Source organism: Rattus norvegicus, chromosome 1 (assembly GCF_021556685.1).
Source record: "Rattus norvegicus strain SHRSP/BbbUtx chromosome 1, alternate assembly SHRSP_T2T, whole genome shotgun sequence".
Classification (NCBI taxonomy): domain Eukaryota; kingdom Metazoa; phylum Chordata; class Mammalia; order Rodentia; family Muridae; genus Rattus; species Rattus norvegicus.
Window position 1 is genome coordinate 45,616,466 of NC_141534.1, and position 125,545 is coordinate 45,742,010.

Here is a 125,545-nt window from a genome sequence, read left to right on the forward strand (position 1 = left end):
CATGTGACCTTATTTGGAAACAGTAAAATACAAGCAAGTGACGATGTTAACCCTAATCCAAGGTGAAAAATTTAGACACAGAAACAGACCATGGGAGGAGGATAGTTTTTAAACAGCCAGAAAGAGAATGTCCACCTTCAAGACAAGAAGAGCATCCTTGGGACCCCCAAGAGGGAACCAAGCTCAGCCTTCAGAACCACTGAGCAGTGAGACTGCTGTCTAATTCACTCAATTCCTGTTACTTTGTCTTGCCAGACTTGGCCAAAGAAGTCACTGTTCAAGATTCCCCAGGTTTGGGCTGGAGAGATAGCTCAGCGGTTAAGAGCATTGACTGCTCTTCCTGAGGTCCTGAGTTCAGTTCCCAGCAACCACATGGTGGCTCACAGCCATCTGTAATGGGATCCGATGCCCTCTTCTGGTGTGTCTGAAGACAGTGACAGTGTATTTATATATAATGAATGAATAAATCTTAAAAAAAAAATCCCCAGGTTTGCATCCAGTGGGGTTTGTGGGGCTCTTCCTGAGATGCTCCTCATACAGGTGAGGAAGACTCCCCAGCTCCAAGGTGTGATGTACAGCAGAGAATAGTTGAGCTCAGGTGTCCACATACTTTCATCCAGACCCTCAAAGCACGGAATGGCACGAGGTGTGAAGAGAGAACAGGGGGATATGTTCTGAGCCCGGGCTGCTAACACCCCCAAAATAACACTAACCACAAGGAAGCCTGCGTCCAAACAAGACTCAGGTCACAACACAGTCTGCTGTTTGTTTGTTTGTTTGTTTAAATGGTTACAAGAAAACAAACCAGTGCAAAACTTAATAAAGTGTCACAGGCAAACAGCTTTGAAAAACCATGCAAGGAAGAGAACTTGGCCCAAAAGCTCCCTGAACCCCTTTCTTTAAGCTATGCCCTATCCACAGCACCCACTCTTCTAAGAGAAGTACATGCCCAGTCCTAGAGTGATGACTTTCTTGGTTTTTACACGGCTGATCATCCGAGATCATCCCTTTGAACATATAGATAGCTACATCTTATCTATTTTTTCCACCTTATACATCACTTGCCCTATAATTTCCTGTCCTTGCTTTTCCCATTGTTTTGAAAATTCTATTCATTCATTCATTCATTCATTTATTCATTCATTCGTGTCTTTGTTTGCTGTGCACATAAATGAGAATGTGTATGGGCGTGCATATGTCATGACCACACACAGAGTTGAAAGAATAATTTTGAAGAATCAGTTCAGTTCTCTCCTTCTACTGTGTAGATCCCTGGGATCAAAGTTGGTTTATTGTCCTGGCATCCGGCTTCTTTATCCTATGAGCCATCTTGCCACCTCCTGCCTTCTTTTGCCTTCCAACTCACCAGTGTCTCACAGTCTGCATGCTATTGCAGGAAAGTTTTAACTACTCTCTTCTCCACATTTTCTCAGACTAACTACTTTAAATAGGAAATTGATTTGACTCAGACTCCTGTTCTCCACATTGGTCGATAATTTAAGAACACTGTGCAAAGACAGAAGCAAAAGCAAAGGGTGGGGAAGTGGCGTGGTTGGTAAAGTGCTCACAATGCAAGCATGAAGACCCAGGTTCGGATCCCTGGCACCACATAATTCAGCCATGATAACCTCATGCCTATCAGGCTAAGATAGGATGATCCCTGTGTCCTGCTGGCCAGGCAGTCAGGCCAAACTAATGAGCTCCAGATTCAGAAAAAGACAAAAACAAAAAAACTTGTCTCAAAATTTAGGATGGAGAGAGACTTGGGAAAATATCAGATGTTAATCTCTGGCCTCCATGTACAAATACATACATATACAAGACAACACACACACACACACACACACACACACACACACACACGGAACTCCAGCTCACGGTACCCATGAATGCACTTCATTTGGGAATGAGGGTGATTACAGAGATAGTCAGTGATACGGTCAACTAGACCATCTACACAGCGAAGCCCCACACTCCCTCTGTCTTTGTTCCCCAGCATCTGCACTACAGGTGAATGAGAGCTAGGGATTCAAACTCGAGACCTCCAGATTCTTCTCCTCAGCCCCAAGATGCTTCTCTTAATCTTCTGCGTTGCCTCTGTCCAAATACCAAACTCTCCTGAGGAAACATAGTGATTACATTTAAAATAAGAAATTGCCTAGCAACACAGTCCCCAAAAGGCAACCTGCAGATGTGCCTGTAAAGTGACATTCGTGGGTTGCTAAGGGTGGCCATGTTTGTTAAGTGGCAACCACTTTAGATAATGTTAAGCCTTGGCATGATTATATCAGGAGACACTGAGTGTGGTTTGGGGAATTCATTGGTCCCTAATACCTTTCCAGCAGCTTCATATGGTCAAAATTAATTTCAATGATACTCGCTTTTTTTTGCCAGTAGAATTTTCCAGATAACAGTGTCTTCTATTGTACCAAAATGTAAGACATTTGCATGAGCATTAAACAAGATCTCCCTTCTTTTAACCTGTTTTTTGTTTTGTTTTGTTTGTTTACTATGTTATTCCATGGAAGGGAGACAGCACAATCAGTAAAATGCTTACAACACAAATGTAACTCTGTGGTCAGATCCCCAGTACCACTTAGGAGCTAATGTAGTGGCCGTAACCCCAGAGTTTGGTGGGTGCAAGCAAATATCTAGAACTTATTGAGTGAGCACAGCCTGCTGAATTATTGAGCTCTAGATCCAATGAGAGGTGCTGTCTCAAAAATAATGTGGAAAGCAATGGAGAAAGAACTCCTAACTTTGACCTCTGACCTCACATACTGGTACCTACACACCCACATGCATGCACCCACATATGAATACATACATGCCTCCTGCACTAACATGCTACTTCTGTTAACATCACTACAACCATTTTAGTGAATCATAATTATTTCATAGTTTTCTCTATTTTAATTTCTGCTTGAGGTAATATTGACATCTATAATTCACATAAATCCATCTAAAAGCTCTTTGGGTCCTCTATCAGTTATGAGAGCATGGTGAGCTCATGGGACTTAACACTGAAAGCCCACCGATTTGGCAACTTTGTGAACCTGCATCATCTTGACTCTACCTTCAGAAAAATAATCTCAACCTGGAAATCACACAGCAAGAAGAAAAAGCAAAGGGAGGTAGGAGATCGGAAAGGGGGAGGGGGCATGGGGAGAGGGGAGAGGAGAGGGGGAAGAAGAGAGAGAAAGAGAGGAGGGAAGGGGAGGGGGAGGTAGGAGGGGAGGGGAAGAGGAGAGAGGGAAGAGAGGAAAGGAGGAGAAGGGAAAAGGGGGAGAGGAGAGGGGAAAGAGGGTAAAAGGCGAGAGGAGAGAGGGGCAAGGAGAGGGAGGAGTGGAGAAAACAACAGATTTCTATTCCATTTCTTCAGTTTTTTTCTTTTCTTTCTTTCTTTCTTTCTTTTTGAGTGCTTTTTGAGTTTAAAATTAGGGAGAAAAACAGAATTAACAATATTCAATATTTAACTGTTTCTAGTAGACTATTTTGCAGGAAACGTTAAGATAAAATCAACAGAACCTAGAACCCAGCTACTCCAAGTAAAAGAAAGCTGGATTTTTTTTCTTCTTCTTCTTTTTTCAGATCTGGGGACCAAACCGAGGGCCTTGCACTTGCTAGGCAAGCGCTCTACCACTGAGCTAAATCCCCAACCCCGAAAGCAGGATTTTTATTTTATTTTATTTTGTTAGATTGAGAGAGAATGGGGCTGGAGAGATGGCTCAGTGGTTAAGAGCACTGACTGCTCTTCCTGAGGTCCTGAGTTCAATTCCCAGCAACTACATGGTGGCTCCCAGCCATCTGTAATGGGATTTGATGCCCTCTTCTGGTGTGCATGAAGACAGCTACAGTGTACTCATACATTAAAAATAAATAAATCTGTAAGAGAGAGAGAGAGAGAGAGAGAGAGAGAGAGAGAGCAGCGCTTGCTGCCAGATGTAGCAAAGTTGAAGGATTTTGTAGCCTCCACAAACTTCTTTACAAACAGAACTTGAAGACATGACTAGAAGGGGGTACCAAAGAATTAGCTAAAACCTTTCTCAAATTTTCAAACCTGTAGCTTGGAACTGACTGTTCAGAGAAGTAAAGGTATTGAGCAAGCCTGAGCCAGACTCAGCTTGTGATCCTGGCCTCCCCTCTTAGCTTCTTTTTTGTTTTTTAAAGAGAGAAAGAGATATGTAGGGTTTTTATTTTAAAGACTTATTTATTTTATGTATGTAAGTACACTGTAGCTGTCTTCAGACATATCAGAAGAGGGCATCAGATTCGATTACAGTTGGTTGTGAACCATCATGTGGTTGCTGGGAATTTAACTCAGGACCTCTGGAAAAGAAGTCAGTGTTCTTAACCGCTGAGTCACCTCCCCAGCCCCACTCTTAGCTTCTTTCTCTCACCTTCAGCAGCTTCTTCCCCAGCCCTCCCCCCATTTCTGCCCTGAGCTCACTACTTTCCAACAACCCTTCTCTCCTCACTGAGTCGGGGGTCTGGCTTCACCATGAGATAGCACAAGGGCCTAAGCTATACCACACATGCCTGCTCACGGACCCTCAATTCTCTCATTTATAAAGGGGGTTGACACTATACCCACCACATGTAGCCATTAGGATTGATGGAGAGCACTCTCTGGAATCTTTACAGATCCAGGCAAAATGTACTCTTCAATCCTACAATCGCTATCAACTTGGACTACGTAAGAGTGTCAGGATACCCCTGATATCCTGTTTCCAAGTGAGGGCCCCAGCGTCGATCAGCAATCAGAGGTGCCAAACTGAGGGCTGTTTGTGACCAGCTCTCTCCTCCCTTCTCTCACTCACCAGTACACCTCGCCTCAGCTCAAGTAGTCTGGGAGACAACTCCTTACCTTCAGGGACCCTCGTGTGCCTGTATGGTCATCCATGAATTTTACTTCCTTCTCTCTTTCAACGTGGGGTTGGCAGCTTCTGGTATGAGTATGCTGGGTCCCACTGCCCAAGTCTGAACCTCTCTACAGCCTGCAGCTCTGGAGCTGGAGCGACTCCGTTCAGCAGCCTGTGTGGCAGAGGAGCATTATGGGAAGATATGGTGTAGTGGGTGTGTGTGAGCAGAGCCCAGGCTTGGCGTACATATGGGATGATGGTAAGAGGATCGCAAACACCCTGTAAGGAAATGCGCTGATTGAAGAAGACAATGACAGAGAGAAATGGCAACTTTCAGAGCGAACATTCTGGTCTGATTCAAAATACACTGAAGACAAGAATTAAGGGATCACCTGTGGGTCTGTCTTATAAAAATATAATGATAATTATGGTCATTTATGTAAAATGCCGAACACTTATGCCTAACTATTGTGCCTCTCCACCACAGCCATTCTGCTTGTCGGACGGTGTGAGCTCACTCTTGCTTACCTGGTGTTCATGTCACCCGTGACCCTGTTGAGCATCAGTTCCCTGACCCAGCAATACAAAGAAAGACACATTCACTGAGTCTGCAAAGCAGTGTGTGTGTGTGTGTGTGTGTGTGTGTGTGTGTGTGTCTGGGTCTCTGAGTATCTGTGTGTACCTGTGTCTCTATATGTATGTCTCTGTATGTGTCTCTATGGGCCTATTTGTCTGTCTGTTTCTCTCTGTGTTCTTGTTCTGTTTCTTTGTCTCTCTCTCTCTTACTCTGTGTGTGTGTGTGTGTGTGTGTGTGTGTGTGTGTATGTGGTGTCTATATATATGTATGTATGAATATGTATATGTATATATGTGAGCTGTGTATAAGTATGTATATGTATGTGTATGTATGCAAGTCTGTGTCTCTGTGTGTGTCTGTGTATGTGTATGTACCTGTGTGTGTGTGTGTGTGTGTGTGTGTGTGTATGTGTGTGTGGTGTCTATATGTATGTGTGTCTCTGTCTTTATATGTATGTCTCTGTATGTGTATATATGTGCCTATCTGTCTGTCTCTCTGTCATTATCTGTCTGTTTCTCTCTCTCTCTCTCTCTCTGTGTGTGTGTGTGTGTGTGTGTGTGTGTGGTGTCTATATATATGTATGTATGTATGAATATGTATATGTATATATGTGAGCTGTGTATAAGTATGTATATGTATGTGTATGTATGCAAGTCTGTGTCTCTATGTGTGTCTGTGTATGTGTATGTGCCTGTGTGTGTGTGTGTGTGTGTGGTGTCTATATGTATGTGTGTCTCTGTCTTTATATGTATGTCTCTGTATGTGTATATATGTGCCTATCTGTCTGTCTCTCTGTCATTATCTGTCTGTTTCTCTCTCTCTCTCTCTCTCTCTGTGTGTGTGTGTGTGTGTGTGTGTGTGTGTGTGTGTGTGTGTGTGTATCCATCTCCCTCAGCATCCACCATTGTTAGTGAAGCTGTATTGGTTATGAGAAGAAGAAAGGCTGATCATTTTGAATGGTTGTTCATGATGATGGAATCCGGATGAGTGTATGTTTACAGTAAGCTAAACAAATTTTTAAAACTATCTTATAATGGATAAGTAAACAAAACAATGATGAGAGATATTTTCTCCCTAATAATTCATGTGACATGTTAAAAGCTAGGAGGAATTCAAAAATAAATAAAGCCCAGCCCTGATTACAAAGGTATTACAACACAGTTCAAGGAGCCTGTAGCTGTGAGTACTGTAGGTCTGATAAAAAGAGACATCAGGACTTCACCCAGTCCCCCAAATACTAGAAACCTAAAGAATAAAGGGTTTTATATTTGTGCTTTAATTAAAAATCTTGGGTTAAGAAGAGAAGGGACAAGGAACAAGGGGCAATTAACCCCTTATTTACTTGACACATAAATATGTCACTGTTAAGCCATAACCTTTCCTTTCTTGTTCATCCCCAAGGCCACACATGAATATCAGTATTACAATATAAGCATTCCAAATTTTAAAAGTCCCATGGTCTTCAAAAATCAAACACTTAAAAGTCTCTTTAAAATATTTAGCCTCTCGGGGCTGGGGATTTAGCTCAGTGGTAGAGCGCTTACCTAGGAAGCACAAGGCCCTGGGTTCGGTCCCCAGCTCCGAAAAAAAGAACCAAAAAAAAAAAAAAAAAAATTTAGCCTCTCAAAATTCAAACTCTTCGTAAAATTCCAAATCTCTTTAAAAATTCAAAGTCTCTGAACTGTTGGCTCCTACAAAATGAGTTAAATATTTTCTTACTCAAAGAGGAAAGAACCAGTCACAATCAAATCAAAGCAAAACCAAACTCCAACTGCGTAAATAACATCCAATGCCTGAGATTCACTCATAATCTTCTGGGCTCCTCCAGGGGCTTGAGTCACACACATCTCTGGCCCCCCTCTGCAGCACACACAACTTGTCTTCTAGGTTCCAGATGGCTCCTCTCCACTGCTGCTGCTGTTCTTGGTGGTCATCCCATGGTACTGTCATCTCCAAAATGCTGTGTCTCTCTTGCAACTGAACTGCACTTTCAGAAATAGCTTCTCATGAGCTCTCTTCACGGTGCCAAGACTCAACTTCTCTTCAATTTTGGAACTTCCAACTACTACTGAAGTGGCACCTTCTCTAATGGCCTTTCCTGGCTTCTCACAGTACCGAGGCTAAGCTGATCTCTGTGGACACCTTCATACCAGTGCCACCTGGGTGACTCCTATACCTAGTTCAGGTGGTGGTACAAGTACAACGTTGTCCACGCCTTGGACACAGGTTTTGTGTGCTGATTCTCAGGAAACACTTCCCAGAAATCTTCACCTCAGAGATGCCGGTCTCCTTTTGATCATCACTGGTTTCTGAGTTGCAGCTGACCCTCATCAATCATCCCAGTAAAGCAAAGGTTTTGTGTTAGTGGTTCGGTCTCTTGGTAACCACAGGTGAACCTTCAGCCCAAGCTAACCGATTCTTAACGTAAAAGATTCAGTGGTCCCAGGAGTCACCCAGGCTTCCACCATCTTCATGTCTCTCAACATTCTTGTTTTTCAAGCTTCCATAGAAAAGTTCACCAACGTTTGAACACTCAATGGCTTTTCTAATCTAAAATCCCAAAGTCCTTCCATAATCCTTCTAAAACGAACACAGTCAGGTCTGTCACGGACATACTCCACCCCTGGTGCCAATTTCTGTCCTAGTTAGGGTTACTATTGCTATGATGAAACACCATGACCAAAAGCAAGTTGGGGAGTAAAAGATTTTTTTGGCTTAAACTTCTGTACCATAGTCCATCATTGAAGGAAACCAGAACAGATACTCAAACAGGGCTGAAACCTGGAGGCAGGAGATGATATGGAGGCCATGGAGGGGTGCTGCTTACTAACTTGCTCCTCATTGTTTGCCCAGCCTGCTTTCTTACAGAGCCCAGAACCACCAGGCCAGGGATGGCACTACCCTCAGTAGGCTGGACCCTCCCCTATCAATCACGGATTCAGAAAATGGATACGGCTCCATCTTATGAAGGCATTTTCTCAAGTGAGGTCCCCTCCTTTCAGAGGGCTATAACTTGTGTCTCGTTAACATGAACCTAGCCAACATAGACTGCTTATTTTACAGTGTTATTAACATCTGCTGAACAGATTTAACAACAATAAGTTTGAAGTAGCAAATCCTAAATTGAGAAGTTAATTAAAGTAAGAACGGTCCTGTGCATTTCTTGGCTTTTCATTTTTAAATACTTAAGTGCTTTTCCAACCACAAGTTCTTTTGTGCCCCCTTCTAGAACACTAGATTTACTCTCATATAACAGCAAAGAAAAGGCATGTGGGATATAGTACATACGAGACATAAAACGTTCTCTGTGAATAATTAGGAAAGTAAGCATAACGATTTGGGAGTAGGGAAGACCTAATAAAGAACTTGTGCAGATGCTGGAAGAAATCTTGGAGAATGTGGAAAGCTGGCCTCAAAGCTGGCTTTCTTCTTCCAGTAAGGGTAGGAGCCTGGACCAGCTAGAGATAACTGGCTGGGAATCACCATAGACAGAGCTGAGGCCATAGAACCTGACCTAGTAGCAGGTAAGTAGTACCTAACTGTGTTGAGTAGCAAGACCAGCTTTCTCTGAGCTTTTGCTACCTCAGGGATTCTGACCTGTATCTCCCAGAGGATGTTAGAAACTAGGAGACCCCCACTGACAGACAGTTCAGGCTCATGAACTGAATGAGCCAATGAATGAGCCAATGTTATTCCAGCACATGTTTTACAAAGCCAGATGGGTTTCCTCAACAACTTAGAGAGAGATGAAAAAAAAGAATGCCTGGATCTATACAACGGGACAAGGAATGGTTTGTTGCTAAGCTGCCCCCCCACCCCAATATTTTTAGCTAGTGTACTCATTTTCTTTATTAAATGTAAAAATATGTAGACAGAAACCGGTAAATGCAAGTTTTACTACAAAGAAAATGTCAGTTAACTGGCTCTTTGCCTTGTCAGAATTAGTCTTGTTTTGTGCCCACAAGAAATTTCTCAGCCTTTCATATACAGAATGAAATTTGAGATTTGATAGAGCAGTGACAAAAATACCATGTCTATTTTTGATATAAAAGAAGAATATTGACATTTTGTGCCTTGTCCTAGTATTAGATATGAGAGAGAGAGAGAGAGAGAGAGAGAGAGAGAGAGAGAGAGCGAGCAGGTGGGGGAAGGGGAATCTACACATACTACACATACACCACACACACACCACTACACACATACACACACAACATACACACAAACACGCACTCTTACACAGACACAGCAACAGTAACTAATTTCTAAATGTTCTATAATGTTTAGATAATATTGACTTCTTCACAACAGCAAACCTTCACTAAGGCTATTTTCTACAACAGATTTTTGAAATTTCCTGAGAAAACCACAAGTTTAATTTTCCTAACACTTGCCTTCTGACCCCAAGATCTCTAGCCTTTCCTCAAACAGGATTCATGTTCCTCTGGGAGCTCTTGGTGACCCATACACTTCCTCTGTGGTTTGACAGGCATGTAGAAACACTCTCCTCGGTAGAGTCCGGGCCAATTTTGTTTGGTACCACATTCAAAAGCATCAAAACCTCATGAGAGGCTTTGCAAAGTCTTCTCACTAGCTTAAGTCAAAGAGAGGTGACCTTGCAACTCCTGCTGAACTAGGCTGGGATTGTCCTGATGCCCACCTTAATTGGTTGGACATTAGTTAGCATCAGTAAGTCTAAGGATAGAATACATTGGACAGTAACCCTAACTTCCCAGTTCTAGATTGTTCTACCAGAAGACGTTAAATGTTTTTTAACTAGAGTGTTTTCTAGAGGTTAAGTGTAGGAGAAATTTAATTCAAGAGGCATGCCACACGTGTGTGGTGTTGAACGTGTGTCATCCCTACACTTGGGAAGCTGAGGTAGAAAGCTCTTGAGTTTGAAGATACAACAGGCTATACAAGAAGATGACCAAAATGTATTAACTTGAAACATGTAAAAATCTATATTTAACACATTCATATTCCAGGGCTCTCTCTGTATTGTGCAGTTCATGCTTACTATTAATTAATTGATTAATTAATTAAAGTGGACTTTTAATAAGCCTCTTAATAAGCCTTTACTTATTAAAAAATCATTATCGCTAAAAATTATTAAAAAGTATATTGCTGTCCCATTTCACAGATGGGCAAAATGAGCTCAGAGAAGCTCAATGACTAGTATAAGGTCCCTGGGGGGAACAAAGTAAGCCAGATTTCCCACTGAAGCAGGGTAAATCCAGAGCACATAAACAGTGACCTCGCTGTACACCTGTGTCTTCTTGTTTTATTCAATTGAACAACTCCCGCATGCCACGCTCTGTCCCAGATGTTTCCACACACAGCATGGACCACACAGACCAGGCCTGGACTTGGGAACTTAGACTATAGTGTGAAGGGTCTGAAAGCATCTGGGACAGGGAGGGAGAGAGAGCCAGTGAGAACTACACAGCTTCTCAGTTGGCTTTCTAACTCTGTGGTTAACCACGCGAGAAGAAACAGCCAAGCTCCATGAAGCCAGCTGTTCCACTGTGACTTCCAATTTCTTGACTTCCACACCGTCACTTTACTGCCTGCATTTTTATTGTGGCCATGGTGAGTTCGTTCATAATTTCTATTTGTGAAAGAATTTCTTCCAAGAACAAAAGTACCAGATGATGCCACAAATCAACTGGATGTAGGAGGGCAGGGGCATGGGGGAAGAAATTTGCCCTTAGTTTCAGAGCCTTGTGACCTGGACACCAGCTGTGGAGGTCCCTTTATGGCACCGTGCAGACAATGCTGTGCCCTGCTGGCCTCTGGGGACCCAGGACATTCACCAACTATCTGTCAATAATAGGTTTCCCAGATGGCCTGTAAGTGATCTATCAGGCTCCGCGCTCCCCCAACCCCCCAATGGAAAGGCCAAATCCCCCCCCCCCAGCCCCTGCTGTGTTGGGTGGAAAAACAAGGTGAAATGCCTCCTTCTGTTTCACAGCAAGGGAAATCCAGTCCTGGTGCCTTTACTTCTTCTTCCTGAAGAAAATTTGCATTTCACAGGGGTCATCTCTCACCGAGACCGAAGTGGATTTCCAATCTATCAGACATTTATAAAAGAAAACCATATTATCTCTTTTTAAGTGTCTTAATCACATTTAAGATTTTTAGATAGAAAATAACATTATGTCTTGGGAACATAGGTTTTCTTTTTACTACTAAAATGCACTTCTTTTAAATATAAACTAATAAATAAAGCTAAATAAAAATAAGCATGTTCTAGCTCCTGGGAATTTTTTTTTTTTAAACTTGGCCCAAACTAAACACTGATTTAGGGCTGGAGAGGTGGCTCAGAGGTTAAGAGCTCTGGCTGCTCTCCCAGAGGTTCTGAGTTCAAATCCCAGCAACCACATGGTGGCTCACAACCATCTGTAATGGGATCTGATGCCCTCTTCTGGTGTGTCTGAAGACAGCTAAGGTCTATATATAATAAGCTTATATATAATAAGTAAAAATAAATCTAAAAACCCCACTGATTTAAAGCCCAGTGCCATAGACATTCAGCAATTAGGTGATATAGGCATAGTGTGACTGGACTGTGGAAACCCAGGGCAGCTGATCCTGTCCAGCGCGTGTTCCCAAAGAAGGAGAGCTGTAGGCAACTGATCTCTCACCAGAATAAGGGGGAAAGGATTTGTTTGGAATTTCCCCCCCCCCCTTAATTAATGGCTTCCTTTGAAAACAACAGAACGACTAAGTAACGACTGAGATCAAGAAAGAAGCTGAATTAAGACCACAGCTTCATGCCTAACCTTAACTGAGAAAGGACACTCGATCCGGATTATGTAACTCTAACTGTATGGCAGTTCATTTGGTTGTATAGATTTTGGGTCTGGTTAATTTTGGTGTGTGATGCTTTTATTTATTTGCAAGTTTTTTTTTTAGATAATACAATTTATTTTAAAGAAAATTGTAAATGCCACTAAGAGCTGTGACCCATGGATTCTTTGGGTGACAGGTATATGAAATTCCTTCTTCCTGTTTACTCGTTTGGTGCTGTGATCTCCCAACTGTTGTTATTAATTCCCACTGAGCCTAATTTAAACCAAAAGCTCGCTGTGGAGACTGAGTTTCATCAGACGACACTCCTGGGAAGCCTCCAATGCTACAATACTACATTTTGGTTTGCCAAACAAGTTAAATTTCTCACATTCCTCTTAAAACTTTAGAGCAACTGACCTAAGAATGCATTAAAGCAATACTTGAGCTGTGTCTCCACCTGAAGATCTCACAAAGCACTAACATTCATTAACACTCATCTCCAGGGCCCAGCCTCTTCTTGTGCCGTGCGAGGTAAACTTCCTTCTGCCAAGAAGATTAAGGTAAGAAGATTAAGATTGGGGTTTTTTTTTTGCACAGGAAAAGACATCTCTGGGTCACTGGTTCTCAACTGTGATCCTCAGACAATGTGCTTAGGCATGCAAATTATCAGCCCACCTGGACCAACCAAGCCAGAACATTAGAGACCACCTCCCCCCACCCCAGCCCCTCCAAGTGATTCCGATGCCCATTAACACTTGAGAGCCACTGATTCGGGCCAAGGCTCTGGTTTTACAACTAAAGTGGGCGGTTAATGAATTACCCAAAAATGTTAAAGTCAGAACTGGAATTAGAGTCCATGCCTCTCAGCTTCAAGCACAGAGAAACAAGGAGACCTTGGCTCTTTTTTTTTTTCCTCATTCTCCTTCTTCTCCTTTTCTCCTCCTCGCCCTCCCCCTTCTCCCTCCTCTTGCCCCTTCCCCATCTCCCCCTTCTTCTTGTCCTGACTAGTTTAACTGTGGCTGGCCCAGTGTCCCAGGTTTTAAACAAGGCTGGAATCTGCAAAGAGCACTAGATGACATTTGCAAACCCTTTCCCGATCCCCTCGGACGCCCTGGCCTCACCCCTGCCTGGCTGCTGGGCACTGAAGAGTGTATTCAGCTTGTCCTGGGGTGTTCACTCTGAGCCCTGGCTGGAAGCTCTAAGTGTTTTCACAGTCTCCTTCTCCCCTCTTCTGTGTGTGTCACCCATGGGAGACTCAACTTTGATCATACTAGAATTTGAGAGTCTACAAAATACAGGTATTTCATGATATGACCTCTACATACACTTCCTCGAGGTCACCCTGCTGGATAAAAGGAATCCATTTCTTGCTGGTCAGAATTCTACATCCCCCAGAGTTCCTATTCACCTCTTTGCTTCCATTCAATGCCTATGCCCCTTACACTGGTTACCAGGCTGCCATTCCTGTATTAAACTATGAACTGGTTTGGATCAGACACCAAGCTTTTGAAAATGTTTTAAATTAGCATACAAAACATTAAGTTTCACTGTGACCTTTTCCAGGTCATGTGATTTTTGTTTCTGTTGGTCCTCTGTCCCCCTTTTCTCCGGCATCCTCTGGCCATCCTCCACCCCCACCCTTACAGTCCTTTGTTGGCACATGTGCATATGTGCACGTGTGGTTTATTACTCACTCATACTCTTCATCTCCTTTTTCCTTTCTTGCTCTCCCATTTCTGGTTACATGGCCTAGACTCAAATACCTATACACCTTACACATTACACACACACACACATACACACACACACGTACACACACACACACACATGTACACACACACTATATAGTATGTAGATATGTATGTGTATATAGATATTTACTATATACTATATATGTGTGTAAATATACTATATATAAGTGTGTGCCATATATATGTATATAATATATGTGTATATGTGTATATATGTATTTTATATGTATATGTATGTATATATGTATTATATATGTATATAAGTATATGTAAAGCTAGGGTACATATTTGTGACAGAACATGCAATATTTATCCTTTCTGGTAACTTGGTTACCAAATCTGCCCATTTTCCTGTAAATTCTATGATTTCAGCAGAATGCAAATCTTAATCATAATAAGATTCAGAAGAGGGGGCTGGGGATTTGGCTCAGTGGTAGAGCGCTTACCTAGGAAGCGCAAGGCCCTGGGTTCGGTCCCCAGCTCCGAAAAAAAAAAGAACCAAAAAAAAAAAAAAAAAAAAAAGATTCAGAAGAAAAAAAAAACACCAGATAAACAGCAACAATAAGAAACATTTCAGCTTCTTGAAGAAAACTGTAGTGTGTCTGGAAACCCCATTTGAATTACTATGCCCATAGTTTACACTGTAGATTCAGCCTTGCTCCACAAAAGAGCATGAAGAAATTTCAAGTTGTTTCCGATGTGTGGGATTTTTTTATTTATTTGCAAGGGTTCTCTTTTTATAATAATGTTGTTGTTTTTAAATTGTAATTGCCACTAAAAACTCTGACCCACAAATTCTTTGGGTGACAGGTATATGAAATTCTCTTTTCCTGTTTTCTCATTTGGTGCTTTGATCTACCAACTGTTGTTATTGATTCCCACTGACCCTAACTTAACCCAAAAGGTCTATCTAGCGGCTAACACACACCGGCCACCGACAGTGGTTTGTTTTCATGACATCGTGTATTTATAGACATACACTATGTATGCAGGTACCTTTACAGCTATGTAAGTAACATACGACTTCACTGTAACAGGACAGTAGCCCAGAAAGCAGAGGAGACCAAAAAGGGAAGCTAAAGAGAGCCTCAGAAAGCTATCAGAGGACGACGATCCTGAAATAAAATATAATTCGGAGTACATGCAGGTAGGGGTGGGGATAACTGGCAGGCCCATGCCAAGGCACCCGGACCCAAGAAATCACTCCATCACTCCATGCAACAGACCTGGTACAAGGTTTATTTGGGGGAAAGGAGAGGCCTGAAGACTTGGAGAAGGGGTAGGGGCAGACAGACAGGAGTAGAGCCACGAGGACACAGAAGTGGGGTGTGGGGAGGAACAGAGAAGAACAGAAAGAAGGAGAGAAAGTCCAGGGAGAGTGAAAGAGCGTGAGAGAGAGCCGGGGTGGCAAAGAGTCTTGTTTTTATGTGTCACCCACACCTGCAGCAGGTAATGGCCGCAAGGGATGACATTGCTAGGTCCCTGAAAGAGTCGGGGTATCGCCTGTAAGCCAAGAGATCCCATTGCTCTCCAGTCACATTTTGAAGCCAAGGATGTGATCAGGATGTTGATGTCCACAGCCCTGTCAAATCTCCCATAGCATGTTCTCATCCACTCTTAGGAACCTTTTAATCATTACCGTTAATATAAAGATTACTTCTCAGGAAAGGCCTGCATCTCGGACAATCTCTTTTCTACCCGTCGACAACAGACATTGCTTCCTGAACCAAACCCGAGTCTGAGGTCATAAGTTCATTCGGGATCTTTAATTTCTTTTGCAGAAAGCTTTTCTAAGGATCACTTAACACATACAGAAATAAGGATGTTTCAGGCCCCAGGATTAAATCTGAGAGTGTGTGATGAACAGGGAGGGAGGGGGAAATAACAGAACTTGGGGAAACTTCGCAAGTTGTTTGGCTAAAATAAGCTACAGCAATTTATAGAAAAGAAAAGCTGTGAAATCAGTCTCACTGAGAATCAAATTAGCTGGTTTTGTTAGGGAGGGCACGAGAAAGCTTATGTGCCTCTTCATGAAGAGACTGAGGAGTTTAAGTTTGTTTGTTTGTAAGCATCTGAAGAGAGTGGGCATTGGGAAAATAAAGGCCTAATAGTTTAGTGAGGCTACAGGATATGAGCGAGGAAAACCACCTGGAAGGAAAACCAAATGTGTTTAATGTAAGCATGTGTGAGGAGATACACAGGCATGGCACTTACGCACAGGCGAAGGGCAGAAGACATCTTTAAGACAGGGTTTTTCATTGGCAGGAGCTCACCGGTTTCATCCCTTCCTCTGTCCATCTCCTGAACCTCATCTCTTCTAGTCTCCACCCTCCTGCAACCCACAAACTAAGCGCTCTTTACCCTGCTCATCGACCTGCGTAGGTTGCTGTCCCCACCCCTTTCTTGGGGCTCCGGGCAAGTGTCCATCACAGAGAAGACCTGGTCTCTAAGAAAAGGAGGTCCCTTCCTGCCATCACCCTGTTTAGCTTCATTTTCCTGTACGTGTGTTCTCCACGTGCTCCAGTACCCAGCTCCCTCATTAGAGTAGCGGTACCCTACAAGCCGAGATAGTAAGACTGCCCTCCATTAACAGCTCCCAGTCCCTATGTGCTTACAGAGAGTAGTTATCTCTGGGTTCATGCCTCAGTTTACACTAACGCCTACACCGCTCTCTCCAAAGCATTTTCTCTTCCCACTATGAATTCTTATTTCCTCAGACTTGCTTCGAAGAACACCCTTCTTATCCATCCTCAACCATGGCAACTTAACTGTCGCTGCTGTGGGCAAAGCCAGAGGTGGGCCTTCCCCATGGCCTCCTACCCAATCACTTTTCTATTTAAAGTTTTCTTCTCTGTTTTTGCAGAGTTTGACATCACACAGGATATATATATATGGTAAGTACTTAACTATGTTTGCATATATTAAAATTAGTTAATTTAACTAACCCAGACTGTTATATACCTTTTGGTTTGGTTTGGTTTGGTTTTGTCTTACAGAAAAAAACAAACAATGCTGTTGCTCAGGTTGGCCTCAAATTCACTATGTAGCTGAGGGTGGGCTTGAACTTGTGATTCTCCTGCCTCCACCTCTCAAGTGCTATAATTAGAAGCATGAGCCACTATGTCCTGTCCTCTACTCTTTTAAGTTCTGGGTACTTAAGCTAGCACTACACTGCCAACACCCTCTTTTTGAGATTCTCTCTTCTTTTGTCATCTACAATATTGCCTGGCCTTTTCACAGCTGGTCATTTTACCAACCGTCATCTTCTTACATCTTCTACGATGGCCTGCGGTCAACACTAACCATTCATCGGAAGAGAGCCGGCCCAAGGCAGTATGTTCAGTCACCATTCATTGTCTGAGGACCCTGACCTCTTGTTTAAATGCCACAAAGAAACACATATCCACCTCCAAGATGCATCCTAGATGCACACTTACAGCACACTACACTTGTCCCAGTTTGTCTTAGTTAGGGTTCCCATTGTTGTGGAACAGCAAAGAGACCGTGACCAAGACAACTCTTATAAAGGATAACATTTAATTGGGCTTGGCTTACAGTTATTTTCAAGGCAGGAAGCACGGCGGCATCCGAACAGTCATGGCAATGGAGGAACTGAGAGGTCTACATCTTGTTCTGAAGTCAAATATAAGGAGACTGGCTCCTATGTGACTAGGAGGACGGTATCAAAGCCCACCCTCACCGTGATACCCTTCCTCCAACAAGGCCACACCTACTCCAAAAAGGCCACACCTCCTAACAGTTCTGTTCCCTGGGCCAAGCATATTCAAACCTCCACACAGTTCAAAGTCACTCCAGTCTAATCTACACCAGCAGAGAGTTATTTCATCAGTTGCCAGATTTTGGGATGTCTGCACTCTACCTTCCATTCCCTACTGGCTTTCCAAAGCAAGAGAAACAGAAATGGGTGGGAAGGGAAACAGGAGCCCAGGGTGCTGTGCGCTGGCACATACTGAGTCTTACAAACATAGGAGGCTTCAAAAATGTCCTACACACTCCAACTGAGACATGCAGAAATTTGTTATTTCTTTATTTTGGTCTTTTTCCTAAGTCTCCAACTGCTCGCTAATAGGAAAAACATATTGTTAATGTTCAAGTCCGTTCAAATCATAATACAGTCTAATCATTTAAAGAGACCATTTGAGAAATGCCAAGTTTCCCTTTGAAAAATAACTGAGGCTCTGAGGAAGATTCCCCTCCTCTGCTGCTTTTTTTGGAGAAGTCCAGGTGCATGGGAGGAAGGGACATGATTGATGCGTCTGATGTCAAGGGGAGACACATGCTCTCGGATCCTACCTACACTGTGGCTCCAGAGTCCCCTGTCATGTCAGCTGGTGGTGAAGCATATGATGTGGCCCCCTGGGCTTGATCAAGACCAGAAGGTCTCCACAGCTGACTTCACCTCACTCTGGCCTGGGCGTTTGCTATGTTGCAGTTTCCTCACTGTGTCTCAGTTTGCCCTCTGGTTGACGTTGATTCTTTCTTGCACTGAAGGTAAACATCAGAAGAGTTTCTCAATACTATCTGTCTCTGGGGCTAGACCCTGGGAAGGATGTGGCATTAGCTTCTTCCCTCTGGACCTCAGTGCTACTCATTTGCTGAACATGAAACTCTACCCTCCTAGAAACTGGGACTCCTGTCTCTCCTTCCCTTTCTAATAAACATCTTCTTTCTCCGTTTTCCTCCTTACAATCTTTACTGCCACCAAAAGAGGATTTTTTCTTTTCTTTTCCTAGACTTCTCTTTTCTGCTCCATGTGTATTGAAGGGCTGCCTCTCCAATGTAGAACCCCATAAGCTCACTTGTCTACGCTTAGGTGGTGGCATGCTAAGAGACCAGTAAAAGGAACTAAGAGAGTATGTTCCCACCACAGCCTGGTGCACTTGATAAAAATTAAAGCTGATCATGTGCACCTTATACTGTGCTAAGGAGCTTTGGTTGACTCTTACAGCCATTAACTGTTAGAAACATGATTCAACTTACTTTGAAAGATCCCATTGGCTGAGATATAAAGGGTGGATTAGACACAGTGCTGCCTAGATTCTGCTTCCACAGCACTAGTGGGAAATGCTAATATTCTACAGCATGATGCGGAGACAGAAGAAATGCAAATCTGGGAGGCAGGAAGCTAGTTGAGATGCAATTGCAGTGACAAAGGGTGACAACTATCCAAACATTAGTTAGGAATGTTTATTATGTCTAATTTGTTATTAGTTCTTAGGGAGAAATGAATAGATTCTTGCAGGTCCCTGTCCTAGTTACTTTTAACTATCAACTTAACACAGCCTAGTTGCCTGAGAAGAGACTCTCAACTGAGGCACTACCTGGATTAGATTGGCCTGTGGGTATGTATGTAGGGAATTGTCTTCCTTGTTAATTGATGTAGAAGAGCTTAGTCCACTGTGGGTGGCACCATTTCTTAGGCAGATGATCCTGGGCTGTATAAAGGAAAGAGAAAAGGAAAGAATCACACTAAGCACTTGTCTATAAGCAAACCAGCAAATACCATTCCTCCTTGGTTTCTGCTTTAGGTTCCTGCTTGAGTTCTTGTCCTGACTTCTCTCAAGAACAGACTATATATATATAAAACCTGTGAGATGAAATAAGCTATTTTGTCCCTTAAGTTGCTTTTGGTCATGGTGTTTGTCACAGCAACAGAATGATAAGTGAATAGATACCAATTACATGGGAAAGGGCCATGTTGTTGAATTGAAAGTTGGATAAAAGGTCGAGCTAATTCATGAAGGCTTTTCCACAGCAGTGGAGAAGAGGGTGATGTTCTTACAAAGTTTGAAGTAGGAAAGGCAGCAGAAGGGAGCAGAGCTGCTGCCAATACTACTGTTTAGAAAGTTTTCCTAAGCTAAAAAAAACACCTAATAAATAAAATATCCAATAAAAAAATTACCCAGAGATCATATTAACAAATGTTTTACAGACAACAACCCTTACTTTTCTTTTTTCTTTTTCAAGACAGAGTTATGGTTTCTCTGTGTAACCCTGACTGTCCTGGAACTCTCTCTGTAGACTAGGCTGGACTTGAACTCAGAGATCTGCCTGCCTCTGCCTTCAGAGACCTGGGATTAAAGGTGTGTAACACCATTCCCTGGCTAACAGTCCTTTCTTTTTACTGAGTATTTTATATTTGTTAATATTTATGATCTGACTGTACCCAAGCCCCCCAAAGAAAATCAATTTATATTTAAGGTTCTGACGTCAAACATAATGAAATCTTGAGGCAGAACCTGTAGAAAGCAATTAGGTTTAGTGTAAGTCAACAGGATGAAACTCCACAGTGGGATTAGTGGCTCAGTCAAAGATCACTTGCCCAGCATGCACAAGGCCTTGACTTTGGTCCTTAGCACTGAAAGAGAAATTTGTTTTTACATTGTATTAACTAAAAGAAGAAGAAGAAAAAGAAATTGAAAAGAAAAGAAAAAAGAAATATGAAGCTAGGCGTGGTACAGAATGCCTTTAATCTTACTATGGTGATGCACAACATTTGATCCCAGCAGTTGGGAGTCAGAGGGCAGTGGAAACTCTGTGAGTTTGAGATTTGGTCTCTATGGGGAGATCCAGGACAGCCAGGACTACATAGAGAGACCTTATCTCTAAAAAGGAAGAAAAAAGGAAGGAAGGAAGGAAGGAAGGAAGGAAGGAAGGAAGGAAGGAAGGAAGACAGAGGGAGAAAAAGAGGGAGGGAAAGAAATAAGAGTAAGATAGAAAACTCTCTCCCCCTTCTCCATATGCACACACTAAAGAAAGGCCAGGCAAGAACAGACAGAAGGCAGCCACCTATGAACCAGGAGCTGCATCTCCTAGCACCCTGACCCCAAACTGCCTTCTAAACCCCAGTCTCCAAAACAGAAGCAAGCATCTCTTTAAGCACCACGTCTACGGCGTTTGTGATGGCACCCCAAGTAGACTAAAGTGTCAAGCAACCATCTAGTTAGACTCCAAATAGCATCTCATTAACGCAAAGAAAACTAAGTGGTAGCTGCCAAGATCTAAGAGAGTGAAGGGAAACCCTAAGACATGAGGAACTTGCCTGAGAAACTCTGAAATTCAGTCATGGAATGGAGATTCTATAGATCCAACCTCTCTAGTCCCAAGACCAGTAGTTCTGGAAGACCCTGCTATGTCTGGGAAGACAGTATATTTATTTTCAAAAGTTACGAGTCTATGTGTGTTATTAGAGCTTCTCCAATGGATCCATTTCATTTCCAAAGTCAAGTTACCAGACAGCCAAGATTAGATCCAAGATTCTTTTTCACCTTCCCATTTTTTCCCATAGCCTAACTCTCACGAAGGATCTGAGTAGCAGTGAGACTGTCTGTGTCTGTGGCCCGTGGAGGCCCCACATTTTAACTGTGCTGCTCCATGCGCACCTGTAAGACCCTCCCAGCATCCTTGCCTTGCTGTGCCAGCCCAGCATAGCAACAACTTCCGATCATGTCTGTTCCTGTTCCCAGGCAGATTTTTTTTATTCTGTAAGCTATAGTTTGAAATGACTTTTATCATTTTCATAATTGTATTCAATTGACCCCTTTATCTTTCCCCCATCGCAGCAAAAGACATAAGGTGGGCAAAATAGCCAGCAAAGTTCAGATGATGCCATTCATTTTCAACCTCACCATGCCCTAGCCCGAGGGAGATGACTCTTGCCACTCATTATGAAAATCACTGCCTTATACCAGGGCTAAGATATGCTTGGAGATATGATTTCATTTTTGAACTATGACATTTCTGATGCATTAAGCTTAAGTGTGTTAATGGTGTGTGCTGTTGGCATAAGTCAAGGCCAACTTTACTGTTAACCCTATAAAATTCCTTAGATGCCTGAGTGCAATTAAGGGAAGTAAGTTGCTTCGAGGTGCTTATTCAGGCTGGATTAATGTGTAATCCCAAAGAACAGCAAACAGCTATGGAAAATACGAACTCTGCTTTATTAGAGAGGGGGATGGAAGTCAGTTGAGCTAGGGAGAACTCTGAGGCGTGAACCAGACCCATCTGAACAGGCGTAGGACACAAGTGGATGCTTTGGTTATAAGAATATGCAACGCTTTCAAATTCTCCAGCTCTAGCAAGAACTCCCAGGGCAGCCCAAACCAGTCCTCAGCCTACGGTATATCCAAAGCATTTGTCCAAATGCTGAGAGGACAGATGGACATCCACGAAGTCCTTAGAGACAAACCTATCAGCCCTCCCTACAATGACCAGTATTTATTTCTTGGAGAAAAGACAGGATTTCACACTCATTTTTCTCTGCTGCTCTTTCTATATTCTTATCATGTCTAAAACACAGAGAAAATCAGGCATTTCTGATGCAGAAAGCAAATTAGAGGACATATTTTCAGATATATTCAAGTGATGATTAGAAAACTCTGACAATATTCTAGGTCACCAAACTGCATATTTACATAGGAGGAGAGACTAGTATAAAAATTGCACTGCAATAAAGAGTTAGTTAGTTAGTTAGTTAGTTAGTTAGTTAGTTAGTTAGTTGGTTAGTTTTTGAGACAGGGTTTCTTTGGATAGCCTTCCTTGGCTGTCCTGGAACTCATTCTGTAGGCCAGGCTGGCCTCAGGGATCTACCTGCCTCTGTTCCCCAAGTGCTGGGACCAAAGGCATGTGCCACCACCGCCCAGCATAGAGTTTTATTTTTTAAAATATGTGTGAAGTTAACATCTTAAAGAGTTCCAGGACTCAGAGCTGCGTACAGAAAGTTCAAGCATGGGTGAAAAGCTTACCGGGTGGGAAGGAAAAGAAAAGACTAAAAAGCCTTGTAAAATTCATCCCAACTCCCAGGAAACCATAATCCTTCTTTTCTATACTTCGACAATGTGATTCAAGATAAACGTTTAGATTTGGAAGTATGAACTCGTAAACGACAAGCCGAGTCAGATACGCTGTGTAACGCTGTATCATTCAGCCCATCAGTTTAAAAGAAAATAACATAAAATGAAGGTCTGGGGAGATAGCTTAGTATGTAAAGTGCTTGCTGTACAACACGAGGACTTCAGTTCAGACCCTCCCATGCCCACCTCTACCTCAACAATGTAGGCCCAGGGGAGGGGAGACACAAAAAATATCCTCAGAGCTCATTGGCCAAACAGTCTCACAGAAACGGCAAATCCTTGGTTGAGTTAAGAAAGACTCCAACTCATGAATGGGATGGACAATCATAAAAGACACGTTGGTCGACCTCTGATCTTTGCCTCCACACCCACATGTGCATACACACACACACAAATCCACCACACACGCACAGAAGGAAAATAAAAAATGAAGGGGCTTAAGTCACTTCATTTTAGCTGCCCTTGTCTGAAACAGCTGTCCACGTAGCATTTTTGTGGTGGGCTTCTTGCAAACCAGCTTAATGGAATGATATTTTCAGAACTTTCTGTCCCTGCCAGCTGTCAGGGGTTAGAGGGAAAGTATCTTGCAATTTGGAGACATGTGTAAGCCAAAACACCTATTTTATTCATATTTCTGAGTCAGATCGCTGCCAGGAAATGTGAAGGACATCCAGGAAAATTCCAACCAGGTACTGAAACCTGCGAGGATGCTTTCGTTTCAGTAACTTTGTGGCTACAATGAGGGGAAATGAGCCACTGTAACAACATCCGGAGTCATCCAAGCATATCACTCCATGGTCAGCCTCACTGTCACACGGTCATGACATCATTTTTAAAAATATGTTGCAGCTTAAGAGCCAAATGAAGTTGGAAATGAATGTCCTGAGCGGCGGCTCACTTACGTTTGTCTCTTAACACCCTGGAAAGGTCTATTTATTTCTTTGCTTTTCCATGATCAGCTGACTTACTCCGTGGGTCAAAACCTCATCCCCCCAAGACACAAAAAACAAGAGAAGAAGCCCTCAAAACCCACAATTAGCAGACCAGATGGCCTCCTGTTTGGCGGAAATCTCCCTGAGGTGACCTCAGGTGACCTGGCCTCCAGCTGGTAGCATGTTAGCTGTAAATGAATTTAATCTGGTCCCAAGATCTCAGGTCTTCAGTCTTGTCAGTTCTTAAATGGGTCTAATTAGACCAGTCTCTTCTGATTCACAACAGGATATATCCATGCATATGATTTTTCAAATAAAGGAACGAATAGGAGAGAAGCAGTAATATTGAGGCCTGTCTGAATAAAGGAAATTCTCCAATTTCAACAACTGTGCCGTAAGATGGGCACTTGGATGATATCTTCTGGGAAAACTCACTGGGCATACGTATGTCTCTTTGTATATGTACACGTATGAATATTCACATGTGTATGCGTGTTTCCATACATGGGTGTGGAGGAGGTCAACTTCAGGTGTCCTTCTTCATGAGCCACCACATGGATTTTTAATACAGGGTCTTTCACTCAAACATGAGGCTGAAAGATTAGTTTATTGTGGCTGACCAGCAAGACCTGGAGATCTACCTGTCTGTCCTTCCCCAGTGCCAGCGTGTACCTAGGTTTTTACACGTGTTCTACGGGTTGAACCCAGGTCTTCATGTTAATGTAACAAGACTAAGTTATCTGTTGAGCCTCTAGGAGAACTCGCTTATTCCTAGTTTCCATATGAGTGATCTATTGATATTGATTCTCCCCCATCTTTCTTTTTTCTCTGTCTCTGTCTCCGTCTCTGTCCCTACCCTGAACCCCCCCCACACACACACACACAAATAAGAGAGAGAGAAGATGATGGGGGGAGGTGAAGATGACAGACAGACAGACAGACAGACAGACAGACAGACAGACAGTTAATGTGTGTGTGTCCCTCCTGTGTAATTCCATCACCGTCCACCAAACACATTTGCAGCCCTTTCGAGAAAATTCAGCCACATCCCAATGGAGTCACTACACAGAAAACACAGCTGAGAGTCATTTTCTCCATCTAGTTTTGAGGTGCCTCACACTACCCATGCTGGGCACTCCCAAGGGGACGCTAGTGATCCCCATGAATCATGTGAGCAAAGGTTGCTCCAGCTGGCGGTCGGCACGGCAAACAAAGCATCAAGTGCAGAGATGCCCAGTCTAGGAGACAGGGCTCTCCAACTTCCAACTAGGCACTTGTGATCGTTAATCTTGGCTGTCAATTTAATTAGCTTGGGAGGTGCCTGGGACATTAGTTAAGGATTCCTCTGAGTGTGTCCTGGGAAGGTGTTTCCAGAGATGATTGGCATGTGGGACAGCAGCTGGGGTGGGAAGAACCACCTTCAATGTGGGTGACATATCCAATAAGCTGAGGAGCTGATAGAAGGAAAGCAGGATGAAGATCCCCCCCGACACACACACACACACACACACACACACACACACACACACACACACTCTCCATCTCTTGCTCTGCTTCCTGGCTCCCATATGGGAACTGCTCGCTCCACAAGTTCTTCTGTCACAATGAGCTCAAACCTCAGAAACCATGGGCCAAGATAAGTCTTTCCTCCTTTAAACTGTGTCTTCCCAGGTATCTGTCATAGCAAGGAAAAGCCTGACAAACTTGAGGACTGATGTTTGTTTGCTTGTTTGTTGAGACAAAGTCTTCTCTATGTAGCATTGGCTGTGCTGGAACTAGCTATGTAGACCAGGCTAGCTTCTTCAGAACTGATCTTAAATGTTACAGGGACACAGAAACCATTTGCATTGCTACTATGGTAGCCTATCAGGAGTAATATTTAATTCTCACTTGTCTTTTGGTTTCTAAACCCTGATGCCTTCAACAGTGGGTCAAATTATTTGATTATTGCATTTGGTCCTTTGAGAATACCAACTAGGAGAAGCTATAGTGAGATTATACTCTGCATCCGGGCAGCAGCTGAGTGGAAGCTGTTTGCGCTCAGATGTTTAGTGGCCAAGTTGTCCTCAAGACATAAGGAGGAGGACCTTGGACTAAACCATGGAGGGTGCAGGACTAAAGAGCCCAAGCCCTACTGGGACAACCTGCATCCAAAGTGAGGCAGAGGAGGGCAGAGAATGCACTGAAATTAGTATACAATATGTAAGTAACAGTTCTCTGCACCTAACACCCCTACCTCAATTCGGTCACCCAGCGCCTCCTCCTTGTTGCTTCCCCTCTGGTGACCGCTGCTTGATGTAAACAAGATCTCACCAGGATAAGATGTTGTGGTGGTTAAAATAAAAATGGCCTCCACTGGTTCATAAGTTTGAATACTTGGTCCAGTTGCTGGAACTCTTTGGGAAGGATTAGGATGTGTGACTTTGTTAAGAGATGTGTCATTGGGGCCCACTCCCTGTCTCTCTGTCTCTGTTTCCTTGGCTCTCTGTCTTTCTTTCTGTCTCTCTGTCTCTGTCTCTCTGTCTCTATCTCTCTGTTTCTCTCTCTGTCTCTCTGTCTATCTGTCTCTCTGTCTCTCTCTGTCTCTCTGTCTCTCTCTCTGCCAAGCTCCCTACCCATGATAGTCATGGACTCTAACCCTCTGAAATCTTGAGCACCACATTAAATGCTTCCTTCCATAAATTGCCTTGGCCTTGGTATCTTATCAGAGAAGCAAAAAGTAAGACAGCAAGACAGATATCTCAAGCAGAAACAAAGACTATCGCTTACAGCCTTATCCCGGGAGGCACTTCCTGGACTCTCTCATGAAGACAGTGTGTAGTAGGTGAAGAAAAGATTGGCACTTTCCAATACACTTTCTCTCCTACTGTCTAAAATGTCTTGAGCACTGGTTCACAAACAACATGGTCCATCTTAGAGGTGTTTTTGAGTACCAGATAGACAGGTGCTCAACATGTGTTTGTTTTGCTTTTACACGTAGCTTTTGTAGACACAGATTCTTTAGGGGAAAAACAATAGAGGGTTGAGAAAAAATTGTGGTGTCAGAGGATTTTGTATTAATTTGACTGTAAAGTTTTTAAACCTGTATGCATTCCTTTAGCAAGAGCACCACAGTGTCTATGGTGGAGATGGGATGACAGTTCTTGGCGAAAGTCAGTTCTCTCCTTCCGCTCTGTGGGTCTTGGGGATTGAACTCACATCCTCAGGCTTGGCAGCAAGTGTCACTATTCATTGAGGCATCTCAAGAGAACAACAACAACAACAAAAATCAATGTGAGCTTTGTCAAGAGAGTCATGGATCTCAGCTGACTTCCGTAACAGTGCATTAAGTCCCAAAGAGTGTCTACTAAGGACTCCCACAGGCTTCTCCCTGTGGCTTTGCTAACTCACTCAGGCTGTATCTGGCTGGCCTTAGGGTGAGCCTCTTTTGCTGTTCACTGACCTCTCTCTTTTGCAATCTGGGAGAAGGGAAAAACTTCTCAACTTGAAAGTCCTCTCTGCTGGTTGGTCCCTCATGTTCTGGTTTTAATAATGAAGCACCACTCTTCTCAACAAAGCTCTCACAAGCTGAACGCTGTTTCACAATTTGCTTATTTTCATTTCTTGGGGAACTCTCTGCAGTACACTCTGTTCAGTAGGGGACATCTGCCTGTGGGTTTTTGTCACCAGGAGGTCACTTACTGCATGCCTCAGTATGCCTGGGTGCAGCGATAACTGCCATAGGGAGTGACATACATACATACATACATACATACATACATACATACACACACACACATGCACACACACACACACACACTCCCACTGGCAGAGAACATATAAAGGTATGTCTATGAAGGTGTGTTCAAAGTGGACAATGTGCCCAGTGTCCCTCTGAAAGTGTCCAGCCTGCTGCTGGGCTTGGATCTTCAACACTCAGAAACACTATAACACTGAGTGCTTTAGTAAAAGTGGGCTTGGGTCCTCTGGAAGTTCTGCTTACTCTGTGAGTATTAACTTCCCAGGAACATTTTGCATTTTCATGGGATGCTGGGGTGAGAATCAGGATAATAGATGCTTCTGTTTCACTCTTGAAGCCCTGGTCTTCCCATGGCTGATTTGCAAGTGAAATCCTACCCTGGCTTTGTTTGCACTGGACTTCGCTTGTGAGGCTATAAAGTACTTTGAATGGATTCCCCTCTGCTCTCCTCCCCCCCCCCTTCCCGCTTGCCCCACAGACTGGCTGGCTTCAAGCTTCATGCCATACACACATTCATGATTTTTATGTGCTCATATAAAATCTGGGACCACGAATGAATAAAATCGTGTGTCTTTTTGTCTTTCTGGGACTAACTCAGTTTGCTTAATATAATTATCTCAACTTTCATGATTTTCCAGTAAACAACATAATTTCATTCTTCTTCATGGCTGAAAAGAAAAATTCCAGACGTCTATATTTTAAGATCTGTCACATCTCACAAAGACCAAAAATCTTAGATAAAAGAGAAACTGTAAGGAACACATCACCAAAGCTAGAAGTCAATTGCACCTAAATATAGATTATCATTAGATTTTTCAATATCTATGTATGTCATTGGGTCTTGAGTAAACTAATTGGTTGAATATGAAATAGTCTCCAAACCAAATAACATACGGTGGCAATACTTGACAAGGAAGCCAAATGGCCTCTTTCACTGTTAAATGGTGTTTCTAGCAGCGGCGTGCTGCCACTGGACCCTGCAGACTCTCAAGGGCCAGTGCCTTCACTCTACCATGTGGTGTAGTCTACTGGCAGCTTTAAACTAGTGGGAAGATTTACTGTGTAGCACAAGCCACATACTGCATCTTGATTTTTCCCTGGACAAATGAGTACTGGACACTCACATCTCTCATGGTAGGTAGGCCTTCCTTCCAAACTTCCTTCACGTGAAGCATGTTGACACATGGAGGCTGTGTGACAGTCTAGATCTAGGTTGAGCCTTTGTTCCTCGTTGGAACAGTAGTATGCACAGAGTCAGGGGTGCCCGGGATGGAGGCATCTCTGAGAATTGAAGTTGGATGCTCAAGCCTGCCTAATGGAGAGCAGTTACAGCCTTAAGGGTAGGGAGAAGTTACCACCTTAAGGGTGGGCCACTTCTTTCCTTCCTGTACTCGGGGTTTTCTTCTTAGTCTAACCCTTCCTTCATCAGTTTTTCTCCTAGGTTTTAATTCTTAAATTCAATTTGGCTTTGAATTTTTTATTGAATTGAATATATATCTATTTTTATACCTATATCTATAGCTATCTGTCTGTCTGTCTATTCATCTATCTGTCTGTCTGTCTATCCATCTATCTATCTGTATGTCTGTCTGTCTATTCATCTATCTGTCTATCCATCTATCTATCTGTCTGTATGTCTATCTATCTATCTATCTATCTATCTATCTATCTATCTATCTATCTATCTATCTATCTATCTATCTAGAGTGGAGAGTTTTTCTGTGTAGCCCTGGCTGTCCTGGAACTCACTCTGTAGATCAGGCTGGCCTTGAACTCAGAGACCCACCTGCCTCTGCCTCCCAAGTACTGGGACTAAAGTTGTGCACCACCAACTACCACATAGCTTCTTCTAGATATTTTTAATCTCTCGTTCAGACCATGATTCTGTTAGGTAAGATATGAATCACACTGAGTAAATGCAATTGATTATCTGTGTAAGCTGACAAAACTCTTGCTGGTGCCTTTCTGAAAGTCTTAGGAAGGATGTGATCAATACTTTCCTCTGGGTCACTGGCACTGGCAATGAACAGCACAGCACAGTGTCTTGGCTTGGCAGGCAGATGGATCTCGGAGTTCTGGTGTATAAAGTGAGTTTCAGGACAGCCAAGGACACACAGTGAAACACTGTCTTGAAAAGAAGAGAAGGAGGAGGAGGAAGAGGAAGAGAGGAGGAGGGAGAGGGGAAGGAAGGGGAGGGGGAGAAGAGGAGGAGAAAAAGGAGGAAGCAGCTCTGGGTTTGATTCCCAGCATCGCATAAAATCAAACACTGTCTCCCATGCCTTTAATTGTAGCACTTGAGAGATGGAAACAGAAGGATTAGAAAATCAAGGTCATTCTTGGCTACACTGGATGTTGGAGGCCAAGCTGAGCTACAACAGACCCTGTCATGAGAAGAAGAAAAGGGAGGAGATGGAGGGGGTGGGCAGGGAAAGAGGAGGGAAGCCAGGGATTCCAAGTGGATACACTGAGCTGGAAGGAGGGAAAGTCATAAAGAGTGGTCAGCACACTCACTTACAGAATTATTTACTAATTCAGTAAGTATTAATCATTAAGTCATCCGATATTTACTGAACATTATAATATATATATATATATATATTTTTTTTTCCAGGCACTACAGCAAATGCTAAGAAATAGCAGTAGAGTCCTCATGAGTCTGCATGCATTCTAATGGAAGAAGACAAATTACACACACACACACACACACACACACACACACACACAGAGAGAGAGAGAGAGAGAGAGAGAGAGAGAGAGAGAGAGAGAGAGAGAGAGAGAGAGATTCTGCTCCGAAAGTGTTTTAATGAAAACTACAACAACAAAGGTTGAAATGGTGACGAGTCTGTGGTAGTGTAAGGACAGTGGTTTTAGGCAGTGCGGTTTAGGAGGGTCTCACAAACGGAGCCACCTATGATCAGACCCTCACGGGAGGAAGCAAAGCAGGACTTGAGCCATAAGGGCGGTGGGACAGGGTGGCTTTCTAGATAAAAGGATAAATGTCACTCCAACAATCAGAAGTCAGGGAGACCCTGGTGTGTTCCAGGGTCAGTGCCTGACCCAGAGCTGGGCACAGAGACCCAGCAGCAGATGACAGAGAGAAAACTCTGTCTCTGTAGAGCTTGATGTCTACTGAGAGAGGGCACAACTAACTCAAGGACACACACACAAACCGGAGAGAAAGCTCAGGCTGTAAAGTGTCACTGCCCAAGCATGAGAACATGGTTTGAGTCCTCGGAGCTGTGTAAAGGGTCAGGCGTGGTACTGTGTGCTTATAATCCCAGCACTAGGGAGTTAGAGGCAGATGGATTCCTAAGGCTTATAGCCAGGTAGCCTTGGCTAATTCATCAACTCCACGATAGTGAGTAGCATTGTCTCAAAAAATAAGATACATGACTCCTAAGGAATGACACTTGACATTGATCTCTGAGCTCCATATGCATGTATACACATACCCACATGTTTCTGTATATGCATGTGTACACACACACACACACACACACGTGTACACACACATTTTGCTCAAGTTTAAAAGGATCATACAAATGACAGTAAATTTATGAGTTATAGAAAGGCATATTGTATTCGTGTGATCAGACACTTGCGACGTCCTGTGAGAACTGAGGAGGGTCCAAGCACAGCTCCCCGCTCCCATCTGACATCTCCCAATGCTTTACACTTGACTTCGCACCGTCAATAATCCCACACAGCCTTGGCTGCTCAGAGAGCTTCAGGGCAATCTGCTCCCTGGCATGCTTTCTAGAAACATGTTGGTTTGGAGAACTTAGAGCCACCTGCACCATATGTTCTAACTCTGCACAGAAAAGCTATCCTCAAGCTTCTGTACAGCAGGTACTTCCAGAGCCGTACCCAAGAGTCCCTGAGGGCAAGAGCCAGCGTGAGAATGGGGGAACCCACTCGTGTACCTAAGTCCATCCTGGGCCACATTCCAGCCTTTTTGTGTATGGTGTTGTTGTTGTTGTTGTTGTTGTTGTTGTTGTTGTTGTTGTTTTGTTTTGTTTTATTTTGTTCTGTTTTGTTGAGACACTTTCTCTGAGTAGCCCTGGCTATCCTGGATCAGAGATCAGAACTCAGAGATCTGCCAGCCTCTAGGTACTGACTGGGATTAAAGGTATGCGCCATCGTCACTTGGCAATTCCAGCGATTATGATTGATATTTGGCCTTACAGTAATTACTTCACTCCCTAACCTGATCCGTCTGAGGGGTTAATGATGGCAGCTCCAAAGCTTTCTGAAGATTATACAAGATCACACACACAAAGACAGACTCATAAGTATGAGGATGAGACCATTCCCCTGGCAGAAACTAGGATTCGTACACTTTTGTCTTAACAAAGAGTTTAAGTGGCCCATGTAATGTTGGAGCTAGGCACACAAATAAACTGAAAGGAGCTTGCATAGACCTGATGAGCCAGTTTAGTCCAATTATCCCAAGATACATACTTAGTGGCCATGAGAAACTGCTGAGAGCATTGAGGAAGGATGCAGCAGAAAAGGAAAAGTCAGCCAGCTTCGAATGGCTTCCTCGTGTCGTACTTCCTCACCCTGTCCCATGGGGACAGAAGTCAGACTGGTGATGTAATGCAGAGACTAAAGCCTCAAATGTAGAAAAAGAGGTTCTCCAAAGTTGGATCCCAAAGCTGAGGGGGTGTTTTTATGAACCAGCAAATAACTGATTAGTCCAGGCACACATGCCTGCCGTCCGTCCAGAAGGAAATCTTAGCATCAGCAACACCCACACAACAAACAGAACCCTAATCATCTTTTATTGGCTCATAGATCACAGGAACAGGCATACCGTCCAAGCCCCAGGGACTGCAAGGGAAGTGCTCCACAGGTATAGTAGGCCTCCTCCAGCTCAGCTGGTTTGAGACAGCTGCACCAGAACTTCCCTCAACCCAGAGTCCCCAACTCAGAGAAGGAAGTCACAACAGGCTGGCACTTCCACACCCATGGAGAGAAGCTGGGCATCTTACGACTACTTCACTGTTCTGTATGCACCCAACTAAATTCTACACACACTAAACGGGAAGGAAGATGATATTTCCAAAGGGCAACAGAAATTGGAAATAGTCAGGAAACCCAAAGCTTACTACACTACGGTCCAACCAGAAAAGAGCAACAAACCCCACACAGCATTCACATGTCGAAGCAAGTGAACCCCAGACTTACTTCCCGGCTTTTGGAGTCTTTCAGTCACTAACCATTTGCTTCTTATTGCTCACCAAAGTACAATGCGTAATCTGTGGGGTACTATGTGACTTAGACATAGCATGCCTGGCTTGTTACCATCCTTACGGAAAAGCCCATGAACAAGGTTATTAAATCTTTCTTTTAATGTTGAGGCCACCGAGCCTCAGTGGGAGAGAAACACACACATTTACCCCAGGACTCACACAAAATAGATTCCAGATCATGGCACTGAACTATGGGCTTCTGACATCGAGGTTTTGGGGTCCATGTGTTCACAGAGTCAAACTCTTAGTGCCACAGTGGTATCCAGCCTCTGTGGGGAGCAGAACCAAGTGCCAAGTTTGGGACCTTATGAGAGAGGTAGGTCAGCCAACCAGTCCTGACCAGTGGAGCGAGTACAAGAACTCAGAGGGACGTGGGGAGCTCCATCAAACTAGAAACTCCTCAAAAGCTGAGGTAACTTCTACAGGAAAACATGCTCTTGCCAGAGGAAAGACCAAAGGTTTCTCCAGAGTCCAGCAGAACAGTGTCATTTGAAAATCTCCTTGAGGGCTGAAGAGATGGCTCAGTGGTTAAGAACACTGACTGTTCTTCCAGAGGTCCTGAGTTCAAATCCAACCACATGGTGGCTCACAACCATATGTAATGGGATCCAATGCCCTCTTCTGGTGTGTCTGAAGACAGCTACAGTGTGCTCATATATAAATAAATCTTTAAAAAAGATCTCCTTGAACCTACTGATTACTTGAAGCAGCCAGCCAAACTCTGCCTATGGTATAGTCTGAACTTTGTTTTGCTTCTCATCAAAATAAAGTCTGGAAAGTAAGAAATTTTAGTCCAAAGATTTCATGGAGGCTTTTGCTTCCTTCTCTTTTCCACACACTAAGATTCTCATAAGCCATTTCACTGCTTAACAGGTATGTAGGATATGGAAGAACTCTGTCTTTATGGTCAAGGCATGTGTGGGTGCCTCTTCTGCTGCCTTAAGTTTCTCAGACATAAGTTCTGTAACACAAGTAAGCCCACAAAAGCAGGGGTGTCTGTCTGGACCACTCATGCATCTTCCCTGGTGGTACACATTGGAAAATCACTTAATGGCTGATCTATGATGATGGTAGACGGTTTTTCATCTCTCTCTCTCTCTTTCTCTCTCTCTCTCTCTCTCTCTCTCTCTCTCTCTCTTTCTGTGTGTGTGTGTGTGACAGAGAGAAAGAGAGAGAGAGAGAGAGAGAGAGAGAGAGAGAGAGAGAGAGAGAGATACATATATGTACGTGTGTTTACACAGGCTCACCCATGTACATGGGGAGTCCAGAGAAGTTTTCTGGTATCTTCCTCTCTATCTCTACCTAGCTTTTTTTAAAAGCAGGATCTCTAACTGAACTTACAACTCCCCAGTTTGTCTAGGCTCAGCAAGCCTCAGAGAGCCACTTGTCTCTGCCCATGACTTGTTGCTTTTTGTCAGCATTTTACATTGCCGTTTGTGTGTTTAGAGGTTAAATTAAAAATAGATCCAATTATTGTAAAGTACAATGACAGTACTGAACAGGAAACAGCAAACATATCTCCCTTCCCCTGGTAACAGAAGCTGCAGCTAAGACAGCACTGACTTCCTTCTTCCCCGATAGCACGTAGATTTCAAAGCCACTACACGGTTGATCATATGACAGAAGAAATACATGACCTGCAAAGGGCACTGATTACGTAGACAGTGGTTTTCAGTGAGGACCAACATCTTCACACGCAAAGGGCATAAAGGGCCACCTCTGTGGCTCTTCTGAAAGGAAGTCTATCTGTGTTTTGCTTCCTTTAACTACATCTCTATTTTAACTTCATTTAAATACTTGTAATCCCCTTGTATACAAATTGATGGGACATTGAGATCAGTTTTGTTTTGAAATTTATGGACAGCTACTAACCATTGAAGACAACCACCATTATCACGTTCTCACAGTGTACTGATAAGGCAGAACCTACCCCAGTCTGTTTTTAACTGTGGCCTTTGCTCCGATAATACATAAACTCTCAACTGTACTTAGTGGGGTGGTTGGTCTTTATTGTCAACGTGACACAATCTAGAGTCACCAGGAAAGTCACCTGAGAGATTGCTCAGATCAGAATACCATGGTTATGGGTCTGTAAGGGATCGTCCTGATTAATGGTGGATATAGGAGGGCCCAGCCCACCATAGGCAGTACCATGCCTAGGCAATCAGGCCTGGGCTGCATAAGAAAGCTAGCTGAGCATGAGCCAGAGAGCAAGCCAGTAAGTCACATGAAAAGATTATTCCCATAAGTTAATGACAGTGTTGAGCAATTCCTGTTACCAGATGTTATTGTAGCTGCTGTCACGTCTAGCACAGGCCTTCATGTGCTTGTGGGGCAGCTATGAAAGAAAACCCTACCACACTGCTAGACCTATGAGAGTACAACTCACACCATTATGTACAGTGCCCTATGCTTGAGAATGATGATAAAGGCTGTGCTCTTGGTTTACATGTGTACTTCCTGTAGAGCTTGTCATTATTCTAAAGTGCACTCATATATGTGTGTATGTGTGTGACGTATGGGTGTTTGTATGTGTACAAACATATGCATACATACTCGTATATGTACATATGTGAATATGTGTATGTGTGTATGTACGTACATACATACATACACATACACACATGTGCTAACTGTAGAACAACTTTAGGCAAGTCCTTCAGGAGGAATTCTCCAGGATGATATTATTGTGACAAAAGATGACAGCTCCATGCATGTCATTGGCCTGAAGACCTCTCAGCATGACAAGGTGTGCAGGTGGAGGTGGGTCACAGTGATATGGACAATCCTGACTCTGTACAGCCCGAGGCTGTAGTGAGTATAGTTTTAGGTTAGTACCATTGTTCCTTTGTTTTGTTTTTGAGATAGGGACTCCTATGTGCCTCTGGCTGGCGGGAAGCTTACTGTGTAACCCAAGGCTGGCTCTGAACTTGCTATAATTGCCCCAGTACTGGGATGTACAGGGATGCACCACCACATATGGCTGTGTCTGCTTTTAAACTGAGAAGCTTAATAAGTAAAGTAATAATAATAATAATAATAGTAGTAGTAATCAAATAGAAAAGCACTGTAGAATAAGGAGAGAAATGAATAAAATATTTTTGCACAGCTCTGTAACACATTTGGAATTTAAGCTAAGTGTTTTTTTTTTGTTTGTTTGTTTGTTTGGTTTTTTTTTTTTTTTTTGGTTCTTTTTTTCGGAGCTGGGGACCGAACCCAGGGCCTTGCGCTTCCTAGGTAAGCGCTCTACCACTGAGCTAAATCCCCAGCACCCCTTAAGCTAAGTGTTAATGGCACATGCAAGCACTTCAAAAAATTTTCAGGTTTATAAAGTAACATAGTAAAAGTTAATTTATGTAAGTTTATTATTGAAGAAGGAAAAAATTGAGATAAGGTCTCAGTGTAGCCCTGGCTATCCTGGAACTCACTGTGTAGACCAGGCTGGGCTCGAACTCACAGAGATTTGCTTTATGCTGCCATAATTAGCAAGAAGACCATTTTAAATTACATGTAAGCTAAGAGTGTGGTGCATACGAAGTCTACAGCTTCTCCATTGTGGTGCCCTGGGCCTTCACAGCCATTCATCACCTTTCACTCACCTCAAGCCACTTGCAGGCCTGCCACGGCCTCCATCATGTCGGCATGCTCGTGATGGGCTGCACCGGCTGCGTTTGTGTACGCATCCTCTGTAGTGCTTATTGAAGAATAATCGCCCACAATGCATTTCCCTCCCTCCTTCCTCTCTCCCTCTCTGCTGTCTTTATTTTAATTAGTTTATGTATGCAGGTGCACATGTGTATTTGTGAACATGCTGAGAGCAGGGGGTAGAAGACAACGTTGGGAGTCATCTGAAATGCTATCCACCTCCTTCGACACAGGGTCTCCTATTGTGACAGGAGATGCCCCTCCCATCAAGGTTTCCTTTTAGGGGGTTGTGGCAGGGAGAAGAAGAGGAGAAGGAAGGTTAGAAATAAAAAAGGATGGGAGGCGGAGGCAGGGAGAAAGGGAGAGAGTGGGAGAGGGAGGAAGGAAGGGAGGGAGGGAAGGACAGAGGGATAGTAAAACCATTGCATCATGTGCTGTAATTAGCCTCCTCAAGCACCTAAATAATCAGAAAGCACGTGCAGCTGAGCCATGGTTAGCTAAAGAAGGACCCACAGAAGTGGTTGGTAACCTCATCATAGCAGCACTGCGTGTTTCTAGATCCAGAGCTGCCTTGCTTCGTCCAGACACTCATATGCGTTTTGAATAATTGACCTGGAACTTAGCCTGAATATTCAAGCCATCACAAAACTCCGCTGGTTATCTGCAAGGAGCTAAAAATAAATGCACTCATGTGCACCTCCTGAGGAGAACAAACTGCCTCACATTCTTCCCTGCATTGAGAAACCCAGGGGTAGATTGATTTTCCACACTTTGGCTAACTTTCCAGAGATGTTGTGGAAAGTGGTTCTAAACCCTTTAAGTTCTTGATTCCTTTCTTTCCCCCAAAGAGACAGGGTTTCTCTGTGTAGCTCTGGCTATCCTGGAACTCGATCTATAGATAGGCTGGCCTCGAACTCATAGAGCTCTGCCTGCCTTTGCCTCCTGAGTGCTGCAGTTAAAGGAATATGCCGCCACCACCACCTAGCTTACTTTACTTTGCATATATAATATATACATGTATGAGAAATGAATATTTAATATTTTATTATAAATTTAGTATATAATCTATAATATATACTCTTTTCCAGTCATAAATGTAGTGATCACGGTATTTCAGAAGACTGAAAGATAATATATATTCACACATTACTGATGGTTTTCTCATTCAATATTTCCAGACCCTCACCAGGTGGGCTATGATATTCTTTGGTAAATGATCTGCTATCCAAAACTATCTCATGTTTTCTCAGTCAAAAGGCTTTTATTAAAAAGTAATTATAGATACCCATTAATAGTAACTGGGAAGTGACACTTCCCATTCATTATATCATTTCCATATTCACTGAAAACAAACTGTTAAGTATATATTATACCTCAGTTTCCAGAAGACAGAGAGCATAAAATAGACTGGGAGCTAAAAATGGACCCGATTTTGTAGGATTAAAAGGTGCGTGCTACACGCGCTGCCATCAGCGCAGACACACTTCAGGTCCACACATCTGCCTCTGTCTACTGGGCCCACAGACATTCACTACAGAGGAAGGAGGGCAGAGGGGGCCTAGAGAGCGCAGTCAAACAAACAGGGTCACACCCGGCAAGCAGGGATCGTTTGCACACCTGCCTTTCCTGGAAATGTTTGGGTTCATTGTTTTCTCAGGTTCACGTGCAGTTTCACTGGGTCCTGGAAACACCTGCCCTGTGTCAACTGTGTCAGCTCTGGGAGACCAGGCCATTTCACAATGAGTAAGTAGACAGGACTGGGACCTTTTTTTAAAAAAAAAATTTATTTATTTATATGTAGTGTTCTGCCTGCATATATGCCTGTATCCCAGAAGAGGGCACCAAGATCCCACAACAGATGGTTGTGAGCCACTATGTGGTTGCTGGGAATTGACCTCTGGAAGAGCAGTCAGTGCTCTTAACCACTGAGCCATCTCTCCAGGCTGTGGCTTTTTAATACAGTTCTTCATATTGTGGTGACCCCCGACCCTAAAATTATTTTTGTTGCTATTTCATAATTAATTTTACTACTGTGATGAATCATCATGTAAATAAGTGATAAGCAGGATATCTGATATGTGACCCCTGTGAAATTGTCATTCGATTCCCAAAGGGGTTGAGACCCACAGGTTGAGAACCACTGAGCTCCAGTATTTTGTGTTGGATAGACAACACTTTACAGTCTGAGGTAATCCTAAATTAAATTGCATCTAGAAATATAAGGGCTGGAACATGACTTGTTAGCGGAGTGCTTGCCCATCAGGTTCAAGGGCCTGTATTTGATCCCCAGCACTGAAAAACAAAAGTGAACAGGAAACTCAATTTTTGAGTCAATGAGGAACCATTGATGTAGCCACACACAAGCAAATGTTTATATACACATAATTATGAAATAACAAAGTATAAACTAATAAACCCACCCTTATTTTGAGAAGGTGTGCTGGTTAGTTTAACTGTCAAACTTGATACAAACTAGAATCACCTGTAAAGAGAGTCTCAGTAAGGAATTATCTAGATTATGTTAGCTTGTAGCCATGTCTGGGATGGGGTTATCAATTTATAAAGAAAGACCACTGTGGGCAGCACCATTCCCTTGGCAGGGGGTCCCAACAATGTAAGAGAGAAGAAAGCTATCAGAAAGCAAGCCAGCTAGCAAGCAAGATCAATACATTTTTTTTCTCTGCTCCTGACTATGGACATGCTACTTTGAGTTCTTGCCTGGACTCTCTGGAATTGTAAGCCAAGTAAACCTTTTTTTTTTTATTTCAACACTGATATTTTTATTATTTGCTTTATTAACAGTATAATAAGTTCATGCACTCAGCACGTTTATAACAGATTCACTATCCACAATGTTTGATTCAAGTTACCAAATAGTTTAGTTGAACATGAGGGAAGAAATGAGTTTTCTTTTTTCATGTAATTGGCTAAGCTATTTTTAAGAGTGAAAGTTAATATTGCTATTTACAACCTAAGTTTTCAAGCTTCCTGTCAATCTGACCATAAGTCTACTGCCTAGGCCACAGGACTGCCCATCAGTCTTTCTTGTCGGAGAGCAATCAATCTCTTGAACCACTTTTTCTCAGCTTCAGCTTTTTCAATAAATAAATTTGGATGAGCTAGAGAATTGTCATCTTGGTACTTGATAGCCGTGGGGATGCTGTCAGAGTCTATTTCCTTTCCAGTGCTGGGTGGGTCAGCAGCTACTGATGCTGGTCCTGATGCTGGAGTCACATGCTTCACTTGACTCTACCGACTTTTTGACATCTTTACTTGATCTGAATGTCTGCTGAACAAAAGAATCATTTTCAATTGCTTCAATTTCGTTTACTCTTTTTACTTGTTCTACCAGGGTGGCTCGGTCTTCTTCTTTTCTTCTCTTTGCTTCTTCCTCATTCCTTTCTTTGGCTTTTAATGCTTCATTAGCTTTTGCAGCAGCTTCAAGGACCAACTGAAGTCTGGCTTTGGCCTGCTCAGCTGGAGGCAGATGTTCTAATCCGGCTTTGATGTTTCCACAATCCCCTCGTTTGATGCTGTGCGCCTCTTTGTCTTTGCCTTTATCCTTCTCCTTTTCTCTCTTCTCTTTGTCCCGAACTTTACGTCTGTCTCTGTCCCTGGACCTTCTACGAGTTCTTCTGTGACTGGATCTTTCACTGCTTCTACTATGTGAGCGTGGACGAGGTCTTGGCCTGGACCTTCTTGTTCTGCTTTTTGACCGAGACCTCTGAACTCTATAGGATTTCCCTTGGCCCGTGGAACGACTGCGACTTCTTTTTCTTCTGGAGCCATAAGAAGAGCTGCTGCTTGACCTGCGCCTGCGTCTCCTCTCATAAGAATGTGAGCAAGGCTGGCGGTCTCTAGACCAGGATCGTGACTCCGACCTTGGCCTCCTCCCGCCCTTCTTGCGGCTGTACGTCCTGCTGTCTGAAGAGCTGCTTGAAGATGACCGCCTCCGATGTTTCTTTTTTCTCTTGCTTCTGCTTTCTTCTTCAGTGTCTGAAGACCGGCATCCCATTTCTGGGTCGACCTTTGGGTTCGCACCTCCTGACGTGGGGACCTGGAACTCCCTCTTCTAACCTCCGCGCCACCGCGTCCTCAGAACTTGCTTCAATTTAAGCTCAGCACCTTCCTGGTTCCCCCAAGTAAACCTTCTAATCCCTCATGTTGCTTTTCACAAGAGAAATGAAATCGAGTCAAGAGATACAGAGATGGACTCCAACCTCCAATCTACTGATTTATCCCAACCTCCCTTTCCTTTATCCTGCACAGCACCCATAATGCTGAAATTCCAATAAAAACTTCAGTAGCATCTTTGGGATTATTAAAAGGGATTTGAGAAAAATTCACTTGTTCCAGGAACTGTGAGATAAATTAATGAATTACATTTAATAAATACAAATCCTTTTTATACTCCTGTGGAAAAGGAATAGGTGATGTTTTTAAAATTTAAGGCACAAAGATGGCCAAGTGACATCAGAATCCAGGGGGCAGAACTGGGAGGAAGCTCTCAAAGAACATCATAAGGAAGTGGCATCCGGTCACATTGCAGCTCCTCTGTGCCACTGTTCACTTGTGTGCTGAGTGGGGGACATTGTGCTCCCAGTGGCTTCCATCCTCTCTGGCCACCCTGGAAACATGTGCCAAAATCCCAGGTCTCTTGGTCCTCTGAGTCTTTACAGAACTATTGCTCATTGGCTTTGTTATTTGAGTGTGTGTGTGTGTGTGTGTGTGTGTGTGTGTGTGTGTGTGTGTGTCTGTATGTGTAAGTGCGTGTATATGTGTGTGTGTTTGCGTGTCTGTCTGTATGTCTGTATGTGTGTGTTTGTGTGTCCGTGTGTGTATGCATGTGTGTGTATATATGCATAAGTGTATGTCATTGTCTGTGTGTTTGTGCTTTGTATGTGTGTCTGTCAGTGTATGTGTGTGTGTTTGTATGTGTGAATTCCAGAGTGCATGTGCAAGGCTTCATCACTGAGCATTCCCTTCACCTATATTTGAATTTTTGATACAGTATTTCACTCTGTAGCCTGGGCTGGCTTCAAACTTACAGCAAACTTCCTGCCTCAGCCTCCCAAGCGCTAACATGTTAGGCATAAGCTGCCACGCCAGTTGCATTGGCTTTGCTGTTTAAAAAGAAAAACATTACTGAAGCACAATCAACGTACATGGGACAGGCTGCAAACAACCCCGAGTGTATACAATTTAACCAGAGGCAGGGTCACGCCTGTGAAACCACCTCAACAACAAAGATAATAGCCACACATCCACCATCTACTGTCCCCAAGTCTCCTCTACCTCTCCGTCAGTGTTTACCTTCTTCCTCCCCCCATGCCCATCCCAAATCATCTTCTATTTTCCCTTAAGATAATTCAGAGGGCCAGATGGCTCAGTTGGTAAGATCTTGCCCTGCAAGCCCAAGGATTTGAATTCAGTCTCCCAGAATTCATAATAAAAGTGTCCTCACAGAACAGCAGGCTCCTGTGATCCCAGTTCTAAAGAGACAGACAGAAAAGATTTATGGGACTCTCTAACCAGGCAGTCTAACTTAGTTGATGAGCCCCTGTCCCAATAAGAAACGCTGTCCCCCCAAATAAAATGGAAGATAATTGAGGTGTCTAACACAGACCTCTGACTTCCACATTTACACATAAACACGTATACATGCCCTGCACATGCATATATGCACTCGCGTGCACGCACACGCACACACACACACACACACACACACACACACACACACACACACACACACGAAGACAAGTACTGTTTTGAGTTGCCCTGAAGCTCGAAGGCATCTGCTAATCTGTGCAAACCGTGCACAGCAATCTGCTTAGTCGGCTGGCACATGTTTCACATAGGAAAAAAAAAATAGAAGAAGAATAAAATGCAAGCAAATTCCAAGAGAGCGGAGAACATACTTGGCTTGTTTAATAAGCCTAAGGAAAAGAAGTATTCGCCTCGGCTTTAAGCCAGCAGAGCTTTCTTCCCTGTGGGAAGTGGGGGAGGGGAGGCCTGCCAGGAACAGCTCAACACTCAAAGTGGCCACGTGTTATCACAAAGAAGAGATGGCATTGCTTAAGGAAATGCCCACTCGGGTGACAGAAATCAAGCCACTTCAGCTCAGGGAAGCCCTCGTGTGTCTGTAGGGGGCTGCAAGGACAACTTCTCCCCGAATGTTAATGGACTGACTGGAAGCTTTAAGGAGAAAAGCAATGCTAAGATTTAGTCTTTGAGCTGCATCTGCTCTGAGGGGGGAGAAAACCCTCCACTTCTCTTTTTCTTGTTAATGGTGGGAAATTTAAGTAAAAGCATGATTCTGAATACGTAGATTCTTCTATTCATTAACTATGTGAGCCTATGTACATGTCATTTCACTCTGATTTCTTACTGAAATAACGAGAGAATTGAACTTAATTAAAAACCACTTCAAAGTCCCTTCAAGCTTTAAAGTGTATAGAGTGGGATACCTTTGGTAATATCTTTGATCTGCGAGGGCCTCAGCTGGTTCAGATCTATCTCAGAGCGGGAAGAAGGCAAGTGCCTCTACTAACCCAACAGTCCTTCCCACAGCTCTTCTCTGTTGCTACTATTAGAAAAGCTACTATATATCCATTATGTAACTCTGGATTAAGATGAAAACAAACCCAATAACATTTTAAACTGTGGGGTTGGGGATTTAGCTCAGTGGTAGAGCGCTTGCCTAGGAAGCGCAAGGCCCTGGGTTCGGTCCACAGCTCTGAAAAAAAAAAAAAAAAAAAAAGAACCAAAAAAAAAAAAAAAAACCATTTTAAACTGTTTCCAGAAAGGGTGGAGAGCCATGCCACAAAACTGTCCTTGTGAGAAATATTGCTAATTCTAGACACCCCTAGGTATCCAGAACAGCCTGCCACGTGTCCTGTGTAACAATCCCATGGTTTTAGAGAGAGAGAGAGACTTTCCCCAGGGGTCTGTCTGTGTGTTAAGAGCACTTCCCAGCCTTTCTACGGCTGTGAAGCTCCAGCTGATTGTGTTGTAAAGGTCTGTGAGGGTAAAAGGACACTTGTGACCCAAAGTGACATGTGTAGGAGATTTGGTCACTATAGGCCCTACCGGAATGTTCCCTGGGTTTCAGAGTCCTGCATTCCAGTCTTCCTTTAACCCATTTATTGTCTACCATTTTGCCACAGCTCTCTGGCTGAGCATCTCTGCCTGTGGGAGTAGTTATTTAGTTACACCTCTTGCTTGTGATGCGTGTGGCACACACCTTTAATCCCAGCACTCAGGAAGCAGAGCCTGACAGTTCGAGGCTAGCCTGGTCTACAAAGTGAGTTCCAGGATGACCAAGGCTACACAGAGAAACCCTGTCTCGAAAAACAAACAAAGGAGGCTGAGAAAATTGACTTTCACTTTTACTTCTATAATGTATGTTGGGGCAGGTTCCCATGTATTAGGGCTTCCCCAAAGAGAAGCAAGTGACTGGAGAGTAACAGAGTTCAAGCACTTCCTCCTGTATATGCAGTCATTATGACAGACCTTGCCAAAACCATTTGGCCTACAGGGCAGCAAGACTTCTGGGCATAGCAATGTGATTCCAGAAAGCCTGAGATTTGCAGGGTCTCCAAATAACAAGGCTAGATTCTGTCATAACTCTATGTGGTTGTCACTCCACGTGTTGCGCACAGCTCTAGGCACTGGAATCACCATCTTAGAAAGCCTTCTGTGGGCCCTTCTCTCTCCACACCTCTCCTCACCCAGGAAGGCCACAAGTTACCCAAGGGACATCCCACTTCTAAGTTCATAACACAGTGACTGCTCTGGTTATGCAGGATCCAGAATTACCTAATAGGACTAATAGGAACCTTTCCCCAAGGGGCAATCATTTGTCCTGTCTGGGGTGCTCAGAACTAAGGACTATCTACTGGGTTGTTGTTTCGAGAGACTGCGTATGTGGCTTACACTGTGCATGCACAACACTACCATGAAGCGAAGGGAGTGGCCCATGAGCAGAACCTTCTCCGGGTTTGGGTCTTAGGTCTTGCATTTGAACACATTTTCTCCAGCGTTGGCATTTGAAGACTATCACCTGCCTCCCACGCCGTGTCATTTGAGCATCCTGTTGACTTGCAGAGATGCCTCCCTCAACATCCCGAAGTCATCTGGCTGCGCAGCTGAGTGGAAACCCTGTGAGTCACGGCTGTGCCTCGCACATCTCACGATCAACTTCAAAATCCATCAGACACATTGTTTACATAAGCTCACCTTGTAAAAACTAAGCTGTCACTCTGAAGTTCACAGAAGAACAACACAGGGAGCATGTCAGTTTCTGCACTCGAAGGTCTTAATCGAACTGGGCAGGGAGTGAAATAGTCTACAAACACTAATTCTCCAGAAAAGGCCCCCGGAACAGCCCAAGTCAGGCAACCACGGAGATTTACGCCCCCTGCCCCCCAGCACCGGTAAAGAAGATAAACACACAAAGTCCACTCTGTAGTGAAGGGCACGCCTCGCCTCAGCTTATAAATCCCCAACCCTTCCCTTCACAGAGTAAACAGACTTCCCCCCAGCACTGTTATCTCTCGGCTTCTCCACTGAGGTCTTCAGAAAGCTTCCAGCCACTCTTATCTGGAAATTCCAATTTTGCTGCAACGAGGTAACTACCAAAACGGGAGGGTATCTTTTGCCAGACCCACGAAACTGAATCTCTTTGATGTTTTCAGCGCCAGGTACCTCCAGCTCTCGTCTTTGTTCAATATTCAGTCCTGCCCTGTGGCTCCACCCCTTGTCTCTTCCTACTGAAACCATGACACTTCTTCAAGTCCCAGCTCAAATTCCTCCCCAGTGGCAGTGACCTTTCCCACAGTTCTGAATTCTGATAGGGACCTTTCATGACACTACTTTATCATGCACGATGTACTGTGGAATGTGGCTGATTTTCTTATGAAGCCGATTTTCCTGTTTCTGTTTCTTGGAAGTTCCCTTAGCACCTAACCTTTAAATTCAGAAACAATGCTGATTAATAAATTTATTTTCATTGACTTAGAATATGAGAATTTAAATGAAGTGCTGGTTTCTAAATATAGCAGATATTTTATGTGGATTTACCATAATGTCTAAGAACAAACGTTTAAAATGATGACCAAGAACCTCAAATATGAAAGGATCATACCTAACTAAATATATTGTGTATGTGATTATGTATACGTATGTAAGTGTGTATGGAGATATAGAGTAAATGTACATTTTAGAGATATTTTTGAGAAATAAGATTTGAATACATATTGATAGTTCTTTAAAACCGTCTTCTGTTGTTGTAGGCTTCTGTGGACTTGCTGCCTATGGAAGCTTCATCTCTCTTCATCTGCCTGGAAGCCTAGAGAGGCTTCATAACAATGTCCAACTCTGCTTAGATGGCATTTCACACACTACATACCAAAGCAGTGTCTGACTCATTGTAGATCCAATAAATGACAAACAGACGGATGGACGGATGGTTGGATGGGTGGATGGATAGATGGACGTTTGACATTGGTAGTTCCTTCCTAAATTCTGGACAGGAGTTTTCTCCCTACTAGGCTAAAGGTATCAAAAAGCACTTGTATATCTGAATCACTGCCATGTTCCACACACAAATAAAAGTAACGGGCAGCCACTAAAGAGAGGTGAGTATGAGGTAGCTGAGACCAAATGCCCCAGATGACCTAGAGCTAGACTTATACACTGTTAAGCAAAAGAGTATGCAGTCCCCAACCCACAGCAGACTTGGCCGGTCTAAGGCGTCTTTGCCTAATCTGCAGGGCAACCTCCATAGCCCACTCTCCAATATTTCTGAGAACAAAACATTTCTTCCGATATCAACCACATACCCTGGAGATAGTCTAACTGCCCCGCTCAGAGCCTTCCGCTCAACCATCAAAACATAAGCACCCCTTATATTTGTATCTCTGATAAGGGTTAGCTCTCCGATGCAGCTTGCACTCTGACACAAGCAACCTTTGACCTCATTGCCTTAAGGTTCAGTGCTCAGCACACATATAGGCACACATGCCTATATGCACATACACATGGATGTACACACATCTGGCAATAGTTTAACACTTCCTTGGAAAACTCCTTTAAGGTGACTGATTTAGGAGGAGTATCCCGTTAACTAGCATTTATTAACATACGCACTCGTTACTCTTTGGTAAAGACTTAGTGAGTCCTGATTCCAAATTAAACCAAGACACACTTCTTCAAGCGGGTCTGTCTGTCACCTACTTTCAAAAAGAGAGAGAGAGAAAGGGGAAGAGAGAGAGAGAGAGAGAGAGAGAGAGAGAGAGAGAGAGAGAGAGAGAGAGAGGCGCTAAAAATCTCCATAGTGAGGCTTCTATGATAAAATAGAGAAACCCAGAAGACACTGACCACCTGGGGGCAAGATCACCCCTCTTAGTGCCTGCTTTGGCAGGAAGTTCTTCAGTGGCTGCCTTCACACCTCCAGCAGTCCTGTGATATGAGTAAAGGCAGAGACATCGCCTCTATTTTGTAATAGTGGAGTTGGAGGGCTGTAGGGTCTGTACCTCCGGAACCGCCTAGTGGTGAGCGTCTCTCACCCCAAAGCTGAGGGGCCGAGAAAAACAGATTCTCAGAGTTCCCTGATCAGACAGCACCAACCCCCCCCCCCACACACATACACACACAGTGAACTTCAGGTTCCGTAAGAGAACCCACCTTAAAAATTAAAAAAAAAAAAAAGTGGGGCATCATTGAGAAGATACTTGACTCCGTTCTTTGTCCTCTCACAGGTGAGCATCCCCCCCCCCGCACCCCTCCCCACAATCATGCTGCCCTAACACCCAGAGGGCTGGGGCAGGAGGATCATTTTGATCTCAAGAGTTGGACACCAGCCTGGGTAACATAGTGAGACCTTTTCTCTCATTGAACATGGAGTTTTCAGTTTCAGATAAACTGGGCAGGGCTCTCAGAGTTTGTTTTGAACCACACAACCAACAATGAGGAGAACCAGGACGTCAGGCTTTCTTCTGTCCTCAGCGCCGGCCCTCCACTCTGAGGCACAGCCCCACTGGAGATGTGGAGATACTGCAGGAATCAGTCATGTACCAGGTACTACAGAGCCAGCATATTCTGTGTGTTCTGTGGCTTGTCAGCGGAGGTAGCAACAGCAACAGGGCAGTAGCTAAACAACAAACAGAAGTAAGACAGGTGACCTGACTTTGTGTGGCTTCCTTTAGAGCAGTGACTCTTAACCTTCCTGCTGCTGTGGCCCTTTCACGTACTTCCTCCTGGTGTGGTGATCCCCAACCATAAAACTATTTTCGTTGCTACTTCATGACTGTAATTTTGTTACTGTCACGAATCATAATGTAAATATCTATGTTCTGATGGTTTTAGGGGTCCCCTGTGAAAAGGTTGTTTGAACCCCAAAAAGGTTGTAACCTATAGGTTGAGGGCCATTGTTTTAGAAATGTTCTTCTGAGCCAGGTAGCCTAGCATTCTCTCCCATGACCAATTTGACTTTCGAGAACCTGTGTCCCCTGCTAACCAGAAGGATCCTGTCACCCTCCGTGACTGTCAGCTGAGATGTTTTTATTTCGCATCCTTGCTTCCAACTCATTGACCCAGCCACGAGGAATTCAGGCCCATCAAAGCAGCATTACCGAAATCTACGTCAGTTTTCAAACCCAATACCTTGCTGTGGAGGAGAAACAATGTGGTGGCGGAATGTTTTTATTTCGTGGGCACAGAATCTCCGTAACTGCCTTCCTTTTGCGGTTGAAGATGCCTCCCTTGTTTTTCCAGTCAAACGGCAAATGCCTTCCTGGACTTCTTGGATATGAAGATAAATAATAAGGACCCTAAAAATTTCGTTATAATTGGCTATGTTTTTAAGTCCATTGTAGACATTGTAGAATAGCTCCCAAATGAAATAAGATGCAATTAGGGGAATGACCGTGCACCTGACACTGCAGTTCCACGCCTCATCCCCATGCCAAAGGTGACCTGTGTCCAGTAGCACAGAGTAGATGAGGATGAGATCAGCTGGCCTAAGTCACCCCTGCCATGTGTGCCCAGCAAGTGTGTGGAGATCAGAGGACAACTTGTGGGAGTCTGTTCTCCCCTTTTACCAGGATTGAAGTCACATTATTGACTTGGGTTCAAAATCAGTCACCTTCCTACCAAAGCATCTGTCGTAAGCCTCAGAAGAGCCCATTTTCTGATGGGTCTGAAGAGGTGCTATTGATTAAGCTAGCACTGCTGTCCTTACCCTCGGGCCCCTGAGGCCACCGGATGTGATCATTCATCTATCATTATGGATTGAACACATAACAAAAGTACAGGTTTCTAAGGCATCGTGATTTCTGTCAAGAATGAGTCCACCTGTCTTTCAATGAAGGAGACACTCCTGTTGGCCTTGAGAAGTTGAATACGTGAGACCTTTACCTCCAAAAGAAGTTATTGTCCCATACCACTGTCGATAATTTTTAGGTTACAGCATTGCCATTCCAATCCAACTCGTCAACCCAGCCGGACTGGCTCTAGAAATCAAATTGTATTGTTCTTTTCTGTGTCCCGCATCACTGATAAGCAGAAAGTAGCCCTTTATTGGAAAGTCCACCCAACCAGGAGCCAGAGGTCAAGCTACTTGATGGACATTCTATACACCCTCCTATGTAGGCACGAGAGATTCCAGAACAGAAACAGACCCCTTCAAATATCAAATGACTTCTGGCTCAAAAGGTGTGCCTTAAGATGCTTCACAAAGCTGGGGTGGCCGCTGAACGTGTCACCCGAAACATTTCATCCTGGACAATGCACCGGATGGATGTGCTGGGGAGCAATAGAAACCCATTCTGTAACTTCAGTGGTCTACCCTCCCAATGACTCATGATGGTGACTATATCTCTTTTCTAACACAATCCAGACCAGCGTGACCGATACACTGCCCTGGTCAGTCGACAGGGAATTTTCCATATGTGGACTGAGCTCAGCTTCATGGATTCCCTGGGTCTGAGATCATAACTGCAACTAGTTGGCTGGGAAACAGCTCTTAGGTTAGGGTTAGGGTTAGGGTGATGGATAATGTTAGGGTTACGGATTAGGGTTAGTAGTAGGGGTAGGGTTAGGTTTAGGATAAGGACGTTAGTATTAGGGTTAGGATTACTGGTTAGGGTTTAGTGTTAGTGTCAGTTTTAGATTAAGGTAAGGGTTAGGGTTAGGGTTAGGGTGTTAGTATCAGAGATAGGGATAAGGTTACTGGTTAGGGGTAAGGGTTGGGATTAGCGTTAGGGTTATGGTTTGGATTTAGGCTAGGGTTAGGATTGGGATTAGGGTTAGGATAGGGTTAGGGGTTTGGGTTAGGGTTAGGTTTAGGGTTAGTGGATAGGTTAGGGTTAGGTTTAGGGTTAGAGCATTAGTATTAGGGTTAGGGTTAGGCTTAAAGGTTAGGGGTTAGGTTTAGGATTAAGGTTAGAGTTAGGGTTAGTGTTAAGTTTAGGCTTAGGTTTAGGGTTAGGGTTAGGGTTAGGTATAGTTGTTAGGGTTAGAGTTAGGCTTAGGGTTAGGATTAGCATTAGGGTTAGTGTTAGGATTAGGTTTAGAGTTAGGGTTAGGGTTATGGTTAAGGTTAGCGTTGGGTTTAGGGTTAGGCTTAGCAATAGGGTTAGGGTTTAGGGTTAGGGTTAGAGTTAGGGTTAGGGATAGGGTTATGGTTAAGGTTAGCGTTGGGTTTAGGGTTAGGGTTAGCAATAGGGTTAGGGTTTAGGGTTAGGGTTAGGGTTAGGGATAGGTTTAGGGTTAGAGTTAGGGTTAGGGTTAGGGTTAGTGTTAGGGTTAATATTAGAGTTAGGGTTAGATTTAGGGTTACTGTTATGGTTAGGGTTAGGCTAACAGTTAGGGTTAGGGTTACGGTTAGTGTTAGGGTTAGGCTTAGGGTTAGGATTAGGATTAGAGTTAGCGTTATGGTTAGTGTTATGGTTATTGTTAGGGTTAGGGTTAGCGTTATTTTTAGGATTAGTGTTAGGAATAGGGTTAGGGTTAGGGTTACGGTTAGGGCTAGGGTTAGGGTTAGCCTTAGGGTTAGGGTTAGGGTTAGGGTGAGCGGGAGTTAGGGTTAGGGTTAGGGATAGGGTTAGGGTTAGGGTTAGGGTTACGGTTAGGGCTAGGGTTAGGGTTAGCCTTAGGGTTAGGGTTAGGGTTAGGGTTAGGTTAGGGTTAGGGTTTGGGTAGGGTTATGGTTAGGGTCAGTGTCAATGTCAGGGTCAGGGTTAGGTTCAATGTCAGGGTCAGGGTCAGGGTGTGGATCAGGTTCAAGGTCAGGGTTAGGGTTAGGGTTAGGGTTAGGGTTAGGGTTAGGGTTAGGGTTAGGGTTAGGGTGAGCGGGAGCTAGGGTTAGGGTTAGGGTTAGGGTTACGGTTAGGGCTAGGGTTAGGGTTAGGGTTAGGGTTAGGGTTATGGTTAGGGTCAGTGTCAGTGTCAGTGTCAGGGTCAGGGTTAGGTTCAATGTCAGGGTCAGGGTGTAGATCAGGTTCAAGGTCAGGGTCAGGGTTAGGGTTTTTGGTTAGGGTTAGGGTCACTTTCAGGGTCAGGTTCAGAGTTAGGGTCAGGGTCAGGTTCAGGGTCCCTGTCAGGGTCAGGATCATGGTTAGGGTTAGGGTTAGGGTACCCGAGCTCAGGTAACGAGCCACATGGCAGAGTTTAGGTTAAAATAAATTGGATAATTTAAATTATAATCTAATAGGAGAAAAGTCTAGCTGTATTACCAAGGTATTTGTAAATACATTTTGAGTCTGAGTCTTATTTCTGGGAACATGGAGCTGCGAGGAAGAACCAAACATTCCTTCTAGACAGGGAGACACAAAGGTGATGTCCACACAACAGCCCTCCATGTCCTTCACACCCAGATTGAGGTCAGGAGATCAGCAAGCTGGGGCAGTGTTGATGGTGATTGCTCTGCTGTGAGTCTCTTCGTCTCTCGGCCTCTCCCACTGCCCTCAGAGATGCACGAGCCCAACTGCATTGGCAGAAAGAGTAAAACCTTCAGAACCACACAGTTCTTGACACAAGTTGGGGGAGGCTGTGGGAGAGGGCAGCCATGATGTAACCAGATTGTCCTCACCTTAGGAGGCGTCTGACGATCAGCCGTTTGTTCTCATGCACACGGATGGCAGACTTGTCACAGTGGTGGCAGACACACCACCAGAACCATGGCGTGGCATTCCTGGGATGGCTTGTCACCTTCTGTACAATCTTTGGATGACCCCACATGGAAGAGAATGCAGTGGCCGGTTGTTGTTGTCAGTTTGACACGGACACGCATCTAGATGGCAGCGTTTTCAGAAATGTTTAACTAAAGGGAGAAGACCCACCCTGATTACCCAAAGCACCATGCCCTGGGCTGGGAACAAGAATGACAAGATGAAGGTAAGCTGGATGCCAGTATTTGTCTCTCTCTCTGCTTCCTGACTGTCGGCTCAAGACCAGGTGCTTCACACTCCCGGCTCCGTGCCTTCCCCTCCATGATAGGCTATCCCATCCAACTGAGTCCCAAACAAACCCTTCTTCCCCTCAGGTGCTCCTTGTCAGGCAGTGCAAAAAGTAGCTAAGGCAGGAACAGTCCTCAGTCCTGAGAAGCCATCTTTAAGGAATTTAACATTCCTATACATGTTGGGAGCTCCCTATCCCTTCAGAGAAAACTTTCCGTCTCTTTGAGCAAATTCTAGGTTTGTTTTGCTCTGCTTTGAGTGCCTGAGAGATTCAAAAGAGATGAGTCAAACCACCTGGCCCAAGCTAGATGCACAAGCTCTGAGTCCTCCCAGCCATCCACCCCTCCTGGAGGGAACATGTGCCCCACCTCAGAGCTTTCAGAGCCTCCTCAGAAAGCACCGTTTATACCCCCAGGCCTCCAACAGGCCCAAGGGGAACCGGTCCCTACATCCACACAAAAGGTCTTTCTTTGCATGCCCACATCTGACAGAGCCTGGACTGATGACAAACTCTGATGTGTCAGGGACTTTTCTGGTCTGAGGGTGGCAGGCCTCGTTCTCAGCCTTGTAACTCCTGAGGCTAGTAGGCAAGAAGCTGAAGAGGCCTCACTGCCAACCAACGATTGGGGCCCGATTCCCCTCTCTATCCCACCCCCGCACCTCCAATTCTCTATTGCCAGATGGGAAAATATGCTGGAAACAGACTTCTCTCTCTGCTCCTCCACCTCCTCTTTCCTCCCCCTCTTCCTCTTCCCCTTCTGTCTCCCACTGCCCTAGCTTACAGCCTTAGCCTTCAGGTTAATGCTAACAGGCTCTCCCTCGGCCCTGTACAGCCCTTACCTCTCTGCTGCTTGCAATTACCATTTGCTCTGCGTGTCTTCGTGCCCTGCCAAAGCTGAAAGTTCCAGGGACTATTTCCCTGGCCTCTCACTCCTCAAGCACAGTTATTGGCACGTCTTGGGCACTCTAAGAGTCTTTGACACTGGCTGCCCCACTTCCTCCCTGACTTTTATTGCCTTGGATCAGCTGCCTCAGGAAGCAGAGGCTTGGACGAGGACCTCAGCGTTCTCCAGTGCCTTTTAGAATACGCAGCTAAATACGCTTCAGCAGAGGCCACTGAGACCAGGCAAGAGCAAAGAACAGGCCCACAGGGGCAGAGCTGCAACCGGAAGTGGGCATGGAGGCGAGGGCTGGCGTGGTGTGCCCTGCTCTTTGAGTTATAATGGAGTTTGCCTTGAGAACCATTGAGTTTACAAAGGTATCTCTTCCTAGAAAACACTGAAAAAGACAGCCATTAAATACCATTTGCGAGGAATGCGTTAAGAGGCATTCTTCAATGAAAAGAGACTCTGGAAAAGAGACCAGGAGACCCTGTTTGAAGTCTGGAAAGGGCAGTGATGGAAGAGAGTCCATTGTCTCTTCCGTAAAATGAGACAAGAGACCACTGGCACCCTCCCCTCCTTCTAGAGGCCTGCCTCTGGAGGCCTTGCTCCTTCAGGCTGACAAGCATGGTGGGAAGTAGAAATGAAGGTGTGCATTCTTCTCTCTTAAATCTAACCAATGCTTTTACCCTCAGATTTCCTCGACCACCACCACCCCAATGACAGTAAGAAAGGCTCTGAGTGACTGAGCCAGACCACCTCGATCTAGTGTTAGACTAAGTCCCAATTAAATCTATAAAATGGTCACTTGCAGATGGCCTGACACTTTCATCTCGGTCATAGAATAGCTTGTGCTACTAACCAAGTTAGCTTCATCCACTTGATATTTTCATTGGGCATATATCAGCTCTGAGCCATAAGAAAATAACATAGCAGATGAAAAAAATATACTCCCAGAGGCAAATGACAAGGGAGATTTTATCCTTTAACCTTATGTGTTTATCACTTGTGTGTGTGAGGGAGAAACAGTGTCTCATACAGCCTAGCTTGGCCTTGGATTTGCCATACAGTCAAGGGTGATCTTGATCCATCTGTCTCCACCACCAGAGTGCCAGGATTACAGTCAGGAGCCACCATGTCTGGTTTATGCGGTGCTGGGGGGTGAACATAGGAATTCCCATAGGCTGGGGAGACACCACCAACAGAGCTACACCCTCAGTCCACAGAGGAGTTTCAAGTACAGACTTCATTACACTGGGCCAGGCCACCGCAGATGTCACTAATACCCTTTTACCGACCATTTCAAACCAGTTCTCTTGAATAAACAATCTCATATCCGGAAGAAGTGTTAGAATTATTCTCCTTCCAGGATTTAATTTTCCAGAAGAGGAACTGGAAGTTCCTTACTGCAGCCCCTGTCCAGGGTAGTGTCCGAGGCAGGTGGGACATATGTCTTCATCTATAACTAAGTTGTTTGTGAAAAACGATATTGTTTAATAATATATTATTATTTATAGGAAGCCCACAGTAAATGTTTGTTGATTAAACATGTGATTTGTGGTAGTGATTTAAAAATAAGCCATGGTTGAATAAATAAGTAGGAGAGAAAAGACAGATCTCCCATGCAGATATCAAGTCATTTATATGAGTATCCCCCGGCCTCAAGGAGAATATTCCCCGCCTCCAGGAGGTGATGTATAATTCCTGGTTTTAAGAGGGGACTTCCCATGACAACTTCATTTCCAATAAGTGTGGAGAGAGGAGTGGAAGAGCAGTCTGTTGGGCAGAGACCTCTGCAACATGGTGGCCAAGGCGAAAATCAGTAGTTAAACCGTGTGGATAGCATTACCCCTAATATGATACAATAAGAAGGGTTCTGCACACCTGTGGTCTCCTGAAAATCCAATGATGCTCTCTAACTCTGTAGAAAATGACAAAACACACATCTTCTGAGGGCAATTCCTTGATCTCCTTCTCCAGTGATACTCAAAACTGAGAAACTCTGAGAAACTGTCAGAGTCAAGACACCTTTAAGAGACACAAAAAGTTAGAATGGGGGCTGGAGAGATGGCTCAGTGGTTAAGAGCACTGACTGCTCTTCCAGAGGTCCTGAGTTCAATTCCCAGCAACCACATGGTGGCTCACAACCATCTGTAATGGGATCAGATGCCCTCTTCTGGTGTGTCTGAAGACAAGGACAGTGTACTCACATAAACAAAGCAAAAAAAAAAAAAAAGACAGCAGTATGATTCCATAACCTGGGTGGGACAGAAAAATGTGTATTAAGAAAACTTCAGGAGATCCAAGTGCCCACCCTGTCCCACTGGCCCTGGGTAGCCAGGAGACACCCAGGGGTACCACAAATGGGAGAATGTGTGATGACGAGATGGGGAAAATTGAGTATGTGGTAGAGAGATGGGAGAAAAAGCAAAGCGGAGTGGTTCATACACTATGGAGAAAGGTGGCCCTAAGACTCAATGGTGAGGAACAGGAGATGAGGAGCTTGTACAAACCACCCAAGGCCATGGAAGTGTCCAGGCCTGGGCTGCCACCAAGAGCCATGTCTGGATCTAGCCCGTGGTCCTGTTGCAGCTGTAGTCTGAATCAGCACCGGTGGCCCGAGATACCACCAAAGACCGTGCAGATGTCTGTGATTTGGGCTGCCACCAGAAACCATGTGAATATCTGAGGGCCAAGTGACTGTTGGGGGACATATTGGTCTGAGTGGCCTGTACCCCACCTGGGGCTGTAGTAACATCAGAACCCGTGCTTCTGCCAGAGGCCATGTCTGGGTTTGTGGTTGTATCACAGCCAGGGTCTGTGTTGATGTCCAGGACCCGTGTTACCAGCAAAGACCATACAGATGTCCCTGGTCTGGGATACCAGCAAAGGCCATGTTGATTTTCAGGCACTGTGCAGAGCAGACCCTGCCCCTCGCCTGTGGGGAGCAGTTCTGCACCTCTTCTCAACAGCACAGTAGGGTTGGCTCTGGTTCAGGAGAGCAGGGGATCCAGCCTTGAGCACATTAGAGAAGGCCATGCCCCTGGTCTGCCATGGGGGTGGTGTGGGCAAGGGAGAAAAGATCCCCCTCCCAGCCACCAGTGGCAGGCTGTCCTTGCATCTCACCTGGGCAGCACAACAGAGCTGGCCCTGGTGGCATAGAGGCTGGTGAGCTAGCCAGGGCAGTGCTGGAGAGAGGGAGTGAGGAAGAAATGACTGGCTGACAATCTCAGCTACCAGCCAGGCCCAGATCCAGGGCTTTGGTTTGTCCCACCCTGACATTTGTCCCATTTATGAACTGCTGGAGCGTGTGAAAGGGCCCGTCCTGCAGATCCAACACTGCAGATCTCCATGACACGGGGCAACAACAGGATATCCGAGAAGAGCCCTGGTGAGGATCCAGCGTTGATAGTGTAACAGAAGCCAGAGGCCTCGAAACAGACCAGGGACCCATTGCAATGAACCTTTGCAAGTAATGCCGTGTGGACGGAAGGGTACACTGTGTGACATACTGTGACACACTACCACTTCCACAAGATGGGTTTTGTTGTTAATTTTATCTTGTTGGATGGTTGCAAGGGTGGCGGGCAGATACAAAGAGTCAGGTACATGAGTGAGATTGGGGTGTAAGATGTGAGATTCACAAAGGATCAATGAAAAGTTTATAAATAAATGAATAAATAAATAATAGGAATAAACTCACCCCCCCAATTAGCCAAATCATTTGGGCCCAAGACTACAGGTGCTTTTTTTTTTTTTAATGCTACTTAACTGCTTCCATGTCATTCAAGATTTCAAATTAAACAGTGCTTTTCTTTTGAAGAAAAAAAAAACTTCATGAAATTGAAACAGTGTGGAGTTTAATTAATATCTAGATACCGTTTAAATGATTTTGACAAATGCACCAGAATAACATTAATTATAGGAAGGTGTGACTTAGGGTATAAGGGAATGCACTAAACTGTCTTCTCAACACTTCTATAATAATTTCAGCCCACAATTGACTTCAGGAAACTAAAATGTCTGAAAAATGACCCCATGGGCAAGTGAGGATGGGCGCTCCCTGACCTCACTGTTACCGTGAGGAGCTAGGTTTGCGTGCCCTGTCTCTCCATTCTCCATGTTAGCCCACAAGGTCTCAGAGGCAAGAAGGAGCCTCAGCTACTCCTCTCTGTATCCAAAGCCACACCCAGAGCTGCCAACACTGCCGGCTCAGTGAGTCTCGGTCGCCCCGAGTGGAACGCGCTGGTATTGTGTTTGAGTCCAGTGGCGTAGGGCATGTTCCTCTTACTAACCTCCGTGGCAGTGGATTTCAGTGCTTTAGTATGAATGTGGGATGGAGAAAATCAGAGCAACTTCCTGCCTACTAGGATGAGTAAAGTGGGTAGCTGGTGTGGGCAATAATATGATTTTATAGATAGAAATGGCACCAAACTGTGTCTTCATATGTTTTGTTAAGGTAAACAGATTCAAACAGCAATCATAGCACCTCATAAGTAAATCATCCCTCCTCAAAATGCTTACAGAGAACCCAGTCCAGCCACTGCAAGGATTCATTCATTCATTCATTCATTCATTCAACAAAATATTTTGTAATAAACCTGTCTAGATTTGAACAAGACAAAGTCTACAGCCCTAACAGGCATAAGGACCAACCAGAATTCTTATCACCCGGGTCAGACTGCAATTAGTAGCAAAGGACAAAGCACTCGACTTAGGGCACAGATTCAGGAGCTGTCCCCTTCCTTTGGATGGTGTTAGAGGTGACACAAAAGCCTGTTGCTCTGAGTTGCTGCCCTAGACTGGGCACGTGTAGTGAGTAGTGGATTTAGGGCAGACAGTAACAGCCTTTGAATGCTGCTCTGATGTGTCCTTCTGTAATTTAAAAAAGAAGAGAGAAAGAAAACCGCAGCCATGAAGACTTTGAGAGTTTCTGGACTCACGGCAGCCAATAGGCTTCCTTTTCAGAAAGGTGACTGTCTGGCTCATCTGGAAGAGAAGAGGAGGATCTGGGTAAGGGATGATGAGACTCAAGAAGGAAGAGAAGAGGTGCACCGCAAGGCAAGGCCATTCCCTGGGCTAGGGGTTCTCACACCTCTGCTCTCAGGGCCCCTTCCTACTCTTAAAAACTATGGGCGTTCGTGGAGAGTTTTGATCCTGTGGCTTATACCTAACTGTTCCTATTGATACTATAGGAGTAAAAATGGAGAAACTGGGCACACATTACATCTGCCCCAAACCAGATGGCATCACACAACATAAAGCTTATGAAAAAACTACTTTCTAGTCCTCACAGGGGGGGGAGGTGGAGATGGTTCAATGGATAAAATCGATTATTATGAAAACCTGACAATCTGAGTTCAATTTCTGAAACCCATAGTTGAAGAAGGAATTCAGTTGCTGAAAGTTATTGTCTATTCTCTATACACACACTAAACACACACACACACACACACACACACACACACATTCATGAATGTGTACACCATTTTTTAAAAAAAGGAAAGAGAAAACCTCTACTTAGCAGGTACCCTGAAGGCAGGTTGTGAGCTCAGAGGTCTTGAATGCTCTTTGAGAACTGCAGATCTAGGTGAGGCTCGAGTTGGTTGGGAAGATCTGGCAAAAGACTAAGTTACGATGGAGTTGAGTAGAGAGGACCAGACACCTGAGAAGAAGAGAAAGAAAGTATTTCATATTGAGAAAATACACTTTTTTCAAACCCCTCCCCATTGATACGGATTAAACTTGTAGATTCTCAGATAATATTTCAAAACCAGTGTTCAGACGGTTCATCGTCTTTCTAGACTCTCCATCCTGCCCATGGCGATGTGTGTCCTCCTGCTGGCAAAACACACAGACTAGTAAGGACTTGGCTCTCAGCTTGATGAGCGCATGGGTGTTGACTAATCCGGCAGAGTCTACAAATAACCCTGTGAGCCCTCAGATGAAAGGCATAAAACTGCAAACTTCTCTTGAGCAATGAATCATGCTTTAAATATGCATTAAGATTATTTTCCTAAGAGTGCACCTCTCACCCCCACTACCAGTCCAAGCATAGTAGTACTGACCCCGCTTTAAGGAACGCCCATCACTTAACTGTGGCTTTCTTAAAGCAGGGTGTGTTCATTTAATTAGTTTTAATTGAAAGACCAATTAACAGTGTTTCAACATAGAACAACATGATAAAAGTTGACTTTTTACTTCCTGAGCTACTGAATCATCTCTGGTGACTCTGACAGAACCTGATTTTTAGAATACAATGTTATCCCAAAGTCTGTATGAAACCCACGCTAGACTATTCTGCACCCTCTGGTTTTCAGCCCAAGTAGCTTACAATCTGCCTCGATGTCCCATCTTTTCTCTCCTGTAACTCTAATGTTCCAACAAACCCAGATACACTCCCAGAATCCCAAACTGTGTCTCATAATGAGCTGTAGTAGCTTGCATATTTTTTTAATCAGAAATAATAGACTCCAGCCATGAAGAACCCTGATGGGGTCTTAGTTCACGTGCAGCTATGTCCTCCCCTTGGCTCCCTTTCTGTAGGGTCCTGTCCCCCCGACTGGCTTCTGAACACTGTTACAGTCCCATGCCTTCTGCCACCCATTCATCCACTGCTGGATCTTGCCCCTCCCCTACTTTCAGAATCTAGTTCACATGACCCTTTTATATGCAGCTTCTGCAATCCCTCAGGCCTGGTTTATTCCCATCTCTCTTCTCTAGAATCTCCATGATCCATTCCTTGTGACTCACTGGACCGTGGGCTGCTTCTAGCTCTGGTTTCCTGTTTATAATCAGCCATTCATAATTGATACTTGAGTGGAATTGCCACTCAATGGGGAGGGTAGGAGAGGCAAGTTCTAACATCCCAACTCCCACCTGTGCAGAACTTTTCCCCATCCCTAGTCCTGCCTTTGATCTTATCAATAAGAAAACACCTCTCTGTAGCCCTGAGTGTATTACCAAACATGGAATCACAACTTAAGAACCATTAAATCCAGTGCATCCTCTTGGAGTGAATGCTAAGGAAGCCTTTGACCGGGAGGTCAGCAAGGAGAATAGATGAGATCGAGACCCCCAAATATTAAGCGTGTATCCCAAATCCTTCCTGCATAGGCACACCTCCATCCCTGCAGCTTATTTCAAGATGATATAGTGAGCTCCATCGCACAGCCTGTCTGAACTTACAGCTGAACCTGCTTCGAGTTGCGGTTCTCAAGCTGTAGATCACAACCCCTTTGAGGTGAGGGTTGAACGACCCTTTATCAGGGGTCATCTATCAGACATCCTGCATATCATATCAGATATTTACTTTATTCATAACAACAGCAAAATTACTGTTATGAAGTAGCAGCAAAAATAATACTATGGTTGGGGGTCACGGCATTACGGAGGTTGAGAACCGCTGACTTAAAGTATCCTCCAACCTAGACAGTCCTTCCTCCATCCCTTCACTTCTCCCCAGATCACATCCTCGTGACAATTCCTTTGCACCTTCCTTGACTACTGTCAGAAGAGTTACTGTGGAACTTCTATTTCAGTTCCTGACACTCTTGTGCAACAAACGAGGGCTAAGGCCAGTCAGGCTGCAAGACTAATCTAAGACCGCATAACGTCCCTAGGACCTGTGATCTCCAGCCTGCTCCGTCTCACTGTTTCCATCCTTGATCACCAAGCTCTTCTGTACCACTCTCTAGTCACAGCTGTTTCCTGTAGAATAAACCGTCACTCCCACTAACCCGCAAAGCCCCGGTAGGGGATTCTGAGAGTCTTCAACGATTAGCAAAGCCCGGGCAAGGGATTGTGGGAGTCTTCAAAAGCAAAGGAAGCTACATGGTTTTTGGAGTTAAACCTAGGTTCAAGACTGTGTTCTCCCAGTTTCCAGCAGGTCACATAAACTTCTGAGCCTCACTCTATGCATCCGTATAGCAGGCCTCGACATTAGTGGGTCCAGCAGAGTACCAGGGGGCTGGATGAGTCATCAGAAGTCTGACGTTTGCCACAAACTGCCGTGTAAACGAGTGGAATTGCCTTGGACTCCCTGGCTTAGGGGAATGAGCTCTCTGTACTGGCCCCTTTTATTCCAAGCAGTCTCCTGACTCTTGGATTGAGGATAAAGCTCCACTAAAGGAACACACCAGCTTGCTTTCAGGAAGGGAGAAATTTACACTTCCTCTGTAAAGACGCGTAGAGGAAAATGACAAGTAGCTTCCACAGACAGAGCTCAAAGCAAAAATTAAAAACTCAGCTCTGCTAAACCGACTTCAAGATACTCAGGATCTGCAGTCATTCAAACCCTAGCGAACTCCGACCCAGTGGTCAGGGACATCAACACCACAGTGTAACTGCAGTGCTTCTCAACCCGACTGAAGCCATGCCTCCTTCTGGACCAGATTTGATACTCTGTGCCCCTTAGCTCTGTGTCCTCATCCAGACTAAACACAGAGTCAACCCACAGGACACTGCACTGGGCCCCAGTGTATTGAGCATGGTCTACTATATCAGGCATGGTGCTCCCACCTATAATCCCAGCCCTTGAGGTGAAGATTGTCCAAGACCAAGGCTAGCCAGGGTGTGTATAGAGTGAGATCTTGTCTCAAACAAATTTAAGAAAACCCAGCATTCTCTTTTATTTAAAAAAAAAAAAAAACACTAAACAAAAGGTTGGGGAGTTGGGCCAGTGGGCAGGAGCACCAGGTCTTTGAGAGGGAGAACAAAGTTTGAATCCAGCATCTGAGTAAAAAGCTGACTGTGGCTATGCATGCCACAGCTGCAGCACTGCAGCCTGGAAGACGTCTGACATCCTGCTCTCACGTCATGTATCACACAGTTATGTGCATGCAACACACACACACACACACACACACACACACCTCACACTTTCACACACATGCTCATACACTCAAACGTACAAATATGCACACACAGACAAATACTCATATATACACATACACAAACACATAAACACTCACGCACACATACATATATACATGTACATATATACACACATTCACATATACACACTCACACACACACATACAGTTTGGTCTACATAGTGAGTTCCTATGCCACATCTGCAGCACTGGAGCCTGGAGCAGGTTGGTCCCCCAGGCCCACTGGCCAGCCAGAACAAACAGCAGGTCTCAGATCGGTTAGAGACAGAAGTAGAAGAAGACATCTGAACCCCGCCCTCGCCTCATGCACCCATACAGTTATGTGTATGCAATACACACACTCACACACATGCTCATACACTCACACACAAATATGCACACACATATCACATATACACACTCATTTACACACAAACATACACATACTCACACACACATATAGTTTGGTCTACATAGTGAGTTCCAGGCCTGGCAAGACTATATAGAGAAATCCTATTTTGAAGAAGGAGGAGGAGGAGGAGGAGGAGAAGGGGGAAGAGGAAGAAAAAGAGGAGGAAGAAGAGGAGAAGGGGGAGGAGGAGGAGGAGAAGGGGGAAGAGAAGGAGGAGAAGGAGCAGCAGCAGCAGCGGCAGCGGCGGTCAGCGGCAGCAGCGGCAGTAGCAGTGGCAGCAGCAGCGGCATAATCCCTTTGTTAAATTCTAGACAATTGCAGGTGCCACTCACCAGAGAGGTCCTTGAGCTACATCAAAATCCCAGCTTTGCCTCTTCCATGTACTTCCCCACTTTGTCAGTCAAACACATAAGTCACTCACATTTGTGGAGGTAGGATAGTGACTTTAATTCCCTCAATAAAGGTCTAAGATTACATTCATAAATTAGAGCTCAACTATACTTTAAAATGTGAATGAATGCCAAAACCCCCGTCTACCATCTACCACATGCAACACAGATCTGAAGAAATTCATGTTGTCCCATTACCAGCAATAACTGATGGCGGGGCTGAGGAGATGGCTCAGCGGATAAAGCATTTGCAAGCATGAGGCTCAGAGTTAAGATCCCCAGCCCAGGTAAAAGCCACTCAGGTGTGGCAGCCACCTAAATCCTGGGCACTCAGAAAGCAGAGCTCGACCGGTGGAGCAAGCTGGCTGAACTAGGTAGAGTTGAATGCTCCAGGCTCAGCAGGAGACCCTGCCTCTGTGAATAAAGTGGGGTGTGATCAAGGAAGACACCCACCATCAACTTCAGGCCTTATCACACTGTGTCTGCACACATGTGGACATGCATGCACACATGCATCTGCACACATGTGGACATGCATGCACACATGCATCTGTACACATGTGGACATGCATGCACACATGCATCTACACACAGGTGGACATGCATACACACATGCATCTGTACACAGGTGGACATGCATGCACACATGCATCTACACACAGGTGGACATGCATGCACACATGCATCTGTACACAGGTGGACATGCATGCACACATGCATCTACACACAGGTGGACATGCATACACACATGCATCTGTACACAGGTGGACATGCATGCACACATGCATCTACACACAGGTGGACATGCATACACACATACATCTGTACACAGGTGGACACGCATGCACATATGCATTTGTACATAGGTGGGCACACACACACACGCACGCACAAGCAACATAAGCATAAAAAACAACAGACGGATGAATGTTCCAGGGCAGAGAAACTAGGATCAAGTGTGCTGACGGTGCCTGGACACATGGAAATTGCTCGGCAAACATCTTACAGCTAAAAGGGTCTGTGCCGAGGTTTACCTGCTTGGCGCCAATGCTCAATTTAAGACGGAAAGAACCTAAGAATGGGATGTTTTAACATTCTTGAAACTTTGTGTAACCGTTTGGGTCCTGGAATGCCACTGAGGTGTGCAGGGTTGACTTTGGTTTTAGGGAGAAGAGCTGTGATGGCTGCATGACTCTGTAGATATGACACCAGCTCTTGCTTCTTCCTGCCCTGGAGCCTAGCCGGTGCACTGGGCCTATACTGGCTACCAAAAGAATATTGTCTCTCCAAATGAGTCAATATGAGCTGTATGAAATAGTAACAGCAACAATACACACACATGCACACACACACACACACACACACACAAATTCAGGATCATTTTCATTGAGCTTTCTGTAATCTGTTTGATCAATTAACAGATTAGCAAAATGGCATGAGGAAAATAATGGTGCACTCATTGTTCTCCCCTCTGGTTTAATTCATGGGATAAGCTATAACTTCCTTTGCTTGCAGGAGGCTCTATTCCACAGCATGATCTTAATCTGGAATAATTGTATGTAAACAGAACTTTAGGGTCCCAAACCAAATGATATCCTTTCCCACTGTGGGTTAAGATCCCTCCCATTAAAACCAAAAGGAGACTGCACTGCGTCGTCTTCTGTGAAGAGTGTGAGCGAGCGGCAGGAATGTTGTTTAATCATTCCTAAAGTGTATGGGGGCTAATCCTACTTTAAGTAATCAGTGCATTCTAACCGTAAAACAAACCATATTTAAAAATAAATATCCATGACACAAACATCTGAGGAGCATCTGTGCTTTTAAAAGAGTCGCTCCGAGGGAACATATTTTTCAACAAGTGAGGCATTGTTTAAGCAATGAGGCACACTTTCTTTGGCACCTCTTGCACAGATTGCCGCATGCTCTTTGGAAATATTTCAGAGGAGAAAACTCTGCCATTTTAGGGTTGGATTGACTTGCAAAAACAGCCAACATGTCTTTTCAGAAGGGACTAAGGGACACTGAATGCCAGAGTTGGATAGGTAAGGCAGTTACACAGGTATAGAAGTTTATAAAAATATTCAGGCACAAGGTACATTAAGATGACAGTGGCCACTGGACCTGACCATCATGCCCAAACCTAGTAGTCACTACCTGTTGTCTTTGTGGAGGTTTTTAACTGGGCAGTAAAGTCTGTTGGGTTTGTCTCGTGGCCCAACTACAGCTCTCAGAACATTAGCCGAACTGTGTCACTTTGGTGAAGTGGTACGCAGTGTTTGCTCGTGCTCAGGGTTTGACGTTCAGCAGCCCGTGTGGCTCTCACCTTCTCACCAGTAGTGTTGGTGGTGAAGCAAATCAAGAGCGTGGGTCTGGAGGCTGACTCTTAACCTCTCTGGAACTCATCTGACCATCTCTGAAATGCTGATAATAACCGTGCTTGTCTTTTCTTGTGTGGATTGAACATCTGTGTACTCCAGATGCTTCACCTGCCACAGTCAAAACTAACTATGAGGTAGCCGGGTGATTGTAGTGAACACCTTGAGTCCCAGCATTTAGGAGACAGAAGCAGGTGGATCTCTGTGACTTTGAGGCCAAACTGGTCTACAGAGTGAGTTCTGGAACAGTCAGGGATACACAGAGAAACGCTGTCTCAAAAACAAACAAACGAACAAACAAACAAAAAAACAAAACAAAAAGGTGATAGACAATAGAGAGATAGATTAGATAATAGATGATAGATAAATGGATGATAGATGACAGATAGATAGACAGACAGACAGATAAGTATGAGGTACAGCTCTTCAAAAACTGACAGAGGACGAGAGGCCAGCCTTCAAACAAAACAAAACAAAAATAATAGTAGCCTGTGTCCGTTAGAACAGTGGAATGCTTTAATCCCAGTCTGTAGAGAGACTGGATGTCATGTGATGTGTCACAGGACTCTAAATATGGAGGACAGAGCCAGTCTCTTTAAGACACTTTTAAACACTGCAGTCACAGATCCCAGTAAACCATGGGGTCCTGGGAGAAAATAGAATTCTTGTTAGCTGCGGCAACATCGTGTTTTACTAAGACATTACACTGGAAGAAAAGTCTTCTTTGGAAAGAAAAAGTGGGCCTAAGCGTCAGTGACCTGTGATACCAGGTCTGCACACTTACTCAGGATGCTGGAGGGAAGACATTGAATGCTCCCCAGTGATGACAGGAGACACCTGCATGTCCTTGTATGTGGATTCTTTGATTCTTCTGCATCTGAGAGCAGGCTGGGCCATGAAAGAGGAACCTTTCCCAAGGTTCAGAAACTGAGCTCTGAGTGTAGCTCAGTGAGAAGAGCCCCGAGGGAAGCCACGTTTTGTGTGGGAAGTGGTGATGGGATGGAGCAGAGGGATCAGAACACTTGAGCGAGCACAGATGAGCAGGTCCTTTTTAATTTGGAAATCCAGAACTATCTTTTTGCGGAAAGAGTACACTGCTTCATCCAGAGAACCCCCAGGCCTCTCTTCCCATGCTCCCTTTGGGCTTCTGGGAGCTCCAGGCTTGGACCCCAGCCATGGTTACCATCACCTGAGCTGGTTAACCTTCATCCAATCATATCAGAGCCAACGCATCTGCAAATGCTGGTTCCAAAGGCTCAACATCCATTTGTAACCACTTGTTCCAACTTAGTAACTATCAGTAAAGAATCTAGACTACTACCTATGCATCCGTGACCAGCTGCTGGGTGTTTTGACCCAAGAGCTGAGAAAGAGCCTCAAATTTCCCTTCCTCCCAGAGTTCCATCCTATGCATAAGGATACAGGAACCAGAGGTCAAAGAGGAAGAGCGTATGGAGACACAAAAAAAGAGGATGAGGAAGGCTTTCTTCTGTTTGCTTCTGTTTTATTTGAGACAGGGTCTCATTCCGTAGCCCAGGCTTTCGAGGAATTCACTGTGTGATCCTGGCTAGCCTTCCCTGCTGTCTCTGCTTCCCAAGTTGCAGGCATGGGCTGCCACACCTGGCTTACATTTGTAAATATGATTGAATTTGCTCAGTGTCTTAGACTGTTCTTTAAACAACAGTATCCAGCCTGCCTTTAATAAGCTGTTATGGCCCATCAAATATAAACTTGAAAAGAACTGTGAAAAATTAGACCCAAGACTCACTGCCTTTCTCATGTGCTTCGCCATGACCAGCCTATGAGCGAATTCATGACACATTCCTGATTTAAACATTGGGTCCAAATCTTCAGGGAGAACTGGAGACATTTTTATATAAAGTTTTAATTTTTTTGAACTCCTAAGTGAATCGACTGTTTAAATTTGAATACAGATATCATTTTTCAGCATAAACTACAAAACAGACAATATAATATATGATTGCTTTTTAATTAAGACAGAACAGGTTGGGTGGTGGTGGCTCACTCCTTTAATCCCAGCACTCAGGAGGCAGAGGGGTGGATCTCCGTGAGTTCGAGGAGCCTGGTCTACAGGGTGAGTGCCAGGAGAGCTAAGGCTACACAGAGAGACCCTGTCTCAATAAACAAATGAGCAAACAAACAAAAAGGCAGAACATGCATCCTGGTTTCTCTAGGATCTGGGGAGATGCTCAGTCAATAAACTGCTTGCTATTTAAGCATGAGGACCTGAATCCTGAATCGTACATAGCACAAGTAAACTGTGGTTCACGATGAGCTTGTGGTCCTAGCCCTGGGAAGCAGAGGGGAGAGTCCCTGAAGCTTGCTACCCAGCTAATCTTACCATATCCTTGATGCCTGGGTTCAATCAGAGACATTGCCAAGAAAGAAAGAAAGAAAGAAAGAAAGAAAGAAAGAAAGAAAGAAAGAAAGAAAGAAAGAAAGAAAGAAAGAAAGACAGGGAGGGAGGGAGGGAGGGAGGGAGGAAGGAAGGAAGGGAGGGAGGAAGGGAGGAAGGGAGGAAGGAGGGCAATTGGTGAAGATGCCTGACATGACCTCTAGCCTCCACACATAGGTGCGTGCTGGAGTGTGTGTGTATGTGTGTGCGTGTGTGCGTGTGCATGAATGTATGCACCACAGCATGTGTGTGAAGCTCAGAGAGCAGCTCTAGAGAGTCCATTCTCTCCTTCCACCTTTATGTGGGTTCCCGGGATGGAACTCTGGTCCTCAGGCAGTGAGCATCTTTAATTGAGGGGCCATCTCACTAGCCCCCGACTGTGGTTTACTGAATTTTCTATGGCCTCTCTCATAACAAATTCATGGATGAGAGGATGAGAGCGCTAAAACTTTTGTGTCAGAGTTTGCTTGTTGCAAAGTACACATCAGTTACACTGTCAAAGCTGTTGCCCATGTTTAGCATCTTGAATCCTTGTAACCTTTTGACAACGAATCTGGAATCTTCTTCCCCTCCAACCCCTCTGCCCGCTTTCCTGGAGTTCCAGTGTCTATGACATTACATCTGTGTACAAAAACAAACAAAACCAAAACAAACAAACAAACAAAACCCCAGTAATGATAAGGCATGTCGTGACATCTCAGCTATGTTTTGACTTCTAAATTTTCCTTAAATATATATCCTGACTCAGGCTGCCAGAAAGCCTGGCAAAGGTTTCCCTGGAAGTGAGTGAACCCAGAGTGCAGATTCCCATGGTCTCTAGCAGCAGCCCCTTCCTCCTAAGATCAAGCCCATCTCCACGATTATTCAATGTGTGGGATTCACTGCTGCCTCCCTTAATGAGGATGCCGATCCCTGCCAGAAGTCCCATTTGGATAATTTACTTTTTCTTTGTCGGTCAGATTGAGCAAATCATTACAAATAATAATCCTGTAATAACAGAGTTCTTTCCAGGAAAAGTCATCTTGCTGATGGCATCTGAGTCTGGATATTATTAAAATCTGGCTCCCCCATCCACACCCCCAGTCTGCACTGCAACTTAACACCCCTTGAAGAGCGACAACAGGGAGAGATGTCCTGGCTTGTGAGCTGCATTTCAGGTTGGCGGTCAGATAAAGGTTCCCCTTGGAAATATTTCCAAGGGTTTGCTGGGTGTTCTCAAATTTCTTGTTCTGTGTTGACTCAATCTGTTTTGTGAAATACCTCTATAAAACCAAACCAAAACAGAAACCAAACCAAACAAAACAGCAGACTATCAAGGCACTCGGATCAAGTGGAAAAAAGTTTCCATTTGTTTTTCACTTCCTGAATATATAAACCTCTTATTATCCCTCAAGTAGTAAGACAATTGACTAATATAATTTGTGAGCATATGTATATACATGTTCATGTGTATATGCATATGTTAATGCATATTCATGTATATATGCATGTTCACTTGTGCATATATGTTTATGTGTATATGTGGATATGCATATTCATGTGTATATGCATGTTCACTTGTGCATACATGTTTATGTGTATATGTGAATATGCATGTTCATGTGTATATGTGGATATGCATGTCTGTGTGTTTATACATGTTCATGTGTGTGTATATCATGTGTGTATGCATGTATACATGCTCATGTGTATGCATGGTCCTGTGCATATGCCTGTTCATGTGTTCATATTATGTGTGTATGCATGTTCACATGTATATGCATGTTCATGCATGTGTGTATGTATACATGCTCATGTGTGTGCATGTATGTGCATGTTCATGTGTATATACTCGTTCATGTGTTCTAATCATGTGTGTATGCATGTTCACATGTATATGTATGTTCGTGTGTATGTATGCATGCTCTTATGTGCACATGTGTGTATGCATGTTCATGTGTTTTCATATGTGCATATACACAGGAGGCTGGAGTTGACACTTGGTGCCTCCTTCAATCATTTTCTACCTTGTTGTTTGAAACAGTCTCTTATAGGATCTGGAACTTTCTGGTTGACTAAACTGGCTAGCTAGCAAGCCCCCCTCCTACCTCCACCTCCACATGTGTTATAGGCACACATCCCAATACCCAATTTTTATGGGTGTGATTAAGACTGACCTTAGGGGCTGGAGAGATGATTTAGAGGTTAAGAGTACTGGCTGCTATTCAAGGGGTCCTGAGTTTAATTCCCAGCAACCACATGGTGGCTCACAACCATCTGTAATGAGATCTGATGCCCTCTTCTGGCCTTCAGGCATACATGTAGGCAGAACATTATACATAATAAATAAATCTTAAATAAAATAAAATAAAATAAAAAAGACTGATCTTAGCTCCTCATACTTTTACATGAAGCACTGTACCAACCTAGCAATGCCCTCCCACCTCAAATTTTGATCTAAAACTTAAAAAAGGATCTCCATCCCAAACTAAGTGCCTGCATCTTATATTTATTGTTAGGCACAGGAAGATTCACCTGAAATATTTAAGGAAATGGTACTGATTTGAATGAGCCACACGAGTTTTTGTAGATTCCTGTTGGTTCCCAAGGAAACTTCGTAGAGCACACAACAAATACTTCTCAAAACACATGGCAAAAAGGAGATTGGAGAGATGGCTCAGTGACTAAGGGCATTTCTTGCTCTTCCAGCAGATACTGACTCGGTTCCCAGCATCTGCGTGGTGGATCACAGCCATTTTTTAACTCTGGTTCCAGGGGATCTAACGCCCTCTTCTGACCTCAGTGGGCACTGCATGCATGTGGTACACAGCCGCCCATGCAGGCAAAACACCCATACATGTAAAATGAAAGAATAAAAAAAAAAAATGGCAAGAAATACTTTTTGGAGGTAATAAGTGAATAAAAGAAAACCTACAAAGAGAATCCAGAGGGCAAATCTATAACCTTAATGTAAATACATTTGCTGTAATTGAAGAATAATACCCTATCAAAACTGACAATGTGAAGATTCTACTTCCCTTAATTGGAAGCAGGTTAAAAAGTGGGTAAAGAGGCTGGAAAGATACCTCAATGGTTCAGATCACTGGCTGCTCTTCCCAGGTCTGGTTCTCAGCACCCACGTTGCAGTTTACAACCATCTGTAACTATAGTCCCAGGGGATCTGATGCCCTCTTCTGGCCTTTGGAGGAACTAAGCACACAAGTGGTGATCAGACATAAATGCAAGCAAACTACCCATACACATAAAATAAAAACCAATTTACAACATTTAACTGGTAAAGTGTCTGCAGTACAAGCTCAAAAACCTGAGGTGGATCCCTAGCACCCACATAAAAGCTAGGTGTGTCGGTGTATGCCTATACAGTCCCAGTGCCATAGAGAGGCAGATCTCGGGGCCTTGCTCACCAGTCAGTCTAGCCCAAAATGGTGAGAAAGCCCATCTCCTCCAAAAATAAATAAATACATCATAGATCAATAAAGGAAGAAACCCGACAGTGATTTCTGACCTCTGCACATGTGAACACCAGTATACACATGTGCACACACCACATAAACCAAAATAAGAAAGTAAATTGTCTCAGTTAGGGTTTTACTGCTGTGAAGACACACCATGACCAAGGCAACTCCTATAAAGAACAACATTTAATTAGGGCTGGCTTACAGGTTCAGAGGTTCAGTCCATTATCATCAAGGTGGGAGCATGACAGCGTCATGGGACTGGTGGTGCTTGGAGTTTCACTTCTTGTTCCAAAGGCAGCTACCAGAAGACTGGCTTGCAGGCAGCTAGGATGAGGCTCTAAGCCCATGTTCAGAGTGACATACTTCCTCCAACAAGGCCACACCAATTCCAACAAGGCCACACCTCCAAGTAAGTGCCACTCCCTGGGCCAAGCATATTCAAACCACCACATTAATAAATGATAAAACATCTAAAAGGCTGCTTTAGGCTATCAAGATGGCTCAAGGGGTCTTGTTGAGAAGCTTGAAAGAGGAGCTAAGTTTGATACCTGGGACCCTCATGATAGAAGGAGAAAACTGGTCCTGGTTTCCTAGGTTACAAAGCCCAGGAAACGTGGGGTAGGAGCCACACCTGACACCATGTATGTGCTCAGCTGCCTTTGTTATGCTGTAGACTGGATCTAGAAGAGCTTATGTATGCTATGGGATGAACGCCTGCCAAACCATGTTCTAAGCCAGACATATTGACCTCACTTTGTCAAGCAAACCCCCTGAAGAAACGGTTCCTCCTTACAAGTTAGAATACTGAGGCTACCAGACATGGCACAACCAGGAGGAGACTGACTTCCTGCAGGCAGCCAGAAGAGACTGTTTCACACTGGGCTGACTTGGGCATATATGTGAGACCGCAAAGCCCCACCTCCACAGTGACATATTTCATCTATCAAGGCCACATCTCCTCATAGTCCCATGAGCCAAGGATATTCAAACCACCGCACATAATAAGAAAGCCCAAGTTATGAATTCAGTGTTGGGGTTTGTGGGCCACATTTAATCTGTCAATTAGCTCTGAGGACCTTGTTGGTTCTTTAGGCCCATGGAGTCAATGATTTTGAAGGGACTTCTTGCTTTGTTGTTGCTGCTGCTGTGACTGGTGATGGTGGTTTTGGCTATTGTTGTTGTTGGTGGTGGTGGTGGTGTGGTTTGTTGGTTTTCTTTTGGGGGGCGTGGCCTAGAACAATGTACCCATGGCTGGCCTTGAACTTCTGATCCTCTATCTCAATCTCCCAAACACAGAGGTTACAAGTGTGTGCCTCCACACCCAGTTTATGAGGGGCTGGGCATTGCGCATAGGAGGCAAGCACTCTAGCGATTGAGTCCGTCCTCAGCCCTCTGTTTTGTTTTGTTTTAAAGAAAAACAATGGTCTGTCCAAGTGGCAAGATGGCAATAAGTTATGAACATGAAGTCATTTTGCATTTAATCTTTTCCCCCATTCTGGTCCTCACCATGGGACCCGGACTCTCAAAACATGACTTCCTTTGTAACTGAATTATCCTGGTTCTGCCCGCAGACAACTTAACAGTAGTCTAAACAGGCAAATGATATTTGGGATTCTAATCCCACCAGAAGTTTAGGGAAAGAATCTCCCTCATCTCTGGCCCATTATGTGCTTTTATCTCTAAAGATTAAGTTTTCTGAAGGTAAGTTTATGGGACGTGATGTCATTTCAATTTCAAATGACTCTTCTGGTTAGGAAAACCTCACTTTACCCGTAAGCTCATTCTCCTACATCTTAAAATAACTGTTAGGGTTTTAAAGCTGACTTCATTTTATTTCATTTTTATTTTGAGACTTTATCTCAGACCTTTTTGTGAGTGTGCATATATGTGCTATTTGTACATGCTCCTATAGTTGCCTTCACCTGAAGGTGTATGCACATAGTATGAAGGCCAGAGGTCAATCTTGTTATCTTCCTTGGCAGATGGATGGATGGATGGCGAGTGTATTAGTCAGGGTTCTCTAGAGTCACAGAACTTATGGAATGTCTGTATATATTGAGGGAATTTGTTGTAATAACTTACAGTCTACAGTCCAACTGTAGGCAGTCAACAATGGGCAGCTGTGAGTGGGAAGTCTAAGAATCTAGTAGTTGTTCAGTCCCATGAGGCTAGGTGTCTTGGCCTTCTGAGTAAACTGGAATCCTGAAGAAGTTCCAACAGAGGAGCTGGCAAGGAAGTGTAAGCAGGTGAAGAAGAGTGAATCTTCCTTTTCCCAATGTCCTTACCTATGCCTCCAGAAGGTATGGCTCAGAATAAAGGTGTGTTTCACCACGCCTGGACTTGGAACTTGCTCTGTCCCAGGCTGGCCTCGAATTCAGGATCTACTTGCCTTTAATCCTGGGACTAAAGGTGTGTACTACCTTGCCTAGGCCTAAGCTTTTCATGGCCACTATGCCTCAAGATCTGGATCAAAAGTGTGTATCATTTCACATCAAAATCTGGGTCAGAAACCTGTGTCTTCCAGCCTCAAGATCTGGATCACAGGTGTGCCCTCCATTTCTGCATTGTAATTTCTGGATTGTAATTCATTCCAGAGGTAGTCAAGTTGACAACTAGGAATAGCCATCATATATATATATATATATATATATATATATATATATTATATATACATATATAGAGATAGAGATTATATACACATATACATATACATATACATATACATATACATATACATATACATATACATATACATATACATATACATATACATATACATATACATATACATATACATATACATATACATATACATATACATATACATATACATATACATATACATATACATATACATATACATGAGAGAGTCTTCCATTGAACCTGGAGCTCATGGATTTAGCCAGGCTGCTAGTCAATCAGCTTTACGGATCCACATGACTCCTGACATTGTCAAGTGCTCCCTTTAATAAGATAACACACCTTGCCTTCTCTGCTCTCTGTATTTTTATATGCTTTAATAAATCCATAAACTTGTTAATTAAGTCTATGGACATGCTATCTGATCCTCTGTTCTGCCTCACTTATTCAATTGCCTCCTCTCACTCCCCACCCCATCTCTATTTATTTATATCAACGGGGTCTCATGTAGCTCAGGCTGGTATCAGACAGACAAGGATGACCTTGGATGTCTGACCTTCCTGCCTCTTGCCCCAAATACTGAGATTATAGGCATAATTAGCTCCTTCATTTGTTTGTTTGATTTTGAGACAAGGTCTCACTGTACAGACTATCCTGGAAATCATAATTCTGACTCAGCTTGCCCAGCACTGAGAATACAGGTGGGCACCACACGCTCAGTGGTGCCCCGTGATCCTCTTAATCCACAAAATGAAAAGATTTCAAATATGTCCTAAGTTAACTTCCTACAGTTAACCTGAACTCTCAATAGAAGTCTCTTTCATAAATCGTCACCTGGTTCTGCCCATGTGCTCCCAATACACATACATAGAAGAACACAGTAATGCCATGATCATTCCACAGGGACATGAACTCAAAAATATTCATTTCATCAAGTGAATCTGGGTTTCCTTAAATTTTTCTTTAACTTGGTAAAAGTTATCAAAATAACAGAGAAAATTGCTATTTTCTTTCTTCTGTGTTTGGCCCTGCAGTTTGTGTGTTGAGTTTTTCTAGCTCCCTCTGTGAAATCTTTCCAATGTTCCCATATTGGTGAAACTCAATGATACAAAAAGCTTCTTTGTAGCCTGAACTCAGGAAAACAACTTCTGTCACATGGAAAGCCCTCCTGAAGTACCCTAATAAGCCTCTCTTTATCTGATATTTTAGACACTGAGTGTTTTGCAAAAACTATTTACTTTGGAGAGGTACAATCAAGTTCAGCTTCAAATTATGTAAAACAAAATTTTCAAAAGGCAATACAAAGATTTCTTTTAATGAGACAGCGGAGACCTTGTGTTCCGTAAACTATTTACAGTTAACAATCTGCAGTTGTATTTTCGGCGTTTTTTTGTTGCTGTTTTGTTTTTGTGACCTTTCTGGACTGGTTTGTTTCTGTTTAGATCCCATCTCTTTCCCTTCAGGGATCATTGATAATTCTATCCACCCCACTTAGATATGTGGCCACTGATTCGTGACATGGGCAACAGACAAGACAATCACATAACAGTAAAGCAGAGAGCTGATTGAGAAAGGCCATTTTGAAACCACGGTGGAGAAGGATTTTTTTTTTTATTTTTTATTCCATATATATTTAAAGTGTTACTTGTGGTTTTTAAAGTATTTTAAATTTTTATTTATGCACATGTATCTGCATCTGTGTATATGCCATATATATGCATGTGCCCTTGGAGGTCAGAAGGGGGTATCTGATCCCTTGGAGCTGAAGTTGCAGATAATAGTGAGCCTCTGGTTAAGAGCAATATGTGCCCTTAACCGCTGTATCATCTCTCTACCCCCCCATCCCTCACAGCTGCTTTGGGACACACAATGAAATGATCGCTCAGAGTGGGCCGTGGACATGTCTGCCATCTCACGCAGTGGTTTGTTTATTTGGAAGGAGCATCTAAAGTCTGCTTTTAAGACAGTGTGCTGGTTAGAAGATGGTAGAGGCCATGGTAGAGCAATGGCAGCATAGCAACTTCCTTGTAGCTACAAGCCTACTACAACTCTGCTGGACCCAACAGCTTTAAAGAAGTGAGTGCTTGGTTCATGGCTCTGAAGAGTCCAGTTAAATTCATTGGAATGAGCACCCATGGACAGTCAAATGGCAAAAGAGTTTATAAAACATAACTTCTACTCATTGAGATCTGCAAAGAGTTTTTTTTAATGCTGATAAATTGGTAGTGTTCGCATGGTAGATGCAGCTTAAAGTGCGTTTGCAAACTGTCTATGATGCTGCCCACCAGTGTCAAGGCAATAGACAATGTGATGGTTTGTATATGCTTGGGCCACAGCATTATTAGGAGGTGTGGCCTTGTTGGAGTACTTGTGTCAGTGTGCATGGCTTTAATGTTCTAGTCTTAGCTGCCTGGAAGTCAGTATTTTGCTAGCAGCCTCCAGATGAAGATGTAGAACTCTCAGCTCTCCCTGCACCATGCCTGCTTGGACACTGCCATGCTCCCACCTTGATGATAATGGACTGAACCTCTGAACCTATAAGCCAGCCCCAATTAAATGTTGTCCTTTATAAGAGTTGCCTTGGTCATGGTGTCTGTTCACAGCAGTAAAACCCTAACTAAGATTGACGAGTACCTGGGCCAAATGCAGTCCTGAAACAGAGTGAAAAGAGGTATTATTGACTCTGCAGTTTCAAAGGAATTTGCCAAACTGAGAAAATGGGAAGGGGTTTCATGGGAGCCCATGTCCCTGACTGTGTCAGAGTTGGCCGTTGTCACTTCAAGACTCTGAAGTTCGGGTCCACTGAGGCAAAGTGAGGATGTCTGGGGACTGGGGAGGCTTCCAAGGCCTGCAACAACTTGCTATTAGTTCTAAATATGATCAGAACTACTGGGGTAATGAATATGGAGTCAGGTTACTGCCAAACCCAAAACTATTGTCTCTGATGCCCTGTGTGCCCCAGGATGGTATGGCTCGAGGGTTCTTAGGCTCTGAGATGTCAGATGGAGCAGCTTTCTAGCTAATAGCCATCCTTGGGACTCAAAGCTAAGAACCTAAGGTTGCCAGGGGACTGCCGCCAGCCAGCACAGGAAGCCTGGTTCATCTGGAAAGGCTGGCCCATCTGATCTGCAGAATGCTGTGGATAAGGACTCCTGGCCATGCTCTTGTTTCTGTAAGAGCTGCCCTCAGAGGGTGTCCTTTGACAGACTGTTGAGAACAAACTCTTAAAGTCCCTTAGGTCATTCTGCAAGTGCTAATGGGTTTAATGGAGTCTTCTGCTGAGCTCTGGTCACCTGATCATACACAATTTCCCCACAGAATTTGAAATGCTTGTTCTTTCATATGTTTTACAAGCATGTTATCTTTAAAAAAAAAATGCAGCTAACTGGCTGAGCAGACCTGTTTTAAATTTCTGAGATGAATAGTGGTATAGCACTCAGGAGGTAGAAACAGGAGGATCTTGAGTTCAGAACCAGACAGCGTGTCTCAGTTAGGATTTTACTTCTGAGAACAGACACCATGACAAGGCAACTCTTGGTCAACATTTGATTGGGGCTGGCTTACAGCTTCAGAGGTTCAGTCCATTATCATCAAGGTGGGAGCATGGCAGCATTCTGGCATGCATGGAGCTGGAGGAGCTGAGAGTTCTACATCTTCATCTGAAGGCTGCTAGTTTAAGACTCACTTCCAGGCAGCTAAATAAGGGTCTTGAAGCCCAAGCCCACAGTGACACACCTTCTGCAACAAGGCCACACCCACTCCAACAAGGCCACACCCACCCCAACAAGGCCACACCCACTCCAAAAGGCCACACCCACTCCAACAAGGCCACACCCATTCCAACAAGGCTACACCCATTCCAACAAGGCCACACCCACTCCAACAAGGCCACACCTCCTAATAGTACCACTCTCTGGACCAAGTATATACAAACCATGACTCAGGGCTATGTGGCAAGTGTAAGGCTTAGACTACTGAGATTCATAACAAGACCCGATTGAGGGTGGAGCTCAGTGGCAGAATGCTTGCCTAGCACACAAGGACTGGGGTTCAATCACCTGAAGAAGAAAAAAATACGTTTTTTTTTAATGCCCAAGCATCTCCATTTGAATACTTTGATCATGAGATTTACTTTAAAAATAAGATGAACTCTTGCCAACTGGTTAAAATCCACCCGAAGGAAAGAAAAGAAATTGGTATGAGACACTAGAAAAAGAAAATAAACCCAAGTCCCACTGCACCAGTCAAGGGCTGTCCCCATCGGCCATGTGACTGGCGCTCTGGACATGCTCTCAGGGTCCCTGGCTTTCCCCAGAGGATGAAGCAAAACAACTAGAAGTTGCCGCTCAGAGATCCGACAGTTACAGCCTCCAGGCCTCAAGTGACTTCCTCCTTGTCCATTCTTACTGTGTACTCTTCTACATCAAAAGAATGACATTTTAATGAAACATACTATTTTGTACAGTTGATATATGCTAATACTTTTTAAGAAAACTGACTTCTTCAGACAATCCATGATGATATTGACTTTACATGATTATCATTCTAAATGTAACCTATTGTTTTGAATATGGATAAATTTCCATGCCATTACTAAAACAATCGAGTCTCTTGGCAAATTTCCAGTGTGTACCACCATAGAGGTCCTTAGATTATAAATCTAAAATCCACACAACAGTTGCTAAACTTGGTGGGCGTGGTAGCCCATTTATAATCCCAGCACTTGGGAGACAGAGGCAGGAAGATAAGAAGTTCAAAGTCATTTATAACTAAGTAGAGAGGTTGGGGCTAGCCTGGGCTATATGAGATCTATTTTCCCAAAATAAACAATGACAAAACACCCAAATTGTTAAACTTAAACTTAACAAGAAGTGGGGAGATGTTGCTAAGAAGACACCAAGTTTTAGTTGCAAGATGTTTAGTTCTGGAGCTCTTCTACCTGGCTTGATGATTCTAATTGATAATAGTGTGTTGCATACTTGAAGCTCTCTAGACCTATGTCCTCCTCATGGGTGTCTGTGTGAAGGGAGCGCTATGGCACCCTTATCATAGAGGATCATTAAATAGCTATGCATACATCAAAGCAGCATGCTGTACACCTTAGGTAGTAAGCATGGTGGGTGGTCCTGATGTGTAATCTCAAAATTGGTAGGTATGCCCGGGGAGGAGGATGGCCAAGTGAGGCTAAGTGTCAGGCTGGAGTAGCTGTCCCATTTACCTTAGGCTAAATCAGGCCAGAGGACAGATTGCAGGAGCCAAGTCTAACTTTCTTTTTCTTTTTTTAATTATATTTCTTATTAGTTTTGTTTTGTTTTTCAAGAAAGAGTTTCTTTGTGTAACTCTAGCTGTCCTGGCACTCTCTCTATAGACCAGGTTGGCCTCAAACTCACAGAGATCCACCTGTGTCTGCCTCCTGAGTGCTGGGATTAAAGGCATATGCCACTGCCTTGCTTATATTTTTAATTATTTACAACAATTTTTTACTTTAAATATATATTTTTTTTGGTTCTTTTTTTCGGAGCTGGGGACCGAACCCAGGGCCTTGCGCTTCCTAGGCAAGCGCTCTACCACTGAGCTAAATCCCCAACCGATTTTAAATATATTTTAATAGTATTCTGCCACTCACCCAAGTCCTTTCAGATCTTCTCTACCCCTCCCTACCCAACCCAACTTTAAGTTTGTTTTCAGAAAAAAAAAATACAATAAACCAACAGAATGAAATAAAACAACACCCCCAAAACAAAACAAAACCACCCCCACACCAATAACCAAATAAAAGCATACACACACACACACACACACACACACACACACACGCACACGCACACAAAACAAACAAACAAAAACCTGTAGAGTTCATGGTATGTTGGTGGACTATTCCTGAACATGAGGCCTGAGAGGTTGGTATACCCTGTTTTACTCCACTGAAGAAAACTGATCTCCCCTCATCCAGAAAGTATAAATAACGGTTCAGCTATTCACCTTTGTTCTAATGGTTTTACATTCATTCACTTTTTGACATAACAAAATAAAGCGTAAGATAAAAGAAAAACTATCACAATGAAGTTGGACAAGACAAACCAACGAAAGGAAAAGAGCCCAAGGAGAGGCAGGAGAACCAGAGAGCCACTCCTTCGAGCGGTCAGGAATCCCACAAAAAGACTAAACTGGAAGCCATGCCATGATATGTACACAGAGGACCTGGTGCAGACTTTCAGCCGTGGGCTCTGGGGACCAAACTCAGATCACCAGGCTTGGCAGTGAACAACTTCCCCACCGAGCTAGGCCTGATATCACACGGAGAAGCCTGCCGCAGAGGGTGTGGACTGTTCGACACGAACAGTGACAACAAACTGATCACCAAGCAAGTTTTAAGTAGTATGTATCCATATCTACCAAGCCTCTATATGATCATGGACATACAGTAGGCCTCTCCATCTCTCCTAAGCTACTGTCGACAAGTGTAATCACAATGTTATAAGCCAAAAGCTATTGAGTTGTTTTCCTCACGGCTGTGATTGAATCCCTGCCAAGATGCAGCTTAAGGGAGGTCTGACCCCACAGTGACTCACTCACCATCTCCAGCTAGGCCACATACCTCAAGGGTCACTCCCAACTGGGGACCACATATTCAAACCCACGAGCTGATGGCGGGGCATTTCACACCCAAACCACAACAGCTATTGTAAATGAGAGACTTAATCGGAACGTATGTAAACCAGAATGCACATTTCACATACAGAGCCCTGAGAGCAACTGAATCGAAGCTTTAGTTAGGGCCTCTGGCCCCGGCTCAGCAGCCTTCCAGGTGTATCCAAAGCGCTCTCTCTCTCTCTCTCTCTCTCTCTCTCTCTCTCTCTCTCTCTCTCTCTCTCTCTCTCTCTCTCTCTGTTGCCCCCATGCCTTTGGCAGGAAAGAACACAGGAACCAAAGTGGCTGTTTAAAATAATAGGAGCCAAGATAAACCCACTTTTCCTGAGAAACAATAGGAACTAAAGGTCTGCTGGGACCAAACTCACCACAGCTGATTAGAATGTCTTCCAGGCTGAGTGCTGGCCTGGATGTGGGGTTAGGGGTGGGGAGATGATGAGGGTCTATTTGCCGTCTTAATTGCCATGAACATTCACCAGAGCCAGCAGCTTATGCTTCCACTTCCATGCCCTTTCTCCTGCGGAATGATCAGTGTTAAGCCTCCTCTCTTGGACCACATCTTTGTTTGGTTTTCACATTTTTTCCGACGTTAACAGTAAAGGGCTCCATTTTTGCAATTAACAAGCTGGACCACCCACAACTGCTGTAAATCTTTGGGTGATTTTTGGTATACTCTATGTTGTTTTCGATCCATATTCAGAAGCAACTCTATCCTTGTCTGGAAAGAATCATGCTTTGAATATGCACCCTACATGGACAGGACAGGGCAGCTTAGAAGTACTTCCTTTGGAAGGGATAGCTAACCTCGCTCACACATCCAGCACTCAACAATTAACGTCTCTATCTCCTTTTCCATAGGTCCAGAGTTCAAAACAGGTTCAAGTGCAATTATCACAGTCTGTTCTCAAATTTATTCTAAGGAGACTCTTGCTGATGGCAAGCACACAGTGACACTGCTTGTGAACATACTTGGTCCAGTCCTCTCTCTCTCTCTCTCTCTCTCTCTCTCTCTCTCTCTCTCTCTCTCTCTCTCTCTCTCTCTCCAGGATGTCTCTGTGTAGCCCAGCCATTCTAGAACTATGGATTAGGCTGGCCTCAAACTCTTGCTTCTGCCTCTAAAGTGTTGGGATTAAAGAATTAAACCACCATCTGGCTTGCTCTATCTTGGGTGTCTCTTTTCTCTCTCTGGCTAACATGCTCATATTCATATATTCTCTCTCTCTCTCTCTCTCTCTCTCTCTCTCTCTCTCTCTCTCTCCTCTCTCTCTCCCTCTCCCTCTCCCTCTCTCTCTCTCTGGCATACATGTACACAATATGCATGTTTCTATACCTATTCCCATGTGTGAGAGTGCACATATGAGGACTGTGCCTTAGCAAAACTCCACGTGAGTCTGTATCAGCTGGCATCACTCTGCCAATTGGCCAAGTCCATGAAGCAGCAAGAAGTCCCCAGGACACCACCAGAAGTTTTTTGCTGTATTTCTCTCTGTGAAGTCATGACAAACAGAGCTCAGCAATGCAATGTAAGGCAAACCAATGCATGTGTGTCATTAGCTAAGAGTCCTCTACGTGTCCTTTCATGTGCGTGCTTTATCAAAAGATCCTTTCACCTGTGTCTGCTTCAGCAACGTTCTTTGACATAACTGACTTTCCAAAGAAAGCAGAAGTCTCCACTTCAGGTTATTTCTGTCATTTGCCCACTTAATCAAATCAACAACTGTGATTTGTGGATATGATGCCTTCTGTGATATTTATACTCCAGCTTTGAATTTTGCAGACATGGACACATTAGGCAACACAGCATAAGGCCAGCGAACTCTGCAGATTTATTGCATCTCAGTGAGCAGCATCTTCAGGGAGAAAGGAGTCTGACGGAGACCATGAAACTACCCTTTGATCCAGTGGTTCTCAACCTGTGGTTCATGACCTTTTTGGGGTCAAATGACTCTTCTGCAGGGGCTGCATATCAGATATTTACATTACAATTCATAGTGGTGACAACATTACAGTTATAAAGTAGCAACAACAATAACTTTATGGTTGGAGGTCACCATAACACGAGGAACTGTATTAAAGGGTCATAACATTAGAAAGTTTGAGAACCACTGCTCTAATCCTAAATTCTTCAAAGTAATAAACCCTAGGGGCTAGGAAGACTGCCCAGCAGTTAAGAGCTTGTACTGAGGAGAAACTTTCCATGGCTTTTCCTCTTTATTATTAGACGATTGTTGTATACAACAATGGTTTTCGCTATGTGGTATATACGTGCATATAATGTACTTCAGCAGCAGGTAAGGCATCATCGACAGCATCTGTTGCTGCTCTAGGTGATCCTAATTAAACTCACTGTCTCCATGACAGCAACAAATACACAAAGGTAAGGCAGGACTAATCAGAAGTGGGAAAGGAGTTCCCAGGAGTGGGAAGGACACAAGGGAGCATGATGGGGGTGGAAATGCCCCAAATCCATTTTATATGTGTCATAATGTATATATCGTCAATGAAGCCCTTCATCGTCTATAATTAGTATACTCTCACTTTTAAATTAAAAACAGCACCCCAGAAAATGAGTAACAAACTGTAATCTCTGACTAAGAAGATGGGTGTTCCCCAGTCCCAACTATGCTGACACCCTGATCTCAGATTCCCCAGCCTCTGACACTGTGGGGGAAATCAATCTCTACGGTGTATGTAAAGCACCCAGACTGTCCTTTGCCACAGCTGACAGAACTAAGACAAACTGCTTTATTCATCATTTTACTTGCCTGCCTCCTCCCCTCCTCCCCTCCCTCCTCTCCATCCTGCTCCTCCTCCTCCCCATCCTGCTCCTCCTCCTCCTACTTCTTCTTCTCCTCTTCCTCTTTCTTTTCCTTCTTCACACCCAGCAGAATCCCATTTTCTTTCTAACAGCGAAATCTGTTCAAATTGGCAGCGGAAAATTCCTATACCTCCTGATCCCCAAAGGAAAAATATTCTCGGGGCTGACTGTGTGTAGCTGTGTGACATCAAAATGATTCTTGAGGTTGGAGAGATGGCTCAGTGGTTAAGAGCACTGACTGCTCTTCCAGAGGTCCTGAGTTCAAATCCCAGCAACCACATGGTGGCTCACAACCATCTGTAATGGGATCTGATGCCCTCTTCTGGTGTGTCTGAAAATAGTAAATAAATACATCTTTTAAAAAAAATGATTCTTGATAGAATGAATTAACCTCCTCACCCCACCCCTTTTTTTGTTCTCCCACTGAAGGATTTCTCAAAGCAAATTTATAATAAACAAACAAACAAACAAACAAACAAACAAACAATAAGCAAGCCAGCAAGTGAGTATGGTAAGTTTTTATTCAAAGTATTATATGAACTCTTGTCATTAAAGAACAGTTTTGATCAAACACAGGGTGAAAATCAGCTAGAACTTTCTGTAAGGACACAGTGGAGAGAAGCTGGCTTAACTAGCAACCGCTCCTGCTTGTGCCTGAGCTTCCAAACTCCTCTCAGTCTCACAACCAAGTAAGTCACTGGAATTTCCTTTTCTATTAAATTATTCACTTTACATCCCAATCGCAACCCCCCTCTACCCCCAGCGCCCCCTCACAGGGCCCCTCTTCCCACCCCTCCCCTTCACCTCTGAGAAGGGGAAAGTCTCCACCCTGGGTACCAACCTACCATGGCACATCAAGTCACTGCAAGACTAGGCACATCCTCTCCCACTGAGGCCGGACAAGGAGGGCCAAGTAGGGGGATGGGATCCACAGCAGGCAACTGAGACAGGGACAGCCCCTGCTCCAGTTGTTGGGGACCCACAGGAAAACCAAGCTGCATACCTGCTACATGTGCGCAGGAGTCGCTGGAACTTCTGAGGCCAGCGGGCGATTAAACGCTGAAGCTGAAATCCCCAGGGAGCCAGTCTCTGCAATCTGTGAAGCACGCTCGGACAGTGCAGGACACGGTTCCTGAGAAGATGCTCTCGACTTTCCACAGACTTCAAATTGGACTCAGCCCTCAATTGGAGAGTGTGAAGAAAACTGCTCTTCCGGTGGAAAAAAAAAATAAGTTAGGGTTTGCGGGAAGGGGGAACGTGTATTTGATAATACCCCGTTTCTCCTTCAGACAGACACCAAAGGGTCCTACATAGAATTCTTAGTATATGCTGCAGTTTGTAAGTAAGCCACTATTTACGGAAGTATAACATGCTTCCGTGTGTTAGGCAAGGGTGAAGACCGTGAGAGAACGGCAGGATGGACTTTTTCTTGAGACAGAGTCTCATGTATCCCAGGCTGGCCTCAAACTCACTGTGCAGCTGAAGATGATCATAAACTTACCCTGCTGCCTTCCTGCCACCTCCCGAGTGCTGGGGTTCAAAGCAGGAGCCACTGGGCCTGGCTTACGGGGTACTGAGGACAGAACCCAGCAGCGGGTGCCTGTTAGCCAGGCACTCCACCCACCGAGCCGCATCCCCGGCCCTTGACAGATGGTTGTAGAATGTCCGTATCAGTGTGACCAGCCCTAAATGAAGGTGTGCAACATTTCCTGCACTGCCAAAACCTCCATTCCTTCCTCCTGGTCGGTTCCATGTACCAGCCAGGACTGAAGTCACATGACAACTGTAGCCACACTGTTCAATTGCCTGTTTTTCAGACATTCCACATTGTTCTCATTTATTTGCTGTTGACTGTGATTATGTTTTGATTTGCTACTTTGGTTTTCGTTCTTTGACAATTTCACAAATGTTTATAATGTGTTTGGTTTGTCTCCACTCTCCATCTCCCCACTGAACCACTCCTCCTCCTCCTCCTCCTCCTCCTCCTCCTCCTCCTCCTCCTCCTCCACTTCCTCTTTCTCCTCCTCCACTTCCTCTTTCTCCTCCTCCACCTCCTCCTCCTCCTCTTCCTCCTCTTCTCAATAACTCAGCCTGCTGTTTCCTTGTTTTTGATTTGGTTTAGTCTTTTCGTGAGCCCCCGGTTTAAATAGGAATGCTCGCATGAGCAAGGGTGGGAAGTTCTTCTCTGGATCACGATACCAGCAGCTGTCCCACTGAAGGAAGTAGCTGGTTACTTGCTACAGGCTTAATTATCTTGACCTATTTAGAACTGATATTTGGGAATCTATTAAAGTAAGTGCCAGAATTATTTTCCCATATGGATAAAGCAGTAATCAGCACCACTGATTTAAAATCATTAAAGATATCATCTTCCCCCCCCCCCCCGCTCCATCACAATGGCAGCTTTGTCATTCCTTGGGTGGCCACATGGATACAGGGCTGTTTCTGCACTAGTATCCATTCTATTGTATTTCCCCTCTGTGCACCTGTTTGTAATGCCGTTAACAAAGGAGGCTCGCCTATGCTACCCTTTAATGGGCCTGCATATGAGATTAACCCTTGGCTGACATCTGGGAAATTGGATTGGGGAAGAGCTCCCACCGTTTTTTTAAACGGATGAGAGTGGCTCATTGTGCCTAAAATGCTCATATAAATGTATAATTTCTCTGAAGATTTGCCTTCCTTCGAGGAGCCTGGATTGTGGTGTGGGCTCATGCCTGCAGAGGGCCTCCGTGAGAAGCCTTCCCCAGATGCTCAGTCTCTGGTGAGCATCTCTAAGGGACGGTTTGCATGACTGCTGAAATTCACTGAGAGGATTAAACACACCCCGAGTGGCTCCGCAGAGAGCCTGTGGACAAGAACTCCTGGAGCCTCACCTGACTTTGTTTGGTTTCACCCTGCACACAATTCTCTTTCTGATCTCACTTCATATATTGTGTTCTGTCCCCTTTCACCACAACATAAAACTTGTATCCTCTTGTAATACAACAAAGCCATAAGCACAAACACCCTGGGGCCTGCTACTCAATTATCTGTCTGGTCTGAGCCATCCCTGGCTGTGCTCTTAGGGAATATTAGCACAGTACCATGCTGTCTTAATGACAATCGACAGACAGACAGACAGACACACCAGACACACCAGACACACCAGACACACACACACACACACACACACACACACACACACACACAGAGCAGTGGAAGTTTGCCAGGCCAAGCATGGGGCTAACTAGCTTTCAAACCTAGTTTAATGCTTCCCAATATCCAAAAAGAATTGTTATTGTCTTAACAGTAAACAAGGTCTTAAGAAAGTTTCTTTTTAATGTGCTGGAGTTATATATTATGTATCAGGACTAGGAAGTGGCTCAGTCAGTTCTGTGTCCACTGCCCAAGCATTAGAACCTGAATTCAGATCCCCAGAATCCTCGTAAAACCTGGGCACTGTGGCCTGAGCCAGTAATCCCAGCACTGGGGAGATGCTCCCTGGAGCCTCCTGCAAGTTAATCTAGCCAAACTGGTGATCTTGAGACTCAGAGTGAACCAGTCTCGACTGCTTACCTATTCCATCTTCTTAGAATGGTTAAGACACAATTATCTGACTTCTGTCACTTGAGCATTAGTTGAAAAATAATTTTTTTCTGTGTTGAGGAAAATACACACAGAGTCACGCACTATGTAACGATGTTTGATCAGTGATGAACATGATAACGGTCCCATGAGTCTATGCCACCCTGTGACATCACAGTCACTTCAGTTTATATAAGTACAGTCTGTGGTGTTTGAGGGCTGAAATCATTTAATGATACATTTGCCAGAATCCCTGCTAGCCAGTGAATCATGGTTGCATGTGTACAGGTGTGTGTGTACATATTATGTGCACGTGTGCCCACATGTGTGTGTGTGTGTGTGTGTGAGTCTGTTTATCCATACATCTGTCTACCAACCTGTATATCCATGGACTCCACATCTGAGATTGAATTGTCAATTGGTCCTCACCTTGGTGCTTTTGGGAAGTGGTGAAGCCTTTAGGAGGTGGATTTTAACACGAAGGCTTCAAGGCACCATCTCGAAGGAGATGAAGAATGTTGTGGGATAGAATCTTAAGCCTCCTCCATCCCCACCCCCATGCTTTCACTCTACTATATCTCTCTGCCATGACCCAAATCAATGGAGCTCACCAACCATAGAATGAAAATCGCTTATGACTGTGAACCAGATAAAAACCACTTCTCGGGGGTGGGGATTTAGCTCAGTGGTAGAGCGCTTGCCTAGAAAGCACAAGGCCCTGGGTTCGGTCTTCAGCTCCGGGAAAAAAAAAAAAAAAAAAAAACCTTCTCTTTGTAAGCTGTTTGTCTCAGGCATTTCTGAAGTCACAGGAGCTGATGAGTGCTAATATTATACTGGGCTATGTTGTATGTACACAGACCACGTGCAAATACTATATCAGTTCATGTAAGGAATTCAGAATCTGTAGATTTGGGGTATTCTAGAATAGAAGGGTACCTGAAACCCATTGCCCAAGACAGTCAAGGGGCAGCAGTACATGCTGAAAATCTCCCTGGCTCAGACTTATTACCCAGACCTATCTCAAGATAGAGTAGATACGCCAGAGTGACGTTTCTAACACTGTAAATTTCTTAGGATTCCCCAGACAATAAGCTTAAAGCTCTCAAGTGTCTCCCCTCACTGAGGTTTTTATGTGGGAAGAGCAGATACAGATATTTTAGATGGGGGGATTCCATTTATACCCCCACTCCTCCCCTGCCATTAAAGAGCTTTATCCCTTCCATGATGCCAAGTAAGAACTGCCCTAGTTGGGTCTGTGGACTTGGTGTGACAGTGAACTTTTTGTCAAATTCTCAGTTGAGAAATCTATAACAAGACATTTGATAATCAGTAATCAATGACTGGGCTAAGGAGTGGTCGGCCATTGTCCTGCATCACTAGTAGCTGTAGAATATGGGAAAGGTAACTGAGCTCTTCCTGAGGACCAGGCCTGTGTGTGCCCTCATACGAAGGGCTTACTTCAGGTTCTATTTATAAGGACAAACTCCAGGGACACACACTCTAGCACCCCAGCAAAGAAAAGCAGAAACAGTCATCAGAGGTCATCTAAATGCCATGGGAGCCAACTAGGCTGAGAATGCATTGACAAAGAGGTAAGATTGACTCTGAGGTAGAGTAATCCATCTGATAACACCTTCCAGGTCATGAAAATTCTAGACCACTTTAGGATGGGCCAGATAAGAAAGTGCTTTCCTGTTCTCCTGCCTCATTCCTACCTCAGTGAGGAAAAGGGGGAGAACAGGAACAGGAAGAAAGCCATCTGGGCCATTTAACCAAGCACAGGATGGCCCCGGCTTCAGACCTTAGCTGCATGTGCCAGTGCAGGAAAAGGAAGAGAAAGTGAGTCAGTGCTAAATCAGTTTGAAAGTTTTAACTGACGAGTAGGAATAAACGCGTGGATTCCCAAATCAAGAGCCTTTGTGATCAGAAATTCTTCTGGAGCTTTCTGGGATGCAGTGGTGGCTGCCGTTGGGCCCTGTTCCATCTGCTCCTGTCCAGACTTAACTGCAGTTCGCTCCTGCCAAGGTACAAGTCATCCAGAAAGCCACGCCACAACTATGGCTTTTGATGACACCAGAAAGACGTCCGTGGAACCCAAATCCGAATCACGTTCACTAGCCACAATAAAGTCATTGGAAAAGGTGCCTGCCAACTTGATCAGAGGCACAAAGGAAAAGAATTCAAAAGGGAAAGGACCAGTGTACATGCCTAAGACACTGAGTCTCACTACAAGAAAAACCCTCTCTGGAGACAATTCCAAGGTCTGGGCTCAGTTCCAGGTGAGAATCCACAAGTGACTCATTGACTTATGGTCTCATTCCCAGGAGCACATTCTCTTTAACTAACGGTGGCAGGGCAATGGTGCTACATGCCTTTAACCCTAACATTCACTAGGAAGGCAGAAGCAGGCCAGCCTGGTCTACATAGAGGGAGTTCTAGGACAGCCAGGGCTACATAAAGAAACCCTGTCTCAAAAAATAAGAAAAGTGTCTCTGTATCTACTTCTCAGTAAGGAGAAAAAGGAAGATATTGTGCATCCATTACAATGGCAATTGCCTAAAAGGACAGCTAATACCAAATGACTAAGCTGATGTGGAGAAAAAAGATGTCCGTGCCTCGAGGGTGGACTATAAAACGGAATTAGCCATCAGAATGCAAGTAGACAGTTTCTTAGAAAGAAGAATGTACTTTTATAGACAATCTAACAATTGCAGCAAGTGGGACCCGCCCAAGACAGGAAGAAAACCGTGTTCACACCAACTTATGTATGACTACCTTGCCACAGTCGCATGCTACAGAGTTCATTGCCCCAAAACTAGAAACAACCCTGGTGTCAGCCCTAGTGAGAACTCAAGGCATCCAGGTAATTAAGTAGAATTCAGCATTAAGGTCTGAATTATTACGTGGGATGAATTGTTACATGAATAAATGGCATTTCAAAAATGTTGTGCTAAGGGGTTGGGGATTTAGCTCAGTGGTAGAGCGCTTGCCTACCAAGCGCAAGGCCCTGGGTTCGGTCCCCAGCTCTGAAAAAAAGAAAAAAAAATGTTGTGCTAAGTACTACGGAGAAGAGGAGATAGATAGCTTACCTGGCAAACTGTTTGCCTTACAAATATGAGGGCCTAGGTTTTAGATCCACATTTCACATTTTAAAAAAGGGGGGCTGGAAAGATGGCTCGACAGTTATCACTGACTGCATGCTTGCTTTAGCAGCCCATCTACTACATGGCACAGAGAAGATTAGCATGGCCCCTGCACAAGGATGACACCCAAATTTGTGAAGCGTTCCATGTTTTTAGAAACAAAAGGCCATTACCTAATTTGTTCTATGAAGCCACAGTTACATTGATACCTAAACCACAAAGAGATCCATCAAAGAAAGAGAGCTTCAGACCAATATCCCTTATAATCTATGCAAAAATAATAAAATACAAGCAAACCAAATCCAAGAACACATCAAAATGATCATTCACCATGATCTAGTAGGCTTCATCCCAGAGAATGGTTCAATATACAAAAATCCATCAACATAATCTGCTATATAAACAAACTCAAAGGAAAAGAACACATGTTCATCTCATTAGGTGCTTAAAAAGCCTTTGACAAAATACAACACCCCCTCATGTTAAAAGTCTTGGAAGATCAAGGCCTACACCTAAACATAATAAAAAGCAATATACAGCAAACCAATAGCCAACATCAAACTAAGTGGAGAGAAACTTGAAGCAATCCCTCTAAAATCAGGGGCTAGACAAGGCTGCCCACTCTCTCCCTACTTATTCAATATAGTTCTTGAAGTTCTAGTCAGAGCAATCAGACAACAAAAGGAGGTCAAACAGATACAAATTGTTAAGAAGAAGTTAAGATATCACTATTTGCGGGTGATATACTAGTATACATAAGCGACCCCAAAAATTCCACTGGAGAACTCCTACAGCTGATGAATAACTTCAGCACGTGGCTGGATAAAAAATTTACTCAACAAATCAGTAGCCTTCCTCTACTCAAAAAGGCTGAGAAAGAAATTAGGGAAACAACACCCTTCACAATAGTCACAAATAATATAAAATACCCTGGTGTGACTTTAACCAAGCAAGTGAAAGATCTGTATGTCAAGAACTTTAAGTCTCTGAAGAAAGAAACTGATGAAGACCTCAAAAGATGGAAAGATCTCTCGGGGTTGGGGATTTAGCTCAGTGGTAGAGCGCTTGCCTAGCAAGCTCAAGGCCCTGGGTTCGGTCCTCAGCTCCGGAAAAAAAAAAAAAGAGAGATGGAAAGATCTGCCATGCTCAAGGATTGTCAGGATTAATATAGTAAAATTGGCTGTCTTGCCAAAAGCGATCTACAGATTCAATGCAATCCCCATCAAAATTCCAACTCAGTTCTTCACGGAGATAGAAAAAGCAATTCTCAAATTCATCTAGAATAACAAAAAAACCAAGGGTAGGGAAAACTATTCTCAACAATAAGAAAACTTCTGGGGGAATCACCATCCCTGACCTCAAGCTGTATTACAGCTTGATTAGTAATTAAAAACAAAACAAAACCTGCCTGGTATTGGTACAGAGACAGGAAGGTAGATCAATGGAATAGAATTAAAGACCCAGAAATAAACCCACAACTATGGTCACCTTTGATAAAGAAGCCAAAACCATCCAGTGGGAAAAAGCATATTCAACAAATGGTACTAGTTTAAGTGGAGGTCAGCATGTAGAAGAATACAAATTGATCCATTCTTATCTCCTTGTACAAAGCTTAAGTCCATGTGGATCAAGGACCTCCACACAAAACCAGATTCACTGAACCTAATAAAAGAGAAAGTGAGAAAGAGCCTCAAAGACATATGGCTGAGGCTCTAAGATCAACTATAGAAAAATGGGATTTCATAAAATTGAAAAGCTTCTGTAAGTCAAAGGACACTGTCATTAGGACAAAATGGCAACCTACAGATTGGGAAAAGATCTTTATCAAAGAACCCTACATCCAATAGCGGTTAATATCCAATATATACAAAGAATTCAAGAAAGTAGACTTCAGAGAATCAAATAACCCTATTAAAAACGGGGTACAGAGCTAAAAAAAGAATTCTGAACTGAGGAATATCGAATAGCTGAGAAGTACCTAAAGAAATGTTTAACATCCTTAGTCATCAGAGAAATGCAAATCAAAAGGACCCTGAGAGTCAACTCACACCAGTCAGAATGGCTAAGATCAAAAACTCAGGTGACAGCAGATGCTGGCGGGGATGTGGAGAAAGAGGAACACTCCTCCATTGTTGGTGGGATTGTAAGCTGGTACAATCACTCTGGAAATCAATGTTGGTTTCTCAGACCCAGTTATGCTACTCCTGGGCATATACCCAAAAGACGCTCCAATATATAACAAGGACACATGCTCCGCTATGTTGATAGCAGCCTTATTTATAATAGACAGAAGCTAGAAATAACCCAGATGCCCTTCAACAGAGGAATGGATACAGAAAATGTGGTACATTTACACAATGGAGTACTATTTAGCAATTAAAAACAATGACTTCATGAAATTCATAGGCAAATGGATGGAACTAGAAAATATCATCCTGAGTGAGTTAACCCAGACACAAAAGAACACACACGGTATGCACTCACTGATAAGTGGATATTAGCCTCAAAGCTCAGAATACCCATGATACAACTTACAGACCATATGAAGCTTAAGAAGGAAGACCAAAGTGCAGATGCTTCAGTCCTACTTAGAAGAAGGAACAAAATAACCATGAGCGGCAGAGGGAGGTTGGGACCTGGGAGGGAGAGAGGAGGAGGGGAGGGGGGCAGGTTCAGGTATGGAACAGGAGAGAAGTACAGAGAGTCAGGAAATTTAACAGAAATATGTAGCCGTGGGGGATGGAGAGCTAGGGGTAGAGGGGTAGACACTGGAACATCCCAGATGCCAGGGAAGCAAGAGGTTCCCAAGACCCAACAGAGAAGACATTAGCTGAAATGAGATAGAAAGGGGGAGATACCAGTGGACGGGATTGTTGGGGGGAGGGCAGTAATGGGGGGAGGGTAGGGAGGGGAACGCCCATGGAGAAGGGGAGGGGGAGGGATTAGGGGGATGTTGGCCTGGAAACGGGGAAAGGGAATAACAGTTGAAATGTAAATAAGAAATACCCAATTTAATAAAGATAGAGAGAAAAAAGAAAGAAAGAAAAGGGGAGATAGAACCTGTAAAGAAAATCTCCAGTGATAGGCATGGCCCCCAGTTGAGGGGTAGGGCTACCCACTCATCTCAAAAATTTTAACCCAGAATTATTCCTATCTGAAGGAAATGCAGAGACAAAAAACTGGAGCAGAGATTGAAGGATAGGCCATCCAGAGACTGCCCCAACTTGGGGTCTAGCCCATGTGCAGACACCAAACTCAGACACTATTGCTGATGCCAAGCAGCGCTTGCTGATAGGAGCCTGATATAGCTGTCTCCTGAGAGGCTTTGCCAGAGCCTGACCAATACAGATGCAGATGCTCACAACCAACTATCGGACTGAGCAGGGGACCCCAATGAAAGAGTTGGCTGAAGGGAATTGCAACCCCACAGGGAAAACAACAATATCAACTAACCAGACTACCAAGAGCTTCCAAGGACTAAATCACCAACCAAACAGTACACGTGGAAGGACCCATGACTCCAGCTACATATGTAGCAGAGGATGGCCTTATGTGATGGTTGGTATATGCTTGGTCCAGGGAGTGGCACTATTAGGAGATGTAGCATTGTTGGAATACGTGTGGGTCGGAGTAGGTGTGTCACTGTGGGTGTGGGCATTAAGACCCTCATCCTAGCTGCCTGGAAGTCAGTCTTCTCATAGCAGCCTTCAGGTGAAGATGTAGAACTCTCAGCTCCTCCTGTACCTGCCTGCCTAGATGCTGTTAGGCTCCCACCTTGATGATACTGGGCTGAGGACATGGCTTTCTGTGTCTGGCAGCTGGCCAGTCAACTAAACAGAAAAAGAATATGACAAAGGTATGGTCTGTCTTCTACAGTGGACTTCTGTCCCTTACACAGTCACTGAAGAGATGGGGGAGGCTTTGGACAAGATTCATACTTGGCGAAAAGTGAATTCATCACAGCCTACCAGCTGGAGAGGGGAGTGACCGGCCAATGTGGGGTAGTGGTGGTGGTGGTGGTGGTGGTGGTGGTGGTGGTGGTGGTGGTGGTGATGGTGGTGGTGATGGTGGTGGTGGTGGTGGTGGTGGTGATGGTGGTGGTGGTGGTGGTGATGGTGGTGGTGATGGTGGTGGTGGTGGTGGTGGTGGTGATGGTGGTGGTGGTGGTGGTGATGGTGGTGGTGGTGGTGATGGTGGTGGTGATGGTGGTGGTGGTGGTGGTGATGGTGGTGGTGATGGTGGTGGTGGTGATGGTGGTGGTGGTGGTGATGGTGGTGGTGGTGGTGGTGATGGTGGTGGTGGTGGTGGTGATGGTGGTGGTGATGGTGGTGGTGGTGGTGGTGATGGTGGTGGTGATGGTGGTGGTGGTGATGGTGGTGGTGGTGGTGATGGTGGTGGTGGTGGTGGTGGTGGTGATGGTGGTGGTGGTGGTGGTGGTGATGGTGGTGGTGGTGGTGGTGATGGTGGTGGTGATGGTGGTGGTGGTGGTGGTGATGGTGGTGGTGATGGTGGTGGTGGTGATGGTGGTGGTGGTGGTGATGGTGGTGGTGGTGGTGATGGTGGTGGTGGTGGTGGTGGTGGTGGTGGTGGTGGTGAAAAGCTAGCCCAGATCTGGAGAAGAGAAGGGGTGAGGTTCCTCCATATCAGCTCTTGGCAGAAGCAAAGCTCGCACAGTCCTGGCAACTCCACCTGGAACAGAAGCAGTCGCTCGGGACTCAGCCGGGTTTCGTCCTTCTGTTGTCTCCCAGTTGAAGAACGTCTCTGATGTCTGTCACCCAAAGCAGCTTTGGTGTATATGGTGGGAGAGCGAGGGATGATGGTAGCCTGAGTTTCTTACTCACCAGAAATAAAGAGGGTACTCTGTGAGTTGGGGGAACTCGTGGGTCAGCTAGGCATTTCTCGTTTGGGGTGTACTGTGTAATCTTTACCTTGTTTGTAATCGTGCGGGAAAAGAAGACTTTGTTCTGGGAGGAGGGACGTCCAGGGAAGAACCATCAAAGCAGAGCTGGAAACTCCCCAGTGTTCTGGCTGCTCATGTCCTGGCTGGGCAGGGGAGTGGCTGGGGCACCGAGGGAGGCCTTCCTGTGCAGCCTGTGCTTCTCTGTTGTCACAGCAGCCCTTTTCCTCAGTGTCAACAGACCAGGCCAGGCAGAGCCAAAGGGCTGTATCCCACCCATCAGGAACCAGAACTTAATCATGAGATGTCTATCTCCAAGTCTGTAACCCAGAATGGAACTGTGCTTTGTGACTTCAGACTGCTTGTTCCTTCTTATCCTCCAGCAGGACACAATCTGCGTTCACCTCCTGTTTAAGCCAACATCATTACTCAGGCGGCCCTAACGAAGCCCGAGACAAGGAAGGCAAGCTTATCCACAGCTCGGCCAGTTTCGTAGGAGCCTTCGGGACTAGGCCTGCTGCAGGGCTAGCGTTCCCTGACTTAGTAAGGACTCAGACGTGGCTCCGGTCCTCACCAGAAGCATCGCTTTCCATCTTCTACCTTCTCTAGAGAAGGATAGTTCATTTGTGGAAGGCTGTGGGGGCGGGGGGGACCATCCGGCTGGGGCAGGATTAGAGTTCTTGGACCTTGACTTGTAGGAGAGCCAGTGATGAGCCGCAGAAGTTACGAATGAGAGGGAAACATATGCTGTGTGAAGGGACCGGATTGCAGAATGGGCTCCACTCCACATCTTCTGTGAACTCCCGCCTCCTACCACCTGGTGTAGAAGGTGGCGTGACGATCAGATCCTAACAAAAGGACTGGAGAGATGGCTCTGTGGTTAGGAGCACCTGCAGTTCTTCCAACAGACTGGGGTTCAATTCCCAGCCCCCACATATCAGCTCACATCTGTCTGTAACTGCAGTTCTAGACCAAATGACACCCTCGCATAGACATACAGGCAAGAAAACCACCAATGCACATAAAGTTATATACATAAATCATTAAAAATACCCCACAAGTGAGTGGTAGAGAGTGTCATTGTGGAGGCACACTTTTGATCTCAGTGCTCAGGAAACAAATACTTATAAGCTTAAGACCAACTTGGCTCTATATACAAGTTCCAGAATAGCCAGAGATACACGGTGAGACCAATAAAGCATACAACAAAAGAGATAAGACCATAAAGTCATGAGGATCTGGGTCTGGATTCTTGGCAGACGCACAAAACCCAGGCAAGTTCATATATGCCTACAATCCCTGCACTGGAGGGAGGGCCAGGGACCAGAGGATCCTGGGACTACTGGGCAAGCAGACAAGCAGAAAAATGACAAGATCATGCTCCATGAAAGACTGTCTCAAAAAACAAAGGGAAGGGCAACAGAGGAAGACATGCACACAGACAGACAGACAGACACACACACACACACACACACACACACACACACACACACACAGATATACAGACGTATATGCATGGGAAAATAAACATTTTTTTAAGACTGAGTGAGTTTATCAGTCCTAACCATGATACTAAACAACTGTCTCCTCCTGCTTAACAGGGTAGGTAGGGAAGGCATTGATCAGTTAAAAAAAAAAATGCTTTGTTTACAATGAAATCTGAAACATGGAAGGAAAATGACGTCGTAACTAGGTTTCTGAGAAGACACGTGGACAAAGTCACCAGGCGCCTTCACAAACAGCTTCAGTGGACTCTGCATAAATGCCCGATGTGACCTTTTGTGCCTCTGAGCTACTTCAATTACAGTAATGTCAGAGAAGGTGGCCAAAGCTGGGTACTATAAATTGTGTTCTTCCTATTACTGTGGACCACTGCAGGAAATTCAGTGCGCACCTCCTGTTCAGACTGTCTGGGACAAGCACAGCAGGAGTAAACACAACCTCCTCACCTCGTTTGCTTTCCTGAGAGGTTAAAACAGCACTAACGACTGCATCTAGGCCCTGGAAGCCCTTGCTAACCTGTATGCTCCCAAATGAGCAGTACTCAGTCATACAACATCCAGTGGCTTCACCAAGGTCTGTCCCAGTCAATTAACACACCGAACCACTTTTCCTTAAGAACTGAGAATTCTGTGATGTTAGATAATCATAATTATTAAAAGTCATGGACCTCAGGTAAACACAGAGGCATAGAGGTGTGATGTCAGCACTCAGGAGGCTGAGGCAGGAGGATCATGAGTTTGAAGTCACCTATGAGCTCCTCAGTATATCTTTATGTATGTTTGAAATTTTTTATTATTTTATTTATTTACATTTCAAATGTTGTTCTTCCTTCCCGGTCCCCACTCTGCAAGCTCCCCCAACCCATCCTCCCTTCTCCTCTAAGAGAGTTCTCCCCCACCCACCCACCCACTTTCACCTCACCTCTCCAGCAACCCCCTTCTCTGGGGCATCAAGCCTCCACAAGACCAAGCACATCCTCTTCCACTGAGGCCAGACAAGGCAGTCAGTCCTCTATTACAAGTGTAGCTGGTGCCACGGTCCAGCCCATGTATGCTCTTTGACTGATGGCTTAGTCCCTGGGAGCTCTGAGGGATCTGGTTAGTTGATAGTGTTGATCTTCCTATGGGGTTGTCATCCCCTTCGGCTCCTTCAATCCTTCCCCTGACTCTTCCACAGGGGTCCCCAGGTTCGGTCCCAGTGGTTGGCTGTGAGTATCTGCATCTGTCTGAGTCAGGTGCTGACAGAACCTCTCAGAGGACAGTCATGTCAGGCTCCTGTCTGCAAGCACAAGATAGCATCCATCAGTAATAGTGTCAGGGTTTGGTGCCTGTACATGGGATGGATCCCAAGTTGGGTCAGTCACTAGATGGCCTTTCCTTCAGTATGAGCTCCATTTTTGTCCCTGTGTTTCCTTTAGACAGGGACAAATCTGGGTCTAAAATTTTGAGATCCCTCACCTGGAGCCATGTCTGTCTACCGGAGGTGGTATCCTCAGGTTCTGTCTCCGCACTGTTGAGTGTGTCTCAATGTCATCCCCACTGGGTCCTGGCAGTCTCTCCCATCCCTGGTGTTAAATTCTAAATCGTTCGACTCTTACAGGAAACATTATTCTTCCCTGCATTCTCAGAGGCTTCTTTCCCTCTGCTTTGCTTGGGTCATCTGGTTGCTATCAAGGAAAGCAATTTCCTTTAAAAGTTTATCCTGCTAAAAGCTTTTCCTAGACCCTGTCTAGAATGTGTAGCATGACATTGCCTTAAGAGCAGTCAAAGAATGACTGCCGAGTTTGACCCCGCCAAGAGAGCAAAGACAGAACGGAACACTAGCCTAAGTGACACACACACATCAGAAAATCATAAAAAATATTTCTAAATATCTATCTGTGGGCCATCCCCTGAGATCTAATTCATACAAATTTTATTAGTGGCCATCTGTCTCTTTTCACTGTGTCTGCCAGAATGCTGGGGCGAGGTTAGAAGCCCGCCCTGCTCCGGAGCCCCCTAGCAGATGGTAAAAGCGTGGGCTGTGCGTGTAATCTACTCCTGGCCTCACCTGAGCTCCACACTTGGTCTCCATCTGGGGTCTTATTTTTGTCTTGATTAACCATATGTTCCTAAGCAGGCTTGGGTTCTCTTCTGTGGGAGGATTGTAGGTGATCAGTAAATCAGAATGGAAGGCAGAGATTCTGAAGTATTACATCCTTTCCGTAACTTTTCCCTCTCCTTCAGAATTTAGGGATATGTCTCTTTCAGTTTCCGGCAGCCCTCCTTGCTGGAGATAAACTCGTGAATATCAGAACACACCTTTCTTTTTTTCCCCTCAGCCTCATATCTATCTCTTTTTTTACTGCATTCCTATTAACATTTTTAATGTTATCCCATTTCCCAGTTTCCCCTCCAGAAACACGCTATCCCCTGTCAGAGCCTCCTGGGTCCCCGGAAGTGTTTCACCCCCCATGTCAGACCCTTCTGGGTCCCTTGCAGGGTTTGACCCCTGCTGAGCCCTGCTGATGCATGTGGAAGCCTTTTGTTCCTAACGGAGGAGCAGTCTGGCCTGGTAGTGACACACCTGGGCGAAGGCCAATTCGTTCCTGCCTTTTGTCTTCCCAGTCTTTTTTTTTTTTTTTTTTTTTTATTCTTTTTTTTTCCGGAGCGGGGGACCGAACCCAGGGCCTTGCGCTTGCTAGGCAAGCAGTCTTTTGTTTTTGAGATTTAGGCTGGTCTTCCAGGATTTCTTCCCAGTAAATTGGGAGCACGTATTCGGTCTTTTGTCACCGAAGTCTTGAGTTGGGGTTTCCCACTGTGCTTCCTAGATTTTTCCACCTGGTCAACTTGGGGTATATATTTGGAAAATAAAGCTACAGAAGGGGCATTCTTTCTTAACACGAATTACCCGTGTGTGTGCATGTGTGTGTTTTTTAATCCTGCAGGCTTCCACCCTGTTCTCGGTGCCGTGTTGGTGTGGGCATCGACAATCCCCTCCCACCCCACACACACACCCTGTTTCTATGAGGGTGCTCCCTCACCCAGCCACCTACTCCTCCCACTTCCCTGCCCTGGCATTCCCCCACACTGGGACATTGAGCCTTGACAGGACCAAGGGCCTCTCCTCCCACTGATGCCGGACAAGGCTGTCCTCTGCTATACACGCGGCTGAAGCCATAGGTCCATCCCTGCGGAACACACTTTCAATCTACCAACTATGACTTCCCAAGACACTTGGCCTACCCCCTATGCCTCCTCTCCTCTCCTCTCATCCCCCTCCCCTTCTTCCTACCTTGTCTTCCTACCTTGCTTGCTGTAAAGGAAAAGAAGAAAAGAAAGAGAAAAGGAGATGGGGAGAAAGAGGAAGGAGAAAGGGGATTATTAGGGGGAGGAAATGACCTTTCACAGGGACAGTGTAAGTGCTTTGCTTTGGGGCAGTCAAGCCTCTGGTCTAGACAAATGTTATTTAGTTATGAAACATGAATACATTTATGCATGTTTAAGTCTACATAGGCTGGGGATGTAGCTCAATGACAGAGTGGTTGCCTATCATGTGAGGGACCAAGATTCCATATCATTTTGTTTTTCAATAAAAGGGAAATTTTTTAAAGCTACAATCTTTTCTTTTGGTTTTCTTCTTTGTCTCTTTTGTGGATGCATAATTTGGTTCATTTGGACTAAATAGAATGTCTGTGGCGGTTACGGCAGAAACCTGATAAAGGTCAATAGAAGAAAAGAGAAAGAGTTGAAGGAAAGAGAACTGTTCACACACCTGCAAAAAAGAGAACCATATTTGTGTGTATTAAAGAACACAGTATTTAAAAAAAATGAAGGCTTCGTTCACATGAATATTAGTATGACCATTTTATTAAACTTCAAAAGAATTTAAGATCTAAAGGAACTGCCTTTCATTTCCACTATAAAACATCCCAGGGTTGGGGATTTAGCTCAGTGGTAGAGTGCTTGCTTAGCAAGTGCAAGGCCCTGGGTTCAGTCCCCAGCTCCGGAAAAAAAAAAAAAAAAAAAAAAAAAAGAAAAAAGAAAAAACATCCCAACCGAGAGACACCACCTCTCAACTGCTAACAGTGAGCTGCCCCTGAAACTCAGGGTGGGTATGGGGTGAGGAATGAGAAATTATGGTGAGAATTCTAACTCTTTCCCAAGGGATATGACATTTTGCAGATTTAGACGTTTATCCTCTACAAACTTTTAACACTGAAACAAAACTCCTCACCAAAGGGTGCAAGTTACATTACTTGACTAAAACAAACAAACAAACAGACAAATCACCAGACTGGCTAACAATACCATCTATAGAAATCAAGAGATACACTTCAAAATGACCAATGGCTCAAAGACAAAAAATACAAAAATACCAAAAAAAAAAAAAAAAAAAAAAAAGGAGACACTTTAGATGATAACAAGAAGTATAACAAAATTGTGTCCAATTTAAGGAATACTTAGAGTCATTACATACTATGAGAGGTGGGGGGTGGGGGATCCAGTTGAAAGCCAGAAGCTGAGCATACATCTCAAGAAAGTAGCTTAAAACAGAAAACAAACTTGAAGTTTCCTTACAAGTTAGTAATAAGAAGAAAAGCATAGGGTTAGGGAAATGTCTCAGTGAATGAAGTGTTGGCTGCGTACACAGGAGGCCCTGAATTTGGATTCCCAGCATCCACATGAAAAGCAGAACCCAGTGGCCATGCCTGTAACCTCAACAAGTAAGCAAAGACAGGTAGATACTGGAGCTTTCTAATTAGCTCGGTGTATTAGTCAGGGTTCTCTAGAGTCACAGAACTTATGGCATGTCTCTATGTAGTAAGGGGAATTATTGAAATGACTTTCAGTCTGCGGCCCACCTAACCCAACAAGGGACAGATGTGGACGGGAAGTCCAAGAATCTAGTAGTTGCTCAGTCCCGTGAAACTAGTTGTTTCAGCTGGGCCTCCGAGTAAGCTGGAGTCCTGAAGTAGTAGGTTCCAGAGAAATGAAAATAACATTTTTTTCAAGGCAATTTACAACAGCATCAAACACTTAGGTGTCTTGGAATGTGCGTACCTTATGATGAAAGTTGCAAATATGATAAAGGAAATTGAGATTATTTAAATACAGAGGTAAGACTGTTGTTCATGGATCAGACAATAAGATACCAGTTTTCTCAAAATTGTCAATACATTCAATACAACCCCATCCAAAAATCTTCAAATTGATATGTAGTCTGTGGTGGTCTGAATATGCTTGACTCGGGGAGTGGCGCAGTTAGGAGGTGTGGCCTTGTTGGAGTAGGTGTGTCACTGTGGGTGTGAGTTTTAAGACCCTCATCCTGGCTGCCTGCAAGTCAGTCTTCCAACAGCCTTCAGAGGAAGGTGTAGAGCTCTCATCTTCTCCCGCTGCACCATGCCTGCCTGGATGCTGCCATGCTCCTGCCTAGATGATAATGGACTGAACCTCTGTCTCCATAAGACCTGCCTTGGTCATGGTGTTCACAGCAGTAAAACCCTAACTAAGACAATTTACTTCCTTAATTTTGTGTGTGTGGTATATCCACATGTATGCACATATGTGCACTGGTCTCATGTGCAGGGGTCAGAAATCACTGTCGGGTTTCTTCCTCTATAGTGATACACACATATATATTCCATATATTTAGCAGATATAGTCTTTTCTGGGCAGAGTTTCTTTGTGTAGCTCTGACTGTTCTGGAACTTGCTCTGTAGGCCAGGCTGGCCACAAACTCTCAGAGATCTATAAATGTAACTTTTTTTCTCCAGATGTAATTTTTATCTTGGAGGCTTATTACTGAATAAACTCACCCTTTCTAGATCTCTCTGATCTCTGGCTGACTGGTTCAACTCAGCTGTTCTGGCTTAAACTCCTCTCCAAGCTAACTGATTCAAACTGGCTTCTCTCTGACTGAATTTCTCTGCTTGGCTTCATGCTAACTGTGGCAATATGTTCTGGTCTTCTGGCACCTTCTGTCATCACCTGTGTCTAGCGTGTTCTCTCTTCAACCTGTCTCTATAAAACTGCCCTGGTAAAACTCCCCGCCCCTGACTTCCATCTCTCTGTGTGCTCCCTTAAGGAGCCTCTCTTTCCTGTCTGTTCTCATGAGAGTTGGGCTTTTCCTAATTCTGACTCATTCTGTCAAGTCTTTCTCTGATTAATCACTTTGTCTGCCCCTCAATTAGATGTCACTTTCAAACATGGCTGCTTTCTTCTACAAACTAACTTTACCCACATTGAGATTAAAGATGTGGACGAAGGGTGTGTCTGTTCCATCCAGATGTGTGCCATTCCACCTGGATCACACAGACCTAGAACTTTGGATGTGATCCATTGCCAGAGCAGCCATGTGGCTGGATTAAAATTCCTTTACAGAAATCTGCCTGCCTCTGCCTCCCCAGTGATAAGTTATTTCTCCACCAGTAAAAGGTGCCAATTCAAGCCAGAGTCAGGTATATAAAAATGCAGGTTTATTGGGAAACTGCTCTTAGGTGAGTTTACTGAACCCAAGGAAAGAAAATGACCAGAAAAGTCACCATGGGGAGGGAGAGAGGGGAGAGGAGAAAGAAAGAGAGAAAGCAGCAATGCACAAAGAGAAGGAGGAGAAAAATGAGGGCAAGGAAAAAGAGGAGGAGGAGGAGAGGAGAAAGATGAGGAGACTAAAATGTCTCAGTTATATAAGGAAGAGTCTCTGGGGTAAGGGCAGCCCGGACGCTGGGCTGGAAAATTCAGAGCTGGGGGGATGCTGGGAGAATCTGTTATATTTAAAACTTAGTAAAGGAACTCAAGGTAACAAACATGAGATTAACAATTATCCATGAAGTAGCTGACAAGCTGGGGCTGTGGCAGAGCCTGCTGAGGTCCTGGATTCCTTCTGTGGTTTAACCTTCATGTAGTTTAGGAAGGTGCAGCCAGAAATTTCCATTATGCATAAAGTTCATAGTCAGACACAGATAGATATCTTCCTTTTCTTGTTCAATTTCTCCACCTCTCTAACTCTGTTCTGCTTAAGAAACTCCAGATGGCTGAGCACAATGTTGCACTTTTAATCACAGCACTCTGGAAGCAGAGACAGGCAGATCTCTATGAAATGGAGGCTAGCCTGGTCTACATAGGAAATTCCAGGTCTTAGTGAGACCCTGTCAAACAACAAACAAATAATATCAAATGCCTTGAGAAGAAACCTGGTGTATAGCATTGGGCTTACTTCCCTGAATTCTCTTTTCTCTGAATCCTTCTGAATCTGAACAAGTCATCCTTCATAGGTTTTCTCACAATAACAACAAAAGAGGTGGTCCAGAGACCAATGTCATCTCAGTACCACATAAGCATTTTGTTTACTTTAGTATTCAGTTAACAAAAATAGTTAATAGTGACCAAGTGCTGCATGTTCCCTCAACTGCCCCCTTTTTTTAAGTAAACTGAGACACACAGTAGTCAAGTAACCTGCTCCACACAAAACATTAGTAGGAGCGAAGTCTGTGTTTTGACCTGTCTATGACTCTAGAGCTCTTTCTTTTCTCAAGATTTATTTTATTTTTAACTATATGTTTGTGAGCATCATGAGAAGTGCAATGCTCTTGGAGGCCAGAAGAGGGTGCCAGAACCCTATAACTAGAGTTACAGGAGTTTGTGAGCTGACCAATGCCAGAGCTGGGAACCAAACTTGGCTCCCATTCTTAACAGTACACATTCTTAACTGCTGAGCAATCTCTCCAGTCCTGAGTCTAGTGTTCTTAATAAGTTGTAAAACAACACATGGATGGAAAATGATACAGCTATAAAATAGGCTGGCACCATCAGTCTAGTTCTCTTATACGATTAGGACATTTTCTTAACGTGAAAGGAGTCGGATTTTGGGTGTGTTTTGTTGTTTGTTTTGGGTTGGTTTTGTTTTTGTTTTGTTTTTGGTGTTTTGGTTTGGTTTTGTTGTTGTTGTTGTTTTGTTTTTCCAGACAGAGTATCTCTGTGTAGCTCCCTAGAACTCCCTCTGTAGACCATGCTGGCCTCAAACTCACAGATCCACCTGCCTCTGCCTCCCGAATGCTGGGAGGACCACGCCTGGGTCATGGTTAACAGTTCTGATGCGATTGAAATACTTTTGATCTTTCCAAATGGCTTCTTGAACTTCTGTTAGATTCCATTAAAAGGGAAAATGTCAAGGTCTGTGCACTAGAGGTTGCCTTCCTAATGGCGGGCCCCTGGCTGGTTACCTTCTGTTTCTCTTTGAAGACAGCGAAGTTGGCCAGGTCTCAGCAGCAGTCATCAATGTGACCAGCAGATGGCACCAGAACGCCAAAGATCCAGAGGTTACTGCCGTAGCAGACAGTTCTTTAACAATAGTGTTCATCCCAAAGGGCAGACTGTGCTAAGTGCATTATTTTAATGAATGTCTAAATAGGGCGTTATTTAGTTGCCAATAGAGTCTATGTAAATATCGCGCGTACACACATCACTTGTCTTCTGAAAACAAACGAACAAAAACAAGATAGGTTGCTTGAAATAGCAAGCTAAAGAGGACGTGAAAGAGACCTAGCTGGCTAGAATGACAGTTCAGACTGAGTTTTCACCTTCCTTCCTTCCTGCATGACATTAACCAAAACTCAAAGACACACCTGAGGTCAGGAAACTGACGAGTCCATAAGGTTCTAGCTGTTTCCTCTCTGGGAAACTGACTTGTTTCTCTCCTCTCAGTTCAGTGGTGAGCTGGGTGTCAAGGGGACCTACAGAATGTTCGTGGCTTTCTATATCATGTGAGCTCTAGGAGGCTCTCCCTCCGGACAAGCATTCATCCTACGGGACTGCGGCCTAACAGCGATTCCTGAGGTTCCAGCTGCTTACCTCACCCCTGTGTACCGGAGGCCTGCAGCAGCCCAATGGACTTCTTGTCTTAGGACCTTCACTTGACTCATCCACATGGCGCTGCGACCTACAGGAGGCATGCGCTAAGGTCTCATAATTCCAGAGCTAGATGCTCATCATGACTCTGCTCGCTGATCATTTAATTCTGCGACTCTCCAGGAGCCAAATCCCACTCACCAAGGTTAGAATCTTGCTATTGTGAGTGCTGCTAGCATAGTCAAGACTTAGGAAGACTAACCTACCTACCTCATGTGAAACCAGCCTGGTCACATCAGTGTTGTTTGTAAGGACTGTGGAGAAGTGACGTGTACTGCGGACAGGTCAGTAGTCAGGTATCCGGATGAATCCCAACCCTTGGGATGCAGAGACAGTCAGATCTCTAAGTTCAAGGCCAGCCCAGTCTACAGAGAAAGTTCTTCGACAGCCAGGGCTACACAGAAAAACCTTGTCTCGAAAGAGCAAAACAAACAAAAACAACACCTACCTGTATTTGTGTGCGTTGTGGGTGAACTACGTACATGTGTGTGAGTGTGTACATGTGTGAGTGTATGGAGCCCGGGGACAAACTTCAGCCGTCACTCCTTAGGAGCGGTCCACTTTGATTTTTGAGATAGGGCCTCATTGGCCTGGATACCACCAATCAGCTCAAGTGTGGGGGCTGGCCCACGAAATCCAGGAACCATCCTATTGGACAAGACAAAGTTAACCTGTAAGCCCCACTTGCCGGAGGACAGATAACATCCTGGAATGTTGGGCGCTGTGGTTCTTGGGGAATAACGAGTTACATATCTTCGATCCCTTAAACAAGTTTGTTTGCGCCACATATGCTTGATTGGATGTGGGCGGGAATTGTGCAGGCAGGAAATACGTCAGGATACATTCTTGCTCCTGATTGGTCCTGATGGACAATATGGTGGCCATAAAATTTTGCATTTCTAAAGCGTCTGCAAATCATGACTCATGGCTATTTTCTGGGAAACCAATAGTGGGCCTGGCCAGAGTATGTCACGGTGGCCAATATTAAATTGAAGCTTGCTTCAAGTTTGGCTCAAAATTGTGAAATTGGTCTTTCTCCCGTGCTTTTTGGGATTAACACTATCTCTGCCTCTCGAACTCTGGGGTCACAGGGATGCACCAAAACACCCAGGTTTTCTTGTGGGAGCAGGAAGTAAATCAGTTGTCTGTAAATGAGGTAAGCAAGAAGTTATTCCTTAAACGATGACATAAAATTTTCATATGATTCAACCAATTGTCAGAAATGAAATAAAAATTTAATATCTATGAGAGCCACCACCTCTAAGGCTCAGTAACTCCACCACTAACTCCCCTACCACACCCCTTAGTTCTATGTCGTATTAACAATTTTATTTGATGGTACCAGGGACTGGCTCCCGTACCTAATGCTATGCTAAACTCTGTCCCCTCAGCTACACTCCCAGCGTGTTACAGAGTTCATCTTTCTCTTCCTCCTCTTACCAGTTAGTGGCAGAGGACAAAAATCAAAAGCAGCAGATGAAACTCCCCATGGATGCTCTCAGTCTCTGGGGCCTTCCCGCCCAGCTAAAGAAAAGCTACTCGGATCTGTAAATGTCTGAGGATGCAACTCCTCTCTAGTCATCCTGAGAAGGAATTTCGTGCCTAAAGAGTTGGCCTTTCTGTGATCACCATACCTAAGAGAATGGCTTAAAGAGAATTCTTTATTTTTCTCCTGTATACTGGCTGTTTTTTTGTGGCAACTTGATACAAGTTAATCATCAGAGAGGAAGGTCTCAGTTGAGGAAATGCCTCCATGAGAACCCACTGTAAGACATTTTCTCTATTAGTGATCAATGGGGTAGGGCCCAGTCCATGGTGGGTGTCGCCATCTCTGTGTTGGTGGTCCTGCGTCCTATAAGAAAGCCTACTGAGCACTGTATGGGGAACAAGAACGCAGCACCTCCCTCCAGGTTCCAGTCCTGCTTGAGTTCCTGTCCTGACTTCCTCCAGTGATGGGCTAGATCTGAAAGTGTAAGCCAGATAAACCCTTTCCTCCCCAATTTGCTTTGTGGTCACAGTGCCTTTACCCAGCAATGAATCAGCTTCTCAATTCACTGCTCCTCATCGCTGCCCTGACAAGCGTTAGTAACTTCCAACATTTTCTAGAAATGTATAGGTTGTTCATTCAGTTCTAAATTACACTTAAATTGCTGTCACAAGGACCCTATCGATGAAGACATTGCATGCTTCGGCTTTTCAGAACACAAAGAAAATATCAAACTGATTAGGAAAGTCCTCCCTGCTCCTGGCTTTCAGGTGCAGAAAGGTGCTGCCCCCTGCCTGCTGGAGGAGAAAAGACATCCATGTGTTTTCTCCTCCAGCACTGACCCCTGCAGTCTCCAATGCCAGCCTGGAGTTGTTTGCTGAGTAACTGTTAATGGGACTAACTAACCACTTTCTAGTTGGGTTTGAGACATAGGGAGTAGGGCCCACAAAGACATCAGGGACTTTAGAAGAAATCTGCAGTTAGAGAACTAACTACTTAAAGCTGTACTTTCATTCTCTCCTTTTGTTTTCAGCTCTGTAAGGAGACACTATCTACAAAGTGGTTTTATATGATTTTAGAAGTCGATTTTGTGCTTTTTGTTTTGTTTTAGTTTTGGTGGTTTTTTTTGTTTTGTTTTGTTTTGTTTTTTTTCCCAGCAGGGTTTCTCTGTGTAGTCCTGGATATACTGGAATTCATTCTGTAGACCAGGCTGGCCTGGAACACAGAGATCCACCTGCCTCTGCCTCCAGAGTGCTGGAATCAGAAGATTACGCCACTGCTGCCCAGCTGCCTTTGTGGTTTTGTTTTGTTTTGTTTTGTTTTGTTTTCTAAATGGAGATCTCACAAGAGGCTTGGGTTAATCTCAGGATTTCCTGCTATCGCTGACTAGTTTCTACAGGTCTGCCACACTTTCACTGATCACTTCTTATCACTCAAACAAAGTCAACTGCTCTAGGTACTCAAAGGAGATCAGAAGACAAATCAATTTGCATATTTTGACCCGAAATTTTTTACAAATGGAGAAACAAGATTCTAGGGAGACACAGCTGCTGTGTGACACAAGTGGACCAGGCAGGAGGGAGCTCTTGCCTTTGATTAGATAAGAAAAATGATTGTAGAAGCATTTGTGTTTCAGCCTGCGCTTGAAAGAGCTGGGAGTTTGCAAACCATTCAAGCTGGGCAGGGAATTCCACATTTTTTTTTTTTTAGCACATTGCTGTTTTGCCTTCAGGTGTGTATGTGTGTGTGTGTGTGTGTGTGTGTGTGTGTGTGTGTGTGTGTGTGTGATACCCTGAAACTGAAGTTACAGATTGTTGTGACTCTCATGTAGGTACTGGGAATTGAACCTGGGCCCTCTGGAAAAGCACTTTTAACAACCGAGCCATCTCTCCAGCCCCTTCACACAGTATTTGCAAAGCAAAAAGAACTCAGCAATCATGATGCATGTGAGAACTCACAAATAGCCTGGTATTTTTGGTTTTGGTTTTTAGGGGCTTTTGGGGGGCGTGGCTTTTTGTTTTTTGGTGAGGTTTTTTTGTTTTTTGTTTTTTTTAATGTAAAGTGTCAGAAGAAAAAAATCCTAAGCTGGTACCACACACAGCAAATGCAAATCGATGTGCCATGGACCATCATGGTCACATCACTATTTATGAAGAAGTTTGGGACTTGTGTGCAAAACCCCGAGAGTTTCCTTCCAGGGCAAACTCTATGACAGCGCCTTTGAACTCTGGTTAGATGCTATCTCAGCTTCTCTAACAAATTAGGGCTAGGGTTTCTTCTTCAGAAATTGAGTCACCTCCTTCTGTCAGGAGAAAACCGGTCTGCCTGGCACACATCTGTTCTTTGCTGGGTCATCATGTTTTTTACAGAACTCTAAACGGCCACTAATTTTGTCTTTTCCATCAAATCCGTGGACTGTGATATACGTCATAGACAGACCTTCATCCTGTTTCAAGTTGGAAGGCAGAGTTGGTGCACATCTGTAAAATTAACTTTTATTCCCCTGTTGTAATTGTCGTCTCCGAGGCTTACTGTCTCCATCTGGTATCCTAGGCCTAGTCCTGGAAGCTTCCAGCCTCCGTCCAATCTTATCTAGGCCTAGGGTGTTTTCAGCCTCTGAGACTGACTGCTGAATATGCACTCCCTTTCCTAGTTCTTTCTGAACCCTGGCTGGCTGGTTCAACTCAGCTCTTCTGGCTCAAACACCTCTCCCAGCTGACATATTCAATCTGGTTTTTCTCTCTCAGCCTCTAAATTGCTCTGCTTGGCCTCAAACTAGCTCTAGCAATCTTTTTCTAACCCGGCTCCTTCTCATTCTCTAGCTTGTTCTGTCTTCACCTTTGTCCAGCTTGTTCTCTCTTCAATCTGTCTCTGTATACCTCTCCCTGTAAAACTGCCTCCTTCTCCCTCTGTGCAGCTCCAATGAGAGAGTACTGAGAGCTATCCAGTAAGATCCTGCCCCCCCCCCAAAAAAATTGGGGCTGGAGAGATGGCTCAGCAAGAACACTGGTTGGTTTTCCAGAGGACCCAGGTTCCATTCCCAGCAACCACAAGGCAGCTAACAACTGTGTGTAACTCCAGTTCCAGGAGGTCCTCCCCTCCCCTCCCCCAGGACATACATACAGGCAAAACATCAGCGCGCATAAAACAAAAACAAACCAAGTTAGAAAACAGGAGTTACTCAATTATTTTGTGTTTTTGAAAACCCACGAGTAGGCCATCGACCCAAAGGACTCTGTTTCTTACTACAGCAACACACACTTATCCGTGTTCATCGTGGCTCTTTTTTTTTTTTTTTCTTCCAGAGCTGAGGACCGAACCCAGGGCCTTGCGCTTGCTAGGCAAGCGCTCTACCACTGAGCTAAATCCCCAACCCCCGTTCATCGTGGCTCTATTCACACTAGGCAGGACATAGAAACAGCTTAGATGCCCACCGGCTGAGGAATGGACAACAAAAGTGTGGTACCTCTCAGCAATGAAATATTATTAGCTGTAAAGAACAATGAAATTTGGAGGTAACTGAGTAGAACCGGAAGCCATTAACCAAGTGAGGTAAGTCTGACCCAGAAGGACAAACGTCTGAGTTCTCCCTTGTACACCACCTCCCATCCCATCTTCAGGTCTGTGCTTAACTCAGAGGACCTGTAGTAGACAGGAAACCATGAAGGTGCCTTTGGTGGGGACAGGCAGAAAGATAAAGAGGGAATCATGGGAAAAAGGCTTCAGTGAGGAAAGGGTCGGGAGGATCATGCAGAGATGTGCTGGGATGGGCAGGTAACCAACATTATGGATAATAAAAATATTTTTTAAGTAAGAAAGTGAGCAGAGGACAAACGTGTATGTGTATCCTTTCCAGGTTTTGATTCTTGGGTGTGGCTGATTGCATTGATGTCCCCACAATGATGGACCATAACCTGGAGTTGTGAGCCAAATAAACTCTTATTGAATGTCTAAGTAAGGGTTTCCATTCCTGTGAACAGACACCACGACCAAGGCAACTTTTCATAAAGGACAACATTTGGTTGGACCTGGCTTACCATTTCATAGGTTCAGTCCATTTTCATTATGATGGGAAGCAAGGCAGCGCACAGGCAGACTTAGTACTCAAGAGCAGAGAATTCTACATCTTGATCTGAAGGCAGTCAAGACTGGCTCTTTTCTATACTGGGTAGAACTTGAGCATAGGACCTCAAGGCCCACCCTACAGTGACATATTTCCTCCTCCAAGGCCACATCTATTCTAACACAGACACACCTCCTAACAGTGTCACTTTTTGTGGCCAAGCATTCAAACATGAGTCTATATGGGGGCCAAACCTATCTGAACCAGTGTATCACTCCTCCTCAAAACTAGAGAAACAAAAGAAACCCCAGGCCTGTATCTCTTTGTTATATAGGAGGGCGATGGATCCTCAAGGTCATTTATTTAACAACATCTGATGGTACTTCCAAGACAGAACTGAGACACCCCTAGAACTCAGGCTGAAGACCTGCTGGGGCTAATCCAGGTCCTGCCCTGTCTACTAGGCATAAGACAGTGGGAGTTGATGGAATTTTAAGACTCTTGACTTTCATAGGACTCACTGTTCTTCTCCTGTTCCTACCTTACTTAATATTTGTAAAGGAATTTATTATTGAATGTGTCCCAACAGCAATGCATAGATCTTGCTGGAGAAGCAAGCCATTGGAGCTCTTGCTCCCAAATGGCCTCGTGTGCCTAATTTTATTTGTAACATGAAGGATGTAAAAAACTTCCTATACTGACTGTGAAGGACAATTTCAATCATCATCTTGATAGGACAGAGAAGAAACTAGGGGATTAGTAAGGCTCACCTCTGGGTGAGTGTGCAAGGACATACAAAGATACACTGTGATTGTGAGGGATCTCACCTCATCAATGATTTGATCCATTCACAGGTGCAGAATTTCAGTAGGCCTGCTTGGTCACGGGACAGGTGTTGCCTTAGCTGTATGTTGCTCAAACCTGTATGAGTTACCCACTGTTGTGCTTCTTGTCCAGCTTGATGTAAACTGGGCTGTGCTGCTTCCTGTGCAAAGGGACATGGCCAGCCCCCTCCAGCCTCATGTTTTGTATTCTGTTCAAGCACCTGGGTCAGGAACCAGAGTCCAGTGATGAGCAATTCCTCCCAACTCAGGTCATGTCAGTATTTTGCTATGAGAAGGCAAGCAGAACTTGCATACCAGCTGAATGAGGATCATTAAAACCTATAAATTCTTTGTTCTTCATAAACATTTCCATTAGGAAACAAGATTCCAACTGCATTTTCTTATAGTTGCCTAGGTGAACATTTTTTCGAGCGGATCTATAGATGTATATGTATACCAGAGATTTTAAAGCATTTATCACCATGTGTCTTAGTTAGGGTTTCCATTGCTATGAAGAGACACCATGACCAAGGTGACTCTTATAAAGACAACATTTCATTGGGGCTGGCTTACAGTCTCAGGAGTTTAATCCATAATCATCATGGCAGGACGTTGTGGGAACAGGACCAAAGATGAGAGTGAGAGGTGACAGTCACCTGATGAATCCTGGGAAATCAGACTCCAGAGACCAGCATCAGGGTGCAGATCTGAGTTTATTGTGCAGCATGTGAGCTTGTGTACAGTGTTGGAGCCTGTCTGAAGCCCCTAACTTGATTGGTATTCCATCACCGTGTTTCAGTGCCTTCATGCCCTGTCTGATGGGGTAACTCAGAAGGACTGGGGGAAGCATCCTCACTTGTGAGGACTTCCGGGAAGCAAAGCAGTCGCCACTCTTGCCTTGGTTCCTCTTGCAGCCTCACAGGTGTTCTGGGAGCCATCTTAGATCTAATGCCATGTACAGCACATCAAGACCCTTCTAGTTGCTGCAGGAGCCTTTGACACCTCCATCTCCATCCCGCTTTTCCCTTTACAAGGTTGACTTCCACATCCTCCACAGGGCATGACAATGTGTGGACAGACACAATGCTGGAGAAGGAACTACATCTGGATCAGCAGGCAGCAGATGGAGGCTGTGTGCCACAATGGGCGTAGCTTGAGCACATGCAACCTCAGAGCCCACCCTCATAGTGACGCACTTCCTCTAGCAAGGGCCACACCCAGTCCAGTAAGGCTACGCCTCCTAACAGTGCCACTCCCTATGGGCCTATGGAGGTCAATTACATTCAAACTACCACATCATGTTAGGGACAGAGAAGCAAACAATGAAGGTTGACAAGAGTCCAACAGGAGTTTATTACCTTATGAGGAGAAGACAGGGATATAGATAGTAACAATATAAGGTTGTCGGTCATGTAAAAGAAGGGGGTGGAGGTAGGTTTCTGTTTGCCCCTGTTGTTGGTTTCCTGTTCTTTCCTATCCCTGGCAAAAGGTTTCATTTTTCCGGAGAGTTTATGGGTGTGATCTGGGGATGAGCCAGGAAGCCAGGTGTTGGGCTATTGCTATGATAAATATAAATTCTAAGTGAGCTGAGTGCCCAAGGAATGTCTCATTAACAAAATGAGCTATCAGCTGCGCCTAATTCTTTGGATTTATTTGGTTTTCAGAGGCACGGGAAGGTTGTGGGCATGTACTTTAGAAGGTGATGTGTTTGAACGGCACATCAATCTATTTTGTCATCAGCAAGAGTTAAAGGGGAAGTGAATTAATATGTTCAGAGCCTATCTCATGTGGCCATGAGATCCCCAGAAAACAAATCAAAAATACTATGAAAACACGATTTTATAATGATTTATTCAGGGCTGGGGAGGCAACTCAGAAGGTATAAACCACTTGCCATTCGAACTTGTTGACTTGAGTTTGGATCCGCAAAACCTAGGTAAAAACTCTATGGGAGAATTAAGACTAGGCGATCCCCAGAAGGCCAACTAACCAGACGATGCGGCAGGGAAGGAAAATGATGCTCAACCAAGATGGCTGACATCAGAAAGTGGTTCTCTGAACTCCATACACACCACACACACACCCCTTTTACTACAGTACACAGATATTTTAACTGAGGGGTGGTGTGGTGAAATCAGCCTATTAGCAACATTAACCAGAGGAGGCATTTAGCTGGATGCATGGTGGGTTGGTGAGTTGGTTTCATTGATTAAAGGTGCTTTCGATGGAAGCATGATACCCAGAGTTCCACCACAGAGCCCACAGTGGAAGGATAAGCCCAACTCTCAAAAGTTGTCCTCTGACTTCCACCCATACACCTGCACACACACACACACACACACACACACACACACACACACACACCCTTGTGTGCACGTGCACAAGTACTAAAGGTGAATCAGAATGACTGTTGGGGAGAAAGTGAGCGGAGCAAGCGAACCCATTCTTTGGTTCTCGGCAGGTGTGTTTTGAGCCTGTTGGTTTTCTGAAGGACTCTTTGCTGAGAGTGAAGTGTGCGCAGCTGTAATTGGCCAAGGACCAGAACTTCTATAGCCCTGGTGTGAGTTGTCTGTGGTTAACCTTTTTTTTTTTTTTTTTTTTTTTTTTTTTTTTTTTTTGCTAACCACAATCTCCTCTTGCAGCCTGCTTAATTTAAGACTACCCTGACAGCTTTCGGTTCTGTGTTTATGCTAATTTGCTTAGCTATTTGGAGGCACTGCATTTGCAATTAAAATGGTTGGTGTAATTGTTAGAAAACGACTCTGTAAGTGAGATGAAAAACAGTTTTGTGCTGTTAAAAATACATGAGCAAGAAAAGAGACTGAGAGAGAAGGAGAAAGGAGAGAGGGAGAGAGATTAACCATAGATAAAACCATTTTAATCCCAACAACCAGGAGGAGCATTCATTTGAGATTAGTTCAGACTCTGTAATGAGACCCTGTCTCCGGAAAAGTAAGCATAAAGCTATAGGGCTGATTAGCCATCAGGGAGGAAGGAGCTTCAGTTGAGAAGAAGCCATAAGATAGAGCTGTAGACATTTTTCAAATTAGTGATCAATGGGAAAGGGCCAAGCCTACAGTGGGTTGTGGCATCCCTGGGCCGGTGTTCCTGGGTTCTATAAGAAAACAGGCTGAGTGAGCCAGAGGTTGCAAGCCAGGAAGCAGCACCCCTTCATGGCCTCTGCATCCGCTCCTCCCTCCAGTTTCTCATCCACATTGAGTTCCTGCCTCAGCTTCCCTCAACGAACAGTGATTAAACACACGTAAGCCAAACATGCCCTCTCATCCCGACGTTGCTTTTGGTCACGGTGTTTCATCAGAGCAATTATAGCCCTAAGACAAAATGCATCTGAGCAAATGCTGAAGACATACCTAAGTTTTCGAAGGTTGGTTAATCGTGTCCTGCTTGGAAGGCTGTCCACGAAACAGCACCTGTGTGTCATGTAGGTTATTGGCGTGCAGTTCCTGGGGCAGTGCTTGGTGTGTAATTCATTGAGGAGCAATCCTTGTGGTGGAGCTTAGTCTGTGTCATGAAGGTTACCACAGAGTTTTTGACTGAGTAGATAAGAGAAGTTGCAGCCAGACACAAGAGCACTGTTTACCTCTTAAGTTACCAATATCTCACACTCTAAAGGGGAGGACCTTGGAGGTGTCTTCACTGTCCTTACATCACCAGCAACTCATCCTGTCCAATGATGATTTGTTTAATCTGAATTGACACCAGGGCAAAATCTCAGATGCCATTTATTAGCACATGCATAGACACCATTAGGAACCAGGGCCTATCAACCTGAGTTCAGTTCCAGCTTCAGTCTTACTGGCCCAGAAAGCACTGTGAACATAATTATGTTACCCACTAAAAAGTTTCTTAGGGACCAGAATTAATGGGGGGATTTTTGAGTAAAGTTTGTATGATTCTGACACAGTCAGACCTGGCACTCTCTGGCTTACATTCATTCTTGGCAGCAATTGGTCAGAGCTCTCCCTCTTAAAGGGGTGTGCTGTGGAAATGTGTCATGGTCTCCACCATCTCTGTTCTTGATGGGTTCTTGAAAACATTTGGTCTTTACCTCTTTCGTATTTGATATTTACACTCTAGCTCACTGAATCTGGGGGGAGAGATATGGGTCAATACTAAATCATCCAACAGATCAACAAATCATATATATATGTATATGATATACCCATATATACATATATCATGTATACATAAATATTTAATAATATGTATATAAACCATGGATCCCAACCTGCAGACACCACAGCTCTGCCTAGTTCAGCCAAGTGTGAAATCACTACCCGCTTAGGTCTCAGCCCATAACGTGCAACACACTTCCTGTTTCTATTCTGTGCCTGAGCAAGACCGGCTCACAGTATATGAAGCAGTAATCAAATTTAGATTTATCATACAACAAACCAACTATTAAAGTTTAGTCTCAAGATGAAATTAGGTATTATTAAAAGAAATGTAACAATATCTGAATTCATTTCCAACTATAGAAAAAAAGGGGGGGGAGCTCAAGGAGGTAGGGAATGGAGAAGAGTAAGCAGCATATTAACTTTTTGTCAAAAGTGGGAGAGAATTGGCTGGAGGTGTAACTCAGTGGGAGTTACAGGCACTACCAGCATATGGTTGATGCCCTGAATTCCACTGAGCCATCTCACACACACACACACACACACACTAACCACTTTAATAAATCTATTTTATTTTATGTATATTTATTTTATGTATGCCTATTAACTAATATTGTATAATCATTTCATTTATGTGTAAATCTATTAATTTATGTGCATATGTCTGCGTGTGAATGCATGCACGTGTTCAGATGCCCTTGGAGACCAGAAAGGGGCACTACAATCCCTGAGTTTGGAATCATAAGTGGTCATAAGCCACAAACGCAAGCACAGGTGCTGAGAACTGAATTCCAGTTCTGCAAGAGCGGCAAGCACTCGTAAGCCATCTCTCCAGCCTGCCTTGACCAGTTTAGATGCACAGGTTCAAGGCTAATCTTGAAAACACTAATGCTTGATATTGGTAGCATGTTCCAATACTAAATGCCGAACAGTGACCATGACCCATTGGCTGTGGATCATACAAAGATTATCACATGCCTTGCCTATTTTTAGTCCACACAATTACTTTAAGAAGCAACAGCCATTATTCCATTCTTACAGATGAAGAAGCTGCGAGTTGAAAGATGGGGTGACACTTATGCAAGCTGACATGACAAGAAAGCTCATCTGTGGGACAAGCAGTTAAACGCCAGATCCGCCAGTTCCAGAGCGTGACCTCTTAACTTTCCCTTAGGATGTTCACAATACAGCACAAAAGCCACAATCCATATGTAAAGCTATAGGGAAGAGAAGCAAAAGATAGCAGTGAAAGATCTAGGGCTGGAGAGAGGGCTCAGTGGTTAAGAGCACTGTCTGCTCTTCCAGAGGTCCTGAGTTCAATTCCCAGCAACTACAGGGTGGCTCACGACCATCTGTAATGGGTTCTGATGCCCTCTTCTATCATACAGGTCACATGCAAATAGAGCACTCAAACACATAAAATAAAACTTTAAAAAAGAATTGTTTTCTAATGTAACATATTACATATCAATATGCAAACATTCATGCACATCTATACGTATGTATACGTAATATATGTGTCTTAGAGTTTCCATTGCTGTGAAGAGACACCATGACCAATGCCAACTCTTTCAAAGGACAACATTTAATTGGGGCTGGCTTAAAGGTTCAGCGGTTCAGTCCATTACCATCGTGGAAAACATGGCGGCTTCCAGGCAGGCGTGACACGGCACCGGCAAAACCGAGACTTCTACATCTTGTTGCACGGGCTACATCAGACCCTCTCTGAAACGGAAAAAAAAGAGAAGAAAAATAAGTAAGCTCCCCTCACAGAAAGTTATGAAGAAACGAAGGGCCACAAAGCAGAATTTAAGGGAAATAGGTTAGTGAGTGTAATCATTGAAACCGGTGAAACAGGCGCAGCTCATCTTGCCGGGGGGAGACACTCCAGCCTGATTTGGCCAGAGCTGGGAAGCTTCTCACGACTGAAGGGTGCGTGTGTGTGTGTGTGTGTGTGTGTGTGTGTGTGTGTGTGTGTGTGTGTTAAAACCAGGAAGTCCCGGGAAACTCAGGTACACTCACCCTGATAGGAAGTCAGGACTCTTTTGGAAGGAAGGAACACAAGTTAGGAATTCTTGAGAAATTCCCAAAGCTAGGACTAAAGCTGTTAACACTTATGTAACAGGAGATTTGGGCAAAGAAGTATTTTAAGAATCATAATGAGTAATTTTTCTGGCTGAAAGACAAAAGGAGGGTCTAAGTTGTCAAGGAAAATGACATGTTTATTTTATTCCTTCAAGATATCTCTAAAAGCTATTCTGAATGAGAATGAAACACCCACAAAAAGCAAGTATTCGAGTGGCCATCGAAAGCCACACTGGGTACGCACAAGCAGGGGATATGTTTTTAAAGTGACAAGAAAACAAATAACAAACCGCACAGTTTGTTACGTTCAACTTTCAGAATAGGCAAGTCTTCAACAATGAATGGTGCACTTTGGGGAGGGGGTGGGGGCTGGAGAGATGGTTAAGAGTACGTACTGCTCTTGCAGAGGTCCTGAGTTCCTTTCCCCGTATCTGTGTCTGACAGCTTACTGTAACCAAAGCTCAGGGGATCCAACACCCTCTCTGTAGGTACCTACACATGTGTGCATGCACATTTAGAGACATGCATGTAAACTTCAGTAAAAAAGTCAAGTAAGTATATATTTTAAAGCTATACTTTGTGTGATGATATATAGATATAGAAAGATAGAGAGATGGAGATATAGACATAGATAAAGCTATAGATGGACATATATTTTTTTGAGGTAGGTTCTTACTACGTAGGCATGGCTGGCCTAAACTTAGAGATTTGCCTGCCTCTGCCTCCTGAGTGCTGAGTTAAAGGCGTGCGCCACCACACTCAGCTATGATGAACAATCTTGACTGTCAGCTTGACCAGATGCAAAATCTCCTGAAAACGCAGCTCAGGGTGTGGGTATAAAGGTGTTTTCAGATTTGTTTAACTGACTGTGACCAATAGCTGCTTTCTCGTCTGTCCTTTCCCCACTGGGAGTCCAGTGATGCCAGCTGCCTCAGGCTCCTGATGCCATGACCTTCTGTCATGGTGGACGGTTGTAGATTGTTGTCTATATGCAGGCGAAGGCTGGCACGAGTTAAGACAAGGCCTGTGACTGGGCAGTGAAAAAGTAAGGCGGGCACAGAGTTTTGAAGGAAGGAGAGAGGAGAAGGACTAAGATGGGGGCAGAGAAGGACGGCCCTGATCCGTGTGGCATTAGACCGCCACGGGTAGTTATGGATATTTCTTAAGGGATGGATTTTTATAGGTCAATTTATCTTATCTAGGTGGGCAGTTTATATCATTTTCAATTGGTTGTGAGTTTCTTGTGTAGACGTTTTGTGGAGTGTAAATTTTACTGAGATAAATTACTGAGATAAATCTGATTGCTAAATTACAAGCACATTGAGTTTTGATTCTAACGGGTTGCTGGGAATTGTAACTTTAACCACAGGGGGCGGTTGATGGGAATGTGAACAGAGTTCGGTGGCAGAGAGCCAGGAGAGTGGCCACTGCTGGGACCAAAGAATAGCTAGAGGTAGCTTGGTGTGGTACCCTAGACCGGGCCGCCGCTGAGAGGAGTATACCTCACTACTGCCACATGGCTCGGTGATGCTGGCTAGGGAGGGCTTGTGGATATTTTTAATATTTACCGCAACAGACGGTACATGTAATCGTAAGCCCAAATAAATTTTTCCTTCCTCAAGTCATTTTTGCTAGGTATTTGATCATAGCAAAAGAGAAAGGAACTAATAAGACTTTAGGCAGAAGGGCTCCGAGCTTTCTGTGTTGTAACAGGCCCCCAGACCTTATTTGCACAGTTGCCTTCATGATGAAAGCATCATTCAGGCCATGAAACTCAGCATACGGGCAGCACCTCCTGCCCAAACCAAAACAAAGCCTAATCTGTCAAAGTCTTTAGTTCTGGGAAAGTCTCTAAATGAACTAACCTTGCTTTTCGGCTTCTATGGTTTTACTTCTGGCTAACAGTTCTCGTTAACTCAACTACATGAACCTAGGCATGATTTTTCTGCTTAAGAGTTCACCCTGAGAAAGGCTCAGGGCTACACTGGGTTCCTAACACCCCATGTAGCTGCAGCCCAGCTAATAGAGACTTTCTACTGGCTTAACCTTGTGTCCGATCAGTTCTCTTTGAAAACTTTCACTTGGAAGGGAAAACAGATGCAGGAGAATGCCAAAACACACCTGGAGACGCAGGCTGGTGCCACAGCAGCTCATGTGTACTCTAAAGCATCGTGAGTCTTAACCTTCCTAATGCTGTGACCCTTCAATACAGCCCCTCACGTTGTGGTGGCCCACAAGCATAAAATTATTTTTTTGCTACTTTATAACTGTAATTTTGCTACTGTTAGGAGCCATACTGTAAACATCCGTGTTTTCTGATGGTCTCAGGCGACCCCTGTGAAGGGTCTTGACCCAGGTTAAGAGCCACTGCTGTAGAGGAAGAACACGGAGCATGGGCGCTGTGCACTGTGGATCTGAACATGGAACACAGGCACTGTGCACTGTGCATGCTATCATGCTGTGCTGTGCATCATGAACAAATGTTTTGTGGAATACCTTGGCTGAGACTCAAGGCTATCTTGTGTTTACAGACCACAGGGCTTTATTACCCAGAATACCTTTTCTGCTCTTGTAATAGGCAGCATTTTAATTATGAAGACATTTAATATTTCTGTACCAATACCCTCCAGCATGTAAGTATCACACTCGTGTGCGTGTGGACTATTTGCTTTTAGGATGTTTGATTTTTAAGAACTGTTCTCTGAAGGCCAGTGAGCTAGCTTGGCAGGTAAAGTGTTTGCTGCAGAGCCTGCCAGCATGAGCTTGATGCACGTGATCACAGGATAGCACTGACACTCCCAAATTGTCCTCTGACCTGCTTAGGTGCACATGCATACACATGGACACACACGGGCGCTCTCTCTCTCTCTCTTTCTGTCTGTCTGTCTGTCTGTCTGTCTCTCTCTCTCTCTCTCTCTCTCACACACACACTAAATGTTAAAAAATAAAATATGTAAAAACCACTTTGTAAAGTTGCCAACTTTAGTTTTACTTAAAAAAAAAAAAAGTTGTTCCCTGACTTTGGCTTGAGTGTAGGACAAAACTTCTAAGTTTTTGAAATGCTTCTAGACATGCTTTTGCCATTTTGACATCTGTCATTAACATTGATCATTATAAAATTAAAGCGTTGGTGAATTCTGATAGATGTTGAAGGGGTTCTTTGTGGTATCAGATATTCAGTCAAGATTTAACTCTTTATGAAAAAAATGTTATGAAAAAATAATACACGTCAGCTCACTAGTGAACACATTTTCTATAGTCTTTAATAAGTGGTAAAATTTATGCATGTCAAAAATTATCCAAAATGAATGTGTGATTTCAGTTCTAGTAAATGTTTGCTTTGTTATGGTACTTTATATACCTTACATCCTTGTTGGAATAAAAAGTTCTTGGGCAAAAAGGAGTTATAAACTAAGAAATATTTCTTAAAGATTTATTCACGCGTTTGGGCATTTTACCTGCATGTACACTTACCAGAAGAAGGAATTGGATCCCATGGGACTACAGTTCTAGAGAGCTGTGACCTGCCATTAAGGGCTGGGAATTGAACTCTGGACTCCTGAAAGAGCAGCCAGTAACCGCTGAGCCATCTTTTCAGCCTCTTGTTCTAAGCCAAATTGGTGGTGAGCGGTTATTGTAGAGATCGGCTTTACTGCTGCTCCTTGGTGCCTACCGGGAGTACCATTACAAGAGACTGTGCCGAGCTGGGCTTTGTCAAACAGCTTTCTCCTCTTGCTCGGTAGAGGTCGCTGTTCTCCATGTGCCTGGCGTCTAGGGGAGAAGAACCGATTCGCTTTTCACCCTGTTCTACTGTGTAACCCTCTGAGGTCCCACGTGGCTTTCCCCTAGCCAGACTCTAAGCTTTGACTATTGCCCTCTTTCACTTAGGAGCCCGTCAGAATCCAAAGTTCAGGTTTGTCTGGGATGAAAAAAAAAAAAAATCAACCGACTCTCAATGCAGACTCAATTTCAGGGTCCCAGGAGACTCGTGGTGTCTCCAGCCTTCAGTCTTTGCTCCAGTGCGTTCAGAGACAACCAGACCGTTTATTTTTTTTTCTTTCAGCATCTGTTGCTTATCAATGAGGCTCCTCGAATTGCAGGAAGCTTATTAAGATTTTGTATTCTGATTCTGTCAAGTCCACTTTTTGGCTGCCTATCTCTTGCTTCTGAACGCTTCCATGCATCGTTTTCTATCACCACGGTGGGAACACTCGATCAAGGCAAAAAGTGAGCACTTGTAGCTGGTCTGGGCTCCCTTAAGCAGTAAACACCAAAGCATGGCTTTCTTTTCAGCCACTTTCAGTTCTTTAATCTTATTCGTAAAGGACTTTTGTCAGGCTTCTTTACTGGTTCAGTCAATGGCTTTCTTCCTGGAGCCTCCGTTCCAGGCTCAGGTGTCTGGCAGCTGGCCAACCTAATACCAACTTAAAATCATTTCTTCACACGAGATTTTTTTTTTCACACAGCCCAGGTATTAGGGATTACACCACAAATTTGCTTCTGAGGTCTGACTTGTGGTTACAAATTCTCAGGGGAGCATTTTCTGTCTCTTTACTTATTTCCAATGTCCTTCTTGCCTGACCCCTCTTCATCTTTGGGCATTGTGGTGCTCCCTGTAGATTTTGGCCTCTTTACTGCCAAGACTGTCCTGTTCCTTCCATCCTTAAATCAGTATATAACTTCGAAACCATCTGAACCACTTAAAACCCTCATTTCAACCATGATGACTTTTATCACAAGGTCTTATCATAGCTCAGATTGGCTCTGAACTTGTTATGTGGCCAAGGCTGGCCTTGAACTTGGGGTGTCTGAGGGTTTGAATTACAGGGATGTGTAACCACACATAGTTTATGCAGTGCCAGAGACTATACTTGGGACTTTGAGCATCCTAGGATAAGTAAAGTCTTCCCTCTTTGTGCAGCTCGGACTACCTAGGAAGAAATGTCACCAATTGCTATTAGAACTGGAAATGTCCTCAAGTCTGCATCCTCCGCTGTTCCCACCTGTAGTAGCTCTAGTCTGCTGCTGTGACCCGGGACACCTTGATGCATTCTCAGGAACCATGTCCTTCATTCTGTCCTCTTTTGCTTTGATTTTACAATGGCCTTTTGGAGAAGAGTGTTTAGTAACCTCTGACCATTTCCACCCCTAGCATGATTTCTGCCCTCTGCATAGTGCTAGGGTTGATCTTACCGAAAGCCACAAAGGAATCCTTTTTACTAAATTTAAAGGCGCTCCCAGGTCTCTGTCTAGCTACCTATCAAGGTAGGTCCCACCAATCTTCTGCATTCTTTTAAGTTCTTGACTTTCTTTCCTTCTTTCTTTCTCTTCCATTTCTCTGTTCCTCTTTTTTCTCTTTCATTTCCCCCCACCCCACGCCTCTGTTTTTCTGAGACGGGTCTCTTTGTGCAGCCCGGGAAGTCCTCTGTAGAGCAGGCCTCATAAACCTTCCTGCCTCTGCTCCTGAGAGCTGGGATTTAAAAAGGCATGCATTCCCGCCGCTGTCAGAACATGACTGTTCCTTTTTACATCACGACCATTGTGTCTTACTCAACTTTATATATTCGGCAGAATAGAAGGTCAAAAGGCAAGCACCAGATCAAAAGGAGTCAAAGGGAATGGAATATCTAATTGTAAAGCTCAGCAGTGGGCCCCATCATTGGGCCTGCTGACACGCAACTTGGTTTATCAAGGCAGGGTTTCTTCCCGTCGGCTCGGCTGTTCTGGAACCCACTCTGTAAAACAGGCTAGCTTCTAACTTACAGAGAACTCTCTGCCTCTGCCTCCAGAACGCTGAGATTCAGGGTGTGTGGCACCACTGCCCAGAAAAATACTATCCTGAACCTCTGCCTTGTAGACCTTAAACACTTCATTTTTGTCATATTTATCAGAGGATTACTACCACCCTGCAAGAGTCTGATTACCTCTGGACTTTAGGAGCAAGTACCTTGGATCGAATCTTAGTCAATGTAATCCTTCCAAGCCCCATGACAAGGTAGAACTCATCTTCTCCTTCCTGTTGAAACCTGAATCGGATTAAGTTGGCCTAAGAACTTTGCCAGAAAATTCAGCACGCATATGTAATCAGAGAGAGCTGCAGCAGGATGCTTCATTTTCCCGGGCTTCATTGCAGAATAAAACTGAACTTACCTTTGGCAACAAAAATAGCATCCTTTTTCAATGAAGCATGGTTTACTCTCGAAAGGAAAAATCTAAATGTCTTCCAAAAATAAAAACAGTTTGGCGACTGTCCTCACTGCTTTTAGCCTGCACGTTTTGGAATGTGCTGGGCTCTCAGCCTCAGCCTGTTGTATCCTACCTGTGCAGGTTTGATGAGTCAGTCTGTGGTAACTGTGTCATAGTCACAGGGGCATCAGCAGTACACATATGCTTGCCCACTCTTCAAGAGCCCTGGAGCTCTCCATCATGAGATCGGGCTGCTGGTAGGATCAATCTCTCCTCCGACTTCACCATGTCTTCCCTTTGTGGGTCTCTGTATCCTCCTGTCTTCTGGCACCCGGATTAGGGTCTTGTTAGCCTAGTTCTAACTGAACTAACTACCCCTGTAAAGACTTACTTCTGAGTACAGTCAGAATTTTTAACATGGAATACTTGGGGGACAGAGTGCTTGCCTAGGGTGTGTAGCTAAACATATATAATGTGGTATGAGTGGCATTTACATTCTGGAGGTGTGTTTAGCTGCATACAAACCTTGTAAATGGTCCAGATGCCAAGACTCTAGATTCTTCTAAGTTTTTCCTTCCCCCTTGCTTTGTTTCTATGGACTGCCCCCTTCCCCTCACAGTCCTCTAGTATTTCTCTGGATGTGGAATCTTTCTAGATCAGATTGCACAGTAGGTCAACTTGTTAGGGCTCGGTGATTTACACTGCATTTTGTTCTGTGTTACTGAGTGAATATGGCCAAAGTAGGAATTCTTATGACAGCCTGGCTTGAGTAAGGCTGAATGTGAGCCTCAAGTCCTAGCATCACTTCATCAGACTTCTTGAAAGGTCAGCTATGAGAAAGCAACCAACCATGATCAACAGCAGCTAGCTAAGGGAACTGGCACAAGGCACTCCGGTGAGCAAACGCTCGCTCTCTGTTGTCAAGGGACTGTGTGGAAGGTGGCATGTGCAGAGGCAGCAGTGCCTTCATACTGCTGCAAGACCAAAGGATGTATTTATTTATTTTTTTATTTATTTATTTATTTTTTTTGGTTCTTTTTTTCGGAGCTGGGGACCAAACCCAGGGCCTTGTGCTTCCTAGGTAAGCGCTCTACCACTGAGCTAAATCCCCAGCCCCCAAAGGATGTATTTAAAGGGCAATGGAAAAGTATTGCTGGGGGTTTAAGCAAGGGGTGTGTCTAAAGTAGATCATTTTGGCTACTGTCCTAGAGACAGCAGGATCATCAGGGTTAGGCCTGTGAGCGCTGGAGGAGGTGGAGATGACTTGGTTTTGAGATAGCAGGTGAAAAAAAAAATGTAAGCTTCCCATCCTAATTTTTACCCTCGAAACAGCCAGCACCAGGAGCAAAGCTGTGAATGAAGCGGACTTAAAGATTGTTTCACAGGGCTCTGGACTTAGCTCTTAGGAAATACTTTAATCTAAAGCAACCCATTTTTCTCTCCCTTTTCGTTTTGCATGAATTTGGGGAGGAGCGATGGCAAATGACTTTCAACAAGGGTGGTAGTATGTGTGGGTGCGTTCACTGAGAACAATCGTTCCCCGATCCCGGTTTAACTTCAAGCAAGCACTAAGCGGCTTCACCAGTAGTAGCACGTCTCGATCCTAAAATCCGCAATCATCCTCTGCTCCGATAACTTGGGGCCAAATTCCTTGGGAATAACCCGCTTCCTAAAAAACAAACAAACAAACAAACAAACAACCCAAACAACAACAAAACGGGTTGCATTTCCGCGTCCAAACGGGGGCGTTATGGGTTCCTTCCCGCCTCCGGGATGCCCAGGCCCGGCTCGCACTCTCGCATTTCCCAGACGGCGGTTGCCCGCGTCCCGAGCCAGCTTTTGTGTGCAGCGTTTGCTCCCCGCCACTAGGACTCCAAGGCACACGGTGGCGACGAGGAATCTAAGTCAATACTCGCTAAAGTTCTCAAAGGCACTTCAACCCCGCCTCCACGGCAGGCGCCATCCCACCGGGA

General features: G+C 44.3%; 1 protein-coding gene, 1 long non-coding RNA gene and 1 pseudogene across 7 annotated transcripts; 1 reads left to right on the forward strand and 2 right to left on the reverse strand.

The window, feature by feature from the left end:
- Window positions 1–39,441: 39,441 nt before the first annotated feature.
- On the reverse strand, window positions 39,442–40,566 carry Rsrc1-ps3 (arginine and serine rich coiled-coil 1, pseudogene 3). Its single transcript, XM_087598461.1, is given in 2 exon segments — window positions 39,442–39,673; window positions 39,675–40,566. Coding segments are annotated over 2 exon segments (999 nt in total). The 5' UTR covers window positions 40,442–40,566.
- Window positions 40,567–45,414: 4,848 nt separating this feature from the next.
- Window positions 45,415–80,509, reverse strand: LOC148006936 (uncharacterized). 6 transcript variants are annotated; one of them, XR_015645214.1, is made up of 7 exons: window positions 60,391–60,450; window positions 58,297–58,430; window positions 54,650–54,793; window positions 51,518–51,648; window positions 51,162–51,412; window positions 48,091–48,228; window positions 45,415–47,578 (listed from the first exon to the last, which is right to left on the reverse strand). It is a non-coding gene; the product is annotated as an uncharacterized LOC148006936 (long non-coding RNA). The 6 variants fall into 6 exon arrangements; XR_015645226.1 differs by lacking the exon at window positions 54,650–54,793; XR_015645221.1 differs by lacking the exons at window positions 45,415–47,578; window positions 48,091–48,228; window positions 54,650–54,793; window positions 60,391–60,450 and adding an exon at window positions 80,348–80,509 and having other exon boundaries at window positions 48,819–51,412.
- A 9,052-nt stretch (window positions 80,510–89,561) lies between these two features.
- Rnu6-859 (RNA, U6 small nuclear 859) lies at window positions 89,562–89,661 on the forward strand (annotated as a pseudogene).
- Window positions 89,662–125,545: the final 35,884 nt, after the last annotated feature.